At 36.7% G+C, this 144179-nt stretch overlaps 1 protein-coding gene and 1 long non-coding RNA gene across 2 annotated transcripts; both read left to right on the top strand.

Annotated features, from left to right (window-relative positions):
* Nucleotides 1-56801: 56801 nt before the first annotated feature.
* On the top strand, nt 56802-127495 carry LOC131045500 (uncharacterized). The gene is made up of 3 exons (XR_009105818.2): nt 56802-57040; nt 66479-66566; nt 127038-127495. It is a non-coding gene; the product is annotated as an uncharacterized LOC131045500 (long non-coding RNA).
* Nucleotides 57038-58556, top strand: LOC131045499 (F-box/LRR-repeat protein 13). The gene is made up of 2 exons (XM_057979080.2): nt 57038-58121; nt 58210-58556. The coding sequence occupies exons 1-2, from the start codon at nt 57120-57122 to the stop codon at nt 58474-58476; spliced, it is 1269 nt and encodes a 422-aa protein (XP_057835063.2). The 5' UTR covers nt 57038-57119; the 3' UTR covers nt 58477-58556.
* Nucleotides 127496-144179: the final 16684 nt, after the last annotated feature.

Here is a 144179-nt window from a genome sequence, read left to right as displayed (position 1 = left end):
AGGCAGGATGCATTGCTCATGATGCGAACGGGTTGATTCTTTTCAAGGGTGCGAAAAGACTACAAGACAAGACTAACAATGAAGTAGAGGTGCAAGCTGCTCTATTAGTAGTTGAATTGATTGTTAATATGAAGACTCTGAAAGTGCATTTGGAAGGAGATTCCAAGGTAGTAGTGGATGCAATTATGAAAGGAGAAACCCCAAACTAGAGGCTAAACAAATTCATAGCATTGATTCAATTAAAATTAATTATTTTCCAAGATTTATGTATATCTCACATTAAAAGAGGTGGGACTGTTTTAGCGGATTTTTTATCTAATGTGTCATGCGAACTCGACAAATGGTTGACGAGGTGGTGGGGTCAAGATGATGACATTATACAATGGCAAGTTTAAACGGTTGTACTCGACAATACAAACGATCAAGATGAAGCGTGGGAGATGAGTGTGTTTTTTTCTCTGCCCGATTATCAAGGCTGATTTGGCTGATATTGATAATTAATGCTTATTATCACTGCAAGAGTGGTGGAAGTTGTGTTAATCGCATTAATAGGTGTAATGGAAATGAATTTTTATTCAATAAGACTAGTGAGTGCAATTCTTCATCTAAGAAAGTGGTTTTTGATAGTGAGAGGTGGTTTTGTGGTTGGTGGGTGCACTAGAGGATAATTTTATATTGAGAACCTCCAAAATGATGCCTGCATTCTTGGGGCTGGTTTCTGAGAGATGGTTGATGACTATGTTCCATTCGAAGGAACCTTTGTTTCTGACAGTTGTGTAGTTGGTGTTGGGAGAAGAATTGGCAGTAATAGGCCATAATTATCAGACAAGGGCGGACATCTACTCCCTCATCATGGCGTAGGGGCTATAATTGGACTCCTCATGTGTGAAGGTTCAAAGGGTAATGAAAGATATAGTACCGCAGGAATATCTTGATAATTTGGAGTCTTTGTTGGAATGGGCACTGTCAGGTCGAGGGTTTGATGTGGATGAAGGTATCCCAGAGTAACGTCAAGAAATTAGGGGTAGACATATTCATATCCCTTTCCTCAGATGGCATGAAGAGGTGATGGCCAAGTTTTGTGAGATGGCGAGTAGAGGATGGGAGGCCCTGAAATTGTATGTGCAAATTATGGAACTAGAAGAGGTTATTAGGTAGGCTCGCGTGGAGGTAGGGGATGAGGAAGGAGGTGGAAGGAGGTAGCGTATTATGACCAGACACAGGAGTGTGGAGCTAATGGAAATGAATGTGCCACTGGAAATTCTCCCGAGCAAAGGAGGAAGCAAAAAGGGTGGAGAGACGAGTGATGCGGTCGAGGAATGAGAAGAACCTGGCTAGCTCTCAGGTAGCTCTATTTTTTTGTCTACTATGTTTATAGATTTTGTTTTAAAATTATGTTGGACTCAGTTACTATTGTTTAGCAATGTCATATTGAGCACCCTTTTTTTTAGCTCGAAAAACTATTTTGGATGTAATTTGGGTGTGGGATGGTGTTGGTGGGTTTACTGGATGGTGGTTTGGTGGTTCTAAATGGGAGTTGGGGTGGTTTGATACTTGAGATAATCCTTGTTGACAATAAACTGCTTATTTCATAACATAATAAAATAAATCATATTACCGATCAAAAAATAATAATTATATCATATAATTAAATAATAATAACATAAATATTAATAATCATATATACTTACACCTTAAATTATATAATCCACTCATAAATTTAATAAACATACCACACAAGAATACTTCATGACATAACCAAGATAGAAACAACATTTGCCACATAACCAAAGTGATTGACTCAAGGATGCAAGCATTGCCTCCATGGCAATTTGAATAGGTAATCTCAAGACTAAAGATGATTTTCCTAATATGGGACAATTTTTTGGGCTAACTCAACTTGGGCCTTTATGTTATCTCCATTACCACCATCGAGGATTGTTAGGAATATTCATACCTGTGAAGCCAAGTAGAGTCGATGCTTGGTACCTACATCAAAACAAAACACAGAATAATTGTACATACACATCTATATATATACATCTAAAAAATAGCATTAGCAATCATAAGTATTCCTCATATGAAATCATTTAAACATATGTTAGTACATCATAACACAATACATCATCTAACATACAACCATCAAGAGATTATACATAAACCCTAACATCATCATAACTCCTCATGAGCATAAAAATTCATAATCATAATTATAATACTTCATCTCACATCTAATCATCAAGTAACCCTAATTTGTAAACCATAATATTTCTTTGTTATACCCTCAACATATCAACACCACTAGGACATCATAGATGTAATCATAAACCCTAATGCCACCAATAGGTCATTGAAAATATTAATCATCACCACATAATAATGTCCTAAAACATAGATCCATTATACATAAGCAACCCTCATTTAAATATATACATCTAACAAACAACATGCCACTAAAACCAATATAAATCCAAAATAATCATAATCAGGATACATACATAGAAGGTGTTACCCTAGATTATAGTTCATTTCCAAAAATAGAACACATAGCAAACATGGTTAGTCGAATTACACATTATAACATTATCATTGTATCATTAAATGACCATCTCCAAATAAGCACAATCAAGATATTTACACATTATACCTAAGCACCCTCAAATACATATAAGCAAACAAATATTAAATTTATTGAAAGGGAATTCTAACATCACGTGCATTCCCATCTATTCAGATGATGTGATGCCATCCCTTTCTATCCATCGTCCATAAAATATAACTATACTACCTTCATGAGTTAACTATATCAGTAGGAATTTAATCATCACAGTGACAACTAAAACTAACAAACATTTATATTTACATCGATTATTACTATATTACTTACATCATCTATGAGAGTGAGGAAATCAAGGTTAGAAAAATTAAAAAGCATGTAATATATTAAATAACAAAATAAATCATAAAGAATACAAAACCTCCTCCAATTGAGCGGGAAGTGAAAGTGTGCACCAAAGACCTTCACTTGATTTTCTTCTTTGGATGAGGGATGTGGATTTCTCTCCACTACACAATAAGTGATTGAGATGTTGATGATGTGAGGGATGGATTGGCTTATGTGAGGCAATATTTAGGGCATAATGTGGATGCAATGGATGGATTTGTTGCTCAAAGGGATAGCATAAAAATATGCAAAAGATTGATGTGATTGAGAGGAGAGGAGACTCCAATTTATAGATTTGAGGGGCCCAAAATGGATGGCCAAGGTCAAAGGGAAATTGAGGGCTAGGATTGAAAGAAAGGAGAGGATTTGGGAGGACAAGTGGGAGATCCAAGAGATTTTCCATAAAGGCATTTCTTTTCTCCACACTTATAAGTACATGGGGAAGAGTTCCCTAAGTACCTTGGAAAGAGAGGAAAGGAATATAAAATTACTTTGGAGAGGACAAGGAATTAAAAATTCCCAAATAAGAGGATGTGTGGGAAGAATAAAGGATAAAGGAATCAAAAATTCCTTGGGAAGAGGGGGAATGGGGATATTCAAGGGATTTGACATTCTTTGAATGGACCAAAAGTGGGTGGCATATAAGGTTTGGAGGATGGGATGGGAAAGACATTTATAACAAAGAGTTGACCCATTCCTAATCAAAGTGATTATGGATGTGTAAATGATTAGTGAGGGTGATTACGCTAGATAATGAGGGATTATGGTGCAAGTGGGAAAGTTAGGAGTATGGGACATAGGAGAGAGAATGAGTGGAGGAATATTAAATTGGAGGAAATGATAATCATGATTAGGGTTTAATTAATTTAGGGGATTAGTCAATTAATTAGAATTTAGAAGAAATATTAACCAAGGTTGGGGATTGAAATGATTTTAGAAGAATGGGATATAATTAATTTTAATAAATTAATTATAAAAGCTAAGGTGATAAAATTAATTAAAATATAATTTAATTAATTTAAGAAGAAGGATGAATGACATAATTAATACATTTAATTGTGAAGGCTAAATTAATTTCATATTAATTAAAACTAATTTTAGATGGGCTCTATTTTGGGTCGTTAGATTTCTAATGTTGTTCTTGTCATACATGAAACTCTCCACTCTATGGAGAACAACCTAAGAGAGGATATTCTCTTGAAACTAGATATTTCTAAAACTTACGACATGGTTTAATATCCCTTTCTTTCCTTGGTGCTTAGTAAATTTGGTTTTAGGGGTAAATTGTTAAATTTGACTGAGGCCTAGTTCAAAACCCCTATGTATTTCGTGTTGGTAAATGGTGGCCCCAAAGGTTTCTTCCCTTCTTCTTGTGGTCTTGGATAGGGATACCTCCTATCTCTTCATTCTCATAGCGAGTGTTTTTGGATGAAATATCAATATTTGTGTTTAGTAGGTCATTCTCAAAGCAATTAACCCTTTTGTGATCTCTCATCAACAATTTGTGGATGACAACCTTTTGCTTGGCTCAACTTTGGTGGCAGAAGCTAAAGGTTGGTGTGTTATTCTCTCTAATTATGCCTATTCTTTGGGGTTAAAATCAACTTGGATAAGAGTTCTCTCTACTTTATGAGTTTCCCTCAGCATATCCAGAACCGAATTTCTACGGTTTTGAAATATCAAATTTCCAACCTCTCATCTTCTTATCTGGGCTTACCTTTAACTATTGGGAAAGTGGAGGAGTTGGTCTGGACTAGGCTTCTTGAAAGAATTCAGAGGAAACTTGTAGGTTTAAAAGGTGCAATTTTGAGTAATGTTGGGAAACTCCAGTAACTCAATGCATCTCTCCAAAGTACCTCATTTTATCTCCTATCCCTTTTCCATATCTTGGAATTATAGGCTAAGAAGCGTGATCAAATCCATAGAATATTTCTTTGGTTTTGTGTTTAACATAAAAATAGTATGTATCTACTTGATTGGGTAAAATTTTTCTATAATAAAAGGTCTAGTGGGATTAGTATTAGCAACTCTCATTCACTAAATTTGGCCCTTATGTTGAAGATTGGTTGGAGTCTTTTCTCTAAGAATTTTGATTGGTTGATAGTAATGAAGATCAAGTATGTTCTTTGAAGGGTCTATTATACCTTTTTGGTCTCTGAGGTCCTTCCTAGAGGATCCCATCTATGGAATAACCTTCTTAAGTCTAAAGCATTGCTTCAAAAGGTTATTTTATGGCAAGTTGGAAATGGAAACAGTCTAAGATTTTGGAAAGATCTGTGGTCTTCCTCTATCCCCTCGGAGTTTCACCCCATTTGTTCAAATATTGAAAGAGACTTAATGGCTAGATTTGGGAGCCATTTTAGTTACTAGTGGATTCCAAATTCTTTCCCTTAGATGTGGAGAATCAACCCTCTGAATTTGATCTTTCATAAAGAATGACTACTATGGAGCTCCTTAGAATCCTTAATATATTTGGTTTTTCAGGTTAGATGAAGATTATAAGTTGATTGGGGCATCCTCTAAAGATGGTGAGTACTATGTCAATTCGGAATTTCAAATTATAGATTTGTGCCCCCCTCTTTTTAATTGGTCTAATATTTGGAAGTTGAAAATGATTCTAAAGGTGTTCTTCTTCTAGTGGATGGTTTTCCATGGTAAAATCCTTACTATTAACAACCTAAAGAGACGTGGACTCTAGTTCATGGATATATATGTTTTATGTGAGGAGAAGGAAGAGAGTATAAACCATATTATGTTTCACTATCATTTCTCTTGGAATATTAGACAGAGAATAACCAACACTCTCTTGGTTGTTTGGGTATTAAATAGGGATCCTAAGGAATGGGCTATAACTAGCTGGTCACCTCCATCGACTCATACCCTCATCAGGGAACTATGGTGGTAGGCCTTCTTTCATACAGGGTGGAATCTATGGAAAGAACACAATAATAGAATATTTAGACATAGGAAATGTAGTTGGGACTCAGCCATCTCTATAGTTGACCAAAAAAAAAATAGGAGGTGCTTCATGAAAAAACATTACTCTCACCCGACCTCTTCCCTAGATTGGAAAATTGTTAGAAGTTGAAGTTTGGTCGATTCCCTTTCAAGCTTCATTTCTACTCCTATTGGTTTTAGAAATACAACCAAATGGTCCCGCCTAATACTAGTTAGTTGAAATTGAATTTCGACAACTCTTCAAGAGGTAACCCAGGTAGGGCACATGGGGATGGGTGTTGGCATTATTAGCATTAAGTTGTCATTGATGTCAACTGGTTTGGCAAGGTCACTGGTAAGTAAGAAGTGGTGACCAGTATAAGAAGAGCAAGACGTATGATGGCAATGCACATGTGAGTGAGAAGACAGAAGGAAGGCTACCAGTACACATGAATTGTGTCATCTGTTAGTAAAGTAGGCTTACCGGTAAGGCACAAACCGGGATGAAGGTTGGTTGTTTGTTTGTGATGAAGAGGTGGAATGTTAAAAGAATCATAATAACATTCAGTGAGCAGAAGAGAGAGGATGGCATGAAGACATACTGGAAGGCAAGATGAATTATCAAGAGGATGTGTTGCTGGTACAGAGGATGTTTGTTGGTCATACAGTAAGGTGAACTGAGTGGGTAGTCAAAATTGGTCAATAACGAAGGTCAAACCAACATAGAAATCCAAGCAAAGGTGGATGTCAACAAATATGATAGTTGGATACCAGGTGGTGATCTTGCACAAGTCAGTGGAGTGTGCATCAATGTAACAAGTTAGCAAGCAGGTCGACTTTTATGAAGAACCCTCAAGTCATAGAGGATGCTAGAGGATTGCGGCTCAAGGAAGGCAAGCTAGCAAATGACTGAACTGATCCTGCAAGAAGATTTGATCTTCGTACCCGTTTGCTGAAGGAAACAACAAAGCCATTAATGGTGTTCGCTCCATCAATAGAAATAATAACTATAGTTAAAGTCTCGACCCAAAGTTTGGACATTCACTCTATGAAGTTACTATCTCCACAACTGAAGTTCATTTGATTGTCAACCCAGGGATGTATTACTTGAAATGGGCTTGCACTATATATGCACTAAATTTTTGCGATAGCTATCCTGCATTATTGCGGCAACTAAAATATATTTGGGATAAGCAAGAAAGAATTAAAACAACTAAATGGCTACAGGAAAATGCTACATTAACATAAAACTCACTTAAAGAAATGTTAACTAAGCCCAAAGTTGTCAAACAAGAATTACTTTGTTTGATGTGGCTGCAGGAACAGTCAATGGATCTATTTCCAATGGCTGTAGGAACAATCAATGCCAAGACATCTACTGCGGCAGAAAAGTAAAACTAAACTTAACAAAGGCACAAGATCACTCACCAAGTGGGCCCCCTTGGATGAGTGTATCTAGACTCCAAAATAACTCTAAGTACTCAGAATAACATAACTTTATTCATTGCTTTTCAAAATTCAATACATCATTCAGAATGAAAGAAGACTAAAACACTCTGCAACTTTATTTCTAAATATTTTTCTCTTTGTCCCTCTCTTTCGTTTCTTTCCAACCTCAAAGAAGAGAGAGAGACACTTATTTAAAAGAAAATTGCAACAACTTCCCACAATTAAGATCACGTCGATGAGAAGAGGCGGATAACATTCATGAAGGAAAACAGTAGAAGTTAAGCCACTAAAAATATGGATTTACACCAAACCACAACCAAGAATATAGCGTGGAGGTATCACGAGATTGATGCTCACTAAAGTTAGACATAAATGAGTCTTGCATGCCGTGCTACTCCTTTTTCATTCCCCATGCTCATTATCCTCTTCACTCATTTGAACTTTTAGTCGCCCCTTGAATATCTCAAATTGCCTTCTCGATGTGATAGGATAACCTTCTCCGCAACATCTCATTTATTCCTACAATTGAAAAGAGAGAACATAAAAGCATATACATATCCATTTTAATTAATCATAACACTTATTTATTTCACACATGATATCACCTATGACAATCTGTATGGCAACAGGAACAAATAACATGGCTACAAGAATAACTGAATGGCAACATGAATAACTGGCAAAGACAAAACATGATTTAATGGGTTCAGTTAACATCTAAAATACATATAGTCAAACTTTAATACATCATTACCATCCCATTATACAAATTAAAACATGACAAAAACTTATGAGTTCTAGGAATAAAAGGAGCTAATATCTCAGCTCATCATGCCCCCCAACTTAGTGTCTTGTTGATCCTCCCGCAAGAGGAAAGCATCTGATTCGGGCACTAATTCGCAAGTCACCAATAGTTCCATGACCTGTCCCTCCTGAAGCCAAATTCCAATAAAATCCCTTCATCTTTTCTAGTCTAACCCATCTGGCTTCTTCTGTAGCTACCTCATAGGGTTTGTTTGTAATCTTGCATCCCAACAATGGCCACATGAGGATAAGGGGTTGGAAGATCAAGGGTAGCCAGTCATTGCTTTTCATCCTACCCAAATGGAGGGCTCTCTGTATAGCTGCATGAAAATTCGGCAGTGAATGAGGTTCACCCTGTTTTAGGTCCTCTGGAAGATTATTCCAACATTGAATCAGACAGTCAACTACAGTTGCACTTTCATTTTCAATCAAGTGTTCATATTCCTCGAATATTTCCTCCCTCATTGGTAACACTTGATTCCTTACATTAGGCCTTGCTAATAATTTCTACCCTAACACTTCTTGCATCCTTAGATTCAGGGAACAACTCTCCTTCCTACAGCAACACAATAACTTCAACTATTCATTATTTTGTAGCAATAATCCTCAATCCCTTGATAGAAGCCTCTCCTTCATTGAATGAATGCATGAATTTGGAAGCAATTTCTTCATTGTAATCTGTTATTTCCATAAAATAATCAATCCACCCATGCAGCTAGAAATAATGCTCACACAAGGCATCCTACAGCAATGTGTCATGGATTACAGGTTCATGGCGAATAGGATCTCCACCCATGACTATTTCAGCTCACAAAATAATTTCTGCAGTTGAGAATGAGGGCTTGAAGTAATCTGCAGAATTGAAAATATTTGCTTGAAAATTTCTTATTTACTTCCAGTTTTGGTGGCAGAATGCATTGCTCAATCGTACCAAAGAATATCTCATTAGAATGAATGATGGTAGGCAATCAAATCAAGTTACTAACAAGGACAAATAATTATTTAACTTGGAAATCAGACCATAAAACACCCCCCCCAACTTATTATGACACGTGTCCACACATGCCGAAAGGATAGAGGGAAGTGTACGCGGATTTGAAATAGGTAATAATCATAGTAAAATAATAAATGCATAATTAATAAAAAATAAGGTATGCACATACCAGCAGTCGTGCCAATAAATGTTGCATGAAACAGTTAGCTAAAAAAAAGGGTGAAATGAAATGATGTGACGCAAATGAAATGATAGACAAAGAAATGAAGTGGGATGATGTGGATGAAATAATTATTAATGGAGAATAATATTTCCATAAGACATGGAAATATCTTTATGAAATGATGCTTGAAGAATTTATTGAGTGTTAGGAACATTCCCTACAAAAGCTGCAGGAACCACGCCCTTAATGTTTCCTCCAGTTGTTGTAGGAACTTCTTTGGTTGCTGAAGGAACGTCTCTAGTTGTTGTAGGAACTTCTCTAGTTGCGGGAGGAACTGATATTTGATCTTGACAGGTGAATTGTTGCAGGTGTTCTTTGGTTGCAGGCTTATGATACAAGGGTAGTCGATGACCATTTACTAAAAGCTTGAATCAGACTGGATCAATAGTGGTCAAGCGAACTGCTCCATTTTTTAAAACTTCTTCTATCTCATATGGGCCTAACCATCTTGTCTGCAGATTTCCCATAGTATCCTTATATCTAGAATCATACAGCAGTGCCCATTCACCTACTTGAAATTTCTTCTCCCTTATGTACTTATCATGCCACTTAGCTCTCTAATTTTGAATAAGTCTTGTTTGTTGGACAACCATCTTTCTCAGCTCATCCAAAGCATTCAATTGGTGAATGTGGTCTCTTTGTGCTTCAGAAAGTCTCATATTCAATTGTAGAGTTGTTCTCAAAGTTTTGTGTTCAAACTCAATAGGCATCATTGCTACTTTTCCATACACCATTTCAAAAGGTGTAAAACCAATTGGTGTTTTCCATGTTGTTCTGTATGCCCAAATGGCTTTAGGAAGTCTTTGAGACCAATATTTTTTATGAACAACTATTGTTTTAGTAATAATGGCTTCTAGATCCCTATTTGTGACATCTACTTGACCATTTGCTTGTGGATGGTATGGGGTAGACTTTTTGTGCATGATATTGTATTCATTAACCAATGCTGCAATCAACGTGGAAGTAAACTGTGGTCCTTGGTCTAAAACAATTTCTCTTGGAACTCCATACCTGTTAAATATTTCTTCATAGAGAAATTCAACCACTTTATTACCTCTTGCATGTGTCATAGCGTGTGCTTCCACCCATTTGGTGACATAATCAGTACATACCAGAATATAAGATTTTTCATTGGAAGGAGGATCAATTGGTCCAACAAAATCTAAACCCCATTTATCACATGGTGCAACTAATATTTGTGGATATAATGGCATTTCATCAGATCTAGTAGGCCTACCCATGCACTGGCATCTGTCACATTTCCTTGTGTATTGTGTTGCATCCTTATATAATGTTGGCCAATAATATCTTGTGCCCAATATTTTAAGTGTTGTTCTTTTAGCAACAAAATGTTCTCCACGTGGCTCATCATGGCATGCATGAAGGATATCATATGTTTTATCCTCTCTAACATGTCTCCTCGTGACTTGGTCAGGTCCAGTATAAAATAAACAATCAACAATCCATGAGAAGTTAAAGCTTTTCTCAACTAATAATCTTCTTTCTTTAGGAGAGAAATGAATTGGCATTTTATTAGCAGCTAAATAATTGGCAATATCAGCATACTAGGGAGTGTGTGCTTTTATAAGGAACAAATTTTCATCTGGAAAAGCATCATCTTTGGCTGCAGGATCATCCTGCAATTGAAGCCTAGAAAGATAATTTGCAACCACATTGGACTTTCCTGGTTTATCAACAACTATAATATCAAATTCCTGCATTAATAGTTATCAGCGAGCCAATCTTCCTATAGTTTAAGGTTTATTCATGAGATATTTGATTGCAGTATGATCAGTATGCACAAATATCGGATATCCTATTATATAATGCCTGAATTTGTTGAGTGCATATATAATTGCTAACATTTCTTTTTCAATGACAGTGTAATTAAGCTCAAGCCCCTACATGTTCTTGTTGATATAATAAATTGCTCTATCCAAATTATCAATCTCCTATCCCAAAACTGCTCCTATGGCATAATTTGATGCATCTGTATGAATTTGAAATGGTAAGGACCAATTTGGACCCTTAAGAATTGGTGCTTGGGTTAATGCTTGTTTGACCTTCAAGAAAGCTTCATTGCATGAGGAAGTCCAATTAAATTCCATATCCTTGATCAAAAGAGAATATAAAGGACCTCCAATTTTGCTGAAATCTTTGATAAACCTCCTATAATATCCAACATGACCAAGAAAACTCCTGACATCTGTTTGCTTTACCAATGCAGGGATATTTTGAATGACTTCTATTTTTGTTGGGTCAACTTGTATTCCATTTATAGAGATATGATGACCAAGAACTATACCTTCCTGCATCATCATTAAGCACTTTTCACTATTCAATGATATATTATAGTCTTCATACCACTGCAAAACTTTCTTCAAGTTCTTCAATGCCTCTTCAAATTCTAAACCATAGGTTATAAAATCATCCATATAGATTTCCATGTTATCCTGGGAAATATCTGAAAATATGCTTATTACTACTCTTTGAAAAGTAGTTGGAGCATTACATAATCCAAAAGGAAGAACAAAATATGCATATGTTCCCCAAGGAAAAGTAAATGTAGTCTTTTCTTGATCCTCTGGGGCAATTTGAATCTGGTTGTAGCTAGTGAATCCATCAAGAAATGAGAAGTATCGCTTTCCTGCTAAGGAGTCTAATACCTGATCCACAAATGGTAATGGAAAATGATCATTTCTGGTTGCCAAGTTCAAAGCTCTGTAATCCACACATACCTATCATTATCCCTCTTTCTTGGGAATAATCACTAAAGGTGACACCCATTGACTATCCAAAATGGGATAGATAAATTCAACATTTAATATTTTTTGCAATTCTTCTTTAACTATTTCTCTTAATGCAAGATTGATTCTTCTTTGTGGCTGTCTAAGTGGTCTATAGTCTTCTTTTTAGATACGGTGGGTACAAACTATAGGAGAAATTTCATGCATGTCCTTCTAATCCCATGCAAAAGCATGTTTATGACATTTGAGCAAGTCCACAAGTGCTACTCTTTGGGTTTCTGTGAGTTTGTTGTTGATATTCAAATATTTGTTTGAATCAACTTCCACTTTGATAGTAAGATAAATCTAAGATACTTCAAAATAATGAGAAGTATAGACTTCTTACGGCAATAGAGTATGCAGTATATCACTGGTTGTAGGAAAGTCTGAATCTAAAATATTTGATACTAACTCCTACGACTGCTACTCTTGTCTTAACTCATTTGTCATAATTTTATAGATAATTGAGTCATCATTATGAAGTTGGATGAATGGTGCTCTATTAATCATCACAAGGTGATTGACAGAGTCAACTCCTTCAAATTCTTCTCCCAAGTTAGGCCAAATGGCTTGTTGTTGATCAAATTGGGGCTGAGCAGGAGAATACAGAGCTAGAGTTTTGGTAGTATTTCCATCTGAGATAGTCATATCCCCTAAGCAACATCCAATACATACATCAGTTGTAGCAAGCCAAGGTCTTCCCAAAATCATTGGATATTCTCCCAATGTAGCCTTAGGAGACAGGATCATAAAGTCTGCAAGGTATTCCCAAGAATCTAAAGCAACAACTATATCTTCAATCATAACATCAGGTCAAACTATAGAATTGTCAGCAAGCTATAGGACTGTAGGTGTCGGTCTGAGACTAGTTATTTCAAGTTGCTGCATAATATCCCTTATCATGACATTAATGGCTGCTCCCAAATCTATCCAAGCATTCTTTATCTGTGTGTCATTGATGACTATATTCACAATAGGGCTACCGGGATCAACATACTTAGGAATTGAAACTTTTCCTAACATGATATCAGCCAATTGACCCATTGCATGCATTGTTTGCGGATCTTTTTTCTTTCTACCAGGCTTCTTTAAACATGCTTCCCTAAGTGCCTTATTGTACACAGGGTCATCCTTAATAGCTTGTAACAATGGAATTTTAACGCATACGTATTTCAGCTGATCTATAATATCAAAACTTTGTTCTTGTTCTGGAAGAATCTCTTTTTCTTGCAATCTCTGAGGAAATGGAGGTATTTGCTAATTTTGAGGTATTGGGATTGTTGAACTAGAGATTTCTTGTTCTTTTGGTATCTCAGTTATAACTGGTGGGGACGGGTTAGGCAAAGTTGTCCCAGATCTGAGGTGAATATCACTTATAGATAGAGAATAGGTTGGGTATTGATTAAGATCAGCTAAATAAAATTATTGTTGTTGTTGCCGAGATTTTCTATTAGGATTTGGCATTAGTTGAGTGGGCAACTGTGTGGGTTTAGCTGGAACAGTAGTGGCTGTAGGAGGAGGCATTATTGTGGGTGGTTGTGGATGTTGCATAGGTTGCTGATATCCAGAAGACTGATTTGTCCATGGCTGACCCCCCTCCATTAAGGAGCAGGTTACTAATTTCCTTGAAATTGTTGCCATGGTCCCTGAGGTGGAGACCAATTTCCTTATGGTTGCTGCCACTGTGGAGTTTGATTGGAAAAATGCTGCCCTTGGCCTTGACAACCATACCAATTTGGATAACTACCAAAATTTTGAGCATATGGAGATTGTCATTGATTATTCGGTGCATAGGAATTTCCACTATAGCCAGAAAAAGAAAGTGGATGGGGAGGCATGCCTTGTCTTGGAAAATTTGGCCTTTTTTGAGAAACATAGAAAACTTGTTCATCATCACCTTTTATTGTCTTGTAATCAGAAACTTCAAGATTTGCAACCATTTTACATCTGCAGTCTCTTTTCCTTTGTCTACAATGGGGGCAGAATTCTGCAAGAACTGCATCAACTTCCTTGCACTTCTTCTTAGTTGAAAGTGTGTCCAATTGAGTAGCCATATTGTTTATGATATCCTCCTTAAAATCCTTCAACAAATGGCTAAGTTCCATTCTAGAAACTCCATTACCAAATGTTGATGAAGAAAATCCTGGCTTGAAACGTCTACTCTTTTTAGAAACAAATCTGGAATACTTCTAACAAATTTGCACAATGTCATTCCATGTTGATTGTGTTATGTCACCTCCTCCCATAAGATCCAAAGCATTTGTGCATTCATCATTGATTCCTCTCAAAAATATCAGCTTGAGAGAATCTTCATTTAGAGTGCTATGCTTGGACTTTTTGACACTGACTAGAAATCTCTCCAGATAATCTTCAAGACTCTCATCTTCTTTCTATGTCATTCTAAAAATATAATCCCCATGGTGGTCAGTGCCTCTACAATAATCCTTGTATTTCATGAGAAATAATCATTTCATCTCATCCCATGTAGTGATTGTGCTACTCCCTAGACTCATAAACCATCTTAAAGATGATTCTTTCAAAGTGGCAGGAAATATTTTGAGTCTATGGGCATCTGTAGTATAATCAAAACTCCTACAGAGGATATCAAACTCAAATGAGAATGTGTTTGGGTCCTCTATCACTAATCCATAGAATTTAGGGAGAGAAGAAGTTGGAATATTCTTGAGATTAGCATTATCATGTTGATCAGAAAAAGGGAACTCAAATGTTGGTGCCACAGGTGGAGGTGGGTTATTCTTACCAGGGGTGGATTTCCTTGCATTGGGATTTGGGGAGAATTCACTAAATGAATTTCCTCTTCAGGAGGTCCAAAGAGAAAATGGAGGCTATTCTCAGGAAGTTCAAATTCAGGATGGTTCAAATTTTCTGGGATTTGATATAGTGCAGCAAAAGTTTTTACATCCGGGGGATCATATGGATTGAGTCTTATATGATTAGGACGATTGGGAAGGAATCTACATTGAGCATCTCTTCTTCGCTTATGCATGCAAATTTATAAGAATTACTTTAGACAATCTGGGCTATCAAAAACAACTAAACTAAAAACAAAAAAGATAATAACCATAACAGGTTCTTAGTTTTACACCATCCCCGACAACAGTGCCAAAAATGTTTGCTCCATCAATAGGAATAATAACTATAGTTAAAGTCTCAACCCGAAGTTTGGACATTCACTCTATGAAGTTACTATCTCCATAACTGGATTTCATTTGATTGTCAATCTAGGGATGTATTACTTGAAATGGGTTTGCATTATATATGCACCAAGTTCCTACAATAGCTATCCTGCATTACTGCAACAACTAAAATCTATTTGGGATAAGCAAGCAAGAATTAAAACAACTGAATGGCTACAGGAAAACTCTGCATTAACATAAAACTCACTTAAATAAATGCTAACTAAGCCCAAAGCTGTCAAACAAGAATTACTTTGTTTGTTATGGCTACAGGAATAGTCAATGGATCTGTTTCTAGTGGCTCCAGGAATAGTCAATGCTAGGACGTCTACTATAGCAGAAAAGGAAAACTAAACTTAACAAAAGCATAGGATCACTCACGAAGTGGGCCCCCTTGAATGAGTGTATCCAGGCTTCCAAAATAACTTTAAGTGCTCAGAATAACATAACTTTATTCATTGCTTTTTAAAAGTCGATACATCATTCAGAATGAAAGAAGACTAAATCACTCTGCAACTTTATTTCTAAATCTTCATCTCTTTGTCCCTCTCTTTCTTTTCTTCCCAACCTCAAAGAAGAGGCAAAGACACTTATTTAAAAGAAAATTACAAAAACTTCCTACAATTAAGATCATGCCGATGAGAAGAGGCGGATAACATTCATGAAGGAAAACAGTTGGAGTTAAGCCACTAAAAACGTGGATCTACACCAAACCACAACCAAGAATATAGTGTGGCGGTATTACAAGATTGATTCTCACTAAATTCAGACATAAATGAGACTTGTGCGCCCTGCTACTCCTTTGTAATTCCTCATGCTCATTATCTTCTTCGTTTATTTGAACTTTTAGTCACCCCTTGAATATCTCAAACTGCCTTCTCGACGTGACAGGATAACCTTCTCCGCAGCATCTCATTTATTCTTGCAATTGAAAAGAGAGAACATACAAGCATATACATATCTATTTTAATTAATCATAATACTTATATATTTCACACATGATATCGCCTATGACAATTTGTATGGCAACAAGAACAAATAACATGGCTACAGGAATAACTGGCATGGCAACAAGAATAACTGGCAAAGACAAAACATGATTTAATGGGTTCAGTTAACATATGAAATGCATATAGTCAAACTTTAATACATCATTACCATCCCATTATACAAATTAAAACGCGACAAAAACTTATGAGTTCTAGGAATAACAGGAGCTAATATCTCAGCTCATCAAATGGCGTATGACAGAGAAAAGTAGAAAAACATGGTGTAGACCTCCATATTTAGAAAACGCACATTGGAATGTGAAGTTTTGCTGGTGTTGATTGATGTCATGAAGATCATATCCTTGGAAAAGCACATCGAATCAAATAGGATTTGGGTCAAGTTGGAGAAGGAAAAACCTAACACGACATTGTTTGAATATGGTTTTTGGTGGGAATCCAAGATTATAAATATGTGAGATTGAGAAAGAAATGATGGATGCTTGATGTGAAGAAGTAGAGTGAAGAGAGCTTGAGCATAGAGAAGGATCATCTTCCTTTGAAATTATTCTAAGAAAGTTGTAGAGTGAGTTAGCAGGCAAATCGATGAGAGGGTTTAACCGGCATAGACAGAGTACCAGTAAAACTTTTGTAGGTCTGATAGTTGAGCCAACAAGTTAGGTGTGATTGGTTAAGAAGGCATCCAGTGTGACTAAGTGTGGTGTGAGGCCAAGAGAGAAGAAGATAAGTTTGTTAACCAGCAGAAATCTATTTGATCAAGAGTTGTAGAACTCATTTGAAACCATAAGCTATAACTGTATCAAAATTGTATTTCAATATACATCGCCAAGTTGTAGCTTGGTGCTCCTTGGGTTGGTGCCCGAAATCAACAGGGGTCAGTGCTCCTTGGGTTGGTGCCCTAAATATTTGTAATTCATTGCTTCACTTGTGAGGTTGGATTAGAGTAGTAGTCTTTAGTAGCATTTCTCACCGAGGTTTTTCCAATATTGGTTTTTCCTCGTACATCAGGTATTGTGGATTGCACTTTGTGTGTCTATCTCTTTTGGTATCCACATTTATCTAACTGGTTTGACTCTTTAGTGCTTAGGATAATAATTGGTTTTCAAAGGTTGTTTTAAAAAGACAAGAATTTAGGAACCACTGATTCACCCCCCTCTTAGTGGTACATTGTGTTCAAAAATTGGTATCAGAGCATAGGTTCCATGTTGATTAAAGCTTGGGTAGATTATGGTCTCAGAACACAATGGCAAGAAATGAGTTTGCCTCCTCAAAAGCTCCCATGTTTGATGGGTCTAACTGTGCCTTTTGGAGCAGAAGAATGGAGATCTATATTTCCCCCCTTGGTTTTGATGTGTGGATGTCTGTCAAGAATGAGTCTACTGTCGCTAGTGTTCCTCCCACTAATTCGGATGCCAAGAAGGAGTATGAGAACAATGCAAGGGCTAAACATGCTATCTTGAGCAAGTTGTCTAATAATGAGTTTGTCAAGGTCATGCACTATGCATCCACCAAGGAGACTTAGGATAACATATAGATGTTATTTGAAGGAGATGCAAAAGTCAAAGAGGCCAAGTTGCAAGCACTAAGGGGCCAGCTTGAAGGCATCAAGATGAAGGATGAAGATAAGATTGCAGACTACCTTCACAGATTTGATGAAACTATGAATACCATCAAAGGACTTGAAGAAGAAATTGCAGATGAGATTCTTGTCAAGAAGGTACTTAGGTCTCTCACACCTAAGTATGATACTAAGGTTTTTATCATAGAAGAAGCCAAGGATCTGAAGATCTTTACAATGGATGACCTATTTGGCTCACTAATGGCCTATGAAATGAGAACAACCGGTGATACATCCTCAAGGAAAGAGGCAGCGTTCAACTCCATCAAGAAGGGAAAAGAAGTGGTAGTTTATAAAGGATTGAGTGAAGACTCTAATGTAGAGCTACCAAACTCTGTCAAAAATCTCAAAAGAGGATTCGACAAGTATAAAGGAAAGTTACCACTCAAATGTTTCAATTGTGGAAAAGTTGGACACTTAGCTGCAAAATGTCCTTATAATGAAACTGGTGGAGATGAGTCAAGAAGTTTTAGCAGATCTACTGGTAAAGACAGAAAGATATGTCTACTAGCAAGGAAGAAGAGGCTATCAAAAGCAAAACAACCTATACACTATTGAGGATGATGCCACAGATGAATAAAGTGCACCAGAAGATGACACCCATGAGAATGACAGAGAAGTTAATCTCTTTATGGCACTTGATTAACCAGTTGGTGAAGATGAGGAAGAAGAAGATATTGAGGCTGAAGTGGATCTAGAATGTGAGCTTATAAGTGCTCTTGAGGAGCTGAGTAAAATAAGAAGAGAACTCAAGAAAGTCAAGCTTGTTGCAGTAGATGAACAAAGTCTCTTGAAGCAATCCCTACATAAGTCCAATAAAGTTATATCTGACTTGAAACTGCAGCTGGAAGAAGCCAAGAGGATATGTGAAGTTACATCCTCTGATCTAATGAAGAAGGAAAAGGAGAATCAAGATCTGGAAGCAGAAATAGTAAATCTCATAAAGGAGCTTGAAGATAGTAAGGAAGAAATAAAAATGAGAAGCAAATATGAAAGCAACACCGAAGCCTTAGACAAGATGTTAAGCAAACAAAAGCAATCCAAAGATACCAGTGGCTTAGGATTTGAAGAAGGTCAAAGTTCAAATAGAAAAGACACATCCGGTAAGGAGATACAGTTCACCTCTTCCAATGAAGGTGAAGAAAAGAAGATGTTCATAGTAAGCAAGGATACTAGTAAGAAGACATATGCAAATGTTGTTAGAAACCACCACACAAATTGGTATACACAATCAATGAACTAGAGGCCACACTTAATGTATCGACATGTAGATCTAAGGAGAAATGTAAGAGTTGACCATGAAGGTTTCACCAAAGGCAGGAGCATGAAAGGTAGACCCCTAGTGAGGCAGTCATTTGCAGGACCAAGGCAACCTAACCGGTAAGTTTCGAACTTTCATGGTTATTGTTACCGGTGTAACACATTTGGGCATAGAATAGCTGACTGTAGATTAACCAATAAGCCCTCTATGAGTTATGAAAGTAGAAATCCTTTTAATGCACTATGGGATATGAATTTTGTTTGTTATCAGTGCAATGGATATGGTTATAGGAGTTTTGAATGTAGGAAGAGTAAACCAGTGCCCTACAATAATTTCAAAGATTCATCTTTAAATGAAAATGTGAAATGCTATAACTGTCAAGAGTTTGGACATATAGAAAAGTTTTGTAAGAATAGGAAGATCAAGAAGAAGAAGACATATCCTGATCAAGAACCGTTAGTTGAACCAGAGCACAAAATAGCAGCTGACAAAAAGAAGGAGACCAAACCGGTATGTGTTGAGAAATAAAAAGATAGGGCAGAATCAAGTCTGATAGTGCAGACTACCTTACATGTTGAAAGAAAAAATCTATGGGTTGTAGACAGTGGTTGTTCCAACCACATGACCAGTGATAAAAAGAAATTTATCAAACCTAAAGACTGGAATGGTGGTTGAGTAAGATTCGGAGACAACTGATCCATCAAAATAAAGGGAAAAGGTACTCTAAATATTGCTCGAAAATTGGAGGCACGTGATGTATATTATGTGGAAGGCCTAAAGCACAATCTTCTAAGTGTGAGTCAGATGTGTGACAAAGGTTATAAATTCACCTTTGACTCTACTGACTGCCAGATAAAGAAAGAGAGTATTGGTCAAGTTGTGGCAGAAGGAAAGAGAACAGATGAAAATGTTTATAATCTAAAGGAATGCTATGAGTCCCAATGCATGATGGGACAGGTTGATGAAAGTTGGTTGTGTCATCAAATATTAGGCCACATAAACTTTGATAACTTAGTTGCAGTAAGCAAAAAGGGGTGTGTAAGAAAAAATTCATCCATCATCAAACCGGTAAGCACATTTTGTGATGAATGTGTGAAAGGGAAGCAGACTAAGGTGAGATTTAGGATGAAAGAGCACAACACCTCAAGACCACTTGAAATTGTACATACAAATCTGTGTTGTCCAACTAGGATAAGAGATCTTGCCGGTGAAAGATATTTTATGCTCTTTATTGATGATTATTCAAGAATGACATGGGTCACTTTCCTGCAAGATAAATCACAAGCATTTGACAGATTCAAGATCTTTAGGAAGATGGTGGAGAAGGAAAGTGGGTGCAAGCTAAAATATCTAAGATTAGACCAGGGTGGAGAGTTCACATCAAATGAGTTTAAAGATTATTGTGAAAAACATGGAATTAGAAGGCAATACTCAACCCCTAGGACACCACAACAAAATGGTGTGGTATAAAGGAAGAACATGATAGTCAAGAAGATGGCCAAAACCATATTAAATGAGGCCAGTCTGCCATATACATATTGGAAGGAAATCACTCATACTGCTGCATATACTTTGAATTGGATTCAATTAAGAACAAACAACAGAATGGTGCCTTATGAGTTGTGGTATGACTGGAAACCTTCAGTAAAATACTTCAAGTTATTTGGAAGTAAGTGTTTTATCAAGAGAGATATGGAAGGTCTAGGTATTTTTTACCCCAGGAGTGATGAAGGAATCTTCCTTGGTTATTCATTTAACAACAAGGCCTACAAATGCTACAACAAAAGACTAAGAAAAGTCATTGAGAGTGTGCATGTAAAATTTGATGAGGATATGCACAAAGGAAGTCAATCACAGGTAAATTAGTATGATGATTCCAGTGATGAATGTGAGGAAGCTCAGTCAGACAATCAACTAAAAGAAGCATCCAAGAAGGCTCCCAACTAGTATGTGTAATTGAATCACCCGGAAGAGCAGATTCTAGGAAATAAGAGTGATGGTGTGTAGGCTAGAAGAAGACTTGCTCGGAATGATGAACAAGTCAACTTTTGCCTCATGTTTGAAGTAGAACCTAAAAAATTCAATGAGGTCAGTAAAAGACAAGAATGGATGGATGCCATGGAAGAAGAACTACAACAGACTGAGAAGAATAAGACTTGGGAATTAGTCCCTAGACTAGAAGACAAGAACATCATTGGCACTAAATGGCTCTACCGGAATAAGATGAATGAAGAAGGTAAAATTGTTAGCCATAAAGCTAGACTTGTGTGCAAAGGATACTCTCAATTACAGGGCATTGACTTTGAAGAAACATTTGCACTGGTAGTTAGATTAGAAGCAATTAGAATGTTTCTAGCCTTTTCTGCCTACAACGGTTATAAAGTATATCAGATGGATGTAAAATTTGCCTTCCTAAATGGAAATTTGGAAGATGTGTACATGGAACGACCGGAAGGGTTTCTGCTACATGATGATGAAACCTATGTGTGTCCATTGAAGAAGGCCCTGTATGGTTTAAAGAAAGCTCCTAGAGCATGGTATACAAGATTAGATCAGTACCTAAAGGAGAAAGGATTCAGAAAGGGTAGTGCTAACAACAATATATACATAAAGAAAGATGGAAACCACATGATCACTATGGTTGTGTATGTAAATGACAATATTTTTGGAGGCAATAAGGACACCCTTTGCAAAGAATTTGCTGATTAGATGTAGTCAGAATTTGAGATGTCAATGGTTGGTGAATTGACATACTTCCTTAGTTTGTAGATATTATAGCAAGAAAAGGGAATCTTTATATCACAAACCAAGTATGCAAAGGATATGTTGAAGAAATTTCAAATGGAGGATTGCAAACCGATAAGTACCCCCATTGTGACCAAAAGTAAATTAAGCAAGAATGATGAATCACCAGTGGTGGATCAGACATTGTATAGATCCATGATAGGCAACCTATTGTATCTAATTGCTTCTAGACCAGATATAGTATAGGCAGTGTGCATGGTGGCCAAATTTTAAGCTACACCTAAGCAATCACATATGAATGTTGTAAGCAAAATTTTTAGGTACCTCCAAGGAACACTCAGTTATGGTTTGTGGTATCCTAAACAAGGGGCATTCATCTTGGAAGCATAAACTGATGTTGATTGGGCAGGTTGCATTGATGACCAAAAGAGCACAAGTGGTGGTGTATTTTTCCTAGGTGACTGGTTGGTCTCATGGCATAGTAAGAAGCAGAATTCGGTCTCCTTATCAACTGTTGAAGCAAAATACATTGTTGCTGCTACATGTTGCTCTCAGGTTCTTTGGATGAAGAAAACCCTCAAAGACATACAGGTGGACATCACTAATCATATTCTCATCTCGTGTGATAATTCAAGTGCCATCAACATATCAAAGAATCTGGTGATGCATTCTAGGACAAAGCATATAGCCATCAAGTATCATTTTTTTAAAGCGAAGGTTGAAGGACAAGAAGTAAAGATGGACTATGTCCCCATCGGAGAACAAGTAGCAGACATTTTCACCAACCATTGCCAGTAAGCACTTTTGAGTACCTAAGACACAAGTTGGGAGTTGTGTCACCTTCCTTATGCACTTTAGAAAGGAAGGATTTATATGGTTTAGGGGGAGTTCATAGTAGCATCTATAACTCTTGAACCACTACACCAATCACTAGTAGTAGCCTAAGGGGGATCTAGGTATGGATCACAAGGGGAGTGTACAATACCCTTTGTCATTGTGTCAAAGGGGCAGAAATTTGTTGGTATGAAGTGTCTTGCAATAAGTTGACATCCATGCCAAAGGGGGAGATTGTTGGCATTATTAGCATTAAGTTGTCATTTATGTCAATTAGTTTGGCAAGGTCATGGGTAAGTAAGAAGTGGTGACCGGTATAAGAAGAGAAAGACATATGAGGGCAATGCACATGTGAGTGAGCAGACAGAAGGAAGGCTACCGGTACACATGAATTATGTCATCTACTGGTAAAGAAAGCTTATCGGTAAGGCGCAAACCAGGATGAAGGTTGGTTGTTTGTTTATGATGAAGAGATAGAATGTTAAAAGAATCACAACAACACCTAGTGAGAAGAATAGCGAGGATCACGTGAAGACATACCAGAAGGCAAGATGAATTATCAAGAGGATGTCTTGTCTATACACAAGACGTTTGTTGGTCATACCGGTAAGGTGAATTGAGTTGGTAGTCAACCTTGTTCAACAACGAAGTTCAAACCGACATAGAAATCCAAGCAAAGGTGGATGTCGACAAACATGAAAACTAGATGTTAGGTAGTGATATTGCACAGGTCGGTGGAGTGTGCATCGATGTAACAAGTTAGCAAGCAGGTTGACTTTTATGAAGAACCCACAAGTAACATAGGATGTGAGAGGATTGCGGCTCGAAGAAGGCAAGCTAGCAAACAACTAAACTGATCCTACAAGAATATTTGATCTTCGTACCCGTTTGTTGAAGGAAACAACAAAGCCATTATTGGCGTATGACAAAGAAAAGCAGAAAAGCATGGTGCAGACCTCCAAATTTAGAAAATGCACATTGGAATGTGAATCTTTACTGGTGTTTATCAATGTCATGAAGATCATATCCCTGGAAAAGAATATCGAATCAAATCAGATTTGGATCGAGTTGGAGAAGGAAAAACCTAACACAACATTGTTTGAATGCGGTTTTTGGCAGGAATCGAAGATTATAAATATGTGAGCTTGAGACAAAAATCATGGATGCTTGATCTAAATAAGTAGAGTGAAGAGAGTTTGAGCATAGAGAAGGATCATCTTCATTATAAATTATTCTAAGAAAGTTGCAGAGTGAGTTACTAGGCAAACCGGCAAGAGGGTTTAACCAGCAGAGACAGAGTACCAGTAAAATTGTTGTAGGTCTAATAGTTGAGCCAACAAGTGAGGTGTGATCAGTTACGAAGGCATCCAAGTGTGACTAAGTGTGGTGTGAGGCTGAGAGAGAAGAAGATAAGGCTATTAACTGGCAAAAATCTATTTGATCAAGAGTTGCAGAACTCATTTGCAACCAGAAGCTATAACCGTATCAAAATTTTATTTCAATATACATCACCAAGTTGGAGCTTGGTGCAGGGGTTGGTGCCCTAAATCTTTGTAATTCATTGTTTCACTTGTGAGGCTGGATTGGAGCATTAGTCTCCAGTAGCATTTCTCACTGAGTTTTTTCTCATATTGAGTTTTCCTCGCACATCAGGTGTCGTGGATTGCATTTTTTGTGTTTGTCTCTTTTGGTATCCACATTTGTCTTACCGATTTGATTGTTTAGTGCTTAGGATAATAACTGGTTTTCAAAGGTTGTTTTAAAAAGAGCAGAATTTAGGAGCCACTGATTCATCCCCCTCTCAGTGGTACATTGTGTTCAACAATGGGATCATAAGGGACTCAAGTGGCAACATGATCCTAGCCTACATGGCTAACCTTGGGGTTCAAACCTTGAGCTTTATGAAGGTGGTAGAAGTCTATCATGGAATTGTAATCACAAAAGATAGAGGATACAAACAAATCATCATTGAAAGTGATTTCAAAAATGCCATTTTGATGCTCAAAAAGGAAGCTAAACCTAATTGGAAATCTAGACACCTCATTGGCAGATGTCTTGATCTCCTCCATATGCTTGGCCATGTAAGAATCAATCATACATGGAGGGAAGGTAATAAATTGATGGACAAGATGGCTAATCTTGGCCCATTTTCCAATCATATTAAAATATGGATGAATTTGCATGAAATTACTGTTGAGTTTTGTACCACTATCCTTATTGACATAATTCCTAATGGTGCAAAATAATCCCAAGATTTCCTCTTTACTTCTTTTAATAGCCACCTTATTTTCCAATCATTTATTTCTTAAGTGGTGAGCCTTTAATTCTGGCATTAGATGCACCTTCCCCAATTATGACCCATGCTGTCCCTTTCTTACTCCTAGCTTTCGAATTCCTTCTCTGGTTTTTACCTCTAGATTGTGATAGCTATGGGTGAAGACCTTATTCAGATGGATCTAGATAACTGTGATTATTTCAAGAACAATGCAAAGTTGTGGCTAAAGGTGGTGAAGGGCAATTTGTGAACTATGTGGAAGGGATGCAGGGTTATGACCCAACCCTTTCTAGAAAATTTATTCAGTCTTGGGAGAAGGGCAAAGTTAAAATTGGGGGAGTGGTGTTTATGGTATCTACAGAGACCATTGTCGTTGTTATCAGTTTATCCCTAGATAGAGTGACTTTCCCCAATGTTATACCCCATTGTGATATTTCTACTAATTGTTACTTGTTTTAGTTAAAATGCTTTAGCACTTGAATAAGATTTGAATATATTTATCTTGATTAGAAATTTGATGATTGAATATGCAATCAATGTGCTATTTTGAATATTTAAATAATAACTAACTATTGTTGTGATGTGCTAAGTTGGATACGGGAAATGAGCAAGCCTTTAGAAGGGAGGAAGAGTAGGAGAACTTGGTTTGGCAATCTTATATATGTGCCTTATTGAGCTATCACACACTCACATCTTAGTTGGTCAAGTTAAGTTAAATTAGTGAGCATAGTGGTAAGTTACCTTATGTCTATTAGTGATGTTTCATGATATATATATATATATAAGGTATTATTTGGAAATTAAATATATTTGAATTGGCCTGTATTTTATAAATTCTATGTATACCATGTGAAATTGGTCAAACACTCCATTGGTGTGCCATGATACGTAAGAGGGTGGATGAGGAAGGGGTGCCCACCATGGAAGGTGGCAAACCCTACTCCAAAAGAGGGTGAAGCGGTGGTAAAAGCCGCCACCCTTTCCTTTCTTTAGTACCTATGTTGAGCGCTATGTGTCCATTGACCACCCCCCCCCACACCCCCACAAACTTAAAAGAGAAGGATGCATTATATAGAGGTCGATACATTTGACCAAGTGTCGACCCATTTAATAATGCAAATGCATATGTGTAAACACAACCATGCTCATAGCAAATAAAACATGGGTGAATAGCTATGTAGTATTTAGAGATAGAAACCTATTTGTTTAGGTAAATGATTAATTATAACTAATCATAATTGACTAAGTATAATATTAAGGATGATTTGTAGTAGTATTTTATAGGACTGCTTATGTGTCGACTTTGTAATTAGAAGAGAAGCCACATAGTCTTAGTGGTGGTAACAGGAGAGACAGAGTGGTGCTAATTTAGAGAACTTAATTATAGCATTAAGTCTCTCAAATTTGTGTTAGAGGAGCTCTCTTGGAGCATATTTCATCTCATCACCTCATACTTTCATCTCCATAATCTCTTTTCATTTTCCTTATTATTCATTGTTTTCATTGTTCTTCATTAGTGAGAGAAAGAGGATAGTTCAAGTATTGTGAGTAGGCTAGTTATTATCATAGAACTTGAATTTCTATGTTAGTGGATAAGTTGTGAAGCTAGCACGATTGTGAGAAGGAATTGGTATTGTGTGGAAGCTATTAACCAGGCATGAGGATTGTATCTTTTCTTTTATATTTGTGATTGTCGACGAAGAAAACGGGACTTGGTTTCGAAGATCAAAACATGCATGCAACCTTTCCAAGCTAATCACAAAAACTCAAATTGCAAGCTGAAATTCCTAATCCTACCAACAAAGTAATTGAAACAAAGTGTAAAATGGATACAAACCATCCATTGCTTCTTTAGTTATACTTTGCTTCTCTTCATTTTGGTTCTTCGGGATGAGAAAATAGTGTTTGAGCACAAAGTCTTGTTATGCCTTGCATATCTAGTCCCATCATTTTCATTCCCATGAAAATATGGGTCCCCCTTTTTGTCTTTTTCTGTTAGTTTTCCCTTTACTTTTTGGCTTTTGTTTTGGTCACTTTGAGAGTTCGGGTTTCTAAGTTTCCAGGGTGGGATTTTGCTTGTTTCCTTTTCCTGTTGGGGAGTCCAGGTCCCCGAATTCCCAAGTTTGTTTTTATTTTTGTTTGTTTCTTTAGCCCCAGAGGTTCGAGTTTCTGAAGTTCTGGGTCATTTGTTTGTTTCCTTATTCAGAAGTTCGGGTTCCCGAACTCCCAAGTTTGCTTTGTGTCAGTTTGGAGCACCATTTCGGAACTTCAGGTTCTTAGACTCTCGAATTGTTTGTTTGTCTTTTGGTTTACGCTCCAGAAGTTTGAATTCCCGAACTCCTGAGATGTTCTTTTGGTCTATTATTCGAAAACCTGGGTTCTCAGGTTACCAAGTTCGTTTTCTTTTGCTCACTTCGGAAACTCAAGTTCTCGAGTTCCCAAAATGGGGGTCGTTTGTTTGTTTGTACTACTTCAAAAACCTGGGTTCCCGAAGTGGTGGTTTTGTGTTTTTTGGGTCTTTATGTGAAGCACTTCGGAAACTCAGGTTCTCGAGTTCCCGGATTGCTTTCTCTTTTGCTTGTCTATTCAGTTCAGAACCCCGTAGTCCCGGGATCCCAAACTTTCCTTTCGGCTTCATCTTTATAGTCTGTCGGGACTTCGGGTTTCTGAAGTTCCGCGTTCCCTGTTGAGTCCTTCCCCGGAGCTTCGAAACCCCGAAGTCCCAAGTTTGTTTCATGTTCGTTGTTGGACCACTTCAAAAACTCGGGTTCTCAAGTTCCCAAAGTGGTCCCTTTTGTGTTATCGTCAAAGCTCGAGACCTCGGGTTCCTGAACTCTTAGGTTTTCTTTGTAGTTTTCTTTGTTTTCTCACCTCAAGACCCCAAGATCCCGAAGTGAGCTATTTTAGTAGTGTTGTTTCTTTAAGTAGTTTTTTATGCTTGTTTGGTTGGTTTCGTAGGTTTAGCTATGTTTCATGAAATATTCTCGAAAGACAAAGGATCTTGAAAAGTTGTAGATTACGATGAAGTACCTATATCAAGGCTGAACATATGTCTCAAAGCTGGAAGATGTGAGCCAATGTGTTACAAACACAAAGATCGAGCATATTGAGCTCAAAGACATTGAAAAACAATTAGAGAAGCTTGGGCTTAGGGCATAATATAGGCAGATTAAAAGATCTGGCTTGGTAGAGGCAACCATCTTCACACAGTTGGTGTAGCCACCTAAGTTTATCGTGCAGAGGGGGAAATTGATAAGTTGGTTGACAGGTGGGAGTAGGCAAAGTAAATTTTGGAGAAGTTTGAGTTCCAGATTTTGTATGTTGTTGATCCTCCTGAAGACACAGTTGCATGTTTTATCAGCAACTATAAGAGCTATAAAATGAAGTAAAAGATAAACATACAATTGCCAATGGTAGCATGATATTTTTGAGAATTTTGCCACTAGTACTGGTACTTCAACTACTACTCTAGCACACACTTTAATTATTGAGCAAGTTTTGCATGATTACGAAGTGTTGGTTCATGGAGCACCATTTTTGTAATGGTCACCTAGTCATAGTTTCGTAGTAGTTAACTGAAGTTTGAGGCAGAGACTTGCATGCCAACTATGACTCCTTGGTTTTTTAGTGCTTTATTTAGAAAGGTTTATTTCCTAGAAAGTGGGACAAGAAACTCTACAAATTAGAGATTTTGATTCATTATAAGGGTTCACAAATTAATGATTTGAGGCCCAATTAGAAATTCTTTTAGAGATTTTATGAGTTTGAGTGGATGTTATAATTTATTCTTTGGAGTTAATACAAGAAGCAACTTATAGATTGCCTGATCTATCTATATCTGCTATGAATTTGTTCTTTGCAATCTGGTAATGTCTATTATTTGAAATCAACGACTTGTTTTGATCTTATGTTTTATTGCTTTATGAATCATATTGCACACGTAAGTGGTGTATGAGAATTGATGTGATAAAACAATATTGTGGTGGTATTCATTTCCATGAATTTGTGAGGTTGCATGACATTGCATGTTTATTGGAGGTCCATTACTGAATGTTACTTTGAATGATATTGACGATATTTAAATTGGAGAGTGCTAATTGTGTAGTTCATTAAGTTGTTGTATTGGTTTCATTGTTATTTCTTGTTTCCCTGATCTATATTTTGCTATTTATTTTGAGAGAGAATTTAAATCATAAAATTAAAAAATTAAAAAAAAAGGTTAAGTTATTGGAAGTTGTTTCAACCAACAAGCCCCTTGACAGGTACAATCACATCAATCATTGAGTTGCCCATCACCGTCGAGACCCGACTATAGAGACCTTGGAGTAGTTAGTTTCCCAAAACTTATTACTTTTCAGGAGAGGTGGTGAGTGAGTGTTCACATACACTATCTAAATGTTGGAGAGTGTGTCAAAACACCCGTCAATAGAAACTGGTGCTAGAAGGAGGGTCGGTAATGATTTCTGCATTATTTTCTTAAGTTAGAGTGAGTTAGACCTTGGGAAAGTTTAACTACAATGGGCAGTCCATTGTGCATACCCGGTATTGTACATACAATTCCTTATCATGCGTATAATGGGCTTCCCATGTTCTTTCCTAAAAATGGACAAACTTCTTCAGAACATGTAAATGTTTTTAAACATCAAGTGTTTTTCCTTCAAAGCACACTAGAGGGTGTTGCTTGCAGCCTGTTTGTTCAAACTCTTCAAGGTTCAACATCACAATGGTATTCAAGTCTTTCTCCTAACCTGATTTGTTCATGGCATGAACTTGAATTCCTTTTCTTAAGTCAATTTGATCCTTTCACAAGATTGGAAGATGCACTAATTCAATTTGAAAATGTGAAAAGAGTATCTGGTGAATCAATTTCTCAATTCAATCATAGATTCTCGCTTATGTATCAAAGAGTTCAATCTACAAGAACAGTAATAGATGCAAGATTTTTGAAAGGATTACTTTTGGGGTATTGGTAATACGTTTATAGAAAAGATTAAAAGTTTTGGTGAAGTCAATGATGTACATCAAGCACTTGGAATAGCCTTAATCTTAGCACAATCTAGATATGAAGCTGTGAATAATATTTTTTACCATTTTAATGAAATTGTGTTAGGAGGTTGTTCATATGTACAAACTTGTGCTTAGGCATACACCACACCTATCCAAAAACAAGCATTTGAAAGCTACAACTTCCCAAATGTATCTACTATGACTTCAAATAACATGATAGATCAACCTAGTTGTAATCAACGAATACAACTTTCAAATCTAAATGAAAATGCTACATCTACTAATGAAGTTTGTATGGCTGCAACTTCTTTCTTTGGTCATGATTCAGGAAGAAGAACAACGGATTATAATGAAGTTGTAGCTACAAAAGTCAATGATCAGTCATGCCAAATGAACCGATTGTTTGAAAATAAAGAAGTGACTGTAAGTTCTGATTACAAACAAAAAATCAGATTCGAAGGTGATTCAACAACCACTTTTGGCAGAGATTTGGGAGAAGTTGAAGTTGCCACAACGCTGCCCCAACACTTTTATAATGAAGAATCAACAAGTGGAAGGTTTCATATGCATTGTCAAGGTGAATTTCATGATGACCAACTGCATGATGAAGGTGTACAGAATTTTGGTTTGTGGTTGGATACTACACCTACGCATAAACATTTGGATGAAAGGTTGAGAGAGTTGTGTGTCTCTAAGTCTTTGGGGGATTTTGCATGGGTAGATGGATGTAGAATACACTGCACAAACAAACATTATGAGATTAATTGTTGTGTTTTCCTTGAGAGATTGGATAGATATTTGAAACACATGATTAAACTTGAGGATGTATTCACTCCCCTGGAAGATCATTGGGACCTCGAGTTAACAAATGAATTGAGAGAACAACTCCTACTACTTAAGGCACAAGATGATTCACAACCATTCACTCATGAAGTCAATTTTCTTGATGAAAGCTAACATGAAGGAGAACTTATGATAAGTATGGATGAAGATGGTAAGGTAGTGTTTATGTCTTCCTCTATCAATGAACATGAGAGAGATGTTGAATTGAATTAACCATGTAAAAACAATGCTGATTGGTGTTCAGATTTGTTGAATAAAGAAGATGAGTTGATGATAAATCTTGATGTGATTGGAGTAAGGAATGATAGTCCCACTGGTTTCGAAAGTGACAATGTTGATCTATGTATTGATTTTGTGAGTAATGGGACTGATCTTGCAAAAGATTGTGAAATTGAAAAGGTGAATGATAACTACATTTGTGTTGATAAGGGTAATAAGTTTGAAATCAATTGCGTGGTGATAACGAAAGTTTCTCACTTGAATTCCAAGGCCAAGAGGATTCAAGTAAGTGGAATTACAATGATGAAAAGGAAGACACCATATTCCTTGATGAGGTTGTAGATGATCTTTTCTTGCATTCTAATGATGAGTTGGTGGATCAAGATTTTAACACAAACAAAGAGATGAATCTAAATCAGAAATTCCTTGATGAATGCCTAAATCAGATTTACCTCGACCATGAAAACAAACTAGGCAATCTGATGAATGTCAATGAAATTGATTTGTTATATAAAACTAACCATTTGTCGTAGCAAAATGTTGATGATGAGGCTGAGGATGGTGAAGGTCAAGTTGATGGAGAGCATACTTCCAAAATAAAGTCAAAAGTTGAGCTACCTGTAAAAATTCAACAATGGGAAATCAGGGAGTGTTTCCACCAATTTGATTTTATCCGTTCAAGTGGCCTTTCAAGAGAAGTTTCATATTCTCAATTTGCTAAGGTTTATGAATTTAAAGATAAAATGCCTAATTCTTATTTCTCTACTTTTATTGATCCCATCCAAGAAATTGATGAAGTTGATGTGCAAGAAGACGAGAATCCCCAAGCCTTGAAAATTGAAGATCAAGGTTATATTCAACTCACTGCAGAAGATGAAATGCAAAGAATGATGAACCTTGTGGCAGAGCTAAGTGCTGAAATGGACAACCTAGGATACTACGGTAATATAGAATATTTTACTGTATATGATTCATGTAGAATCCATCTTACAAATTCGCATCTGGAGGTATGTTGTCCTGATTTTATACTTGCTTGGGAGATTGCTGCAAAATTTAAGATGGATACCGAAGAAGGTAATTTGAAGAAGAAAGAACCTCATATTTCTTGTTTATTATAAGAAAGCTTTGAAGTAAATAGTCCAATGGTAGTTGAATGTCTTAGTTCACCGCTTGGGATTGTTATTCATTATAATGGTGTGTTAGAAATTGAAGCTAATCTTGTTGACAATAAACATAACACATCACTGACAAATGTTGCTTTTCTTGACATGTATGAACTTGAGTGGGACACCAAGTTCTACCTTGAGCTGGGACTTCATAGCGACAAAGTAACTATGCATGAGCATGCTCCTACAAAGCAATCAAATCAGGTAGCCTCCTTCCTTTTCCCTCCATGTGTTGATTACTTTGTATTTGAAAATGAGGTGGGGGGAATACCAACATTTTTGTGGGTAGATCATAGTCAAAATGAAAACCCACAATTACTGATCTTTAAAGTTTTGTGCTCTCAAAATGAATTGAAATTGTTAAAGCTTTACATTTTTTAGTACAAAAGTAAATTTTCTAGACTCAGGAATTGGCCAACTAAGTTGTTACTGCTGAACATAATGAAAAATCAGTCAAGAAGCGGTCAAAATTTTTGTTGTCCCATTTTGTTAACATCGAGTCTTAAGTCATCTTAGCGTTAGTTTAGGCTAGGTAGGTAGGTTTAGTTTAGTTTCTTTTTTATTTTGGTTTCTTTTCCTTGTTGTTTGGTATTTCTTGTCTTTTGGTCTTTTGGTGTGTCAGTGGTGTGTCTTCTTTGGTTTCTTGTGTTTTGGTTCTTCTTTTTTGGGGGGGTTTGCCTGTTGTTTGTTTTGGTCTTGTTTTGGCTGCTTGTTTGTTTCCCTATTTGTTTCTTTGGTTTGTTGTTTCATTCTATGTGTTTCATTTTGTTGTGTTAGAGCACTTGTTTATTTTCAAGGATTCTAAGGAAAAGATGTTCTTTGCATAACAAATTGGGAAAATATTGAGAGACTTCGACTCTTTGATCTTTACAACTTCATTATTGTTTGGTTAATCTTTAAATCTTTGTCTACATTCATCCAAGTTAATATATAATGGTTTAATCATGATTTGAGTTCTTGGCTCTCAATTGGGAAAAGGCTAACCTGATTACTCAGCACCATAATCACACTAAGTCACATCAGAAAATTTTGTAAGATATCAAATGAACTTGTTTCCAAGTGAAAAATTAGAAGTCAGGATGTTTCATGTTGTCTACTATGGCTCCCAACCCAATAATCAGACTTCAATGTTTGAAAGTTGCTTAAAGGTTACAAAGAAATAATCATTCTATATTCTATGATGTGAAAAATGATCTCAGAAAAAAAGGAAGGAGAAAGAAAGAGAAAAGAAACAACTCACTTACAACAACTAAATTTGGGTGTTTCAAGTAATCTCCACCGAGGCTATGGATGTCTGGCTAGCAGTGGAGCACTGTTTGACAGGAACCAGAGGTATCTCTCTTAGGGCTATGGACACTCGGCTGGCAGTAGAGCTATGCCCAAGATGACTATGCATGAAACACATTGATTGAATTCACCTACATAGCTTGGGCCCAATTCCCTTTGTTTATCTTCATCATTGAGGAAGATGGAGTAATGAATCATGCACACATACTTAAGCATTGATCTTGTTCAGTTTTAGATTCAGTTTCTAATTCATTAGTTCACTCATCTTTTCACTCTTATACATTGTTTTGAATGATAGTAGCCTTAGGCATCAGATAAACCAGAGATTTTGAAGTTTTAAAATGCCTAGAGTCATTTTTCCCAGACAGACACCATTTGTTATGCCCTACATATCTAGTTCCATCATTTTCATTCCCATGAAAATATGGGTCCCCCTTTTTGTCTTTTTCTATTAGTTTTCCCTTTGCTTTTTGGCTTTTGTTTTGGTCACTTCAGGAGTTCACATTTCTAAGTTCTCGAGGTGGGTTTTTGCTTGTTTCCTTTTCTTGTTCAAGAGTCTGGATCATCGGGTTCCCAAATTCGTTTATGTTTTTTTTTATTTGTTCAGCTCTGGAGGTTCGGGTTTCTAAAGTTCTTGGTCATTTGTTTGTTTCCTTATTTGGAAATTTGGGTTCCCAAACTCCCGAGTTTGCTTTGTGTCAATTTAGAGCATCACTTTAGAACTTTGGGTTCCTAGACTCCCGAAGTGTTTGTTCGTCTTTTGATTTTTGCCCTAGAAGTTCAGATTCCTGAACTCCTAGGTTGTTCTTCTGGTCTATTCTTTGGAAACTCGAGTTCCCGAGTTCATTTTCTTTTGCCCACTTTGGAAACTTGGGTTCCCAAGTTCTCGAAATGGGAGTTGTTTGTTTGTTTGCACTACTTCGAAAACCCAGGTTCCCGAGTTCCCGAAGTGGTGCTTTTGTGTTTTTTAGGTCTTTGTTTGAAGCACTTCAGAAACTTGGGTTCTCGAGTTCCCGAATTGCTTTCTCTTTTGCATGTATGTTCAGTTCGGAACCTTGTAGTCCTGGGATCCTAAACTTTCCTTTCGGCTTCATCTTTGTAGTTTGTCGGGACTTCGGGTTACTTCGGGTTTCCGAAGTTTTGTGTTGCCTGTTGAGTCCTTCCCCAGAACTTCGGAACCCCGAAGTCTCGATTTTGTTTCCCGTCCATTGTTGGACCACTTTGGAAACCTAGGTTCCTGAGTTCCCAAAGTGGTCCCTTTTGTGTTGCCATCAAATCTCGAGACCTTGGGTTCCCGAACTCCTGTGTTTTCTTTGTTTTCTCACCTCGGGACCCCGGGATCCTGAAGTGAGCTATTTTTGTAGTGTTGTTTCTTTAAGTAATTTTTTATGCTTGTTTGGTTGGTTTCGTAGGTTTAGCTGTGTTTCATGAAATCTTCCTAAAAGACAAAGGATCTTGAAAAGATGTTGATCACGATGAAGTACCTATATCAAGGCCAAACATATGTCTCAAAGTTGGAAGATGCGATCCAATGGGTTATAGACACACAGATCGGGCATATTGAGCTCGTAGACATTGAAAAACAATTGGAGAAGCTTGGGCTTAGGGCATAATATAGGCGGATTAAAAGAATTGGCTTGGTAGAGGCAACAATCTTCCCATAGTCGGTGCAACCACCTAAGTTTATCATGCAGAGGGGGCAATTGATAAGTTAGTCGACGGGTGGGAGCAGGAAAAGCAAATTTTGGAGAAGTCTGAGTTCCGGATTTCGTATGTTGTTGATCCTCCTGAAGACACAGATGCATGTTTTATCAGCAACTATAAGAGCTATAAAAAGAAGTAAAAAATAAACATACAGTTGCCCATGATAGCATGATATTTTTGAGAATTTTGCATTTCACTAGTACTGGGACTTCAACTACTACTCCATCACGCACTTTAATTATTGAGCAAGTTTTGCATGATTACAAAGTGTTGGTTCATGGAGCACTATTTTTGTAATGGTCACCCAGTCACAGTTTCGTAGTAGTTAACTGGAGTTTGAGGTAGAGACTTGCATGTCAAATGCGACTCCTTGTTTTTTTAGTGCTTAATTTAGAAAGGTTTATTTCCTAAAAAGTAGGACAAGAAACTCTATAAATTAGAGATTTTAATTCATTGTAAGGGTCTACAAATTGATGATTTGAGGCCCAATTAGAAAGTCTTTTAGATATTTTATGCAGATTTTATGAGTTTGAGTAGATACTATAATTTATTCTTTGGAGTTAATACAAGAAGCAACTTACAAATTGCCTGATCTATGCGTATGTGCTAGGAATTTGTTCTTTGCAATATGGTAATGTCTATTATTTGAAATCAACAACTTGTTTTGATCTTATGTTTTATTGCTTTATGAATCATATTGCACACGTAAGTGGTGTATAAGAATTGATGTGATAAAACAATATTGTGGTGGTATTCATTTCCATGAATTTGTGAGGTTGCATGATTTTGCATGTTTATTGGAGGTTTGTTACTGAATGCTAGTTTGAATGATATTGATGATATTTAGATTGCAGAGTGCTAATTGTGTAGTTTATTAAGTTGTTATTGTATCGGTTTCATTGTTATTTTCTTGTTTCCTTGATTTATCTTTTGTTGTTTATTTTGAGAGAGAATTTAAATCATAAAATACAAAAAAGAAGAAGTTGTTATTGGAAGTTGTTTCAACCTGCAAGCCCCTTGACAGGTACAATCACATGAACCATTGAGCTGCCCATCACCGTTGAGACCCAACTATAGAGACCTTCGAGTAGTTAGTTTCCCAAAAATTATTACTTTTCAAGAAAGGTGGTGATTGTTCGCATAAACTACTTGACTGTTGGAGAGTGTGTCAAAACACCCGTCAACAAGTCTTACAATCACTATAATCTTATCAACCTTCTACAAATAACTTTTGTAAGCCACGACATTTTACCAAGATAACAAAGCGAAGAATAAAGTCTTTGAATTGATATCTAATTATAATTTTGATAATCTTTCCTCAAAAATAATAAAAAGGAGCTCAAAGACTTCAAATCACTACCTCTTGTACTAATTGCTAATTCTATTTAACAAGCGTTGTAATGTAACAAAAAGTCTACAAAACAAAACTTATTCTACTCCTCAATAATATCTTTCCACAATGCTTTTACTTGTTCTAAACAAGACTTTATAACAAGAATGACATAAGAACACTATCACCATAAATCAAAATGTATTCAACACAAAGTTTGAATGTGAAAACTTCCTTCTTATTTGATCAAATTTGCAAAATAACAATATGAATGCAAAGTTTCACTTTGCTCTTCACTTCAGCAAAGTTTCGTTGCCTAAGATTGAAGATAGATAGATAAAATTTACAATGAGCACCCTTATATATAGGTGAGGTGCAATGAGCTAATTTAGGAAAAGTTCAACTAACTATGACTTTTTCAAAAGAAAAGTCCTATTTGACTTGGGACTTGTGCAGATTCTAGATGCAAAAGTGTATATACAAAATGACACTCGAAGTGTCGATTGGAATTACAAAATGGCACTAAACTAGAGATACATAAAAATGACACAGTATCTAGAGCCTCGTCTTGTTTCCAACATTCTTCACCAATGGAGTCTTCATGTCTTCACTTGGTAGCTCGTACTTTAAAATTCTCAAGTCCTGGTATATAGAATCTGATGTATGAAATGGAGTTGCAGGAATGGATTTTGAAGAATTTTCAGAGTTAGACAAAAAAGACCAAATGTGTGGTTCAAGAAGTGCATTTTTTACTTATAAGTCTTATTTGCATTGGAATAGTTTAAAAAACATATTGGTGTAAATTGGGTTTTTTAAACCCGATTTGCACCTTGGGGTCAAACAAAGGCAAGTGGCGGTAATCGGGTTTACAAACCAGATTTGCACCACTGCAAAACAAAGGAAGAAATGCTAGGCTTGGTGCATGTTGGGGTTATAACCATGCCATACACCATGAAGGAGAGTCTTGGTTTAGATTGGGGTTATGACCTCGATATGCACCGTGAAGGGGAGACTTGGTGTAGATCGGGGTTACGACCCTAATATACACTGTGAAGGGGAGACTTGGTGTATATTGGGGTTACGACCTTGATATACACCATTCTCCTTGTATATTGGCATTGGTGTAAGGCGGGGTTATGGCCTCTACTTACACCCAAAGGGAAGGACTTGGTGTAAGTCAGGGTCATAACCCCATCTTACATAAGAAACAAGTGTGACTTAGATATTTTAGGGCTTAGGTGTAGTTCGGGTTTATAAACCCGACCTACACCTAAGGCATGAGTTTTCAAAAGGCTATGAAGTGGTGTATTAGTGTTACAAACTTGATTTGCACCTAACTATAAAATTTTGAAGGAAAGTGTAATTTGGGTTTGTAACCCTGATTTACACTTGTGCACAAAAGAGGTGTGACTCGGGTTTGTGAACCTAATTTACACTAAAACATAAAAACTAACTTAAAAGCCCCAAAAAGGACTAGAACCTCTTTGAATCAAGAATTGAGGGTCCTAAATCATGCATGAGGGGGAATAAATACTACCTCAAAAAGTGTGCTTAGAGCACTTGGACTACAAATTGGACAAAATTTGTAGGGGTTATCCTGTTTTTGTGATATATCCAAAAATAAGGACAACACTTTCGAAGTCTGAAAATGCTGTGTGATTCCCATGGGTTAATTTTATGTTTAAAATTACAATAAAGTGACTTTGTGTAATTTGTTTGAAGGCACGTCCCTCCATGATATTGACAACTTGGTCATGCATTTCTCTAGTAAATAGTAAGGGATGAAACCATACCAACTGATCTAGTCACCATCACAATTATATTGTTTCTTCTATTCAAAACATTCAATAATTCTTCTCTAAAGATGTTTGATATGGGGAAAACATCTACTACATGTGTTTGCGATGACTACCTATACTTTTGCATTCATTTTAAATATTTAAGCTTTAGCTTGCATAACCACAGAGTGCCTAGTTGTTTACATTATTCTATACTAATATAACTATCCTCCCAGAAAGTTTCCTTACACCTTTTTCTCTATGGAAATCTAATAGATTACATTACAAAATTGTATGCCATATGGTTTTACAACTTTCCTAGAAAATCCAAAAACTAATTTGAAGAGGAATTTGACCAAGATAGCAATGTGTAGCGTCGTAAATTATCACAGGGTCAATTTGCATCTCATGTTTGTGACCCTGCTTCAACATGTCCCTTCCTCATCTCCTATTTAGGTCCATTATGTGCCTTATCTCCAATTCTGATGCCATGTACACCCACTAATTGATTTCTTGGAGGGGTATCCTTCTCCTTGGGGCTAAATTGAGGTCCCTAGCTGAGAAGGACCAGGGAACTAGCACCTTGGTCCCTCTTAATTAGGTCCTATTTTGAAATGGGAGATGGGTCCTATCTCTTTGGCAGGAATTCAACTTTGTGGCTTCACATGACCGTTGGAGGTCGACCTAATCGGTAAATAACCTAGATACCCCTATATAAAGATATTTTATCAACCTAATTTTATATCTATAAGCATCATAAGTTAACATATCCAACACTCTTGCATTTGTGAAGCATTCATCATCAAGTATATTCAGAGATCTTCAAGGATGCATATCCTTCAATCAACCATTGTGGAGAAAAAATACATCATTCATATGCAAGCATGTGTGTTTCCTGAGGATTTTTTTCATGTTCATGCCATTCGATACAACATATGTGATTACATTCAAGTAGCAAAACATCATTATCAACAATTACAGATTTGAGCTATATCTTTACATCATTTATTTTAGTATTTGCATTATTCATTCAAGGTTAATTCCTAAACTAGGGTTTGAATTAGGCAAACCCATATTCCCAACCATTTTCCCTCTCTTTCTGTGTGCAGGAAACAAGTATGAAGTTGTAATTTTCAAGATCGACATTATTCATAGAGACGAATAGGTTCCCCTCACATTCCCCTTTGGACAACAAAAAGTGCAGAGGACCAGAGTGACGGGCATTTTAGTCTTGACAATTCAGGATGACCTTTTGGGAACAAATTCAAACACTCTCATATTTCTTAGATCTAGGTTCGTGGATCCATATGACAACTATAGCTCACAATTTATGCATAATTACTTCAATTTCAACATATTTACCCTACTTTCAACATTTTCACAATTCAACTTAAAAATATAGGGTATTCAAATCTTAATCCATGAATTTAATCAGAATTTTAAGCCCTATCCTTACTGATTTGAGGCTAGATCTATTGGATTCACCACTCTTTAATGTAGTGATCCCTAAGAAAAAATCAAGGGTTTTACTTCATCATTGGGGGAAATCCCAATTTTTCACCATTACATAATGAAATAAAATAAATATCAAAATTAAGACATAACTCTAGAGTATCCTCAAAGCAGTATATCTTGAAAAGACACATGAGTAACCACCTCTCTTTCACCACACTTCATAGCATTTGAAATATAAACCTTTTTCTATGTGCTGAATCTTGATTTTGAATCACCATTTGAATACCTTTATTTTAAAGAACTAACTCACTTGAATCCAATAAAGGGACACCTCCATTTCTTTCTCACATCCAATTTCATGACATTCCATCGTTTGTTCAATGTGGATGTTATGGATGAGGTATGGCTTATTGTACCATATAAATCTTATATCATATGGTTAAAAAACATTTTAAATTACTCCATTTCCAATCCTTCTAGAGGCATATAAAATGGACACTCATTTGTTTATTTGTTGATAAAGAAAATGGGTAGGTATAGCTTCTTTGGTTTTCTTATTCGCACTAGCAGAATCTTGGGGTAAGGATGGTTATTCTACTACTTGCAAGATTGCTTAGGTATGTTTCTTCGCTTAACATTAGGGTAAGTGCACAAAGATGGTGGTAAAAAAGGAGGGTATAAGTGGACACTTTTTTTCTGAAATTAGGTGAACCTGAACTTAGAGGAAAAATTTGAAAGTCATCCACTCAAGATATGAAGATAATAAAAGAACAAATATTGTATTACTCTGAATGTAGTTTCCAAACTACTAAACTTTTTCAAAATTGGATAAGATTAAGGGGGTCAAATCCTTCGAGCACAAAAAACTGACCCTATTTAAAAAAAAAAAACATAACATAGTGTCTGACGTGCGCATCAAAAAAGTCATAGTTAGATTTAGTATTTTGGCAAATCCTTTGGCAAAAAGATAGTTAAGAGTGAGCACTAGAAGATGTGTATTTTTTTGTAATTTTTTGTTGAGTTTTTTTTTTTAAATTTTTTTCCAATCGAGCACACCTGAAAATTCGGTACCTATTCGTGTGCGAAGCATAAGTTGCACTAAACAAATCGAAAATACAATTTTATTTTTTTAAATTGTAAAGAATCAAGTGCACTACAATAATATATAAAGTTTTTTAAATTTGGATACATATATCAAAAGTTATTCAAAAAATGGTGCACCTATGTCTGTGAGAACTATGGAGACACTAGTAAAAGAAATTCAATAATAATATGTTATTGTTGTTCAAATTGAAAAAAAATTATATGGTTAGAAAGCTTAGAAGATGGGTGAAAATATGGTGGCAATTTTAGAAATACCCACTTTATGAAGTGTAAACTTGATGATGACAAAGTCGATAAACCAAGTTGATAAAATAAAACACATCAAAAATGAGAGAAATAGAGGGAAATCAAACTTCCAATCCGTAGCTTTGTCATCCAGGACTATTTCCAAGCCTAAAAAGTCAAAAGCACGTATGGGGTACATATGGTTTAAAAAGCGCGTACGGGGTAGTTATAGTGTAAGAAGCGCGTACGTGTGTGTTTCCCATTAAACAATGCGTACGCGCTATTGTATAATATTATATTCTATGTATAATATGTGTATATTCATATAATATATGTAATATATAATATGTGTATATTCATATAATATATATAATATATAATGTGTATAATATGACATTGTATATATAATATGTTTATATACATATAATATATTAAACATATATATACACATGTAAGTGTATTATCTCTCCCTCTCAAACGCATACAAGGTCTCTCTCTCTCTCTCTCTCTCTCTCTCTCTCTCTCTCTCTCTCTCTCTCTCTCTCTCTCTCTCTCTACCTCTCCCTTCCCCCCATGTTCTCTCCCTCTCTCCCTCTCTCTCCCTCTCCCCTCTCCCTCTCTCTCTCTCTCTCTCTCTCTCTCTCTCTCTACCTCTCCCTTCCCCCCATGTTATCTCCCTCTCTCCCTCTCCCCTCTCCTCTCCCTCTCTCTCCCTCTCCCCTCCTCTCTCTCTCTCTCTCTCTCTCTCTCTCTCTCCCTTCCCTCCCCCCTCTTTTCTCCCTCCCTCTACCTCTCCCTTCCCCCCATGTTCTTTCCCTCTCTCCCTCTCCCCTCTCCTCTCCCTCTCTCTCCCTCTCCCCTCTCCTCTCCCTCTCCCCTCTCCTCTCCTTCTCTCTCCCTTCCCCCCCTCTTCTCTCCCTCTCTCCCTCTCCCTTCCTCCATACCCCTTCCATAACTTTTTAAGGCTTATTAGCACGTACGTGGTACTTTTTACTCATAAGCACGTACGCGGTACTTTTTACTCATAAGTTGATAATACCGTTGGGCTTGCCAACATTTTATGGCCTAGTAGCGCGTACGCAGTTTATAGACATAGTTTTAGTTGCCCAAGAGCCTCAACGGCCTCAAAAGAAGTTTTTGAGGTCATTGAAGGCCCCACTGGAATTGTGTTTGCACTTCTATCACTGTTGTATACATAAAAGTAAGTGAATTTTTTGTTTTTTGCATGATTTCAAATGATTGAATTGTTGTTTTTATTAGTTTTTTGTTTTTGCATGGTTTCAAATGATTAAATTGTGATTGTTTAATAGTTTGATTCCCAAAAATAGTGATAAGATGCATACTTATGGTTATTTATTTATTTTTGAACTTTTCTTTACATATATATGTAATATGATTCTATTTAGGTCAACCGATCTCAACCATGGGAAAGAACAAGCGAGGAACGATGGAACAACGAGAGGCTCAAAAGGAAAGACAAAGGCAACGTATGAAGAAATTGCGTGACATAAGAACAATGGGAGAAGAAGGTATGTCAACCTCAACATCTCAATTCGATTTACCAAACGAATATAATGCACCTAATGTAATTGAAGAAGAAACATTTGATAATTTACCGTTTGAACCTAATGCAATTGAAGAATATACCGCATTGAATAATCAATTAAATGATGAACATATTACACCTTCTCTACTTGATGAATTGAATGTACATAATGCACTGATGTTAACACCTCCTAGAATCATTCGTAGGAAACCAAAGTATTTAATTGACATTGATGAGAATATATTGAAGTCAATGCCCAATAAAATGAATGAACAAACTTGTAGGAGAATGGTTAAAAAAATATGGCAAAACTATTTTTAAAACTTAAATCAAACCACAAGATGTCAATTAATTATTCAAATGATTAAAAATTTGAATTTTAGAGAGACAATGAAAATTCTAGGCCTAAGATCATCGGAAAGTAACAGTGAAAGAACTATTGTCATAAATATATTTGATGCATATCAATCTATTGGTTCAAAATCACATAGTAAAGATTCTAATGCTACTCGACGTGTCATTACATCAACCATAATGAGCAAGAAAATAAAAAAAGATCATTTGATAAGAAAAACAAGTAAGTCATTGAACGTTAGTAGAACAACATTAAGTAAAACAATAAAGAGGCGAGAACAAATAGAGGAACCTAACAATAATTCTCTTTGGGCATTCTCGAGTAGACTACCACGCAAAGACAAGGTTGTTGTAGATGCACTAAAAACATTAATTGAAAATTTTTGGCATGACAACACAAGAGTATAACCCAACCAAAGAGATGTTGTTAGAAGGCGAATTGGGTCTAAAAATCGTGAGCCACATGCGAAACACTATTTGGATATGAATCAAACTAAATTTTATGAAAGATTCCTTCAAAAGTTTCCTCAAATAAAAATTTCTCAAAGATTTTTTGAAATGGCAAAACCTTTTTATATTAAGATTAATCATGTACGCACCACGTGTTGTTGTAGGATGCATATTGAATTTTCCATGCATTATGATATTTTTCGTCATATTTGTTCTACTTTGCACACTAACGATGTTTTGCAGGAATGTAATATACAAGCACCTCCTAAGTCGGCAAGATAATTATTTCAAGTGTGTTATGTAATAGACATGATGGTTGCATTTATTATAAGATGCCTTGTTTGGAAGGTTCTTGTGCTATATGTGGTGGTTTGCAACGTTTACCAAGATGCATACATTTGGAGAGCACACATAAAATTGGTACGAAACTAGTTTCTTTTGAAAAATACAAGATAGTCACATATGGAGTTAAAGATGGAAAAGATTTGAAGAGATGTGAGCTAGTGAAAAATGATATATGTGTAGCTCAATTTATGAAAATGTTTCAAGAGAAACTAGTTTATGAGTACATAATGCATACACATAGAGCTTGATGGTTAGATGAGCAATTCAAGTTGTGTAAGGACACATTTCCTCTTGGCACCATTGTCTCTATCGTTGATTTCACTGCAAATTATACTCTACAACCTCAAAATGAAGTGCAATCCATGTATTATCACTCTACACAAGTTTCTATTTTTGTACACATAGCATTCATGCATGCAGATGATAGCACAGAGGAGGATAGAAAGGTTGTAAGAGAGTATCACTTCTACATAAGTGATGATCGTACTCATTCATCAGAGTTTGTACAAGGATGCTTTAAAGTTTTCTATGATAGTTTAAGGGAAAGGAACATACGATACAACTGACACTTAATATGGTTAGATAATTGCACCACACAATTCAAGAATGCAAGGATGTTTTATTGGCTAACAAGGATGCATGTGACAAGCGGTGTACAACATTTTTGGAATTTCACTGAGGCTGGACATGGTAAGGGAGAGCACGATGGTGCAGGAGCATGTGTGAAAAGAGCCCTAGCCAGGGAAGAATTGAAGTACGAAGGTGGTGCTGAGTTGGTAGATGCAAAAACAATTATGCAATGGTGTAAGTCTACGATGGGTCCAGGTAATCTAGGTACATCATTGGTTCATAGATATTTTTGGTTGATTACTAAATCTAACATTGAAAACTATCTAGATTGTTGTACAGTTGCAGGATCAAGTGACATGCACTCATTTATGAGTTCAAATTCAAGTTCACTGGTAATTTATACAAGATAGATGGTATGTTTTTGCTCTTCATGCATGTATTGTTTGTGGGAAGAATGTGAATCAAAAGAGTGGGTTGACAAATGGTCTTGTAGACCGTTGGTTCCCATTGATTCATATCAAATTCCCAAAGCACTACAATTGAGCCAGATGGAGACATCAGTGGATTTTGACCATGTATCCGACCTAGTGGATTCAGGTGATTTTTTGAGTTAATTTTTTTGCAAGTATTCTTTTTGGTTTATTTTGTTATACATCATACTTTATTTTTGGTATTAATTAACACTTTATAAAATGCAGGTCATGTGTATGCAGTTGTTGCAGAAGAGAACAATGAAGAAGGAACAAATTACTATTTGTGTCATTGTGTTGAGCCTAAAAGAAAATTGACAACCACAATCATTGATGGAGAGGGTATTGATTACCCAATAGGGTCTGTTGTTGTGACAGGAACATGGCTTCGGAGATACCCTATCAAGAATTTTGATGTTTGGTTGTTTGAGGACTTTGAAACACACAGACATATTCTTCATTTCTCTAACCTTGTTGTTGCAACAAATATTCATTTGATGAAGTATCGTGGTAGACCTCATAATAAGATTTTATGGAAAGTTCGTGAATCTGACCACGAGGCAATACTTGACATAATATGGGTTAGAGCCGATCCTGAAGGTTCACTTGATTGATTCTACGGTTCAGAGTAGAATGACTTTGAGAATTTTGTATAAATCGTTGACGAATTGTTCTTTATGTACATGCCAAATTTTGTATATTAAAATGGCGATGAGCTGAATCACACATATTGTAATGCCAACTTTTGTATAAAATCCCATGAGATGATTTGTATATTAAAATGGCGATGAGTTGAATCGCATATATTGTAATGCTAAATTTTGTATAAAAGCCCATGAGATTATTTGTAAGACAATTTTTTGTATAATCAAATAGCCAAGAGCTGATTTGAATAATATGTGACAATGTTTTGTGACTATTTTGTGTGTCAATGTTTTGTGACTATGTTTTGAGTATATGTGATGTGTCCCTGGTCAATCATGAGCATTCTTGATTCTTGTATAATCATGGATAATTATTTGAGTCATTATCGGGTCATAGGGGTATTAGATTGAGACTAGATACAGTTTGAGCAAAAATTGTCATTGTTGTCAAAAAAATTGTCAAAAAAGTTGTAAAGCAACTTCTACATTGCGTTGGTAGGGTATGACTCTCGATGTTTTGGTGCTTTGGGATGCACGATAGGGGCATGCCTAGCATAAACATGCCCACCCAGACGCGCTTGCGACGTCGGTTTGTGCACATGAGGAACAAAATCAATTCTAGCCAATCTTGCAACTTTTCCTTGCAAGCAACTGACGGTTTTTTGAGCAGGTAAAAAAATGCTACTAATTGAAAATGGCTTCGAGTCATTGAAAACCGAGATAGGCCATTGTAGAGGAGCCTCACACAACCCCATGGGATCAAGCAGATCGACCGTATGTGTTGTGGATTGGAAGAAACAGTCCGTCAAATTTTGACAATTTTTTGGACTTAGGGCACTTGAGAGATCTCACCGGTAGGGTATGACTCTCAACGTTCAGGTGCTTTGGGATGCACGACAGGGGCATTCCTAGTGTAAACATGCCCACCCGGATGCACTCGCGATGTTGGTTTGTGCACATGAGGAAGAGAATCAATTCTAGCCAATCTTGCAACTTTTCCTTGCAAGCAACTGGCGATTTTTTGAGCAGGCGAAAAAATGCTACTAATTGAAAATGGCTTCGATTCGTCGAAAACCGAGATAGGCCATTGTAGAGGAGCCTCACATGACCCCACGGGATCAAGCAGATCGATCATATGTGTCATGGATTGGAAGAAACAGTCCATCAAATTTTGACAATTTTTTGGACTCAGGGCACTTGAGAGATCTCACCGGTAGGGTATGACTCTCAACGTTCTAGTGCTTTGGGATGCACAACAGGGGAATGCCTAGTGTAAAAATGTCCACTCGGATGCGCTCGCAATGTCCATTTGTGCACACGAGGAACATAATCAATTCTAGCCAATCTTGCAACTTTTCCTTGCAAGCAACTGACGATTTTTTGAGCAGGCAAAAAAATGCTACTAATTGAAAATGGCTTCGATTCGTCAAAAACCGAGATAGGAAATTGTAGAGGAGCCTCACGCGACCCCATGGGATCAAACAAATTGACCGTATGTGTCGTGGATTGGAAGAAACAATCCATCAAATTTTGACAATTTTTTGGACTTAGGGCACTTGAGAGATCTCATCGATAGGGTATGACTCTCGACGTTTTGGTGCTTTGGGATGCACGATAGGGGCATGCCTAGCGTAGACATTCCCACCCAGACGCGCTCATGATGTCAGTTTGTGCACACAAGGAATAAAATCAATTCTAGCTAATCTTGCAACTTTTCCTTGCAAACAATTGACGGTTTTTTGAGCAGGCAAAAAAATGCTACTAATTGAAAATAGCTTCAAGTCATCAAAAACCGAGATAGGCCATTGTGGAGGAGCCTCACGCGACTCCACGGGATTAAGAAGATCGACCGTATGTGTCATGGATTGGAAGAAACAGTCCGTCAAATTTTGACAATTTTTTGGACTCAGGGCACTTGAGAGATCTCACCGGTAGGGTATGACTCTCGACGTTCTGGTGCTTTGGGATGCATGATAGGGGCATGCCTAGCGTAAACATGCCCACCCGGATGCGCTCGCAATGTCAGTTTGTGCACATGAGGAACATAATCAATTCTAGCCAATCTTGCAACTTTTCCTTGCAAGCAACTGATAGTTTTTTAAGCAAGCGAAAAAATGCTACTAATTGAAAATGGCTTCGAGTTGTCGAAAACCGAGATAGGCCATTGTAGAGGAGCCTCACGCGACCCCACGAGATCAAACAGATTGATCGTATGTGTCGTGGATTGGAAGAAACAGTCCGTCAAATTTTGACAATTTTTTGGACTTAGGGCACTTGAGAGATCTCACCAGTAGGGTATTACTCTCGACGTTCTGGTGCTTTGGGATCCATGATAGGGGCATGCCTAGCGTAAACATGCCCACCCGGAAGTGCTCGCGATGTCGGTTTGTGCACATGAGGAATAAAATTTGACCATTGCGAGCGTGAGGGTGCTCTCGCACCAAACACATTGTTGTTTAAATTCATATTGTCGATTTTTGTTGTTTATATTCATATTGTTAATTACATATGCAAATATTCATTTAAATTTATAAAAGGGCAGCCACCAAATACAATGAATACACATTAATGAACTGAATACAAGGAGTTTTGTACAGTTAATTCAACATTTTAGAAATTTTATCAAATCATATTCCACGATTGCAATGCTTTATATCATATATTTTTGTTGTTTATATTCATATTGTTGATTACATATACAAATATTCATTTAAATTTATAGAAGGACAACCACAAAATACAATGAATACAAAATAATGAACTCATTACACATTTATTGGATCGAATATCGATATTTATATATATAAAAAAAGGCATGTCTGCCAAGTCAATACAAGTATTACAAAAATGTGGCATATGCCATGTCCAAATCGATATACAATAAAAATGTAGAATATATCTACATGTATTGGTCATTCTATGACCAAAACTAACACTATATGATCCTAAACTTCTAGTGGATCATCAAAATCAAGCCTCTTCAGCACAGTACGCGGCTCTGTAGATGGCTGCAAAACCACAATTCAAAAGCCAAGTTAGAATTCTTTTGTAGAAAATAGTTCACAATTGACATCATAACTATGCATTTAACTTTAATTCCTTTGCAATTGAAATGTAGATTACCTCATCGGCTGATCCGGGAGCTAATGTCTTCGCTCTCCTCTCCTTGTCACTCTTAGGAGTTTTCTTGAAGACATACTTAAATGGATCCACGTTATGGTCGTACCGCGAACAAGTCTATTGTAGATTAAATGTACAATTAATACAATGTACTAACATAAATATATCAAAAACACTTAAAAGCTATAATATAGAGAACAATGACATACCTGTTCCTCATATGCTTCTCCAATGGACTGAGGATAGCTCACCATCGATGTAGAAACGGTTGCTATTACCTATACAAAAAATGTACAAAGATTAAATACAATTAATATAATGATAAGTATTGAAGGTTGAAAACAATTAATTTTACATATCAAACAAAAGTGTACCGGATCCTGATATGCTTCTCCAGTGCAAGGAGGAGGGTTCGCCATTGACGGAATAGGTATGGATATTTGTTGTATGAAAAAAATATAAGATTATAATATATCACAAGTTCACATGTACGCGTGCATATAATCATGAAATCAAGAAAATAAAGTAGAGATACATACCTCCGCCCTCTCTTGATTTGCGGGCGAATCAGGTGCATTCAACATATCCACAAAGTTCAATGGCCATGATACATGTAAAATAGACAAAAAACACTAATCAATCTACAAACCCCAACTAATACTTGATTTCAACATTTTCAAACAATTGTACAACTAAAAATGTGTTCAATTACCTTCTTCACACGTTTTGGCATCTTCGAGATATTCTTTTTCTTTAGATGAGCCCTAGACGCGGAGGGGGTGCCCAAAAACAGAAAATTAACATGAGATATTAGTACAGATAATAAATTAAACATAATTTTAAAAATCTAAAATGAAATGACTTGCATATTCCATCAAAACAATACATAAAAAGAGTTGTACAAAATATGATACTGTATAGCCTTGTAGGCCAAAATCGATCGCCGACAGCGTGATGTCATCAATCTGGGACATTTCGTCCCCTGTCAACACCTACAAACCAGAAATTGGACCAAGCATTAAAGACAGTTAGTATATCTTGTATTTTTTTGAATTCAAAGTGTACTATTCTATTTTAACATGTTACAAAATTTATACCTCAGGCGTCGAAGTTGTAGCTGTGGTAATTGGGGGAGGTGTATGGGATACCGCTGCTGCATCCTGAAATGCATATTATTTGTCTCAATTTAAATCGATGTATAAATGAAAATTCATTTATGTAATTACAAAATTAAAGTGACTGATAAATAAAATGTTATGAATTCAAATCAACACACCTGTGTCTGTGGCTCATGGGCAAACACCATGTCCATCAACTCATCTGTCAGTGCGACATCCTCAACCGTGTGAGCCTGACATCTACAACCGCAAATCGTGCATAGATGATATGAGTATCCATCTGCATCGGCTACATCATCTATCCCCGAGCAACTAACACACATATGCTCGATGGGCTCTCTGTCACCCTCTAACAGCTCATCATCCAATACAATAGGGTGTGCTAATGATGTCCCATGCTAGATGATGGCACCAGTCAATGCTGTGGCCACCTGAAGAGTCTGTAGCTCCATCGACTCTTTCAGCTCTAATGGGACTGCTTGTTGCACCTTGGGTTTGGGTGCTAGGGGGCGACGACTCTTCGCGGCTAATCGCCTACGGGCTCCAGGTCTATCTTGGGCAGAGCCACCACCTCTACCATGAAACTCTCTCATGTCAAAATAATTTGGGCGCACATTGAGCACAAACTCACAATATATTTTTCTCAAAAAATATAATGGCACCTCATAATTGTTACAAGGTGGATCGTCAAAGACCATCCACCACCTCTGCCAAAAAAGATTCTTCATGTGCACATTGGTACACCAATGTATGGGAAACCTCTTTGCATTAGGAGGTAATGACTGACCAGTTTTGAGGTCAACAAAAAGGGCACATATTTGTTGTTTAGAAATATTTTTGTTTTTAACTCCATCGTATGATAGCCCATTGGCATAGAATTGATGACACCTATCCCTAAAGCTTCCCCATTTGGTAATTTCTGTGGAAACAGCTATGGCACCACTAGCTAATGTTTCTAGGCTAGTGGCGAGGGATTGATGATGGTCAAGTTCAGAAGTTTTCAATTTTACAATTAGTCTATTGATTTTGGATGTATTTTGCCCTAACTGATTAATTAATTCTTCCTGTGTTTCGACTGTGCAGTCAAAAGGAGGAATTGGGGGTTGTTCTTGTGTGTTTTCAGGAGGTGAATTTGGTTGTTCTTGTGGGTTTTCAGGAGGTGCATTTGGTTGTTCTTGTTCTGGATTAGAAGAATCTAGTTTTTGAAACAAAAAATGAAAAAATGTAATCAAAATTAATGAAATTAAATTCAAAATGTAAAAAAAATTGCATAAACCAGAAAGAAAGACAAAAAAAAAACAAAAACTAACCTTGATCCATAGCCTGAGGACAAATTTCGCACCCCGTTTGCGGTTTAGGTTAGAAAATGGGGAAAAAAAAAGTAAAAAACACGCTTTTTGGGTAAATGAGGACCCAGTTTTTTTTAAAAACTTTTTTCATCAGGCACCGCGTACGCGGTTTTACTAGGATTATTAGCACGCACGCGCTCATTTTCCTATAAGCAGCACGTACATGCTAATTTTCCTAGGCGTAGTGCGTACGTGCTCAGTTTCCTAAGCTCAGCGCGTACGCACTACCTTTTCTAGGCTCGGGAAGAACAAACCTAAGCGCGTACGCGAGAATTTGAAATTTTAAAATCGCGTACGCGCTGCCTGTTTTTCCAAGTTTTTTTTGGGTGGTGTCCACTTTTCTGACCACCATCTTTGTGCACATGCCCATTATTTTTAACTACATATTAGTAGAATTCAATAATTTACTAATACCCAAACCTTCTTAAATGTTTGGATCTATATATTTGACCTAATGGTTGAGGCTTAAATTAATTGAAGTTGGTCGATCGTGATAGTTAATGTTGGTAAACCATGCACTGGTACATTCATTGTCTAAGTAGAGTAAAGTGTATTACTTAAGGTAACGCACACAAAAGCAATCTAATGGTAAACCTTTAAAATACCTTATTTTATCAATCGATTGAAGATTGTTCTATGCTTACTATTGAATTTTAAGAAGAAATTTAAAATTCATTTATATAAATACTTCGTAAGACATTATTCGTGAATAACTACCAAACATTGGTTGGTAAATGTGTTTTAGTTTTACTTGACACATTAACACGACTTTAGTTGAGCAATTATATCAAAGGTTTAGTTGACGATGACATTTTATTGACTCTACTTGAGTAATTATGTAGAGATGATTGGACCTTGACCAAAATATTAAGATATTATTAATATCTTACTCTATAACAAAATAATATAAATAAAATATCAACTGTAAGGCACTGATCACAAACAATTTCAACAAGTTTCTGGTAAAGTTTTTTTTGTTGGGAGTGATAAGCAACAAAACAGTGACATGGGATGTCATCTTTTCTACTCTACAATGAAATTTATCCGTGATTTGTATTTAAAGTATTTATTTTAAGTCTCACAAAAAATATATTACACAAGCACATCAATGTTTTTGAAAAATCTATTATTTTTTGTAGATCAATTAGGACTCTACGGTTCTCCAACTCTAAGCTATTTTTTGTGTAATTATACCATGTTGAATGCCCTCAGGAATTAGGTTTCATGTTTTTTCAGCAATGTTGTACTTTTTATCTCATGTAAGGAGCACCCACATTTAGGGCAAGTGATGTTAAAATATAAAATAAAACTAAGTCAACCTGGATATTGTAACGCCCCGCCAAGAAACCCTAGAGGAATAGACTAACATTTCCCAAAGAGAGAGAAATGATTTTTTCTTTTTTAAACATTTAATGAACATCCAATTACATTAATAAGGCAATTTAAATAATAATGCACAAGCGGAAGACTTCTACAACATTTTCCCTAAGGTTTCTCAATGTGGTTACTTAATCTGACGAAACATCACTTAAGTAAATTAATCTAACTAAAGATAACATTGATACATACATGTTCTTAAGCAAAAAAAACAACAACTAAAGTAATCCATTTAAGAAAATTATTGAATCTTACATTTACATTTCATAATATAAATATTTCTAAAACTACATTCATCAAGAACGCATTTTTATTGCATAGAATCAATGTTTCCATTAACTGATATAAAATCCTACCATCTAAGTCTCATTTTATATACATCAAGTTTACATCATAAGTACATCATACTTACATCATGATTATATCATTGCCATGAAGGCATGAACATACATAGGTTACATCTGATACACAAAAGTATAATTGACATATACATAAGGTCTGAAACATTGATCTGACCAAACCCAAGAGAGTAAGCTAGAACAAGTACGAAGCCAATCCACGCAAGACTGATACAAAATCCCCGATGGAAGAAGGCATCTACCACTCGACCATGAAAGGTCCACCCCCGAGCTAGGAGATAGACATAAGGCCATCAAGCAATCAAACAAGGAAACACAACACATGGACTAAACACACTTCCACTGGGTAAATAACAAGCAAGATATACATAGACAAAATTCCAAACAAGAGTACTCCAGAGGCTGCAAACATATAAGAAAGACACCAGTGCTCACAAGGGAAGAGTGTCATTGCATAGCTTGATATGGGTTATCCTGGCAAGTCTCCATAGGTCCCAACCCCCATCCTGGGTTATCCTTACAACCTCTCCCGACCCCTAGCCCCCATACAAGACTCTTGCGGACCCAACAAACCTTTCATGAGGACAAGGTAGTTGGTTTTTCCATTCTAGGCCTTCCACACCTCATCTTGAGCCTAAATGAGCACTCAATCCATGAGTGGGGCATACAATTATCTTGTTTAATGTGTATAAAACCCAACCCCCCCAGCCACTTTGGGTCTCGACCCCTACTTGGAAGCCACTCCCCCTTATGACACAAACATACTCAAAACCAACCATCAACATATGAATCAACATAAAATAATCCCATAAGTCTCATAAAAAGATCGAAACCACCTTTACCTAATAATAAGATCCAACCAAATTTGGAATTACATCGCATCTCAACCACATAAGCATCAAATACAAAAGCTTCCATCAAATATCTCAACATAGCTCAATCCTAAAAGGAGAGTAATCATATAATTCCAAGAGACTGATAAGCCATCACAAACTTCCATAATTAAAGCCCAACAATAATCTGAAAAAAAAAAAAGAAAAAAAAAGAAGAAAGCACTGACAAAAGAAACTGAGCCCAAAGACCAACCTCTAGAGCCCCCAAGACAACAAGAAAGACACAAAACCCTGACACCCATTGGTTTAGGTTACATAAGCATTAAATGCCAGGAATAAGGTTAAAATAAACGTCAATTCAATTCCAAAGTAAAAAATACCAACATCAAGGCATAGAGTGAACATTGTTCAAATTCATCACAAATATATTTAGCACCAAAATTTCCATTACACTAGACCACAAAAGCACCCTTCACAAGAAAACTCTCAAGGGCTATGTATCATAGGTAACACATACATGCCAACTTACTATCACAAGATCACTTGAAGGGAAAAGACAAGTATTAACAAAAGGGTCGATCTATAACCTAAAATTCAAGTTCATTTCCTAATGCCATAATTCATACAATAACACATTTAAAACATAAAATGCACACTTTCCCCTTTAAACATTATTCTAATAATTTCCCCAATAAAAAATAAAACCAATTAATTAATCATCCCTTATTTACAAAATACACCAGAACAATACTTCAAAGAGTTAAATACCTATCCACACAACTTATATTATCAATAATGTATTAATTTAAATACATTGATTTTAGTCAAAATAAATCTTATTTACCAGAATACTCTTATATTAATCAAAATACATCTTTATACATCAAAATAAACTATATATTTATAAATTTCTAATCAACAACTCTCTCTCTCTCTCTCTCTCTCTATATATATATATATATATATATATATATATACATACATATATACATATATATATATATATACATATATATATATATACATATATATATATATATACATATATATATATATATATATATATATATATACATAGGTGAATAAAAGATCAAGATGCACAAAATCCAATCAAACAAGAGCTAAGTGCACCGAATCTACCCAAAATCTGACAACACATGCAAAGATCCACATTCTCCATTTCTATGTAAAATTCCTCCAAACCCCCCAAAAAAACATGTAAAAAGAAAAAGATCCCCTTCTCTGCCCATTTTCCAGCATAATAATGGTTTCCTGCCAGTTTTTTTCCCCTCCCCAGAAAAGAAAAACTGCCATTTTGAAATTTATTACTACAATTTAAATAACTCCTAATTTTAGTTTTTATTTTTATTTTTCATTATATTTTATTAACAACTTTTCATTATTAGATTTATTATATAACTTAATCTTTTATCTTTTAAATACTCACTTAATCTTATTAATTGTTTATGTCTTTATTTAATTTAACTAATAAAAGCATATACATGTTATTTGTTAATTAATCAACAAAGTACTATTATACAAATATGTATATATATTATTTAATATACCGATATTTATATTTAAATAAACTTAAATCAAATTTTAATAGATTTTTTTTGAAAAATTAATAATTAAAACTACCAAAACAAAAAGACAATAACCCGTACACAATACATACAACAAATTAAACCCAAATGAAATGCAAACACATACTCACACACAACATATCCAGGGTTATCGGATTTTGCCTAAGTGGTTTTCCGATCGGGTAGACATAGGACAAGCGCCATTGCTCTGTTGTCGAGCAAAGGCTAGGGTTAGAGAAACGATCATTATGCTATCTCCCACAACTTCCATCGGGATAATGTAGGCACACTCAAACTTGTGAAGCTAGGTGGAGTCAATGCCTTGTACCTACAGTTCTGCATCATCGAGAAAACATACATACATATACCAACATTTACAGGCACTCCAGTGGAGGAGAATCATGACATTCTGTGTCTCTTTGAAGTGAGTGATGAAAGGTCATCCCCTCGCACCCCATATAGACTCATACACACACATGAAATATCTCATACATAAAGTAATTATGTCAGTCCATAGTCAGTACACAAGCAAAATATCTAACATCCAAAGATCCTTAAGGATATAATGCATAACCAACATTTATTAAATCCACAACATCATAGCATAGTATCATGATAAAAGTCATCATGACATAAAGTATCATCCAACCACATAAACAATAGAGAAAGTCAACCATAGTCAAACTAGGTTAAATAGAGTCCGATCAAGGGAGGGGTATTACATACATCCTTTGAACATGATAAGTAGTTACCGTATCTTTTTGACATGACAATAAATTGAAAATGAAAAACCGCTCCAAACTCATTGTAATATTGCAAATCTTCAATTCTTAAATAGTTTCAACCACCCATTTATCATTGAAATCACGAGTTCTACACAAAACCACCCAAAACCACCTTTGAATAGCACCAAAATTGCATTTAGTTACACTAAATTGCTCTTTCTTCATAAAGAAAAGCCTCCATATGTGTAAACCATGCGTTTCAAGCTTAAAACTACCCCTAAACTATCAAAAAACATAGTCTATAGCCCAAATTTATCCCCAAATCATCAAAACTTGAGCATTGGAAGTTGAAATCTTCTTGAAACTACCCTTCTTACAATAAAAATTGTGTTTTAATTGCTAAAATCAACTTATGCCATATGCTTCATCGTTAAAGTCTCAATAAACAAGCATCTAGCAACATCAATCTAAGACTACTAGTAGGATTAACTAGATATAAAATAAGCATTTGACAACATCAATCTAAGATCGTGTATAAAGATTAACTACATATCAAATATAATTAAAATAAATTAAGACATATATTTTTCTCACATTTTAATTTAAAATCAATATTATATCAAATATTAAAAATACATTACCTACATAATAAAATATTATAAAAACCGAAAAAATAATGAAAACATCATCTTTACATAAAATGAAACTTAATATCAATAATGATTCTCTCAAAATGACTTCAATTCCATTGGAGGTGAATGAAACAATAGAAATTCATCTTAAAAGAAAGAAGTGATAAGTTTTTTAAATATATTTCTACCGACGTAATTCTTGCACCCCTCTGGTACAAGTGCTCACTCGAGATATCTCAAAAATGGATGTATGCAACGAGTCCAATATCCATATCGGGGGATTGGTTAAATCAAATCTTGAAATAGGTTTTCCAATCAGGCCGAAACCAACCGAATCGTTCTGCTACAGCACAAACCTAATAGATACAAGGTAATGTGAAATCTAACAAACCCACTCAAGAATTTGTGCTTTCCTCACGTCAAACAGTTTTCTTGGTTGGGCGTATACAATGCAATGGCAATGGGGGAATGGTAGATACCACAAGTACATATTGAATCCTGCGGAGAGATTGAGTGAATTGTCAGATCACAGGGACAGATTGAGTGCCTTGCCAGATGATATTCTTTGCAATCACATCCTCACCAGGCTTCCCCTCAAACTAGCCATAAAATGCTCCATTCTTTCTCGGAGATGGAGTTGCCTCTGGACTCGATTGCCCAGTCTTAACTTCCCTCGTCAGTTTTTCAGGTCCGTGGCGTCAAACAGGAAAGCTAAGATGATAATTAAAAAGCTTCTTCTCGCTGGCTCTGTCCAACTTGATAGCTTCGAGCTCGAGGTTGATAAATCCGACTTTGATTATATCTGGGAGCGCAAACTCTGCAACAAAATTGCAGAATGCATTGATATTGCAGCTTCAAGAAAAGTCAAAAAAATTGCCCTAAAAAACACATACAGCTCATGCTCTGTGCCGAGTAATCTTTTCACCTGTGATCGTCTAGTCGTTTTATGTCTACAAAATTTCGAAATTTCCAGCATTCCCACAAATTTTAGTAGGTTTCCATGTCTTATGACTTGCTCTCTCCAGGCAATGTTGCTCAATGATGGGATCCTCGAGCAACTCATAGCAGCATGTCCCCGTCTCGAGAGTTTAACACTCTCTGGTTGTGAAGGGTTAACTGATTTAAAAATATGCTCTCCAATTCTTGGTTATCTTAATATTGGAATAGGGGTTGGAATAAATCCTGATAACATAGACCTCAATTCACCATATTGTTTGATACCCAATTCGATTACATTGAAATGCCCTCAATTGGACACCCTCGTTCTCGAAACGAATTCTGTGTTCAAGCGCAGGCCTGAGTTTTACCAGATAATAAATGCTATATACGACTTAGGCGTGGAGATAAATGTGCCAATTTGTCGGCGCTTGTGTACAAATCTACCCTGTGTAAACATTCTCAATAGCTTTCCCAGCTTGGAAGAACTCTCTATGGATACCTATTGTTTTCATGTAAGTAATTTTTCTTTAGAATGCTTTAAACTTCCCAGTTTTGTCTTCTATGTATATGAAGTTCCATGTGCAATGTTTTTCATGGCAGGACACAGTGAATGGTAGGGTATCAATTCTGACAAATCCACTGGAAAAGCTGAAGAAAGTGCACGTTAGCATCTCAGTATTTGGTGAGAAGGATTTGCATTTAGTAGGCTGCATTCTGGAGAATAGTCCGTCGTTGGAAACAATGGCAGTTTCTTTGCCCTTCAGATCAAAAAACTGTCCTCCTGCTAGCGAATTTGATCTCATTCTAATGGATAAATTGTTGGGTTTAGAAAGATCTTCTGCAGAAGCAACAATAATCATTATATAAAGGAACATTTTATATAAGTGTACAGTATGTATATATTCACAATTAAATGCAGGAAAGGTTTCAAAAGAGTGATTTTCCAATTTTTTTGCAATTAAAGTTATGTTCTTAGTGTGTATTTGTTGAAATTAGAAAGAACTCTTTACCAGTTAAAGTCCATACAACCATTACACCAAAAGAAACTCGTGAATAACACCAAGTAATCACCACCGACCACTTTTTCTTTATCTAGTTTTTCCCAGTTTTTCAAAAGTAGTTTTGATTTTTTATACATATCGTTGTTGGCTCATCTTTACAGTTAGACACCAAAATAATATAGAGCGAAGGCAGATTGAACAATTTTGTTCTAAAATTAGGTTAAGGGTGTCTTAAATTTTCTTTAAGTATTGCTTTGAATAGATTATTGTTTTTAGAGGTTAAATTTTATCTCATAGCGAAGGGTTTAATTAGAAAACACAGGGCCGCCCCAAAATAGTAGGCCATGCTTTATGATAGAAATATGCTATTTTATGGCCAGCCTTATGTTTTTTTCATAAGCCCTCTGAGGTAAAAGTATATTAAAGTTTTGAAAAGTCCTATGCAAATTTTTTATATTAGCATTTTTATAATTTATAACATCTCGTTTTGATCTATTCACACTATATTTAACATGTAATTAACAAAATTAGTTTTTTTCTCTGTTTTTATAACTTGTACATTGTTATATTCCCAAGTTTTTGTTAAGTTTTTCCCATTTTAAACCTGGGCAATTTAATTCCATTTATACTTTTATGATACCGTGTAAATGGAATGCTACTATGAGTTAAATTTCATTGATGTTGTCTTGTTTGGATACAGTTCTCTATAGACACTGCAAAACAGAATGCAAAAGTTTGTTACTACGTGCTTACGTGCATTTCAATTTTAGAGTTTTGAGATTATTTCCATGGGTTTTCATTTTCAAAACGATAGATCAAAATGTCTGTGAAATAAAAAGGATTGAACACTTCCATTTTGTTGTAATGCGCTCGTAGCTGCTATGTCTATTCTACTGCAAAATAATAATTACTATTATAATTCATGAAGATTACTGATTAAATATAATACTTTCAGCTTAATTTTGAATGCTGAGACTGTTTAAGATGGGGTACTTCAATTACACAATCATGTTGTATCATTTTCTATTTACTGTTCCAGGATAGACTATAATCACTTACTACTGTAACCATTAATGAACAAAGTCCTTTCTCTGTGATTTGAGTAATTTATTGTAATACACACTCTGACCTTGCACATTTATGGACATTCTGTATGGATAGGTGCACATCATGTAAATGGTACAAGGATCTACAATAACCTATAGACATTAAAACGGCCTTTATAACGAAACCATAAAACCGGGAGACATATACATATCAATTGAGGTTTGGGCAAGGTGAGGCATATTGACATACTTGGTAACATAGTTAGAACCAAATGCAGAAGGGTTATTGTTAAAGTTTGATCAGATTTAGAGGTTATGGTATTTTTAAAATTTTCTATATATAGTATGTTGATCACAATGTCTCTATAATTTCTTCTTGGATATATATTAATATCAATGTAATATGAATATATATCAATCTGCAGAATTCTTAATATCAATATTAATAAGGAGATGCTTCAATACAATGAGATTGCAATGCAGATCAGAACTGTATATATAATGCTGCTGATATATCCTTGATCCAACGATTCCAAAATATATATATTGCTGAGACTTGTTTAGCACTTATCGATTTCGGTACCTCCCAAGTCATATTGGATCGAATATAAATATTAATGAGTGGAGACATGTCTCCGTAGGAACATGTCTATCCATTGAACACAAACTAATGTTAATCAACGTGTGTTGGCTGTTAATTATCATTATCATCGATACTGATATCGATTCATATTGTAATTTTAACCAAGGTCGATACTCATTATCGAACAGTAATGACATCAATGCAACATTAATATATATGATATCGGTATCATAGTATGCTAACGTTGATAGCAATTTATGATATCGATATCAGCAAGGTGGATATCGATACTCAATATTGATGTATCTCTAAATTAATATCAACAATGTGATTAGTATTGACAGCATGATTAACATTAATCATATGAACAAAATTAACAGCATGATTAATAATAGTTATATTTCAATTATGTATATGATAATCAATAATCATAGCAGAATATAGGAGGAGGATAGAGATCAAATGCTCAAGGCCGGTAGGCCACTTATGCATTTGATTTCATCAATAGGAATAATCCGATCAAAGCTACAATTCATTAACACTCCCTCTTAGCTAGGGAGGATGATTACTATCCTCATGTAAACACAATAGATCTGTATATTGTGTGGGAGGGATATCACCTCAATGTGATATCAGGAGTTATGGCATATCCACAAATATCAAGTCTAATGATATCCACCATGAATGATGTCACCTCAGGACTAATGGCATGTCCACGCATATCAAGTCACATGATATTCACCATACTCACAATATCCTTTCTGGTATGTGCACTTGCATCAAGTCACATGATGCCTACCAAAAGAATATCTGCTCATGGCATATCCACGGATATTACGTCACATGATATCCACCATGAAATATCTCAGTAATATAACTCATTGTGGTTACTCACCACTCAGTTAATATCACTTAAGAGATATGAACTATCATGACATGTCCATGGATATCAAGTCACATGATATCCATCATGATAGTAAGGTTTAACTATTGTAAAGTCGTCACCTTACAACAGTAACCATAAGAACAAGTGTACATCATTGAAAGATCCTCACCTTTCAAGATGTTCACAGGGGCCCATGAAGTCATGTAATCACACACATGACAAAAGAGTTTACACATTAAACATCTTTCAAATATATTAGTACAATACATTATATTGTTGAGACTCAGTCTCAGATAAATTTACTTTTCTACCATACCAAGCTTACCTCTAAAGTATTCCACCTTAGTTTTGGAGAGAGGTTTGGTGAAAATGTCTGCTGTTTGTTCATCTGTACTAATATATCTCAACTGAATAACATTTCTCTCCACCATGTCTCTAACATAATGGTAAGGGATCTCAATGTGCTTTGATCTGTCATGGAACACTGGATTCACTGAAAGCTTTATACAACTCTGGTTATCACAGTGGACGATCGTGGGATCCAAGGATTGTCCAAACAATCCTACAAGAAGTTTTCTTAACCACACAGCTTCTCAAGCTCTCATAGATGCTGCAATGTACTCGGCTATGGTGGAACTCTATGCAACTAAAGATTGCTTCTTGCTAAACCAGGAAATGATGGCTGATCCTAAGCTGAAGCAACACCTCGAAGTACTCTTACGATCAACTACACTTCCAGCCCTATCTGAGTTAGTATATCCATGCAGATTTAGATCTACATTAGTATATCTTAATCCATATTCAATTGTGCCACATAGGTATCTCAGAATATGTTTTGCTACAACTAAGTGTAATTGTCTTGGTTCACACATAAACTGACTGAGTGCGTTTGTTGCATAACAAATATCTGGTCTAGTGTTGACCAAGTACATCAAGGACACAATCATCTGCCGGTAGAGAGTGGAATCTGCTAATTCAGAGTTTGCTGCCGCTTCTTTTAACTTATGTAGATTTGTCTCCATGGGTGTAGACATTGGTGTACAATCCATCATTCCAAACCTTTTCAAAATGTCAATAGTGTATTTTCCTTGATAATACCATCAGCCTGCTGCCATACTTCTAAACCAAGAAAATAGTGTAGAAGACCCAAGTCCTTCATGTCAAATTCAGATGCTAGGTCTTGTTTACACTTGGTGATGAGAAGGTCTTCTCCTGTAAACAACAAGTCATCAACATAAAGAATGAGAATCAACATGTCACCATTTATTACCTTGAAGTAAAGGTTCGGATCTGCATCATTCTTGGAGAAACCTAATCCTGAAAGATAGTTGTCTATCCTCTCATACCAGGCTCGAGGAGCTTGTTTAAGACCATATAGAGCCTTCTTTAATTTGCAAACATGAGAACCATTTCCATGTACCACAAATCCCTCAGGTTGCTCTAGGTACACTTCCTCTTCTATTATGCCATTAAGAAAAGCAGTCTTCACATCCATTTGGTGAATCTTCCATCCCTTTGATGCGGCAATAGCAATCACAGCTCTGACGGAGGTATATCGAGCAAGTGGAGCAAATGTTTCTTCATAATCAATTCCCTCCTTTTGTGAAAAACCTTTGGCAACAAACCTTGCTTTATATTTTTCAATGCTCCCATTTGCAACATGTTTGATTTTGAAGAGCCATTTAGATGAAACTACTGATTTGTCTTTTGGTCTAGGTACAATGTCCTAGACATCATTCTTAAGTATAGATTGGTATTCTTCTGTTATGGAATCTTTCCAAACTTGATGTTTGAAAGCTTCCTCAATACTAGAAGGTTTTGATTTTATGATTTCACTCATAAGTGCAACATAGCTGGAATATCTATTAGGTCTCTTGCTTTCCCTGAAGGTTCCTTTTGGAGCTGCATAATTTACAACTTCTTGAATCATTTTCCTCGCCCATAGAGGTCTTTTACGATTCACAGTAGGGTCTCTAGGCTCGTCAGCAGAATCCATAGGTTTATTGTGATTATTATCTTCTATAGGTTCACGTGTCTCCCTCTGAATCTCAAAAGCATGATCCTCTTCCATATTTAGAGGAGACTCATCATCAATTTCATTAATGTCTTTAGATCTTTTAAATGCAACATCTTCTTCAAATATTACATCCTTGCCTAGCTCAATTAATTTTTGTCCGGGGATATAAATTCTATAGGCTTTAGATGATTCATTGTAGCCAACAAATTTTCCCTTTTTCCTTGAGGGTTCTAGCTTAGATTTTTTCTCTTTGGGTATGTGGATGTAAACATGACAACCAAAGATTCTAAAATGACTTATGTCAGGTTTTATCCCTGTAAATGCTTCTTCAGGGGTTTTGTCATCTAGAAGGGAGTGAGGACATCTATTGTGAATGTAAATAACAGTACTAGAGGCTTCAGCCCAGAAGGAGGTATGAAGGTTTTGATCATGCATCATAGCTTTGGCTGCTTCTACAATAGTTCTATTTTTCCTTTTTGCTACCCCATTTTGTTGAGGGTTGTGAGGAACAGTGAACTCCCTCTTAATCCCAACATTATTACAAAAGTCTTTGAAGCTATCAGAAATGTATTCCCCCCCATTATCTGACCATAGGGTTTTGATTCTTTTGCCTGACATATTCTCTACTAGAGCCTTGAATTCCTTAAATCTTATAAGGACTTCATTAGACTCTTTACATTTCAGAAAACACATCCATGTTTTCCTAGAGTAGTCATCTAAAAAAATAACATAGTACAAAAATCCTCCTAAAGAGGTTACTGTCATAGGTCCACATAAATCTGTATGAATGAGTTCTAATACATTTTTAGATTTACTTTCACTACTATGAAAGGTGCCCTTTGTGTTCTTTCCTAAGGCACACCCTTTGCAAGTTCCTTCATGATCTTGTTTTAGTTTAGGTAAGCCTGTCACAATTTTCTCAATTTAAGGCAACGCCTGAAAGTGAAGATGCCCTAATCTTCTATGCCATATCTCACTTGTAGTAGAAGATTCATGAATTAAGGCTTGAGAAGGAGGAGTGCAAAGTTTGTATAGGCATCCATGTCGAATTCCTATGGTGTGAGCTTTCTTTATATTTGAGTTCTTAGGCCACGCTAGAACTTTACCATCCATGAAAGTAATTCGGTATCCTTTGTCTTCAAGAGCTGAAATGGAAACCAAATTTTGCTTGATACCCGACACAAACAATACGCCTGTTAGTTGAAGAGAGATGCCTGATTTTAGTTGAATAGTGCAGGTTCCGATTCCTTTCACAGGGTAGTTGGAATCATCTCCAATGGTGACTTCTTTATCTGAATTTTCCACTAGGCTATCAAGATGTTCTCTGAATCCTGTTATATGTCGGGATGCTCCATTGTCTATGATCCAAGTAATAAGGCTGGTAGATACTTGGCTTGATAGGGCTGAATAGAATACAAGTCTTTTAGAGTCCTTATCTGAGCTTGTTTTACTAACTTCTGCTAGGGAGGTTTGAGGCTTAGGCCTATCCGGACACTTCATTGCAAGGTGACCATATCTGTCACACCTAAAGCATTGTACTTTAGACATGTCCCTTTTTCTCTTGAACGAGCGTTTTCCATGGGAGTCCTTTCCTTTCTTCCGTTTGAAGTTGCCTTTCTTCCCTTTCTTATGAGAATTAGAATTTAAGACTTGAATCTCTTCATTTGAGATGTTTAATCCAATTCTTCTAGTTATCAGCCTTGACTCTTCTTGAATGCAGTCAGTTTTTAAACGATCAAACTTAGGAAGTTTAGATCGAGCACTTATCCCTTGCATGGATGCTTCCCAAGATGTAGGAGTCCGTTGAGAGCCAACATTGTTAACTCCTTGCTATCATTAATGTGTCCAATGGTGGATAGCTGATCTGTTAACTCTGTTATCCTCATGAAGTAAGACATGATGGTTTCTCCCTTGTTCATCTTGACATGGTGGAGTTGCTGTTTTAGAGCAAAAGCCCTGCTAGTATTATTTATTTCATACATGTTCTCTAGAGTTGTGAACATTTGATATGCTGCATCGAGTTTGGATATGATTGAAACTATGTGATCCTTCACTGCATCCACTAGTATCTTCATAGCCTTGTTGTTGTTCTTCGTCTATAGAAGTTTCTCATCATCTTCATCAGGTATAGGTATTGCCTTCTCCACAAATGCATTCAAATCATGTTCTCTTAGTGCAAGCATGATTCTAAATTTCCAAGATACAAAATTTGCAGCTCTTTCAAGTCGGTCCTCAACTCTAACACCATCCCCCATTTTGCTTAATATGAAATTCTAGAGAATTTAATGGTGGTTAGTTTGCCTCTCGTTATCAATCTGATCGGATCTTCCTTATGCTAGCTTTGATACCATGTTAAAGTTTGATCAGATTTAGAGGTTATAGTATTTTAAAAATTTTCTATATAATATGTTGATCACAATGTCTCTATAATTTCTTCTTGGATATATATTAATATCAATGTAATATGAATATATATCAATCTGCAGAATTCTTAATATCAATATTAATAAGGAGATGCTTCAATACAATGAGATTGCAATGCAAATCAGAACTGTATATATAATGCTGCCTATATATCCTTGATCCAACGATTCCAAAATATATATATCGCTGAGACTTGTCTAGTACTTATTGATTTCGGTACCTCCCAAGTCATATTGGATCGAATATAAATATTAATGAGTGGAGACATGTCTCCGTCCCTACGCGAACATAGTCCACGTAGAGACATGTCTGTCCACTGAACACAAACTAATGTTATTCAATGTGTGTTGGCTGTTAATTATCATTGATACTAATATTGATTCATATTGTAATTTTAACCAAGGTCGATTCTCATTATCAAACCATAATGACATCAATGCAACATTAATATATATGATATCGGTATCATAGTATGCTATCATTGATAGCATAGTATGATATCGATATCAGCAATGTGGATATCGATACTCAATATGGATGTATGTCTAAATTAATATCAACAATGTGATTAGTATTAACAGCATGATTAACATTAATGATATGGACAAAATTAACAGCATGATTAATAATAGTTATATTTCAATCATGTATATGATAACCAATAATCATAGCAGAATACAGAAGAAGGATAGAGATCAAATGCTCAAGGCCGGTAGGCCACTTATGCATTTGATTTCATCGATAGGAATAATCCGATCGAAGCTACAATTCATTAACAGTTATCAGCAGTTTGGTTGTCATTTTCTAATTTTCTTGTAGCAATTTAAAATTTTTATCTTTTTTTTTTGTTTATATTATAAATGTCCTACCTAAAACTGCACTGTTTTTTTGAAATTATGTCTTTTATGATAGACGGATACCGAGAGTAATAGAGCCTGTGAGGTAGCCAGGAGGTACCCAGAGAAGTACCGGTACCAGAACAGTACAGGCAATGGCACAGGTAAGGGGGCATCTAGAGAAGAGCCCAGTAATATAGCTTTTTTGTCCTGACTAGATTTTCTTAGATTTTACATTCTGGCATTGCTTATTCTTTGTTCCAAATTAATGTTGACTTCTTATCCAACGCTATAGTGCAGTGCTTGTGTATGGACATGCATTACTTTTATGCCATTCTTGTACTATTCTTCTACACTTGGTAATGACCTGTGTGCTCTTTGGAGGTTGAAATAAATAGCCAGATAAGGACAAACTAATTTGAAACCTGAAGAAGTTTGTTGGAGTTATTTAATTTTGGTACCTCTACTTGTCAGTGTCACAAGTCTAGAGAAAATTACATGAAAATTGAAGTTTGTATGTGTTGAAAACCTAGGTCATTAACCAATCAATCTGGGCTAAAATATAACATGAGCAGGGTCCACTTGTATGGCTGGGGATATTTCTGGATTGGCATAAATTCATATAAACTTGATATGTGTGATTTAGTTTTTGTGCAACTCTATGAACAGCAGGATTTTTGATTTGTGTTATTAATTTTTTATGGAACATACTGAGCAGCAGGATTTGTTTAATTAGATTTTTGTTGGGAATGGAATACACTACATAATATCAACCAATGAGTACGAACTTGGTTGTGGTAATTATTTTTTGTGCATCTTTTTGAGCAAGAATATTTATGTTAGTTGTCAGATTCTTGTTGGCAAGAGCTTGTTTCATGAAACAAGATAAGGAGCCTTGGAGGGTGCATGTAGAATTTAAATGACATGCACCAATCCATAAAGATTCTTTTGAACGAAATTTATCTTCATGCATTTTGAACAACTGGGTTTTATGTTTGGTTTATGCCAAGATTGTCATTATATATGCAGATATTATGCAAACACAGGATTTACAAGATATATCAATAGATTGCTCAGGTATTGAACTTTGAGTAAACCCATTTTCTGGTAATGAAATTTCCTGTTATCAGTAGAAGACATTTGACTTGTATTGCCCCCTTTTAAGCTGAAACATGTAATCAGTTCCTACAAAATCTCAGAAGGAACTCACAATATCTATTTGTTACAGGCATTTTTCCAGGTTTTGAAGTAGCAATGCCTAGCCTTGTCCGTAGTATAAGAAAGATGGTGTTTTATACTGGCCTGGCCACCACCATTTGTGACCTTCATCTGAGTTCTCTTGCAGACAGTGTTTCTAGGCATCACCGAGTCCTTGAATCTCATCCAACAAACCTTTTGATAACATCTCATTTCCTTGGGGTGTGTAGTGTGGTGCCTGGGCCAATCCTAAAAGTTGGTTTGATATTTTTCACTTTTCGGTCTTCTGTCAAGGTATTTGAGCTGTCAAAACATGTTACTGAATCTTTTGATACATGTTAGTGACTTTGCACATTGCTGCAAGGCCTATCAGGGGAAGGTTCTGATGGATTAAACAGCATGGTGGGTGGCGATAGGAGAAACAGGTGGAGTATAAGTTCATTAAAGACCATGGAGTTTTGGAGAACTTAGAACCATTTCCAAACCATTTTGAAATTCTCGTGGACTGGTACTTACCTTCTGTGGACAATCACCTCTCTAGGGTTGCTTTGGCCAGAATCTATATGTTGGTTATGGTGCCTTCCCATGCTACACATGCAGACATTTACTTTTAGCAATGCTTGTAATCCAAGGTGAGCTACATGTATCTCACTCCTGCCATGTAAAAGCTGACTGTTGGATTCCTTTTCTGCTTTTCATTTCAGCACTTTTATCTAGGCATGCAAAGTCATTGCTTTTATACCATTTGTGTACTAATTTTCTTGTCTTATATGGATGATTATTAATTGTCCATGTTCCCCAGGTTTTTGGGATAGGGATGGTAGGGGATGGCGGGGCGCATGTTATAGACAGTAGGGGAAGGTAGGCGATGGTGGGACACATGTTTGAGACACTAGGAGATGGTAGAGGATGACAACTAAAAAATTAGGGAAAATCTAAAAAATATAGAAAATTTCAAGTACTCATATTTAAGACATTCATCATATACATTATAGCACTTTAGTACATAACAACAGAGAGCTGAATTGAGAATTTATGTGAGAGTCAACACACAAACTATCAAATTTTCATTGCTTTCACTGTTAGCATGCATATATATTATATAACAGTTACAACAAAATGCTCAAAGGCTACAAGTCACAACTAGAAAATGACAAGAACATAGAAAATCTGCTGCTGCACCTCACTTTCACCTGCTAACACTGCATCAAAACCGGAGTTTTGAGTTTGATACTCTCACAATATGTGAGACTATCTCATCCAATGGTGCCCAATCAGCCCCTCTTGTCTCTTCAGCGAGCTATATGGTATCTTCAAAATCAAATCCCAACATGTGGCTTGAGTTTGACAATCATCAAGAGTTTGCTTATTTTTGAAGTTGCAAGGCACTGCACAAAACCACCAACTTCTTTGATTGTCAAGAGATAATCGTTCTCCTTTTGATAGAATAAATGAAGTTATCTGTGGATCAATTCCTTTTTGTAGCAGAGTGACTGACAACATATGAATAGAAACAAGTGGCAGTCATCCTCAACTCCATGGCATCCTTGCCATTCCATATCCATCATTTGATTATGTCATTTTGAGCTAATGTAGCCTTATTGTGGCCTTAAGTTTGTTGAATGTTGGATCACAAAGATTGACAAAAGTTTTCTTTCAAAATTTGGATCCCTCTTCAAATGTTGTACATCTTTGAAAAGGCCTTCATAAACCATTCTTTCATCAATTCATCTTTAGTAGTGTTGGTGTGTTTTTTATGCACGCACAACTCATAATACAATACCCCGAGATATCCTATTCTCTCTTGATCAAAATCTTCTATGTGCTAAACAAATGGACTGTGTGATCACAAAGATGACTCCAAGGTTCCAGATTCATGCCTATAGTCTCAGTTGGTTTGTTGTGATATGCTGCTAATCTCAAGGGGGACTTACACAATTGTTCGAGGAGTGAATCAATCAAAGGATTCTGTTGATTGCCGACACTTGTAACTTTCTTCTTTTTTGGAATGATTTTGTAATAAACTCTTTCCAATCTTACTTCTACCAAGACTTGAAAAAAAAGGGAAAAGGGTGAGGGTTTAGGAAGAAAATTCTAATCCTAATCTAATCCTATAAACTTTGGAGATGAAAATTGCAAAATTGGAAATAAAAACCATTCTTGCTTTGTCAAATTCAACTACACAAGAATGGTGCTATCTTCTAAAGAATTTAAAAGATTTTCATATCACTGATATTCACCAACATTTTGAACAATGAATATAGCAATAGAAGTTAAGTTTTCATTTACTAGTTCAGGCTAACTTTGCACAATAATTGAAAATCATCCAATTATCAAAAGTATGAACACATCCATTCCACATTAAGCAATTCTATCAAATCCTTCATTCAATCTATCAACTTGAAAATGAAATCTATACTATTGAAAGCCAAGAAACCTTGCTAACTTGCAAAAGTAGACAAAACTCACCAACAATTGAACAATATACAATGTCTTAGGACTTAAGAAGTATCACTACAACAATTTCTCGGAAATATCTCCCTTTCTTAATTTATGTAGACACCCCATTACAAAACAATGACCTAGATTGATTAAAGATCAATGGCCAAGATTAACAGATAAAACCCTAATTAGGGTTATAGAAAACTCGTTTTGGCCAATGAGAAAATTACAATGTTTTGGATAACCAATGAGAAAATAGGAGACATTTAATATCTTCCACTTGAGTCTGGCTCATTGCACCTGGACATGTTTGACTTGGAACCCTTGGATTGGTTGATTGATGGCTGGGATGCCACGTTAGCTTCCCTTTCAGATTTGATTCTCCATCATGAAGAAGTGTTGATACTTTACTCTTGGATTTCCAAAGGAAATTCAAGATGAATAGAACATTTTCTTCATTCTCATTATGTCTTGAACTTATCGCTCCTTGGTGTGGAATCTTTTGTCTTCACCATCATTCTAAAGTTTTCTTTATGTTTGAACTAATCCTCATCTTCACTTTGATCTTGTGCTTCTTGAACAATCCTCCATATTGATGAGTTCTTTCTTTTGAATCTGGATTTCCAAAAGAAATCCACGGTCGATGTAGAGCCTGTCATCCCTGGATGACTTGATCTTCTTGAATGTCTTGATGAAGTGTAAGTCCTTCTTCTTTGTTCCATTCATCTTTGGAGTCCACCTTGAAGTGTGAATGTTGTCCTTCCATGCGTTGTGGAATCATTTTTCCCGTTGGTTCCTTTGTTTCATCTTCACCTTTTTGGAATCCCTTCCTGAGTTGACATCTACCACTTGAAAATCATGAAAATTTTCTAAGTTAAAAACAATAAGGGGATTCCCATCCTGGGGTGTAAAGTTTGAAGGAATTTTCAAAGGATAATTTTTATTTAACTTATGAGAATTTTGGAAATTGACGCATTTGCCCCTAAAAAGGATTAAAAAACAAGATGATTTGAAGTGAAAGCTGCTTTTTGCATGTTTGGAAAATTGGAGATCCCAACCGAAGGTTATCCTGAAGTCCGAGGGAAATTGGAAGGATTTGCCTTCAATCCTTTGTGAACCTGAGTATTTTGATCAGAGTTTCGTGACTCGCAGCGAGTCATGCGAGTCAGCGGGCCGGGTGACCCCTGCCGGGTCACGGTGACCTTGACCCGGGCTTGGACGGGTCAGGGGGCGTGACTCGCTTGACTCGCCGAGTCAGCGAGTCACTCCTTGACTTGCCGAGTCCGAGGGTCGTGACCCAGCCGATGTCACTTAAAAAAGTGCAGCCAAAAAAAACAAAAAGAAACAACATTTTTTAATGATTTTTTTGCCATTTCCCTTTCTTATAACCCTAAAAGGGATTGGCATTCACTTTTATGAGTGGAAGAGAGGAAAAAAGAGAGGAAGAGAGAAAAATAGGAAGCCATAGTTTTGCAACCAGTTGAGAGGAAGAGGTGAAAAGCTTGCACAAATCACATTGGGGCAGCACTACAGTTACATTGAGAGCATCAAGGAGTCCATAGAAGCTCATTTCAAACACTTCTCAACAAATTTGAAAGAGGTAAGTGTTAATTTTTATTGATTATGTTGGTTTTTTTTCTATATTTATGGATTTTTCGTTTTGTTATTTTTTTTTGAAGTTCAACTTTCCAAATCTATATTGCATACTTCAATCACAATGAGATAAATAGAACAATAGCATAGCAAACCTCCGTCTCAGGACCAAACAGATTTTGGACGCTGTCTCCTCTCCGATCACTCTAGAGGAAGTCGACCTTGAGTCCGATTGGCTCACTGAGTCCACCGATCCAGTCTTCATTGATGAGGACCTTGAGTGGGTTGACCAGGCAGATAGAGAGGCTGAGGCTGTGGCTATGGCAGAGGAGGTGGATAGAGCACGATCAGGCACAACACCTATGGCTACTCAGATTGGCACATCACATGCAGAGACTATGGCTACTCAGTCATCCAGGACCTACCTTAGACACCTCTCTAGGAGGCAGATAGACAAGGCTGATCCAGAGCCTGAGCCATAGACTTGTTTTTGTTTACACTTTGCAGTTACATATATGTTTGGGAACATTTGAAGTCATGGATTTTATATACATTGGACAACATTTATAACTCTATTTATCTATGTTTTCTAATTCCTTCAGCTACAATTTACATTTCTACGCATGTGATGGATGTATGTTTATGTATGTGATCAAATTAGCTTCTATTTGATGATGTTATAGTGTCTTTAAGCTTAATTCAATAATGGGTGTATGAAACAAGTTTTAAATCGTTAAAAATCTCTAAATTTCAAGGGTTTTCTTATTTTGCCGAGTCGTTGCCGAGTCATTGCCGAGTCCGAGCCGAGTCAGCCTTGCCGAGTCAGAGCCGAGTCCGAGTCTGGGAACTTTGATTTTGATGGAATCCCTTAAATTGCTTAAGGAATCACTTTAACTTTGACCTCTAGTGTGGAACTTGACTTTGAAATTCTCCTGAAAGATGTCTTGGAAATTTGCAATTTTGAACTTTTTCAACACAAAGCCAAATTTTCTAAAGTTTTGAACCTTAGGCAAATTTCATCTTGATTTCAACCTTTTTTGCTTTATTTATCAACACTTAGCCAAAATTTTCAAATTGTTCTGTCTTTTACTTTGATTTATCTCCTTTTCTTTTTGCTTTGATCCACCTTACCATTGTCCTTTCAACTTGGGCAAATTCCTTTTTTGCTTTTCACTCTTGCTTTAATCACTTAGTTTTCAACACTTAGGCAAATATTCCTTGTTCATTTAACTTTTTGCTTTATTCATCTTTCTTTTTCCCTTGGGCGAGTTTTATCCTTATTTCCATACTTGCTTTAATCTTTAGCCAAACCTTTCACTTATCCACCTAGGGCGGACTTGCTATGGGCTTAGGGAACTTTCTCACCAAGGGGAGCGGACTTGATGTGTTGATAAGGAGCTTTTTCACACCATAGAGCAGACTTGGTCATTCCACAAGGAATTTTACCCCTTGCCTAGGGTGAACTTCATGATAGAACAAGGATAATTCACACCTCCCTAAGTGGACTTTGAGCAAGGAGCAAGGAATTTTCTTGGTTTAAAAGGCTGATTAGTATTTTGATAGGAAAGTTTCCATGCGAACTTCATCTTGACTCAACACTTTCTTGCTTTCACCAACACTTAGCCATATTTCCTTTCGTCCTCCTTGGGCAAACTTCATCATTGGTTTGGGAAGTTTTCCAATGCCTTGGGCGGACTTTGCTTGATGCCAAGGAACTTTTGCTTGAGGTAGGGAAGACTTTGCTTGCTGCCAAGGAAGTTTTCATGCTACCCAAGGCAGACTTTGATATGGCAGAGGGAACTTTCTTCTAGCATGGGTGGACTTTGCCATCGATTGGAAATTTTACTCACCATGCCATGGCGAACATCATCATTGATTGGAAATTTTACCAAGTTGCTACACCTAGCCAAAATTCGCACTTTTTCTCTTCTCAAAATACCAACACAACCATTTTTCTCACCCATTCCTAGGGCGGACTTCATTCCTCTTGAGGATTAATCTTGCTAGCTTGGGCAGACTTCATCTTGGATTGGAAATCTTCGCCATGCCTTGACGATCTTCATGATAGGAACAAGGAATCCCTTGATCCTAGCTCCAGACTTAGCCATTTTTCATGATCTTCAATTAGCTTTTTAGAAAACATCCTTTGGATTCGAAAGCAACTTCATACTTGATTTGTTCTAGATGCATTCTTTTGACTTGACATTTCTCTTGACCCAATGACCACCTATGATCCCGGGAAAAAAAGAAAAAAAGAAACTTTCTATTTTAAAAAAAAGCAGGTTCTCGGATTGGCCCCAAAATGCCAAAAACAAAACTTTCTAAATTTAGAAAAAAGAAAAAAAGAAAAATTTCCCAAAATAGGAAGTTGTCAGAATTGATCTCGAAAAATTGCAATTTTACTCCTTCGACCCTTCTGAGTACATCGATGACATCAAAACGCTCTTTCAACCATTCTTTCTCCTCATCGATTTGGTGACTCCTCCAAATTTCGAAAAACCTGAGTCGTTTGTAGAGGCTAGAGACCGGTGACAAAACCCTAAGATGCCAAAACACTACTCTAAAAGAGAAAATAGAGGGGGTCCCCATTTGCAATGGGGTGATGTGTGAAAACATCACAAGTAGGCATACCATTTTGGATTTAGAGGAGTTTGCTATATGAAGTAGGGTTTTTGAATTGTTCGACCATGATTTCACAATGGGCCAAATATGCTCCTCATATTGTTTCAAATCAAGGCTCCTACAATGAATGTCTTGCTTCATTTGACCAAGCATGTTGTTAAATGTCTCATAAATTTTACCAAGACTAGGAGAGTCTATATTAGCATACCTACCTGTTGTGACGTTTTCACACATCGCCCCATTGCAAATGGGGACCCCTGCTTTTTTTTTTTTGCTTTTTAGGGTTTGTTTTCTAGGTCCTTTAGGGTTTTGTTAGTTGGCCTTTGCATTTTGAGTGTCGCCAAGGGGATCACATGGATGGCAAGTCCGGCTTGAGTGATGTCTTGATCCTGAAATTTGACTAGGTCTGGAAACTGAAAAACCTCAAAAAACTAGATTCTGCAATATAACTCCTGGAGGTCTGAAACCACTCTCAAACATCCTGAAAGTATATATGGAATATAACTTAAAGTATAAGAATTTCTTATACTTAAATGTTATATTCCATAAAAATTATCCTGTTAGAGAGTTCAAAAAGTCAAATTTCGCTCCTGTCCTTCACTGAGGATCTAGAGCGCATTTCGCTTCTGTCCCTCTCCAAGGGACCAAGGTGAAGCACTCCTGTCCCTCACCAAGGGTCTAGGGCGAAAGGACTTATTTGAGTCATTCCTGGCCATGTTTGGTCAAATTGAAACATCAAAGGCATGGTGGACGGCAAAATGAACATGATAAAGCATCTTGACTTGATTAAAAACAAAGAAATGATGACATTTTTGCCTAGAGGGTCAAAAGTGCTCCTGTCCCTCACTGAAGGACCAAAGCGCTTTTCTTTATATGCAGAATTTTAGACCTTTTTTGGACATTAACTCTTATTCGTAGCGTGAAGTAAGATGAAATCTTCCCTAGCAAAGGAATTTCGGGGTGAAAAGTGAGACAATTTGGCTTAGAAGGCAAAAAGTGCTCCTGTCCCTCACTGAAGGACCATGGCACTTTTTCAAGTTTCTCCTCTTTGTTTGATATTTTATGGAAAAGCTTGACTTGGATGGGAAGGACGAAGGATGTTTTATGCCTTGGACGCGATTGAAGGTTTAAAAGAACAAAGAAATACACCAAGATGCAAAAAGTGCTCCCGTCCCTCTCCAAGGGACCAGAGCGATTTTCCAAAAAGTGCTCCCGTCCCTCTCCAAGGGTCCAGAGCGATTTTCCAAGAAAGTGTAAATTTCTTGCAAAGACAAGGCAAGTTTGTGATTGAAATGAATGGAAGAGGACATGATTAGCCCATTGAAGATAATTTGGGAAGCTAGCAAAGGACGGATAAGCTTGAAGTTGAAAAAGTGCTTTTGTCCCTCACTGAAGGACCGGAGCGCTTAACATGTTATCTAGCCTTTCTCACCAATTTTGAACAAATTGAGGCCAAGGCGCAAGTTTGAAAAAGTGTTTAAAATGCCTTGAAGTGGAATTGAGATGCGAGAGTTGCAAATTTTGATGACAACTGGCAAAAGTGCTCCCGTCCCTCACCAAGGGACCAGGGCGCAATTTCCAAATATGACTATTTACCTTGCATTTTGAAATGATATTTTTATTACCAAGGCTCAAGATGGAGTTAAATGTGATATTCTACGCCTGGAGGATAATTTGAAGTTGATATGATCAAGAATTCATGCAATGGACTCAAAAGTGCTCCTGTCCCTCACTGAAGGACCAGGGCGCTTTTTATGAAACAACAAATTCCCTCCGAGATTATGCTAAGGCAAAGTTGTGTGAGATGGGAAAGATCTTCTAAAGCATGGTGAACAAAGACTTGACTTCAAAATTTGAGAATCCTAGCCTAAAATACTAAAAGTGCTCTTGTCCCTCTCCAAGGGACCAAGGCGAAAATCTTTGGAAAATCAATTTTGCCTTGCAAAAACAAGTTAAGCATGCATAGAGTGGACAAAAGAGATCATTGCTTACTCCACAACGAGAATCGACAAATGAAAGGTGAAGGATTAAGGACAAAAGTGAAAAAGTGCTCTTGTCCCTCACCCAGGGTCCAGGACGAAAATGTCCTAAAGGCACCGTCCTCCTAAAAATCAAGTGAATTAAACTCAAGACTCCAATTGAAAACGCCATTTTAAATGCCTAGATGAAGTTTTGAACGTGAAAATGACGAATGCAAGGCCTAGATTGAGAAAAGTGCTCCTATCCCTCTCCAAGGGACCAGAGCGAAGTTAATGACATTCATTATTTTTTACCATATTTGGGCATTAATATCCTCCAAATCGCATTAGATGCCAAATTGCTAACTTTGGAATATTTGAAAAAATTAATTAAATTGGCATTTCATAAATTAATTTTGGGCCTCAAAAAATCGAATTTCTATTATAAAGGCATTTAAAATTAATTTTTGTGAAATTAAAAATTAAAAGTTGAGCGCACAAGGCATTATTTTGCCTTTATTTGACAAGTCGGCCTACTCCTTTTGAGGTTTTATTTATTATTTCACCTTTTATTTGCAAGGTCGGCCTCATGGGTAAGTGGAAGGTGAGCGCTCTATATATTGGAGGTGTTTTTTCACAATTTAAATCATTCAATCATCCTTTCAAGTGCGAATTTGGAGAGCTAATTGAAGGTGCGAAATCTAGCTGGAGTGGAGCAAATTTCTACTAAGTGTGGAGACTAAGGAGGGCGAAATTCATCTTGAAGGCTATTGGAGAGGAGAATTTCTTGCTAGATTGGAGGATAAATTCCAGATGTTTTGAAGGTATTTGAAGGTGAATTTCCAGATTTTTGAAGAGGAAGGTGGAGTTCTTTTTCAAGCTAAAGGAGGTGCATTTTATCCAAGGGAGAGCTTTGATCTACACTTTGCCTAGCAAAATTCATCTATTTTTACATCATTTCTTAGAGTTAATTCTCAAGGGGAGGTATGGTGAAATCATCTTGACACCATTATTGAAGATTTGAATTTTGAACTTTTATTTTGAAAATTCTAAGTTTGGCATAGTTAATTAGGAAATGATAACTCAAGATTTATCATGAAGTTTCCTAATTAAAATCTTAAATCTTCCTTTTGAATCCTAATTTCTACACTTCAAGATATATTATTAATTGTGAAATGTTGTGTAGGTATCAAGATGGCGACTCCCAAGCTCGAAAGATCTACAAGTCGGAAGGCTCTCCTCAGGGAAAATCAAGCCAGATCAAGGACGGTCTCCTCCAAGAAGATCAAGCAAGGATAAGGGCGACCTCCTCCAGTCAAGCATCGACAAGGACGACCTTCTTCGATCCAGCATCAAGCAAGGATAAGGGCGACCTCTTCCAATCCAGCATTACAAGGCGAGGTACATCAACATCCTGCACATCAGAGATAAAAGAAGTTGGAGCAAAGGGTTCGTTGAAGAAGCAGATAGTTCCAGATGAATTAATTAAAGCTAGCTTCTCAACAACATCAAGTTGAATATCTACCAAGTTACAAGTGTCAGACGAGGTGGCATCCTAGTCATCACTTCTCCAGTCGGATTGGTCCACCTCAGCATGTCCAGATTTAATGTACCTAACTCATGGAAGGTGGCACAAACTTCGATGTACCTACCTCGGCTATCCATTGGTGGAATTTTCCAGAGAGGACATGTGTCCAAGCAATACAATTATTTCATTGTTCGAGCATTAAATGTTATGTAATGGTTGTAACAAACCCTAAGTAGGGTTTTCATTATTGAATCTTGGCCATTGATCTCAAATTGATCTTAGCCATCGAATTGTATTGTGGGCACTATATAAGCCCCAGCTCTTCATTTTGTAAAGGATATAGTTGGAAGTAGTTAGAAGACAGATAGAGAGTAGTTAGAAGGTGATTAGCTAGTTGATAGAATAGCAATTAGAGTAGAGTAGAGAGAGAAGGCAAAGATTGTTGCCAAGATGTTGTTGTAAAAGACTTGTAACTTCATTGAAGAAATGGTGAAATTTATGGGTCGATTCGACAATTTGCATGGTCTCTATACTTCTCGTATTTGATTTCATGTTATTAGATGAGTGGAAGAAATGTGCTTGATTGATGGTGGAATTCGTATATCCATACTACCAGCAGTTTGTTGATTGCAGACTTGCCTTGTGTAGTCAATTGGAATCATTCAGCTTTAGCTTAACTTCAATTGTCGCTTCTTCATTGATATGCATCAACCTGATGGTGTCTATGCCTGCAGTGATGATTTGAACATCATAAAGCTTTCCTTCGAAGATCGCACTAACCTTGTGGAGATGGTCCTGGGATGTCAAAACAAGACTTAGTTAGAATTTCATCAAAGATCAATCATTGCTCCTACATTCCTTAGTATTAGGATTAGATTCTTTCCTCGCCCTCATCTTTTTTTTTTTTTTCCAAATCAAAGCTAGTAAGAGCCTGTGTTCCAGCAATATTCAAAGCAAATCAGAAGTTCAGTCATCAAGTGTAAGTCCCCTTGTGATTCCAGCAAATCACATCATACCACAGAGAGCTTATCCACACGTAGAGACCCTACATACAAGAACCTTGAAGTCATCCCGATTGAACCTTTTCGCGACATCTTCAGCATTCGGAGGCTTTATTCAAGAGAGGATAAGGTACCCTTGGGTATTTTATTGTGTGTTTGATAGTGTACAAAATACACGTCAACACTACCTAAACACCTACATAGTGGGTGAGATGAAAGAGTAAATGTATTGACAAATGAAATATTCAAAAAAAAGATCCAATTCTAATTCAAAGTTAAATACATAAAGTTTCAAATTTAAAATAAATAAAAAAGGAAAAAATTTGATTTAGTAATTTACTTGTAAGTGGACCACCTCTCATGATCAAGGATCTTTTGCTTCACACTCTTATCTCTATTTGTGTTGGCATCTACCTACCTACTCCACTTTCATTAATCATCATTAATTGTAGAGACTCTTTAACCTCAAGCATCCTCTCTAGGAAGGTAAAGTAATTGGTGTATCTAGTCTCCATAATTTTGAGGAATTCCTCTTCAAAAAGTCTTCAAGAGAGCAAGTGAGGTGCGATGGATGCAAATAAACATTTATCACTTGCTTCTGTCACCATTGCTTTCACCTTATATGTCTTCCCAATGCCTTTCAATGGATTGTTTAGTGTGTGAATATGACATGACTTTCAAAAAATGTGTTTGTAAGTAGGCTCTACCATCATGCCAACTAATCTACAAACATATGCTGAGTTGGCAACAATCTATACAACATTTGAGGCCTCAACCTCCTCTATGGATTCCCTTGAAATCTGAATTTGGATGTCTACATCTTTGTGCTTCCCTAATCAATCAATAGATTCAAGAAAATAAGAATTGGCTATATATGTAATTATTAATTTTGATGAGTGGCCAATGTTTAATATCAATCCAACCATCTACGATAATTTAGTGGGTTGTATTTAGCCGAGTTTGCTTCATTTCCTCTATCAACAAACTCATCTTGGAATACTCTATCAAGGAGGGTGATATTTAGTCTATATTCTTTGAGGGGCGTATGAAGAACGAATGACATTTGTCTTTTTCAATTCTTTCTTTTGAAGTAGGGAGAATGTACCTCATGAAATAGGATCGCATGGGCAAAGAAAAAATTAACAATTGAATTTGTTTCTTCTTGTGATTGCACATTCAACATCCATACAACTCTATTAGCTAGAGCCCTTCTCTTTTCTTTGGTAGAATCCTCTTGCCTTTAACTCTTAATTTCCATGGTAGGCATCATAGCTTATAATAGACTCTATTAGCACACTCTTATTTCTTACTTCAGCCTTGATATGCAACCTAAGCACCTCAACTTTTTCAACCAGGCTAATTTTTTTGCAATCTCTTACCCCATGTCTAGGTATAGGTATGTGCAAAATCTGATTGTAAAGTTAATCCCTTATGTATATATCCTTGAAATCCTTGTTGCACACACACAATAATCAATGTCCATGCCCCCCTCGATTTTTTTTTCTTGTTTTTGTGTAAGGGGATTTCTGGGATATGAATGGGCCTTTTGCGTGAGATTTTAGGATAGACGAATGCCATTCAAATGGGTTATTTCTCACTTCACTCACAACACTTCCACACCTAGAAGAACTACCAATACCTCTGGCTTGTTTGTCGAATTTGAATTTCTTCACTATCATAAACCTCACCACTGCTCACATTGTTTCTTTTTTCTTTGAAAAAATTGCTGCAAATATTTAATAAAACAAAAAAGAAAAATGCTCTAAGTCTATGTTGAGTTGTTGACAATATTCGTGGCTGCAATCTTTTGTGTTGACTAGAATTCCTACTGATTTGATTTGATAGTCTGCTGTTTTCAGCAGAATTTTAAGGCAAGTTGACTAATTTGACTTGCTATTGACTGTTGTATTTGTCCTTTAATATTCTTTAACAAGCTAAAGTAGCAATTGAGGCGCCTATAACTGGGTTTGAACAGGAAATGTCTCTGAAATGGAGCTTGTGGGTAGGAATGTAATATCCCCTTTTGTAAATGCACTAGTTTTTCCCCTAAAATCACAATTACAAGTAAATCAAGAAATAGAATGGAGTTAGAGATATCATTTACCAACTTAAATTGCTGAACAAGATATATCCTAATTGAGATCCTGCAATCATGTTAAATAATCATTGAAAAAGAACAATACTAAATATCAAGGTTGCACGGGTATGGGGGTACTTGGAGACTTTGGAGACTGGTGTTGGTACTGGTACGGCTATTTTTTCAAAATAGGAGATGTGGGTACTTGGAGACGCCAATTTCTTTTAAATTTAATTTAATAATTTATAGAAATTCTGAAAATATAATGACATTGAACATTAAATATTATATAATAATTTAGTAATGGCAGTTGCAACATTTTAAGAAATCCTTGTGACCTGCATTTGTTTTGAGCATTGTTTTTCTTCCGTTTGTACTACATTTTGATTATTTTGTTGCCTGTGTTTCGTTTTGTTTTTAACATTTTAAGGTTTCCTTTTTTATTGTTTGGCTTGGAGATGGTGGGAGATGGGCGGATACGTTAGCGGGAAGTCTCCTCTCTATGGAGATGTTTCCAACCAAGTTTTTGGTGCAGGATACGCATCCGAGTCTCCGGTACGAGTACCCATGCAACAAGAGCACATATATTCACAACCATCTTAATCATATAATATCTATAATTTGTTTGGGGTTCAACAATAATGGCCTGGATAAGGGAACATGATAGGGTGCCCAAAGCGACTCTCTACCCTAGGCCCAAGAGCGGATATACCATCTCTCTTGGCCTCATGTGGCCTTCCGTCATCCATCCTTCATGAGATGGTGTGCCTAGTGAGGACACTTGTATTTGCTCTCCCTACTCGTGCCTTCTTATTTGCTGTCTATGATTGAGATCTATTTGAATTCATTCCAATAATCAGCCCTTGCTGAGGTTGGTGGGGATGTTTCAATAGGGTGTCTGGATTGCCCTTCCCTTCTAAGCCCAAGGGCGGGGCACTCCTTGCACCCCTTTGGCCTCATAGGACTATCCACCCCTTTGGCCTCATAGGACTATCTGTCGCCACCATGAGGTGGCGTGCTTTGAAGAGGACCTCATAACAGTTTCTCCCTCCTTGTACTCCTTTCCTAACCTCATATAGTTGGTTGCAGCAAATTGTCAGACAGATTGGAAATCTAGTCATTTCACATAATTGCCTATATCAATTCATTAAGGATTATTCATTAAATACATCATTACACATATATTATAGCCCACATATCAAGCATACATAACACTCACATATGTATGCATACCACAATTGAATGGCAATGCTACAGCTTGCAATAAACAATGATTTACTGATCTGATTGCTTATATATATGTTAGGGGTTGATCTGCTCTTGTAGGTGCTGCTGCTTGGTTGATCTACTTTCCTTGCCTTTCCTTCTTTTTTCCTATTCGATTCCTTTTATTCCTTTCTGATAGAGTGCTCCTTTATATGGCCTTCAACTAGAAGAGAGGAGTTATGTCCCTTCTTGCAGTTTTGACCAGAGTAGCTGGAAACTCCTTTGTCCCTCCCTGGGCACACGTATTCCTGTATCTGTTCCCGTTTCCGAAATGGATACGAATACAGCCTGGATACACATTAAGTATTGTACCCACACGTGCCCAAAAAACCTTGATTTCCAACCATGCTAGATACTATGTGATCTGATTTTTTAAAAATTTGATGTAAATCTTCCTAAATTTAATTTTAAAAAACTTCAACCATGCATTTTAAAAAAAAAAAAATTGGTTTTAACAAAACCTACACTAAATGAGAAAGACAAATAAAATGTTTTTCTATTTCAGTGACCCAATTTTTGGGTTATCTTCCAATGCAACTCTACTATTTTTTCATATTGTAAAATGTTAAATCAACTTATCATTATTTATGTAGCAATTATGTGTCTATATTGGTTTTGAAGTAATGAAAATCTCCTCGAATAACTTAGAAAATTGTGTTAAATATACGTGTGTGTTTTTTATGAATTATGTATCCAGCCGTATCCATATCGGGGGTCTTAAAAAATGGCCGTATCCGTATCCGATACCGTATCTGTATTTGTATCCGTATCCATGTCCATGCAACTTTGGTTTTGACCCTTTTCAAGCGAGGTGCCTTTTCACATCGTTTCGTTAACTTATTGCTGTTTGTAAACGTCAGGTTGCTTGTCTTAATGAAATCATCTGTTAACAACATGAAGTTGTTTCTTAATCATAGCAATTTAGGTGATATAGCTGCCTTAAGGAGTTCTCTCTTCAACCATAAACAGATCGCTGCCTTAGAGAATTCTCTCTTCAACCATTATCATTCGTATACACCATTCTTTGTATCAACGTAGGGTCAGATTGATGTTTGGGTTTGATTTGAGTTTCAGAAAATTGTGAAGTCTCGAGACAAGACAATTTTCTTTATTAAAGATGATACGAGCATTTGTAATTCTGGCGGGAACATGACAAGGAAATACTCCTTGATTTCCCCAAGAACAGCTAGACATCCCCACTATTTGTTTTAAGAAAACAAGAAAAAGGGAGACTGAAAACAGAAAAAATAAATCCTGCTTGGGCAGATTGGATAATATTATAAGGATAGGCTGCAATCCATGAACAACCATTTTAGTTATGATCATGTAAAATCTACATTGCCAGATTCTTCCCTGGAAGCCCAAGGTCCTGGTCCGGTCCGGCTCAAATATGGCTAGGGTCCCGCATTTTGATTGTGGGATCTTTGTGAAGGACCTAGGGAGAATTTTGCCGTATTTGCAGCGAATTTTGACGTGAGCGGCAGAACCTAGGCAGAATTTGACAGGTTTTAGACATTTTAAAATTTTTTTTTAAAGTTCTTTTTTGGTCTATTTTAGTCAATTTGACCCTCCAACCCTAAAATATGTGCAGTTTTAAGATCAGATTAGATAGAATATAATTCAAACACAAATGCACAGTATTTACCTTGGGAAAACCTTCCTCTTGAAGGTGAAAAACCGAGCAACAAAAGCTCCTTATTATATTTATCAATACACAAGATGTCTTTACAATGAATTTGCTTCACTCCTTGAAGTCGAATCAAACAATTGATTTCACACTCCGATCTGCAAACCACAAACTGTGGAAGATATGTTTAATCTGCTGTGTAAATGCAATGCAATCTGCTTGCAATGAATGATACAAACTACTGAGTGATTACAAACTCCTAAGGCTGGTATTCAATCTGCTGTGGATAGATATCGAACTGCTGAAGGATAAACACGAACTGCTGAATGATGTATTCTTCAATCTTTTTTTTTGTTGTTGTATGAATTATTGATCACCAAGGAAGAGAGATATGATCTCCCTTTATATCCGCCAGTGGTAACTCTTCTCCCAAGAGTCGGCACTCTTCAAAGGAACACATCTCCATATGAAGGGTGGCGGACTTCCAAGTCAGCTTAATAGATGATAACTAATTACATCATTTACATTATATAAACAAATTGTATTTCTTGATACGATGGACTTTAATTACATCATTTAATTTTTTTTCTGATGTGTCTATTAAATCGGTCCTATAAAATGTCTAAGGACGATAGGCCAATTAGACATTTAGGTTAGCTATGTCGGCCCATAGAAGGAATTCGACCAAAGCTATAATCATCGATGCTCCCTCTTAGCGAGGGAGGAATCCTTCTCGATCTCTGTAGAGATATCCACCATGGCTGCTCTTAGAGGGTGGGTCCATCATGGCTACACCCATGAATGGAAATGCAAGTGAACACAAGTGCTTGTCACGGAATCACTCACGTGATGTCATCATCTCAACGTGACGTTCACCATGGCTACTCCCAGAGGGTGAATAAACACAAGTGCTAAGTCATGGAGTCTCTCACATGACATCCACCATGGCTACTCCCAGAGGGTGGAACAAGGGCTTTCACCTCAAACTTCTCTCATAGAGAAGAATGCATTAACAAGGGCTTTGTTGTGACCTTTTCACACATCGCCCCATTGCTAATGGGGATCCTCCTCGTTTCCTGCTTTTTGCGTTGTTAGGTTAGGGTATTGGCTTGTTAGTGGGCAATTTTGTGTTTCCCGTGCCCGAGTCTCGGAGTTTTGATCATGCCTAGTGTCGTTTAGGGTTTTTGAGGTTATAGGATCAAGCGTGTAAAAATTGAGATTTTAATGATCCTAGTTTTGTCTAAGTGTAGACCCTTTTGGAGCGTTAATGTATTTTTTTAAATGTCCTCATCGGTAATTTTAAGTGCTAAGGTGTTTCCAGACCTTTTGGAGTTGTTTTCTCGCTCCTAGAGAATTATTCAGGTTGATTTTGCACTTTGTTCCGATGGATTTCCTTGTGTTATGCTCCAATTTCTGATGAATTTGCCTTAAGTCTACTTGAGTTTTATTGAGTTTTGAATTTTCTAAGTGATTTTGAGTGGAAAAATTATCATTTTCCAGAGCAAAATCCATATTCTAAGGGTTAAAAGGTCAAAATTCCATACTAGAGGTGCTTTTCCTCTCATATTCCTGACTACCCATGGTTTTCCCTCTCAGAATCTAGACTGGACATGGATTTCCCTTGAAATCCATACTTGCTCCATTTTTCCACCATTGTGAAGCTCCATTTTTCCACCACTGTGAATCCATACTAGGGTCGTTTTTTCCCTAGAAGCAATAAAATTTGACCAAGTGTTAAGATTTATCCTGACTACCCACTCTTTTCCATCAGGGAGGTATGGATAGATTGCGGATGATGTTTGCATTGATTCCACACTTGGGTCGTTTTTCCACCAGGTCTTTTGTGACAAGTTTTGAGGATTTTCATCCAGACTCATTGATTTTCCACTGAGAATGTTTTTCATGACTTTTGAGTCTAGATTTTCATCCAAATTGAGGTTGTTTTTCCACCGAAGGGGTATTTTTGTGTGGTGACTTTATTTTAAGTGGAATTTTTCATTTCACACTCATCGATTTTCCCCTAGCCCAATTTTGTGCACATTCGATGATTTTGAGTCCGAATTTTCATCCAGACTGGGATCGATTTTCCCCTAAGGAGATATTTGATGATTTTTAAAGTGATTTTGTGAGGATTTTTTAATCCTTACCAGGATCGATTTTCCCAATTGGCCCATTTTAGATTTAAATCGAAATATTTTAATAAATGAGCCTCATTTTAATTGTTTTTTAATAAAAGGCAATGATTATTTAAAAGATGAAAATCAATTAATAAATGATTTGCAATGAGCATTTAATGTTTTTCAACCTTCTAGAAGCAAATTAGTTTCACCCAAGCAAGTATAAGAACAAGTGTTTTATCCCACATCGCTTGTGTGGTGAGATTTGATGATGAAAGCAACTTTAAAGGGAGGAGTCTAGCATAATTTTATTATTAAGTTTGCCAGGTGTCTCCATGCAAGGGCGATTTTGGAGCAAGTGTCTTGGTGAAGTGTTTGATTGAAGACTTATTTTTTTTCCTCCATTCTTTCCAGCTGGGCAATCCACTCCATTGCTGCCATTGAAGCTTATTGACTCCATTGACTTCAGATTTTCGATTTTGGGAGATAGCGATTTTTTCTGAAGTGGCGATTTTCCTCCAAACTTTGGCAATTTTGAGTTTTGCGATTTTTCCTTGGGTGAAATCTGCCATTTTTGTTGCTGTTATCAGACTGATTTGCCTCCATTGAAGACCCCCCATGCCACGATTTTTGGTGAAGTTCACAATTTTTGAAAAAATTGCGATTTTGGTGAGGGGCGATTTGTGTTGAGGTGTCAAACTTTGAAGATTTTTCCTTGATATCGCCTAGTTTATTTGCTGTTCTCAGATCATTGTTGGCAGATTGGAGTGTGCTTTGATGACATTTTTCAGACTTGTGTGAGGTGGTGCCATAGCTGGGAAAGTTCGATTTTTTTGCTTGGCAAGTATTTTGTGGCATATTTTGGTGGATTCCATGCATGTTTGATACCGCCGTTGCTCCCTACTTGCTGCCATTGCCTCAAATCTGAGTTTTAATGCCATTGCTTCAGCTGGTTTGACCTCCATTGTTGGCTGTCCATCAATCTTCAGATCTAACTTTTATTGCCCAGCCAGCTGCAACTGTAGCGATTTGCATTTGGAGACATTTTGGAGGTATTTTGGGATCATTTTCAGACCAAAGGAGGGCTGTCTCAGGTTTGCAACTGTGTTATTGGCTGCTTGTCCTCATAAACTTATCTTTTACCAGCCATACCTATGCTCCCAAGATTGATTATTTTCATCATCAAGACCGATTTTTATCAAGTTTGTGCATTATTTTTGAAGGATTGCAACTTGTTTTGAGAGGTTTATTCATTTAGTTGCAGGTTGTCTTTAGATTTGTGGCCTTCATTGTTGATTGCGGAAGGTGTCTTTAAACATAATTTTTTGTGAAAACACAACCTTTCACACCTTTCCCTAGTCACTCTTAATCCGGTATATTCCTTTGCACTCTGATTTGCATGAAATTTCTAAGTATAAGGAGGTGTTGATTTCATGAGGGTTTCATATCCTAGTCTTGTCACATTTTGTATTTAAATTGTTAAGATCTACCTAGAGTGAGGACTATTTTCTTGACTTCATACCCTAATTAGCCTAAATCATTAGGAAGTCAGGAATTCTATTAAGAATATTTTATTTTTCCCAAGTTCTTATTTCAAGCTTCGTACAGGCGCGATGTCGAAGTCCGGATTTATGGAAAGAAGAGAAGAACAGAAGATACTGGAGATTGGATTCTATCCAGAGTCTAAGATGTCATCCAAATGGAAGGAGATTACGGATACAAGCATGCATTTCCTGAGCCTGAACTTGATGCGATAGCAGATGTTCGAAGTCGGAAATCAGATTCCTTCCCAGCGTATGTAAACATTATGAAGAGTGGTATTTTTCAAGCCGCTGGATTCCCACAGTCCATACAATGCAGTGAGCTTATCTTGGAGTGTGCACGATGTTATGATCCTCGCTCGCGAATGATCAAGACTCCTAAGGGTGTTGTCATTGCCTACCTTGCCGAGGATGCAATTGCTGAGGTGTTTGGAATTCCACGTGGAGCAGATATGAAGAATGCAACTAAGGATGAATATGAAGAACGATACACAAAGAAGATGGATGCATGTAAGAATATAGTAAACAAAGAGTGGATGATTGAGCCTAGGCTTCATCATTCCAAGGTTCTCAAGACACTCATGTGCACAGACTTCAAAGAGGAATGTAGTGACTTAGTATTCTTGCTTAACAGAGTGATGGGGATGCCGCAGGGTGCAATATTCGATGGATGGATGTTCTACTTCATCCAGGAATGTCTTAGAGGGACGTTGATAAATTGGTCTAGCATCATAAGTGACAATCTGGACTTTCAGCTGAGGAATGTAGAGCGGTCCAAGTCTTTCGCCATGACTTCCTACTTGGTATACCTACTTGCACGGTTTGTTTTATACAAAGGATTGATATGCAGAGGTGAAGTTGGGAATGGGCAAGGACAATTCAGGAGTCATGAGTGCTATCCCCAGCTGAACATGTATAGAATTGAAGATTATAAGAGAGTGAATGACGTATTCACAATGTACATCACGCGGATGCTGCAAGGCGGAATCCATAGAAGATTGTCCAAGGAGGCAACGGAGCTAATAGAGAAATATGGATCGTGGTATATTCAGTTTCCCACTTTCACGTACCTTAGGATTCATGGGTTTCAATCCAAACCCTACAGGGTTCCTAGATATCCTTCTGACAAAATGATCTTGTTGGAAGTGGTGAGACAACTTCTAGAGTTTGATTCCATTCAGAGAGAGAAGCATAGGACATGCATGACATTCCCTATTTCAGTTAGAAAGATGTTGGAGGTTTGCCAGTCTGCCTTAGTCGCCAACACTGTGAGTGAAGAGCTTGCATTCTATCGATTTGCAACCTTCAAGAAAAGAGAAAGATTTGATCCCGATAAGAAAGTTGGAAGGATCAGGGGAGAGCAGTTCATCCACAAGGTAGACATAGAAGATTATTGGGCCAACTTGATGGACGAGCAGGCAGTGAAGAGACGAGTGTGGTCCAGAATGTTAGTGGATTTCATGAGGAAGTGTGGACTTTTCCTCATTCCCAATCAGGTGTTAGATGACAGGGATCTTACACATCCATAGTATGAAAATGAAATGAAGAAGACAATCTTATTGCCTAATTGGTCAGAATCATAAGAGATTGATTTGAATGTATTGATGAGAGAATTCTTTAGTTTCTCCCGTACATGGGTAGATATTCAGATGAATAAGTTAGTTGATATGGGTGTTTCCTTCACTTATGAAAAGGTGAAGTCGGGACAGTCTACTTCTGAAGATATATGCAGTTGAAGAGAATCAAGCTCCCAAGAGAAGGAAAAACATGCCAGGAGGAGTCAAGGCCAGAGGGAAGAAGATTGAAGAGGTCAAGAAGAAGAAACAAAAGACTATCATTCCTTCACCTATCATCCCTTCACCACCTCTCAGTGTCTCATCAATTAAGGAAATTGAAATAACATAACAGAATAAGGAAACCCAACAATGTTCCAACACAGTGATACTACCAGAGAATATTCAGGAGTTACATGCCACGGCGACATCTGCTCCACCAAATGAGAATGATTATTAGTCGGGATCCCCTACTGTCCTTTTGGAGGTTAGTTTGGGAAATGGGATATATGATTTGACCAGGAGTAATCTTGATGAGGATGATGATGTTATCTTGGCATTGAGAGGACTTGATCGAGATATGTGTCTCGATGATGGTATGGAGATGGCCGCTATTCCTGATTGGCTGATGAAAAGTATGGAAAAGAGTAAGAAGATGATAGAGGTACATCCTATTGATAACATTGATGACTGCTTAGCTAGGAGCAATAAGGAGAAAGAACCTAAGAGAGCTGAGATTTTGTCGCACATAGCTAGAGATGAGACAGGAATGCGGGTTGCGCAGGTGGCTGTTCCTATTGGAGGTGTGACGACAAACATTGCTACTCCTATGGATTTCAAATTACTTCAGTTGCCATTGGCTGTACATCAAGAGAGCAAGAGTTTCAGGAGGTTGGTGACAACCTTAAGGGCAAGGTTAGATAGAGAAATTGAAGAGAAGGAGAAGTACATAGAAGAGAATGTCAGACTTATAGAATATATTGCGGGGATAAGGCATGAGAATCCTACCCTTATTTCCCCTATTGTGGCTGATCATGGACTACATTCACACTATGAGGCAGCAAGAGATACACTCTCAGAGGTGGAAAAGTGGATTGAGAGTGCAAGAAAACAGGTAGCTGATTTCCTTACTCAGTTTGTCCAGGCATATGATAGGACAATAGGGCTCATGTTTAGAATCCAGTATTTGGAGGGAGTTTGGGAAGAATTCCGGTCTATTCAGGAGAAGACTATTCCATGCCTCAGAGCTTTGAGGAAGATTCCTAAGTCCACATTGATCAGCGAGAACATTATGCACATTGGAGACAGATACGATTTCCATGGCTGGTATTGTTCATTGGCCGTGAAGAAATCAACTTATGAGAACGCCCACTTGAGTTGTATAGAGATGGAAAGATTGCTTCAGGACATTCAGATGAAGATCCTTGTCTCAATTGAGGGGTTATTGGGTGTTGATGTTAGTGATGCTAGTGGTTTACACTTAGCTGAATTAAGAGACAAGATGAAACTTAAGTATTTTTGTCAGTTGGACTCTTTGAAGAAGAGTTAGATAGATGATTTGGTCTCTTTGTTGATTCATGTTCATAGTTCGCAGAAGCTCATGCTAGATTGGGAGGACTCTTTGGACGCTTGCTTGGATTTATTGGACGTGATTGATTTGCAGGAGGATGCCTTGCCTAGCATTTCCATGGAGGAGTTAGATTTTGTATTGGCTAAATTCTTGGAGTATGCTAGGAGAGAGAGAGATGTAGGGAGGAATCTTCTAGAAGATTCCCTATTGGATGATTAGGTATCTTTTTATTGGGCCATATGTTGGTGGCACCATTTTTGATGTAAACCCTAATTAGGGCAATTCTAGGGTTTTGTTGGCATGATCTTGGCCGTTGATCTTGAATCAATCTTGGCCATCTAGTTTTGTAAGAGATTCTATATATACCTCCTTGTCTCTCATTTGTAAGAGAGAGTTTTTGTAGAATTTTTGGTAGATGTTGCAGCTATTTGAATCTAAATCATTGTTCAATTGTTGGTGATTTTGCTCTTCAAATGTTGTCTTTGCATTCATGGTTCTCAATTCCTCCAAGTTAGATTAGAATTTTAGTTTATAATTTATTTTCATGTTTATTAGATTAAGTGAAAGATTTGTTGAATATATTTGTGTGGAATCTTTAATCCATACCACTAGCCTCTTGCCTCTGGTAAGTGCGCCTTGTGTGGTCAACTGGAGATTTGAGTAAGCTTAACTTCAACTATTATGCGTCCCTTGACAAGCATCAACTTGGATGGTGTCAACGTTTGATGGTGATAGTTTGAAAATCCATAAGTATACCTTAGATGATTGCACTAAGCTTGTGTCAATACCCGTTTGTGAGACCTTGCCTAGTTTGATTCCACTAAATTTGTTTATTGTTTCCTACATTCGTAGGCCTAGAATAGATTTCTTGAACCCTATTCCTTTTGCCCTTTTTTTAGTAAGAATTAAGGCTAGAACTACATTGCTAAATCCTAAGTTGTCAGCATACCTATTCCGCATATTTCATGATCGAAGAAGATAATCCTAACATTTGTGTAAGTCCCCAAGTGAACACAACAATTCACATTGACCATTGAGTTACCCACTCGTCAATACCTGACATGTAGAAACCTTGGAATCATTTTAGTTGATCTTACCCTTAGCATTTGAGGTGATTTTGTTCAAGAGAGGGTAAATTACTTTGGTATTTTATTCTGAAATGTTATGTGCATAAAACACACATCAACAGGCTTGCACCTCAAACTTCTCTTACAAAGAAGAATGCATTATAGTAGATCTCAAGAAATCACTGATGCTGAGACTCCCTCTCAGCAAGTGCTACATTCTCCACAACTCCAAGCTTGTCTCGAAAATGCACAAACTTCACTTTGGCAAGGGGCTTGGTGAGAATGTCAGCCGTTTGTTCCTCAATACAAATGTATCTCAACTGTACAACATTCCTTTGTACCATATCTCTGATGTAATGGTAATGGATCTCAACATGTTTTGTTCTGTCATGGAACACTGGTTTGACAAATAGCTTCACACAACTTTGGTGATCACAATGAATAACTGTAGGCTCCAATGATTGTCCAAACAATCTTGCAAGGAGCTTCCGAAGCCACACTACTTCGCGAGCTGCCACACATGCTACAATGTATTATGCCTCTGCAGTGCTCAGTGCCACTGAAGACTGCTACTTGCTACACTAGGAAATCATAGCAGATCCCAAACTGAAGCAACAACTAGAGGTGCTCTTTTGATCAGTAACACTCCCTGCCTAATTAGAATCAAAATAGCCATGTAGATTCAGATCCACACTGGAAGAGTATTTCAAGCCATATCCAACAGTGCCACGCAAGTATCTCAAGATATGCTTGGCTGCAACTAGATGTATCTGCCTTGGTTCACACATGAACTGACTAAGTGCACTCATTGCATAGCAAATATCCGGTCTAGTGTTAACTAAATACATCAATGATCCAATCAACTGCCTATACATAGTAGGATCCACAAGATTTGAACTAGCTGCAGATTCCCTCAATTTCTTCGAGTTAGTTTCCGTTGGTGTGGACATAGACTTGCAATCTAACATTCCAAATCTCTTCAAGATGTCAATGGTGTATTTTCCTTGACTCAGGATAATCTCATTAGGCCTTTGCCACACTTCCAAACCTAGAAAGAAATGCATGAGTCCTAGGTCCATTTCAAATTCTGAAGTCAACTCTATGGATGAGATGATCTTCCCCAGTAAGAAACAAGTATCAACATATAGAACCGAGATTAATACGTCACCATTGAATACCTTTAAGTAAAGATTTGGATCAACATCATTCTTGTAGAAACCCAAACTCACTAAGTATTTGTCGATTCTTTCATACCATGCACGAGGAGCTTGCTTAAGACCATATAATGCTTTCTTGAATTTGCATACTTGAGACTCTTTCCCACGAATCACGAACCCTTCAGATTGCTCAATGTAGACCTCTTCCTCAATCACACGATTGAGAAAAGCTGTCTTCACATCCATCTGATGTAGCTTCCATCCCTTAGTTGCTACAATGGCAATGATGGTCATGATGGAAGTATAGTGAGCAATTGGAGCAAATGTTTCTTCATAATCTATTCCTTCTTTTTGAGAGAAACCACGAGCCACAAATCTAGCCTTGTACTTCTCAATGCTCCCATCAGTTGCATGCTTAATCTTGTATAGCCACTTCCCATCAGCTACATGCTTAATCTTGTATAGCCACTTGGAAGATACAACTGACTTCCCCTCAGGTCTAGGAACAATATCCCAAATGTCATTCTTAATGATGGATTGATACTCTACATCCATAGCATCTTTCCATACTTGCTGTTTTGAGGCTTCCTCAACGTTGAAAGGTTCAGTCTCAATAAGATTACACATCAATGCAACATAGCTAGAGATTCTCTGTGGTCTTTTACTTTATCTGAATGTGCCTCTAGGAGCCACAAACTTTTCTGCCTTTTGCATAGTGTTCCTTGCCCAAAGAGGTCTCTTTTGATTCACAACAATATCGCTAGGCCCATCAATAGGATCCAAAGGTTCAGTTGGATCATCATCTACTACAGGTTCAGTGGACACTCTCTGAATCTTAGGAGTATGATCAATGTCCATGTCTTGAGGAGTCTCATGATCTTCATCAACTATCTCCATGCATGAACCTTTAGATTTTCTGAATGCAACATCTTCTTCAAATGTAACATCTCTGCTCACTTCTATTTGCTTCTGATTGGGAATGTACATTTGGTAGGCTTTAGAGGCTTCATTGTAGCCCACAAATATTCCTCTCTTGCCAAAAGGTTCCAACTTGGTTCTTTTGTCTTTGGGTATATGAACATACACTGAACAACCAAAAATCCTCAAGTGACTGACATCGGGCTTAATCCCTGAAAAGGCTTCTTCTGGAGTCATTCTGCAATATCCGATGAGGGCATCTATTTTGAGCATACACTGCTGTTCTAGAAGCTTCTGTTCAAAGAAAGGTTTGAAGGTCTTGATCATGGATCATGGCTTTAGCAACTTCAACAATAGATCTGTTCTTTCTTTCTGCAACCCCATTTTGTTGTGGGTTGTAAGGGACACAAAACTCCCTCTTGATCCCTGCCTCAATACAGAAATCATGAAAGCTACCCGAGGTGTATTCACTTCCATTATCAGATCATAAAATTTTAATTCTTTTCTCAGATAAGTTTTCTACCTGAGCCTTAAACTCTTTAAATCTACCTAGGACTTCATCAGACTCTTTAGATCTTAAAAAATAAATCCAAGTCTTCCTAGAGTAGTCATCTATGAAAGTTACATAATACAAAAATCCACTTGGGGATGCCATTGACATTGGGCCACATAAATCAGAATGTACAAGATCTAGAATTTCTCTAGACCTACTTTCACTACTATGAAATGGACTCTTCGTGTTTTTACCCATAGTACAACCTTTACATGTATTATCATGAACATGACCAAGTTTAGGAATACCTTTCACCATCTTCTCCAATGATGGAAGAGCCCTGAAATGTAGATGTCTAAGTCTTCTATGCCATAGTTCACTTGAATTTGAAGAGTCATGTAGGAGGGCTTGAACTGGATGAGTGGAAAGCTTGTACAAACCTTCATGCCGATTCTTGATCACACATGCAGTCTTGATGCTGGAGTTCTTTGGCCATGCAAGAACTCTCCCTTCTGAAAATGCTATTTGATAATCCTTATCCTCCAAGGCTGAAATAGACACAAGATTCCTCTTGATTCCTGGCATGAACAAGACATCACTTAGATGAAGAGAAATTCCAAATTCTAGGTTGAGTGATGTAGCACCAAATCCTTTCACCGAATAGCGTGCATCATCTCCAATGATCACTTGAAGGTTAGACTCCCTTTCCACCAAATCTGAAAGATGGTCTCGATAGCCTGTGATGTGTCGAGAGGCCCCACTATCAATTAGCCAGGTGTCACTATCCGTGGGAACATTACTTGATAAGGCAGATATGAAGAGGAATCCATTAGAGTTGTCTTCTGCTTCCTTTTGAGTAGAGACTTCATTAATGTTTGCCACTTGTTGCTTAGGCCTTGTCAAACAATCTCTTGCGAAGTGCCCAAACTTGTCACATCTAAAGCATTGGATGTGGGAGAGATCCTTTTTCTTCTTCTTTGAATCAGGTGCAAATTCTTACCTTTGATCCCTATTTCTCTTGAAGTTGCCTTTCTTCCAATTTCTTCCTTTCTTCTTAGTAGATTGGGTGGCAAGAACATGGGTGTCTTCATTTTGAGAACTTTTGACAATTCCACTTGCAACCAACCTTGATTCTTCTTGGATGCAGTTAGCACGAAGATGATCGAATTGAGGGAATTTGGATCTCTCACTTATACCTTGAATAAATGGCTCCCAAGAATGAGGAAGGCCTATCAATGCTAGCATGACAAGATCCTTGTCCACAACTTCATCTCCAATGGCGCTTAGTTGATCTCTCAATTTTGAAATCTTCATGAAGAAGGATATGACTGATTCTCCCTTCGCCATCTTGACTTGATGAAGTTGTTGCCTCAATGCAAGTGCCCTACTTGTATTGTTGGTCTCATACATCCCTTCCGAAGTTCTGAACATGTCTCTTGCATTTGACATCTTGGAAATGATGGGCACTAGGTGATCCTTGACGGAGTCAATCAAGATCTTCTTTGCTTTGACAACATTCTTCTTGAATTGAAGTTTCTCTTCTTGATCTTCAGGATCAAGTAATTATTTTCCTTCCACAAACTGAAGAAGATCATTTTCTTCAAGTGCAACAAGAATTTTGGACTTCCATGAAGTAAGATTTGAAGCACATTCAAGTCTATCTTCAACCTTCAACCCGTACACCATGTTCGAGGCTTTGATGTTCCTTCTTGAAGGTGAGAGATGAAAGAGAAATTCACTATTATAGGGAAATCTGATCACGATCTACTTCATCGTGGCTCTAATACCATGTTAAGTTTTAAGATCAGATTAGATAGAATATAATTCAAACACAAATGCACAGTATTTACCTTGGGAAAACCTTCCTCTTGAAGGTGAAAAACCTAGCAAGAAAGTTCTTTATTATATTTATTAATACACAAGATGTCTTTACAATGAATTTGCTTCACTCCTTGAAGCCGAATCAAACAATTGATTTCACACTCCGATCTGCAAACCACAAACTGTGGAAGATATGTTTAATCTGCTGTGTAAATGCAATGCGATCTGCTTGCAGTGAATGATACAAACTGCTGAGTGATTACAAACTCCCAAGGCTGGTATTCAATCTGCTGTAGATAGATATTGAACTGCTGAAGGATGTATTCTTCGATCTTTTTTGTTGTTGTTGTATGAATTATTGATCACCAAGGAAGAGAGATATGATCTCCCTTTATATCCGCCGGTGGTAACTCTTCTCCCAAGAGTCGGTACTCTTCAAAGGAACACGCCTCCATATGAAGGGTGGCAGACTTCCAAGTCGCTTAATAGATGTTAACTAATTACATCATTTACATTATATAAGCAAATCGTATTTCTTGATACGATGGACTTTAATTACATCATTTAATTTTTTCTCTTATGTGTCTATTAAATCGGTCCTATAAAATGTCTAGGCCGATAGGCCAATTTGACATTTAGGTTAGCTATGTCGGCCCATAGAAGGAATCCGACCGAAGCTATAATCATCAACAAAATAGACCACTAAAAAGGCCAAAAAGGTGTATTATGAACTTAAATGCTGCTGCATATATGTATATATTTTTTATTTTTATATGTTTTTGTACGGACGAACCCATAGCGAACCCAAACCCACCCCCCAAAAATTTTGAACGAACCTGCAAACCCGAATCTCGAACCCGAATCTAAATACAAATTGGGACCGACAACTTAGTGTAGAATGATATCACAATGAAATGGGCTTATATTGCTTAGACACCTGAGGCATATTATTTAGGAAACCATCCAATCTTTGGTCATTGTCAACTTGCACTAAGAAAAAAGGTTTCTTTATTTTGGCTTGTGTGATGGGATTATAAAAACCCAATTCTATGATAATTTGAGGCATTTATAGAGAAGCTAATTCCATTTATCTAGATATATCAATATGCGATTTTGTTAGATTAGTATTGTATTGACAAATGTTTAAAAATGTAGGATTCAAGTAGCCTTTATCATAAGTCCCCTCCTGTAATGTCCCTACTAGTTAGAGATCACTGTCCTGCAAAACAAATTGTTAGAATACAAAATATATATATTTAATTCATCTTTAACTTTGCAATTAATTAGCACGATCATAATTTTCATCTAATAAAAAGGATACGAATGCCATACGAAAGCATGTCCTTAGGCGGCCATGAAGCTCGCCTTCTTGGAACCCCTTGGTTCCAAGCCCTTCAAGAAATTGAAGTTGAGTTCGAATCCTGTCTTACACCCAAGCCCTTCAAGGAAGACCCTTGTCTATTCTTTGCCTTGGGTGATGCCTTCATCATCCAAGTCCTCAGAGGGGATTGGCCAGATCCGTCTCTTCTTGGTGGAGTTTAATCAACCGAGCCATACATATGCATATAGGTATTCAGTATATATACTACCCTAGGGATTATCATAATCCCTTCCTTAGACTAAGGGAGTTTCCTCCCTATAGCCTCCAACATGTGGTTACATTTACATTACATTTACATTACATTTTCATTAATTACATTTGTTATTCCATCATCCTTCCTAGAGTGTAAATTTGTTTATACAACAATTAACGTTATTATATTCCTTACCTCTAATGTGTTAATGTTCTCTATAAAAATGAAAATGAGTGAGGGTATATATAACATCCTCAAATACAATGAATGGCCCAGATCGAAAGAAGATCAACGGCTGAGATTTTGACACCTAAACCCTAATTAGGGTTTGCTACAAGAAGGTCCCCATTTAGATAAACATCATTAAATGCATAGCCAATAATTAATTGGCACAAATATCGAGGAAACATAGACCAATAGGAATTAAGCTGCCACATCATCCTATAACAACCTTTCATCTAGAATTTTGTTCCCTTTCCTATGCTCTTTCTTAGCATATTCAATGAATCTGGACACAATTCCCTCAATCTCAGCAATGGGAATCTCGGGAAGATTCTTCATTCGTTCTTCCAAGTGAAGGACTTGATCAAAAGCAATGAGAAGAGTTGTCTCCCATCTAGGTTCAAGTTCTTTGGTCTTCTCAATCAGGAACATAGTAGTGTACATTTGATCTCGTTGCTTATTTGTGATGATGTTCTCTTTGCAAAAGATAACCTCGACTCTCTCCTCCAACTCTTGGATGTCCACATCTGTCTCAATCTCGATCCGCCTGTCAAGAATGGTACACAACACCTCAAACACCTTATCTTGAATTGGATGAATGACACCTTCAACTTGACTGCATCTGGTGTTGATGTCTTCAAAAAGGACCTCTTTCATCTGGAACAGAGCTGACCACTGTAGGAGGTTATGGGTTCCTCCATCCATTAGCTTTTCTTGTGCCAAAATCCGTCTTGGTGTTTGTCTTATCACTTGTAAGATAGGAATGATAACATCTCTAGTGTGAGTGAATGCAGCTACAGTTATCATTAGATTATGGATAATCTCAAGGACCTGGATAGCTCGATGAACTGTCTTCATCATTTTTGTTGCAAATTCAACGGCTACCGTGTGGGATTTATCAATCCAAGAGCTCATAAGCTGAACCAAGCTCTTCACTCTTTCTGCCTTGCCTACTGATTCAAGAGGGAGTGCTTGTAAAGGGGATATTGCTGGATCCTGACGTCTCAAGGGCTGATTGAGATGACTAAAATAGTTTCTCCAAGCACTGACCTCCCTCTCAAGCTTCTTATTCTTTTCCATTTCTTCTTTGAGTTTGTCTTTAAGTGCTTCAAATGAATCGGTTGCTTCTTCCATTGCTTGTTCGGAGGTAAGTGGACCAAGCTCAAATGTTTCTAAGTCAAACCCATTTGCAAGAATTTCACCTTCATATTTGTCCACCATTGGTGTAGCTATTTGCAATTTCCTGGATCCTGTCTCATCTCTAATTACCTTGGACATCTTTGTGGCCTTCTTCTTTTCCATTACCTTTTGAGAATTTCCTATAAGGCTTTCTAAATCAAATACATTTTCTTCCTCTTCAACCACAACTACCCTTGTCAGTCTCTCTTTTAGCCAATCCGGAATGGCGGATCTTGTTTCCCTTACTTGTATTTCTTTAAGCAGTGGTCTATCCTCTCGAAAAGGAGATGTCGCTTCATCATCATTCTTCTCTTCATGTAGCTTATTAGCATCAACTTGGGGAGATTGACTCGATGATTGCTGAGGTGTCTATCCCTTTTCTTGCTTGTCATTTTGTACCATGGATTCCATAGATTCATCAATTTCATATACCATCTTCCCTTGATCATCTCCTTGACTTGCCTTCTTTTCATGTCGAGAAGATGTGCTTGGTGGGTGATCAGGATTGGTTTTCTGCTTCTTCATAGAGGGTTCCCTTTTCTCAGGTCTTTCTTTCCTCTTTGAGCCTTTGGGATGAGAAGTATTCTCACTCACGCTTGCTTCTCCTTCTTCTGGTCTTGCCTCCAAAGTAAATGTCATTGATACATTCTGCTCCTTTAACTTTTGATGCTGTACATCCACCCATCTGCGAGTGCATGATAAAACGGGAGCCATCAAAGCTCTTAAGTCTAAAACCTCGGGCTCATTCCAATCTATCTTCAATTCTTTGTCTTCTTTCTCATAGGACGACTGGAGGTATCTACCATTATCCTGGGCTTGATCAGCTACTCTATAAACTTTGCATTTCCTGATGAGATCTAAGGGTAGCCGAGAATGCATCTTTCTTTTGACCTCCAAATCACCTGGGAGATTCATCCAAAAGTCCTCCACTTGAAACTCATGCTTGTACTTCTTGCCGACTGTCTCCTCCATATAGCCATGAGGATCAAAATTCTCCCGCGAGGCAAAGAATGAGAATAAGTATAAAGACAATTCCTTCTCTACATCTTCAGTGGCTTGAGTATTAGGACATACTTCAACTGAATTCCCTAGTATGATGGGCACGGGAATTCCATTTCCATGCTTGTGTCTGGATGCCTTCACATAAGCTGCCAACTGTCCAGTCACCTCAAGTAGTACTATCCTGTCTGTTGGATATCTTGGCAACATGTAAGGTGGTGAAGGACACCCATGAACTCTAATGTATGTGAACTTTTGAAACTGGATGAACCAGGCGCCATATTTCTTCACAAGGTCTTGTGCATCCAGAGACAGACGATTGTGAATTCCTCCTTGCAATATCCTAGTAATGTTCATCGTGAAGGTATCATTGACTAACTTGTAGTCACTTCTAGGCGGATGATGCAGATGAACATAAGAATCACAAACCCTTATTTCTCCGAGTCCTCTTCCAATCACTCCTCTGTGAGGTAGCCCTGCATACTCGAAACTCCTGATCAAGGCATATATAACATATGAGCTCATGTGGAATGATTTGGTGGGTCTTAGCCTTCTTAACTGTACGTCCAGACAATTGCTAATGATTCTGGCCCAATGAAGCATTCCTTTTCCTTGAACTATCACTTGTATGAAGAAGAACATCCACTTTTCAAAGAAGAAGGCTTGAGAAGCACCTGTAACTCGATTGAGCAAAGTTATCAAGTCTTTGTATTCCTCCTGGAAGTCGATCCTATGTGGTGTATTGGGAATCTTGTTCAGGTGAGGCCGAATTTTGAGCAACCAATTCTTATTGATGAGATTCAGACAAGTCTTAGGATTATCTTCATAGATCGACCTCGCTCCTTCTAAGCTTTTGTAAATCATATCTTTATGGTCTGGAAGATGAAGAGCGTCGCTTATAGCTTCCTCTGAAAGGTAAGCTAAGATGTTCCCGTCTTTGGTTATGATCGTCCTTGATTGTGAGTCATAGTGGCGGGCACACTCGATCATCAGTTCATGACACTTGACTGAGGGAGGGAAACTTGCCGCCTTGATAATGCCACTCTCGATTATCTTCCTTGCAATAGGTGATGGCTTGCCAATGTAGGGGCCTCTCGAAACTTCTTCACTTTGAAGTTTCCTAAGTTAGTGTCTCTGATATTACTCCACTTGGACACGATCCTGGTCTCCAATTCGTCGCTCCTCTGATCTTCCTTGATGAGAGCCTGCCGACTAGTAGATCCTCCGGCTTTGGGGGTCGCCATTTGATGCCTACACAAAAATTTCAAAATTAGTCTTTAAGCATCATACCTTAAAGTGTAGAAATTAAGACTCTTCAAAGGGAAGATTCAAGATATTAATGATAAATCTAGAATTCCTCATTTCTCAATTAATTATGAATGGAATCAAACTTTCAAGACTTAGACCCTTTTCTAAAAAAATTGCTATGAAATTAAAACAAGCCTTGAATAAGAACATCAAAATGATTCCCCATACCTTCCCTTGAGTGCTTAACTATAAAACCTTGGAAAATGATGAAAGAAGACCGGATTTTGCTGGACAAGGGTTAAATTATAGTCTTCCTTTGGATGAATTACGCCTCCATTAGCCTTCAAAAGAGCTTCACCTTCTTTAGCCTCCAACACTTAGCAAAAATTAGCCTCCAATCTGCTAGATTTCGCCCCTCAATTTGCTCCTCAAAATTGCACCTAGAAGGAATGAATGAATGATTTGAAATTTGAAGCAACACTCCCCCTTATATAGGGCGCTCACCCTAATCCCTTCAAGGCCGACTTGGCAAATAAGGGGTAAAAATAAATAAAAATTCCTTGAAAAGGTGGCCGACTTGCCTATAAAGGCATAATAATGATTTTTGAGCGCTCATTTTGTATTTTTTAATTTTTAAAATTAATTTTAATGCCTCCAAGGTGAATTTTTTAATTATTTTAAGGCCTAAAAATTAATTTATTAAATTGCCAATGCCTTAATTAATGCGAATTTAATTCAGCCTCCCAAATGTCTTGAATTTAGGTAATTTAGTGCAAATTGGGGAATATCAAGGTTGGATTGAGGCTTAATGAAACTTCCTAATGATTTCACCTTGGACCCTTTGGAAGGGTCAGGAGCGATTTTTTTATTCTAGGCCATAATCCACCTTAGCTTGATCATTGAACTCTTCCAAGGCAATCTCCAGGGTCCATTTCCTTGTATCACTGAGTTGGCTCATCAAAATTTTGAAGGAAATAGTGCATTTAGGGGAATTTCGCTCTGGACCCTTTGGAAGGGTCAGGAGCGAAATTCATAATTGGGCTCAAAATTTTCATTTTCTAAAGTTCAAAACTTCTTCAAGGCATTCCAAATAGGTTCTTTCACTGAATTCCAGGCTTAGTTTCATTCAACTTAGGAGGAAAAAGGTGATTTTAGGGCTTTTCGCCCTGGACCCTCTGGAAGGGTTAGGAACGAATTTTGAGTTTTAGGCATATTTCTTCATGCTTTTAACTTGAAATCACTTCTAAGTCAAAGAACATCATGCCCCTCTCCCATCCAAATCATGAATAGCAAGATCTTGTCTTAATTTTGCAAGAAAAGGGGAGAACTTGTAAACTTCGCTTTGGACCCTCTGGAAGGATCAGAAGCGAATTTCCTTCTTGGCTTCAAAATTTTTACTTTTAACAATCCCACTTCACTTCAAGGCAATCCAAACATCGTTTTAAACCCATGCCTAGGCTTAGCTTTGCTCAAAGTTTGGAGGAAAAGATAGGTTTTAGGATTTTCGCCCTGGACCCTCTGGAAGGGTCAGGAGCGAATTTCCTTTTCTAGGCTTGGTTGCTTCTTCTTGACTATCCCAATTATCTTCAAAGGACAAAAGATACTTCCTCACATTCATTCAAACCATAAAAAACCAAAAATTGTTTTGAGCTTGCAAGAAAAAAAGGGATTTTAGGAATTTCGCTCTGGACCCTCTGGAAGGGTCAGGAGCGAAATTCACAATTGGGCTCAATTCTTCCACCTTTTGATAATTTCTTCCAACCTTAACATATTCTCAGGGGCAATTCCTTCTGAGTTTCATCTTATCCCCCACTTGGTTTAGCCAAATTTGATAGCAAAAAGGGGCTTTTGAGAAAATTCGCTCTGGGCCCTCTGGAAGGGTCAGGAGCGATTTTCACTATTTTGACCAAAATCCTTCATTTTTTTACCTTGAAGCTTCTTTGCTAAGTATGATTTCACCTTTTATTGCCTAGGAATAAAGTCTCATGTCCAAGGAAGGCCAAAAAAATGTGATTATGAGGAATTTCGCTTTGGACCCTCTGGAAGGGTCAGGAGCGAAATTCATTTTCCTGGGCAGAATCCTTCATTTTCTTCATCTCCAAACATACCTAAAGGTTTCAACATGCTCTTTCCACCTTTCATCATGCCTTTAATATCTCAATTCGACCAAACTGAGCAAGTAATGCCTCCCATAAAGATTTTCGCCCTGGACCCTCTGGAAGGGTTAGGAGCGAAAATTAGGATTTAGGTAAAATCTTTCATTCTTTTAAGTTGAAACTTTCTCAGGAGGCAAAATGGAGTTGTCCTTGTTTCATTCATGCCCAAAACTTGACCCTTTTCATTGCAAGATGAGAGCTATTCAAAATTTCGCTCAGGACCCTCTGGAAGGGTCGGGAGCGAATTTGCCTTCCTTGTCCAAAACTCATCATTTTGCATGCTTCCAAATCTTCAAATGTATCAAATGATGTCCAATCTTTCCTCCAAGATGCCCTGCACATCACAATTTAGCCAAAGTCAGTGAAAAATAAGCTCAAATAAAATTTTCGCCCTAGACCCTCTAGAAGGGTCAGGAGCGAAATTCATAATTCCAGGCTAAATTGCTCAGTTTTTAAGTTTCAAACCATTTCACAAGACAAGGTTAGATCATTTTCAAGGCCAGGAACAAGGTTGCAAGTCGACTCAAAGCAAGAAATTGTGTTTAGAATGAACTTCGCTCTGGACCCTCTGGAAAGGTCAAGAGCGAAAATCCTCTTTCAGGCATCATCTTGCTCTCCAAAATCGATCAAATCCCTCTCTAGGCAAGAACACATAAATTCATCTTCAAACATGTCAAAACTTGGCCAAAATTGTGAAGGAAATCCAGTCTACAAAGAATTTCGCTCTGGACCCTCTAGAAGGGTCAGGGCGAAATTGACATTTTCAGGCCCTTGATTCATTTCATTCTCCATTTAACCAAATCAACTCCCTTTCTTCACTAACCACGCTTAGCTGACTCAGACTCAGAAACAAATAGGACCTTACCCAAAAAACTTCCTTCAATCTAGACCTGACCTGAGACCTATTCATTCTGCCCCTGACCTAACCAATTTGACTCTCCTGAAAAGCACGTTTCATTCTGGCAATCTGGAATCTTCAGGCAGACGATTAACAATTTTCCAAAATTTGACTAGACTTAGCTTGAAAGAAACCCAAAAATGAGCTTCCAAGGTTTAGCCCTAATCCAGCCAGCCCAAACAGACCACTCACTCACTCAAAAATCCTAAAAGCAGAGAGAAAGCAAAACCAAAAAGCAAAAGAGGGGGTCCCCATTCTAATGGGGCGATGTGTGAAATGGTCACAACACTTCCTAAACACATCCCTCTTGCATACCACCCAAAACAGGGATGTTACTGCCTCTAAATTAATAACAGATCTGATATGATCGATGGTTGCAGGAAGGATATATATATATATATTCATTCTAGATACCTTATGCAATCAATTATGTGCCTACAGCTATTGCTCTTGAGAGAGATCCAAATGGGATGATGAGATTCAGATATATCCTCTTATACTAATAGTAGTCAACTGTATTAGCACCATCCGACATATTATTAGTAGCATCATACGACATATTATTAGCAGTATCATACCAGTATGTAATTATTATTATGACATTATTTTCAGTATTATTATTATAAGTAATTAGCATTATTATTATTTTATTGACAGTATTACACCCGTAAGTAATTTCCAGGCGATGTAACTGTTGTCTCCCTCTTTGTCTTTCCTTAATTTCTTCCTATATTCCCTGATGTAGTTTTCCCTTCCCCCGCTCTGTATTTTTTCTCCCCTTCGATGGTTGAATTGCCTTTTTTATAGCTTGATTGTGAATTCGAAAGGTGGCATTTCCAAAATATACAACTATTCATTAATTCTTCTCCTCGTATGCTAATCACTCCTTTCCAAAATGATCGTTGTTTACTTATCATGCCTCTTTAATTTAATCGCACTGTTCATTAATTAGTGTTTGCTTATGACTAATTAATCTTTATTAAGTGGATACTCCATTCGGTGCTACTGAGTTACGATAGTCTTTATTGTGTAAAGTCCCTTCAAATTCGTCATTCTTCATAACAACTTATTAATCATTCACTTCATCAATACAAATCGCAGCCTTGACATTATGGGTAATGGCAAGAGGCTATCTTTAAATTGTAACTCCTTATATTAATCATTGCATTATTAGACTTATCACTGTCCATTGTTGAGGGGACAATCTCTGACACCAGCAGTCTGCTTAGCATATGATTTAATAATCAATCCTATTTATTGATCAGTATTCATATATTATATATTGTTTTATTTGTTCTCTGAATTTATTTATTATTATATTTGTTATAAATGATAACGAATGTTTACTTAATAATTCATTATTGATCAATTATAGTTACAGACTGTTATTTATTAATATGTACTATTTATTTGTAATATTTTTAAATATAATATTAATTCATTTAATTAAATATTTCAAGAATATTAATAAATAAATATTAATAAAAAAATAAATATTTAATAATTTCGAATAATTGTTCATTGATAAATATTATATTATATTAATTAATAAATAATATTTGCTTTATATATCCATCAAGGAGGGGACATGACACCTCCCTCCCTCTGGTCTAACGTTATGGTTTGTTATAAAAGTTGTTATAGTTTCCTATATATTGAATTTTATTATTTTCTTGCTTATATTTTGAATGCTCACAATTGCATAGAATGATCACAAAGCTTTATCTGGAATCCTATATGAATCCTATTTGTATGGGTCCAACCATTGGACCACCATGGTTAAAGAACACAATTGCAACAAAGCTCTAATGATCACACAACAGCATATATATGTATGTATATCTATATATAATATATATACAGCTGTACCTAAGAGATTTTTTTTTTGCCTTACTGACATATTAGAACCCCGTTCTTGTACCCGACCCCGTACTTGAAGCAGCAACTTAGCTCTAAGTGTTTGAAATTTTTGAAGGAAAAACAAATAAAAATTCAAAAAGATTTGTGAAAATAAACAATGGATGCTAAACTTACCCTTTTCTTTTCTTCTCAGGGTTGCTCTCTTCTCGTCTCCCATTCTTTGTCTTCTCACAAATTTTCAAAGTGACAAATAGAAAAATGAAGGAATTTTGTGTTTTTGTTTTCGGTTTAAGGTTGTGTAAAAGTGTTGGCTTTTTTTAACCCCCAATTCTCTATTTTTGCTTGTTGGGCTGTAGGGGACAGCTGGCTACCCACTGCCATCTTTTTGTTTTCCTGGAATCTCTGAATTTTTGATCAGGGATGGCCCTAGGGATGCTTCTTAGCTCTCGCTGTGTCCCCAAAATGTTTTGGTGATGGGAGTGGCTGGAAAAGTTCGAGGGATGCATCATGTGTAACATTGTTAATTATTTGGGTTGTTAAGAATACAATTTGGGTGCAGTCTTGAAGTTTGTATTGTACAGCTAGTGTCTGAAATCCCCCCAAGATATTTTTCACCATACGCTTTTTTTTCTCTGAGTTTCATAGGGAGGAAGAGAGAGAGAGGGAGGGACGAGCAGTATTAAATTTTTGTTCTTAAATTGGAATAGGAACTACTGACATAAAACTGCAGAGATAAATAAGGCATCAGTTAACTTTTATTAACAGAATTTGAGCTAAAAGTGTGGAGATAAATAATTAGCCTATGGAAATCATTTTAGTCAGCCTTGTGCAAGCAGTATTATGGGTTTTTAGCTTTTATCTTGCATGGCAGTAAGCCTTGATATTTGGCAAAATTCTATCTGTCCCTTACAGCAATTACCCAAGATGATTATTATTGATTTTTCATTCTACTTATTTGGGATAGGAAGAACTGAGATCGTAAGGCATGTAACAGTAGTTCACTTTCCTTTTATTTACTGAATTTAGGCTAAAACTGAAATTTTGAGTTCTCTCATTTATTTATAATTAGGCTTTGTTTCAAAATTTCAAATTGTGATGATTCAAATTTCCAGCACCTGATATTCTACATTGATCTACAAATTGAGCGAACAAGACACTTTGCAGGCTTTGTGTTTTCATACATTTCTATAGTGGAATATATTGAGATCAGACTGAGTGTTAATGTTCTTTCGTCCAGCTGAGGTTTTGTGATACCTTTTGCAGGATTTTTCCTGTGATTTTAACACTTGGTTTCTTCTGCATAGGCTGAAAGCTGACATAACTCACCATGCTTGGTTTTTGTACAGCCCATACTTTACTTGCTCTTGGTCAAGTTGCCACTTCGGTGGATTCATGATTAATGTCTTTTAGTAGTTCTAGGGGCATATTTTCAGGTATTGTTCATCTATGGGTATGGGAAAAGAAGCTCTGTGTTTGGTGCCTCCCATTTCTACAAATAAACAAGGTTTATGAGTGAGAAGGTTGCAAGTAGGGATCCTCTGATAGGGTATTATGTTTCTGTATCACGGGAAATTATAAACAATTATCAGGTCATGCTAGATGCAGTGATTGGGATGTACATTCACTTTTTGAGCAATTTTTGGTTTTTGAATGGGCTGCAAGCCTGCATCCTATTTGTCAAAATGTACCATGTTGATAGACAAGCTGTGCTGTAATCCTGCAATGTTTGTTGAACACGATGCCATTGCAATTCTTATATATTGCTACCACAAATAGTCGTCACAAAGTAAATATTTCAAAAGTTATCTAGATGTAATGCATGATTTCATTGATTTTGTTTTTGGACACATGTCTGTTTGAAACAATCTAGCTCATTTGTCAAATCTGGGTTGTTTTGATTGATTACTTACAAAAATTGCTAGACAAAGAAATATATAATTTTTCTAGAAATATATATTTTTTCTAGAAATTGCCTTATAATATCTAAGATTCTAAAATGTTTCTAATTCCCATCTGTTATTTAGCCTTCACATTATGATGATGTAGGTATCTTGATAAACGCAGTAAATAGGCAGTGCTCATGATGTTTTGTAAATTCCTGCAATATTAATGGATGCAGCACAACTTCTATATCTTATAATTATTAATGAACTATTAATTTCCATACTTCGCCAGTCTAAACAGCTTGTTGGGAAGGCATGGTATAGGCATCATTTTTTGGTCAATGTATGGGTAGTTTGACTCGTGAGAAAAATGATTGACTAGATGGAGCAGTGATGTTTTTTTTTAATATACTAAAAGGGGTATAAAGGACACTCCACCCTCATGTAAACTGGCAACACAAAAAACATGAAAATAAAAAAATCAATTGCAGAGCAAATAGCTACACCCGTAAAGAGGGGAGCAAAGATAAAACTGTTTTGGGAATTAATCTGGCACAAAACAAAGAAACTGGAAACAAATTTATTTTTAGCCTTCAACAGTTCCTTGTGGTCGATTCTCTAGTCCTTTTTCTTTCATTTCTATTGCTGGGACTTGAATGAGTTGCAGAGCCTCAAGATAGCAAAGAACTTCGACAGAAAGCTGTTCTGAAAACTTGTCCGGTTTGAAAAGGTACAATAGAGGAAATAATTGCCATGGCATTGACATTATTTGAAAGCTGTGGGAATTGCATTGTCTCTGGGCTTCGTCTCTTCCATTTGTATCAGTGATGAAGACCATCATCATTCAAGGCTTGTAAAATATTTGGGCGGACACATCAGCAGTGACCACTTGATAGTTCCTGTCAGCAGGCAGGTAAACAATAGCATTCATTGAATTCAAATAAATCCTTTTTCAAATGACCTATTATATATGGTTTAATTTTTCACATTTTTAATGTTTGGACTCGTGTCGATGTTTTCAACATCTTCTACAATTTTACAACTTTATGAAATCTATTTTTCTCACTTTTTAGTGCTATCTTCATTGAAATGACTATTTTAGGTTTTATTATTGTAGCTAGATTTTATACTAAGTTGTCATTGAATTTTTCACATTTCTAAGGTTTGGACTCATGTCAATGTTTTCGATATCTTCTACAATTTTAAAACTTTATGAAATCTATTTTTTCCCACTTTTTGTTGCTATCTACATTGAAATCAGTATTTTAGGTTTTATTATTGAAGCTAGTGTCATGTCCCCTTTTTCAGGTTAAATTAAATTAATAATATTATTTAAATTGGGCCCAATAATCTATAGTTTTAAGGACAACTTGATATTAATATTATAATCAAAATAATAAGTGTTTCTGAACACTAGTAAGATTATTATTAAATACTTGAATAAAAAATAAATAAATAAAGTATTTTAAAATGTTTGGAGGGAAATTTATGATCCAAGGGCCAAATTTGAAAAGGTATATCAAGGAGGTGCTTATCTTAATTTGGAAAGAAAAATTTTCAAGTTATCTTTTTCATCCAATTTTCAGATGTGGGCAGTGTATTCAATCTAGGGCATCCAAGGACGAAATCCTTGGTGTGTTCAAGGTTCGAGAGGATGAAAACCCTCATCTCCTTTAGGGCATCCTCACATGGGGGTTGCATTGGAGCTGATTGTAGATTGGTAAGAAAAACTTGGCTATTGGCATTTGGATAGATGAGTACATTCCATCACATTACTTTTCATCTGTGGGACAGTGAAAGGGTCTGAGGTATCATAAGATCTGCTCACAGTTTACCAGCATTCATTATCCAGTCATCAATCTAACATTCCAGATCTGCAGTATGGTATTCAGTCAGTTGGTATTTACCTCATGTAGTTCTGAACTTTGCATTTCCAGATCAATATATTTATATTTGTAAACATTCCAGTGCTATGGGTGACTAAATAAGTTGAATTTCTGAAATATCCTCTATGGATATTTGCTCCAGATTTTACCAAATGCTCTACAGTAATTTAAACAAACAGTTTGCATGAAAACTGATTTCAATTCATTCAACAAATTATATTGAAATCATATAATATTGACTAAAATAGAGATTTGAAATTAAATATGAACACTGTAATCAAAATAGATAACTCATTACAACCTTAAATAGAATAACAAAATTAACTTTCCAATCATAGCCACAAAACTTACAGAAAGATTGGTTGTACTGAAAACTTTCCAATCACAGATACAAGATGTACAGAAGGATTGGAAATCCACATACCAATAGCAGATTTGTCTAATATTTTTAGCAAACACCAACCAGAGTAGATCTTTCACCATCGTAGCTAGTCTTCTTCAAGAGGGATTTCTGTTGGCGGCAATATTGTACATGAAAATAAAACTAGTTAATTAAGTTGTAATTGTCTTGGTTAGTTGGCAACCGAGGGGTGGCAGTTGCGGTGTGACGGTTGGCACTCGCACCCCCTCGGTATCTTTATATACTTCCGAATGTAACTTGTAAAGAAAAACAACGATTATGAATGGAATAACATCTCTTATATTTTATCTGATATCTATGGCATTGTTATTCTGCATTATGTGTTTTATCTGTGTACTTTAAGTTATTCACCCGAGAGGGTAAACAATTTCGTCCTCAGGAAGGCTAATATGGACCAAGTCCAAATCTCCAGAACCTCACAAGGTTACAACCAAGAAATGAATAAACCCCCACCCCCCCCCACCTCCTCAATGCTCTTTTATAACTTTTTGAATGTCCCTTGGCCTTCCATTTCCTCTTGCCTTTTCATTTTCTTTTCTTTTATTTCACTTTTGAATTAAAGGTGACTTAATTTTGTTAATGTTGTAGCAGTAGGAGGTATCCGCATCTGACTGCTATCTAAATATTTATCATTATCATATCTCATCGCTGCATTACATCAGCGATTCCATTCTTTATTTTGCATGATCGATGTTGCTAACATGTTAATTAATGTTAGGATTATTATATTGCTGTCATTCTAATCACCGACATACAGATTGCTTTCATTAATTATTTATGTTTAATTAGCACATATTATGTCTTGTTTGCCTATCGATGATTACACAATGCACCCCCTCATTTGGTATGCCACCCCAATTGAGGTCACAACTCCTCACCGAAATTGCATGAGTATTTATCTTCTATCGGGGGCATTTGCTAGGTGTGTGGTTGTGAGGAGAGACCAATACTAATCGGACATATACGTCATAGGAGAGGCTGATGTAAATTTAGTGTATACAATATAGAGGGTTATGCTGTTCTCTTCTAACACATATATAACTGTTCGTGGTCTGCAGAAAATATATGTGTGAAGTTAGGATATTACAATTGCTGTGTAATTTATAATGATCATTTTCTGTGCATCTTCACCCAGCGATTTTATATATAAGAAAATTGATTATACTATAAGGATCGAGTTACTAAAGGAGAAATTAATATCCTCAACATATTAATATATTGCTTCAGATTTTATAATTTAATTCTGATCCAAATTTCAACATGGTATCAGAGTGGGTCTAAAAAAGACCTGTTCAGACTTGTTTTAAGCAGTCAAGTAAACCTTTCTCTAGGGCAGATCTTTGAAGGAGAATTTGTGCGGAAAATGAAGGTGGTGAACGGTGTCAAGGTAGAAGATAGGCTTGATGGAGCCTCAAACTTCAACTCTTGGAAACCTAGGGTACTCATTGTGTTAGAGGAGAATGATCTTCTTGATTTCGTGGAAAGTGATATGTCTGAGCCTTCCGATGATACTGAGAAAATCCAATGGAAGAAAAATGGCACAAAGGCTAGGAAGATCATGATAGACTCTGTGATGAATCACCTAGTACCGATCATCTCTAAGTTGAAGTCAACTAAAGAAATCTAAAAGGATTGAATGAGATCAACAATACCAGTAGAACCCTTGCTTTGAGACAACAACTTCACCATGTAAAAATGGATAAGGAAGATTCAATCATCTCATTCTTTATGAAGATTGCTGATTTAAGAGATCAGTTGAGCACTATTGGGGACATAATTGCAGACAAAGATCTTGTTATGTTGGCACTTAATGGTCTTCCCCAATCTTGGGAGCCCTTTATCCAAAGCCTCAGTGGAAAATCTAAGCTGCGTAAGTTTGATCGTCTTCGAGCTAATTGTATTCAAGAAGAATCCAGGTTGGCAGCAAGAGGAATTGGGTGAAACTATCATGATGTAGAAAATCAAGTGCTTGCTACACATACTTCTAGAGAAAGAGGCAAAGGAAGAAAGAGGAATAGAGACAAAGAATCTGGTTCTGCCCCAGAACTAAAGAATAAGAAGGATCTCTCTCACATTCAATGTTTCAAGTGTGACAGGTATGGTCACTTTGCTCGAGATTGCAAATTAAGGTCTACACGACTTGCATCTACTGCAGAAGTTGCCATGGTGACATCTCAGAAGGAGCCAAGCTCTGCAATCGACTTAGAAGGTTTCTTATTTTAAAGTCGATCAGAGGAATTAACATTCAGAGGGAGTTTGACAAACCAATAGAGGCAACCTTGGACGAGAAGGTTAGGAGGTTGATGCTAGTACTTGAAGCTTCATAGTACTTGAAGCTTCAGAGGGAGTCGTATCATCATGAAGATTTCTTGTAGTGTATATTTCTCTGAGACGAAGAAATATGAGGTGAAAGCCCTTGTAGTGTATATTTCTTTGAGACAAAGAAATATGAGGTGAAAGCCCTTGTAGTGTATATTTCTCTTAGATGGAGAAATATGAGGTGCGAACCCTTGTTCATCTTTGAGACTGAGATGAGACGTCATGTTGAGTGACTCCGTGACGATGTGTTTCTTTCTACTAATGGGAGTAGCCATTGTGGACATCACGTTGAGAGACTCCGTGATGATTCTCTTGTACTTGTGTTTATCCATCCTCTGCGAGTAGCCATGGTGGACGTCATGTTGAGAGACTCCATGACGACATCACATTGAGTGACTCTGTGATGGGTACTTGTGCACATGTTCCTTTCCACTCATGGGAGTAGCCATGGTGGACATCACGTTGAGTGACTCCGTGATGAACCTTCTTTCACAAATAGATGCAGCCATTGTGAGTGTCATGTTGAGAGACTCCATGACATGTGTGATTGGAAAGATACCTCCCTAGCTAAGAGGGAGTGTTAATGTTGTAGCAGCAAGAGGTATCCGTATCGGACTGCTATCTAAATATTTATCATTATCATATCTCATCGTTGCATTATATCAGCGATTCCATTCTTTATTTTGCATGATCGATGTTGCTAACATGTTAATTAATGTTAGGATTATTAAATTGCTGTCAGTCTAATCACCGATATACACATTGCTTTCATTAATTATTTATGTTTAGTTAGCACGTATTATGTCTTGTTTGCCTATCGAGGATTACACATTGCACCCCTTCATTTGGTATGCCACCCCGATTGAGGTCACAACCCCTCACCGAAATCGCACGAGTATTTTTCTTCTATCAGGGGCAATTGCTAGGCGTGTGGTTGTGAGGGGAGACCAATACTGATCGGACATATACGTCATAGGAGAGGCTGATGTAAATTTAGTGTATATGATATAGAGGGTTATGTTGTTCTCTTCGAACACATGCTGTTCTCTTCTAACACATATATATCTGTTCGTGGTCTGCAGAAAATATACGTGTGAAGTTAGGATATTACAATTGCTATGTAATTTATAAAGATAATTTGCTGTGCATCTTCACCGAACGATTTTATATATAAGCAAATTGATTATACTAGAAGGATCGAGTGACTAAAGGAGGAATTAATATCCTCAACATATTAATATATTGCTTCAAATATTATAATTTAATTCTGATCCAAATTTTAACTAATGGGAGTAGCCATTGTGGACATCACGTTGAGAGACTCTGTGATGATTCTCTTGTACTTGTGTTTATCCATCCTCTGGGAGTAGCCATGGTGGACGTCATGTTGAGAGACTCCATGATGACATCACATTGAGTGACTCTGTGATGGGTACTTGTGCACATGTTCCTTTCCGCTCGTGGGAGTAGCCATGGTGGACATCACGTTGAGTGACTCCGTGATGAACCTTCTTTCACAAATAGATGCAGCCATTGTGAGTGTCATGTTGAGAGACTCCATGACATGTGTGATTGGAAAGATACCTCCCTAGCTAAGAGGGAGTGTTAATGTTGTAGCAGTAGGAGGTATCCGCATCTGACTGCTATCTAAATATTTATCATTATCATATCTCATCGCTGCATTACATCAGCGATTCCATTCTTTATTTTGCATGATCGATGTTGCTAACATGTTAATTAATGTTAGGATTATTATATTGCTGTCATTCTAATCACCGATATACAGATTGCTTTCATTAATTATTTATGTTTAGTTAGCACGTATTATGTCTTGTTTGCCTATCGATGATTACACATCGCACCCCTTCATTTGGTATGCCACCCCGATTGAGGTCACAACCCCTCACCGAAATTGCACGAGTATTTATCTTCTATCGGGGACAATTGCTAGGCGTGTGGTTGTGAGGAGAGACCAATACTGATCGGACATATACGTCATAGGAGAGGCTGATGTAAATTTAGTGTATATGATATAGAGGGTTATGCTGTTCTCTTCTAACACATATATATATCTGTTCTTGGTTTGTAGAAAATATACGTGTGAAGTTAGGATATTACAATTGCTATGCAATTTATAAAGATCATTTGCTGTGCATCTTCACCTAGTGATTTTATATATAAGCAAATTGATTATACTAGAAGGATCGAGTGACTAAAGGAGGAATTAATATCCTCAACATATTAATATATTGCTTCAGATTTTATAATTTAATTCTGATCCAAATTTTAACAAATTTGATTTCCCACTTTATTAAATTACTTAAGTAATAATATAATATTATCCTTATGATGTACTTTTAAAAAAATGAATAATATTAAATAATTACACTAATGGCTTAATAAATAATTAAACATGCTTTTAATTATTTAATTGTATCTTAAGCCAAAAGGGGACATTACAAGTCCTCCCACCCAAAATTACTTGTCCTCAAGCAATTAGCTCCAAGATCCCATACTAATCTTGAAGGCTGCCATGATCTTTTGTTAGGAACACTACATACTATTGTCACCTCCTTATTTCTCCCCAAAAACATTTTGATGATTATCTGTAGTAGATTCACAAACTCATCTTCAATAACTGATGAGTCCCATGTGATCCCAGGATTCCAAGTTAGTCTTAGGAAATTGCCACCATGCTAACACTGCGCCACTTTGATTAAAACAAAATGACTTGTGTCGTCAATCTGTATCATTAACTCCCAAGATTCCAAGAAGTGCTCATCATCATAACCCAAACTGAAATATTGGAAGAAACTAAATTCAATATTAGGAAACAAATAGTGTGCCAACATCTCAAAGGAGTCTATGTCATCATCAAAATTGAAATCAACGAATGTAGGAATGGTATTTGGTATAATTCTCACCACCATCTGCATTAGAACTTGTGAGAACTCACCATTAATTTGTTCACAAGCAAACTTGATTGTTGATCAAAGGGAAATCTACTCATTTGCAAATCATGGATTGTAATTCCGCAAAGAACAACATCATTACTAGTATAAAGCTCACAACTCCCATCTCGTCTCAACACTATACTGTTGTGCTCGACTTCGTCTTTATCACTAGAATTGGATGGAACTCCATCATCCAACTCAAAAAGTGGATTGTCATGAATCACATCATCATAAAATTCAAACAAAGGATTATCAATAATTTCAAACCATTGTTCTTGCTGATCCAAATTTCTAATTTTTGACTTTGGGCAATGCTGGACTGAGCAATAAGTTTCACATTTCTGTCAAGCTCTTCAATCATCTCCTGGATCTCCTCAGTCACTCCCTTATTCTTTTGTTCCAAAAATTGTTTAGTAGCAATAAACTGATTTTCTATTTCTTGTAGGGTCCTTTGAGCAATCTTCAACTTCTTCTGAGTTTCCTTGTATAAATCTATGACCTCTTTTACAACATTTAGTGGCCATATCTCTATCATGAATTACATGCAACAAAATCGCCTTGATTTCTTCCATATTATTCTTAATTGATCGTAAATCAGCAAGGGAGATATTAACCTTATTTTGATCTCTTGGTATGTTATGAATTAAATTTTCCGCATACTTGTGTGTGCCATCCACTGTAGGTAAAATCTGAACTTCTTTTTCAGCTGATACCAAAAGATGTCTTTTCCAATCTTGATCACACACGGATGATGAACTGCTGTCATGGTGCATGATGAAATCAAAATTCTTCTCAACCGTAGAGCTGTCCCCAATCGGAAGTACCTCATCCTTTATCTTTGCAACAAGTAGCTGAGAATCTGAAACATTAGGGATAGTAGGACTTTGTTCTAAATCAGATGCAAGCAAGAGAAAATCAGATTTGCACTCAATAGAATCAACACTTCCAATATCAGTCCTACTACATGAATCATGAAGGAAAGAAATTTCATTTTGCATAGCTAAAGACTTGTTTTGGAAATCAAACCAACAACCTTCTATGTCATTGAAATGAAAGGATGAATCACCAACATCTTCATTTCTAACCTCAGGTAGTGCATTCACTATTTCTACATTTGCATCAACTTCTTGGGCAGTCAAAGATGCTACATTGACCACTTCATTGCTTTCATTTTCAGCTTGTATTGATGCATGAACATCAAAAGAAATATTTTCAAGAATTGATACACTTCCATCTTTAGGCAAGATATTCTCTTTGTTCTTTGAATTGAATCTCTCATCTTCTATTTTCTTCTCTTCTTTTTTAAAAATAGGCTTCAATTTTCCTTCACAAGAACTGAACACACCTTGGACTAATTCACCTGCAGTGGAAGAGACAACCCACTCATTTTTTGAACAGCCATTAGCATGGCTAATAGGGGCTGAGATATAACATCACTCTCATTTATACACAAGACCATAATAATCTTCATAGCTGCAATAGTTTCTTTGTCATGTCTTCCATTGGTTGTGACCAAGAAATGATGAAACATATCATAGATCAAATCATGCATTTCCAAATCTATTAAAAGATTGCTAATTCTGATTTCTACAAATATTTTTAGTATATAAATTTTTCTTGAATAGTGAACATTTCTAAAATCACCAAGATCTTGAAAACTATCTATGATCAAGTGCAATGCCTCCTTCATTGTCTCGTCGTCATACGAAACTTGAGGTGCCAGAATCCTCATGATTTCACTCAAACAAATTGCAACCTGAATTATGGTGCTAGAATCCTGACTTAGTTTGTGTACTGAGTTTGATACCGGCATCACTTAAAGCCTTTGCTAACATTGAAGCCATACTTCAATCTAGAAATCAGAACTTTCAACTTTGACAAAACTGTGGTTCTAATAATGCGATTTTTTTGCAATTCTGAAAATGAATTTTTTAGTGATCCTTAGGCTGGAAGAAACTTTCTAGTATCACCCAATCTAATTCTTTTTCCAAATTACCAAGTTTGTTGATTGAATCCAATTGCTTACTCATTTGCTTGGTGGGTTTGGCAAATAGTTTACAACACTTATATCCAACTGAAATTCATCTCCAAACGACGCAAATTTCATAAAGAAATTGTACCTTTATGATTCCGATCTTTTAACTGCAATTTTCAATCTATTAAAGATTTTCCAAACTATGAATGGCATACAGATTATAATAGTGTTCAATATCAGATTATAACCACTCCAAGCCAGGATTTCAGACTAATATCAAAGCAACATAACTCATCTTTGTCTCTTTTTACTGCCAAACTTCAAACCGTTTCAGCAACTCTGATAATGGCCTATGTTCACACACCAATGAGGAAAAATGCTCACACCACAAAAAGGGGAACTCACACTCAAGACAGGGCAAGAAAGATCCAACAGGCTAGCAATCTCAGATAGATAAGCAACAATTACAACTTCCAGTAACCTTGTCCAACGAGCAAAACTTGTGCATAGACAGGAATACAATCGTCAAGCCACCACGAACACAAGTAATCTGCCCAACTAGATGAGGAAATTTACCCATGAACAACTGGAAAGAGCTCACAAACATCCAAAGGTAAATATCATTGAACTATAAAAAAAAATGCTCCTCGAAATTCATGCACTAAAGAAAGAGCTCCTCAATGTTTTTCTAGGAAGATAATATCACAGATACAAATTTGAGAATATGGGAAACAAATAATCTGAGTTGTGCGACTGACAGAATTGAAGGCAAGAAAACTTATGTTCTAAAATACTCCTTTTTAGCTCCTTAAATCTGGAAGTGTTTGGTGTATGCCCCTGAATTGAATTCTGTGAATCCCAAAATTCTTTAGACTCGTCACTCTATTCCTACAGTAGCCACGGTGATGAGTTGCGATTAGGAACAAATTAATTTGCGTAAGAAGGCGCATACTTAATACCCATCCAAGTGCGAATTGCCACTATCCAATCTCCACAAAAACATGCTCGACTATTGTAGCCGCTCTGGTGATGATGAACCCGAAATGATATACAAATGGCTCCTCCAATTCCGTTGTCAACACAGATGAAGCTTCAACTCACATCGAGCTCCCTTCCATTATTATCATTGTTGGATTGGTGAAAAGGTCCTTATGTTTGCAGAAGAGAAATTGGTTCCAATAAGTGTTCGTGACTATGTATTTGGCTCTCACAATATTAATACTGCCGACCACCAGTGTTTCTTATTACTCCTAACGCAACTGCATATAACTAAGCTAACAAATGTAGATGTAGCTCCAGCACCCCTTTCACAATACTTTTTTTTCAAAATTGTTTCCTCTTTGAATCGTATCAATATTGCTATTTGGCTTTCATTGGACTCCGCCACAAATACCTAGCACTTGATACTTGTTTGGCACCCTACAGATTAGTCACAATTCTTTCCACAATCACTTCTAAGGATTCCTTTATGGGGGATCACTCCACAGATCTTCACAAATGTATTGATGAAGTGGTAGACCAAAATGAATTTTCATGGTGAGGTATTTGGCTTCCACGGCATGAATGCTGTCGACTTTTACAGAGCTTTCATCCTTTGGGATATAAATCGGTCCCCAAGATAATTTCGATTGGAAACCTTACAATAATAAAAAAAACACAATTCATATACTTCTCGCCAATATTTAAAATGGCCACTTCGCTAACATTTGCAAATATTAATCATCCCACGATATGGAAAGAGAATGTCGTGTCTGTACAATGCTATCCCTGTGACTGGAATACTCCTTACGCCAAGTAATAAGGAAACCACATTCCACATAAATGAAAGGATTGGGCACCATTCATAGCAGTAATGTTATCGACTAGCTTAGAAACCAAATCGTCCCACCAATTACTCTCATGCAACAGAGGAGTAGAGTCGGGTTTCATCAAATGCTTGAAATTTTCAGTTCCGTTGCCTTAGATGCTTACAGATTTTGTGCCTCTTACCGTCTACCAACCATTTGCTCATGCCATGGATGCAAATATTATCTCTCCACTAGAAAATGAAGAGTCACGACATGAAAAGAGATGCCATTTCTAGCAGATCACAAATATTATAGCTTCCTTGACAAAGTTTCTTAGTCTCAAATGTATTAAATTAAACCTGACTTATACTGCTTTCAATATAATTTTCACCCAGCTGAGGTTTCATTAATTCAAATCACAAACTTTCACCATATCGGCAAATTATAGATGCCCCCAAACATTTGAAATATGTGCCTTAACCTTAATAAGTGACACCCATAAAATGATCTTCAATAAAATATTTCTTTCAATCTCCTTAAGTGTTCTCGTGTTCAAAAGATAGAACCCAAACCATTAATTATTCTCAATGAAATTGACGAATATAATGACCAAGAAATGATATAATATTAAAATAAGACACCAGACTCTATAATGAACCAAAATAAAGAGAATAGTTTATTTTGCTCCATTAAATTTATTGAGCTCAAAAGGCTCGTCTATCCTTGTCATGTCCCCTCCTTGATCGTTATATCTATCCTAAATGAGGCAAGTATTATTATTAATTAATATAATGATTAACAAACAAATGATTATTTGAAATTTATTTATTTATTGAATAATTATTTTAATTAATATGTATTAATATTTATTCTTGAAATGTGATATGATGTTAATATATTAAAAGAAGAAATGAATTATTAAATAATATTAATATATTAAATAAAATTAGTATATGAAATAAACTATTAGCAAAAATTAATATATTTAATTATATTAAAAGATGGAAATCTAAATTATTAAATAATGTAATGTTTAATAGTAACGCACGTGAGCATTGGATAAAGTAAATGTCGTAAAGTGTATTTATGTGGAGGTAACCCCCCCCTCGTGGAGAGCTAACTCCACGGTGCCGCCCCCCCCCCTCCTCGTTGGAAGTGGTGGGACGGGGCTATGACCACCGTCACACCCCTTCCTGCGGAAGGGACCCCGTGGGGGGATGCAACCCTTCCCCTCCACGGGGTATTAAGGAAGACCGCCACAGGGCTAAGGGGGGAGGGAAGGAAAAGGGGAGGAAAAAGCGAAGTCTGAAAACGGCCATGGCAGACTGCGAACAACAAAGGACAGGACTGCAGACTGGAACTACTACTGCAGGTTGCGAACAGGTAAGCGGTGCCACAAAGTATATATATGTGTGTGGACATGTGTGCCACACACACACATATATAAGTAATGAATATTTTAATGAATGGTTTTAAATATATGTTAATGAATGTGTAAATATATGTTAATGAATATGTGTAAATATATGTTAATGAATACGTGTGAATATATGTTAATGAATAGTTCTGAATATATGTTAATGAATATTTGTGAATATATGATAATGGATATTCTCGAATATATGTTAATGAATATTCCTGAAAACATGTTAATGAATATTTTTCTGAATATATGTTACGGAATACATGTTAAGTTAGGAATATGTAAATGTAGATTATGGAATGGGAAATGATAATGAATTGTAGAATGTAATATGAATAATGGCTATATGATGAAGGCTATTGGGAGGAAATTCCCTTAGCCTAATGCAGGGTTTATGATAATCCCTGGTAGGCAGTATATACTGAATATCTATATGCATATATGTTATGGCTTGGTTGATAAAGTTCATCCAAGAAGAGACGGATCTAGCTGGTCGTCTCTGGTAGACTTGGATGATGAGATGCATCATCCAAGGCAAGGAATTGATCATATATGATGGTCTTCCTTGGTATGGCTTGGGTGTAAGAAATTACATCCAAGACAGGAATCGAATTAACCTTCAATTTCTTGGTATGGCTTGGAACCAAGATGGGTTCCAAGAAGGCGAGTTTCATAGCTGCCTAAGGACATGTCCCAGTGCTGCACTTGTATCCTTTTTAAGAATTGAGATTAGCGTTAATTAAGTAATTGAACTTTAATTGCAAATTAAATTAGTGATGTATATATTTTGTTGTGTTCTAACAATCTGTTTTGCAGGACAATGATCTCTAACTAGTAGGGACATTACAGCGGTATAAGAGCATAATTGTGCCATCCTGTGGGACAAAATTACAACATTACTCTTTAATATGTGTGTACTTTTCAAATGAGAAACATCAAATTTAATCTACATGTATGTTCCTTACCTAGTGGGTATTCATAGGTGTATGGCTCATGTCATAAAGGTTTCATATGCTTCGTGTTCTACGTACTTATGTACATGTTTCCTACTTTAAAGTCTATTGGCATAAATGCTTATGTTTGCACTGAGTGCCTTACTTGTATTTAGGTGCTTCACAGGTATACTTCATACTACATGTGTATGCATTTGAAAACTTCTTGCCCTAAGTAAATAATTGACAATATAATTACAATAGTGTCATATTAAATTGAAGTTTGAACCTAATGATTTCAGTGTTCTGATTCTTCACCTTTCTCTAATGCTTGCAAGATAGGGAGCATGTGGGGGAAAGGCAGAACAAATCGGTCACATGGCGAAAATATCCCAAGACAGGTAGCAAACCCTGAGGGAGCCGCATGTAGAGTGGGTCATGCACCCTTGGCACAATAAATCTACCATCTTGTAAGATAGAGGAGAATGAAGAAGAGGAGACTCGTGCAATCTATGAGAGCTAAGCATACAACAGATTAACGACTATTAACCATATTTGATAATATTTTTAACCTTTCATTATGGGTGTCTTGTATGGTTGTTTATGAGAATGCTCAAAGTTGTCATGTTTTCAGCACGTATGCTTCAAGTACTCCTTGCTTATATACTACGTATACTCATGTGTTTGCCTCATGTCCGTTACGCTTGCAACATGTATGCCTTTATGTGTGCCTGAGGAATGATGTGTCTTTAGCATGTTCACTCCATGACCACCTTTTCTTATACATACATGGTACCTTAGGTTCATTTGTGTACTGCTTCAAGCCCTACATGTCTTAGGTACATACTTCATTCCTTGAAGGAAGTCTTGTGGATGATTCACCTATATTTCCATAAATGATTCATACGTGTGTTTAGGTATATATTCCATGCTCAAATGAAAGTATATGTGCTATATATATTCACTTCTTGACTTAAGTGAATTCCTATGTGAACTCCATGTTACTTAAGCAAATTTAAGTGTATACTCCATACTTCATATACTACATGTATTCCACATGTGTGTTGCATGCCTTAATTGTATCCATGTGAATTACATATGTTGCACACCTTGAATGTGCTCATATTCATGTGTATTTCTGTATATGATGATTACCGGTATTGTGCATAAACTGCATGTGTGTTTCATATCTTTACATATGCATACCTTGTGTTTTTATTGGGAGATAATTTGGTTGAGAAAATTAGTTGCTTGAGGACAAGCAATTTCGGGAAGGATGGACTATCATGTCCCCTCCTTGATCGTTATATCTATCCTAAATGAGGCAAGTATTATTATTAATTAATATAATGATTAACAAACGAATGATTATTTGAAATTTATTTATTTATTAAATAATTATTTTAATTAATATGTATTAATATTTATTCTTGAAATGTGATAAAGTCAATTATTAAAATGATGTTAATATATTAAATAATGTTAATATATTAAAAGAAGAAATGAATTATTAAATAATATTAATATATTAAATAAAATTAATATATGAAATAAACTATTAGCAAAAATTAATATATTTAATTATATTAAAAGATGGAAATATAAATTATTAAATAATATAATGTTTAATAGTAACGCACGTGAGCATTGGATAAAGTAAATGTCGTAAAGTGTATTTACGTGGAGGTAACCCCCCCCTTGTGGAGAGCTAACTCCATGGTGCCCCCCCCCCCCTGCGGGAAGTGGTGGGACGGGGGTCATAGCCTGGGCTGCGACCACCGTCACACCCCTTCCTGTGGATGGGTCCCCGTGGGGGAATGTGACCTTTCCCCTCCACGGGGTATTAAGGAAGACCACCGCAGGGCTAAGGGGGGAGGGAAGAAAAAGGGGAGGAAAAAGTGAAGTCTGAAAACGGCCACGACAGACTGAGAACAACAAAGGACAGGACTACAGACTGGAAACTACTACTGCGGGTTGCGAATAGGTAAGCGGTGCCACATAGTATATATATGTGTGTGGACATGTGTTCCACACACACATATATAAGTAATGAATATTTTAATGAATGGTTTTAAATATATGTTAATGAATATGTATAAATATATGTTAATGAATACGTGTGAATATATGATAATGAATAGTTCTGAATATACGTTAATGAATATTTGTGAATATATGATAATGGATATTCTCGAATATATGTTAATGAATATTCCTGAAAACATGTTAATGAATATTTTTTTGAATATATGTTACGGAATACATGTTAAGTTAGGAATATGTAAATGTAGATTATGGAATGGGAAATGATAATAAATTGTAGAATGTAATATGAATAATGGCTATATGATGGAGGCTATTGGGAGGAAATTCCCTTAGCCTAATGCAGGGATTATGATAATCCCTGGTAGGCAGTATATACTAAATATCTATATGCATATATGTTATGGCTTGGTTGACAAAGTTCATCCAAGAAGAGACGGATCTGGCTGGTCCTCTTTGGTAGACTTGGATGATGAGATTCATCATCCAAGGCAAGGAATTGATCATATATGATGGTCTTCCTTGGTATGGCTTGGGTGTAAGAAATTACATCCAAGACAGGAATCGAATTAACCTTCGATTTCCTGGATGGCTTGGGTATAAGAAATTACATCCAAGAGAGGAATCGAATTAACCTTTGATTTCCTAGCATGGCTTGGAACCAAGATGGGTTCCAAGAAGGCGAGCTTCACAGCCGCCTAAAGACATGTCCCAGTGCTGCACTCATATCCTTTTTAAGAATTGAGATTAGTGTTAATTAAGTATTTAAACTTTAATTGCAAATTAGATTAGTGATGTATATATTTTGTTGTGTTCTAACAATCTATTTTGCAGGACAATGATCTCTAACTAGTAGGGACATTACAATCCTAATCAATGAATAAATAATAATGAATCTCCATTGCAATGCAAGGTTGTCTCCGAAGGAAGATGGGCACCGAAGGCTACACTCATCTACCCCTCGAAAAATCTCACAGGCTGGCAGGAAAACCAGCTCTGATACCACTGAAATATCCCCTATGGATATTTGCTCCAGATTTACCAAATGCTCCACAATAATTTAAACAAATAGTTTGCATGAAAACTAATTTCTATTCATTTAACAAATTATATTGAAATCATATAATATCAGACTGAAATAGAGATCTGAAATTAAATATGAATATTGTCATCAAAATAGATAACTCATTGCAACCTTCAATAGAATAACAAAATTAACTTTCCAATCTTAGCCACATAACTTACAGGAAGATTGGATGTATTGAAAACTTCCCAATCACAGATACAAGATGTACAGAAAGATTGGAAATCTGCATACCAACAACAAAAATGTTTGATATCTTCAACAAACACCAACCAGAGTAGATCTTTCACTACCGTAGCTAGTTTTCAAGAGGGATTTCGTCCTCAAGAAGGCTGATATGGACCAAGTCCAAATCTCCAGAACCTCACAAAGTTACAACCAAGAAATGAATAAACCCCCCCACCTCCTCAAACAATCCTCTCAATGCTCTTTTATAACTTTCTGAATGTCCCTTGGCCTTCCATTTCCTCTTGCCTTTTCATTTTCTTTTATTTTATTTCACTTTTGAATTAAAGGTGACTTAATTTGATTTCCCACTTTATTAAGTCACTTAAGTTATATAATATTATCCTTATGATGTACTTTAAAAAAAAGGAATAATATTAAATAATTACAATAATGACTTATTAAATAATCAAACATGCTTTTAATTATTTAATTATATCTTTAAGGGGACATTACAATTTCCTATATTGTTAGTTCCATTTTGGTTGCTACTATTCACGACTATCACAAGGAGCTGTAGCTATCTATATTTATACTATTTCAGTTTGCACAATTTTGACAAAAATCAGAAATAACTTAGTATATTCAGAGGGACATCATAGCTAGATTTTATACTAAGTTGCCAGTTTGGGTATCGGTTCAAGGTTCAGCTACACAAATATGCCATTATTGCCTCCCTTGGGTACAATATGGTTGATTATGGCTCTATATATATTATATACAAGTGTATTTATATCATAGAAACGAGACTCGGACTCGGCTCATACGCAGCGAGGCCAACTCGACTCGAGACTTGGACTCGGCAAAAAAAATTTGGCTGGACTCGACGAAGTGAAAAAACAAGAAATTTAGAGATTTTAAAAGATTTAAAACTTGTTTCATGCACCCTTTATTAAATACACCTTAAAGACACAATAACATCATCAAATAAAAGCTAATTTGATTACATACACAAGTATACATCAATCACATAAGCATAAACGCAAATTGTAGCTGAAGGAAATAACAAACATAGATATATAAATATTGTCAAATGTATACAATATTACAAAACTCATGGAATAAAAAATCCATGTCATCATATGATCAAATGAGATGCAAACTCTTCATTTCCAACTCTTGATTCACCAGATGACAGTATATGTTGTTATATGGAGCCTAATAAGACTTGGAGATTAAAATTTCCCTACTTTTATCAGCATAGTTTCCCCCCTAATTTTACGACGAGGGTATGGGGGCAGCACCCTTTGCGCACTCCCTGTTGCGATACAGGGTGGGGTCGAGGGGCAACGCCCCGCTAGGTCAAAAGACTTATTATTTTATAAAGGCATCGGGTGTTATTTTTCTAGTGTTTCTCCTCACAACTCACCTTTCTCCTCCTATTTTGCCAAATGAATGAAATGAAGTTCACTTTTAGGCTCAAAGCATAATATAAACAAAAAAAAATCAATTCGAAACATATTAGAAGTGTTTTTTCTTAACTAAAAGTTACATGTCGCCTGCCGAGTTTGGGAGTCGAGACTTGCCAAACTCGGCCAAAATTGCCGAGTCTGAGTTTGGGCGATTTTGGTCCCCACACTCGGCCGAGTCCGAGCCCCCTAGACTTGCCCAGCCTGACTCGACTCGGAAATCGCCCAAACTCGGCGATTTCTGGCAATTCTCGTTTACTTAGTACCTTCAGATTTTTCCAAGTTTCAATATGTAGATGTTTCTTTATGGCACGACATGGACATGTTGAAGATCATTCACATTATTCCGATTATTAATGAAGCCCTTCCTATCTATCTCTCTGAAATTGTTGTACATCCGTTTTTGTATTAATTTAATAGTTGTCTTTTGTAGAACAATAAAATTGTGCATATTTGCTAAGTATATAATGGTTTCCAATTAGATACTTTTGCAGAATCAAGTACCTATGATTGTTATAGACTTTGTACTTGTACCTGTATTTTTTGGTATAAAGTGTTTACGGATAATAATACCCACCTATTTTATTTCTTTTGTTGTTGTTGCATGCAGAAGTTTTTTCTTGGAGGGAGGTTTATATTTGGTCCAGATGTGAGATCGGTGGCATCGACTCTTTTCCTCATTGTAGCTCCAGTGATAATTTTTTGTTTGTGTGTTGAATATCCTCGTGACAGGTCACCTCACCGTAGATTAATCATCATTCTTGTTGCCATTGGCTTCACAGTTTATGTTAGTACCCTTTCTTTATCTTGGCATACATATTTATCATATTGGTACAATCTTTTTTGATTTGGGCTAATATGTTAATACTTAGACATATAGTTTCAAGAGACTTTCTTTTGAGTCATTACACCTTATTGAAATTTGCGGAAGGGTTGTAAACCTAGGCACCATCAGCTAGTATTTTATGTTCATGAGCTCCTACTCGCTTCACACAACATAGTCCATTTTGTTCAAGAACTATTGAACTTGGTTTACGTTTTTCAAAAATTTCAAATTTGTGAATTTAGAAGACCAAAAATTTTAAATTTGAAATTTGAGATATTTAATTTGAAATGAGTGCGAATGTCTTATGTAGTAAACCTACCTTAATATAAATAGTATCTTGAAATTTTTATTAAGGGTTGTTTGTTAGAATTATGACTATTGGCAAGGGGTCTCCGACTCCCCATAATTGCCACCTTGAGATTAGAGTTAAGGTGCAAGGGGATGAGGTAGAACGTGTAAAAATTTAAAAATCTGAAACACATTATATGAAGTGCTGAAGAAACTAATATCAATAATAGAAATCAATAAATTATATTTAATGTTTTAAAGTTAAAAGTTTTTATAACTGAAGATAAAACTGAAAAAGTCAGAAACATTAGTGTCAGTACTAACTGATGTATGGAAAAATTGGCATGAAAAGGATAACTATTCTCCACTGAGTATGCTTTTTGGGGGATGGAGCAATTTGGTATTGCATAAAAGGGATGTCTAGAAAAGTGCCCCTAAAATTCCAGGAATGACATTTAACAGGAAAATAGCATGGATGGGTATGAGGGATGGGGGGATATGTCCTCATGGAACATTGCAATAAAAAGTGATAGTATATAAATATATAAAGTAATAGTAAGATTCAGTCATCCATAGAATTGAATCTTGCATCATAAATCTAGTCTGTCTGGAAGTCCTCTTCCGAGTTATTCTCTATGTGCTTGTCATTCTGGAGCTTTGGATCCTTTGTATGCAATTGAGTTGGGGGTGAAAAATATTGAGATTCTTTTGTCCAACCACCTTATCCTCCAAGTCCAATGCTTCTTCATTGGATGGAAGTTGAACTCATTTTGCTGAAGGACCTTCAATGTACCCTGGTCTATACAAGACAAAAGCCAAAGTGTGGTATAGATGTAAACCATGTTCTCTGCCTTCTTTGATCCAAATTGGTTCTGCAAATGAAGCTATAAGGAGTTCGATTCCTTGCATAGGCTGAAAAGTTGGCTACTAGTGGGAGCATCTATATAGCATATGTTGGCAATTTAGATTAACTGTGGTGATGGTTGTACTTTAAGTATGTGATCTCTCTAAGAATGTCCATAATACAAGGCGATATCAGTTTTTTTTCACTGAGACTTGATAACAATTGCATCCTCTCCTTCGCCATAAAGCTTCTTCACTATAGCATAAATTCGATCCATCTACTTACAAGATGGGAACTTTTTTTGGTAACTTTAATGTTGGAACTTGGATCACTTCTGATTCAAACATAGAAAGCTATATGCAGAGTTGTATTTAGTTTGTTGTATCTATTATTTGGTTGGGCTTATAAATGGCCATATATTCAATTTCTTAATGCCTGTGATTCTTTTCATTCCTTAAGACAGTCAAGATTTCATAAATTTTCCTTAAACCTGTCTAGTTGAACAAGGAAACCAGATCATCTCAAAAATAGGCTTAATGAAGCCAACAAAGAACTTAACATTAGAGAAAAATGATCATCAAGGATCATCTGTCTCTACTCTGCAACCTCTGGTGTTGCTTCTAAGTTACCCATCCATCACTTACCACTGTAAGAAACAATGCCCCATCAACTGCATACAAATGCGTAAGAAGTATGAAATAAGAGGTAAACTGTATCAACAAATTTGTGGAATTATACATCTTCAGTAAATGTCTTGTGATTGGTGACGATTGCATTTTAACATCTAAATTTTGTTCTGTCTTTTATCATCTTTAAATTCTAATCAATTTTCTAATATCTTTGTGTGGATTATTGAATGCATGCACAAAACAGGGTGTCAAAAGAATATGCTTCTATTTATTTTCCACCATTATGCCAGTTGCTATACGAATTGATGCAATGTTTGTAATATATTAGACAATGTGTGACTACCCCACCTCAATGTCTTCACATTGTCTATAAGAAAGTTTTAGTTTTTATCTTGTATAGAAATAGATCACTTGTTTATGAGCTGGTAGTTTCATTTTTCAAGCACTATTCAAAACTTCCATCATAAAGTTAAAACTCCTTGTAGCCCATAAAATTTGGATGGGTGCCATATTTTACTATAGGATGTTTTCTCCTTGTCAATAAGGACTTTGCAAGGTTTTTTTGGTTTTGCAATACTAAGCTACAACCTGATTTAACAGTAATGTTATCTAATGATTAAATAAGAGATCATCAACATCACATCCACAATTTGATTGGTTCAAATATAACATAATGAAGGATAAGAAAACACAATGAAACATACAAAGTTGCTTCATGAGATTGAAATTAAATGCTATGCAAAGTTAACATAAAACTTATTTGTCACTTATTCTTCCACTTGCATGGTTACAAGATGCCTTGGTTTGAATGAAGATTCTATTATGATAAGCTTACTTAATCTTTTTTCTCCTCTTGGGTGTACAACTCTCTAACTTTATAACTCTGCTAAAATCGTATTGATATCTCATGAATCTAAGTCTAAACAATGAACACAGTGCACTCTTAGCACGCACTTATAAGCCTTCGCAAGGTTGGTTTAAAGAATAAAATAATACTATCTAATTCTGCTTTAAAGAAAACCTTATCCCTATCTTGTAAAATAAGAGTAACATATTTGAAGCTTAAAACAATTAGGTCCTCAACTTGAGCTCAAAATAACAAATGACTAATTTTGTCATTTTTTTATTCATCCGATTCCTAAAAAATTTGGTGAAGTAGGAGATGCTGTTGTTTCTTTTTCTGTGTCCAATTAGACTTTAAAAATAAAGTCCTTTATGATGTCAAATTGTTTTCTTCGCTGTTATAACTCAGTATAGTCTGAAAATATGATAATTTGCAACATCCACTGTAGCAGTCTGAAAAGTAATGATTTGGTATGTGTATGTCACTGCAACGGTCTGGAAAGAATAATTTGAATTATAGTTTTTGTAGCAGTGAGAAAAATATGATTTGGCAATGCCACTGTTACAAACAAAAAACACTTGAAAAAATGAAGGAAATTGCTGAAAACTGTAAACGCTAATGTGTAATTAACTCCAAAATCCTGCTGTGTTGTTTTGCTGAGAAAATTGACGAGGAATGGAGTTTAGTTATTGTTACAAACCCTTTCACTTAATTGAATAGCACCAAGAACTGTATTAAAACCTGCAATTAGTCACAATTTTATTCCTAGGAATTGAAAGAACAGCACTGTAAATTGTAAAAGAATGTTGAAGAATCAGCTTAAGACCTTGCTGTGCCTATTTTCTTGACTGAATGGCACCAAATACTAGTTTATTTGTCAACAGTCAAATATATGCTTAGAAAGTAATGGCAAAGTGCTGTAGACTGATGAGATGTGACTAGGAAGAGGCTTTAATATGAAGTCAAGTTTTATGCATAGTTCCATGAAGTTTCTTGTGTACGAATACTATTGCCACTGAGGGGGGTGGAGGGGCGGGGGTGAATCAGCGACAAATGGCATATAAAAATTGTCAATCTCTTGAAACCCGAAGCACACAAATATAAGCAGATTACAAGAAATTCAGAATTGTTATTTTACAAATTCAAATGAGTACCATAGAATAACACAATGATCACAACAAAAGACACAAAATTTATGAGTGGAAAACCCTGTGAGGTATAAAAACCACTGACAGATACAATGTTATCTCACTGATATCACCACAAACAGAGTCTCACTGACATACAAACATTTTGTCTCACTGACATTAAGAAATGTTTAGAACATATGAATATGACACTTACTGACATACAAACATTTTGTCTCACTGACATTAAGAAATGTTTAGAACATGTGAATGTGATACTTACAGAGATAGACCTCTGTTTTCCTTATACACCAAAGTTTCTTCACTGCATAGAAGATTACAGAGCATTCAATTTTTATCAACACTGCATATCTTTATTTGCCTCGTTATTCTTCTTGACCAACCTTTTTAAAACAAACATGATCAACAACCCATTTCGACTTTCCTTGCTGCTTAAATAGATTACTTGTCATCAAGATGGTTATCCACTTGTAGTTATTCGATCCAATAACTATCTTCGACCACAACAGACAATTATTGTAATACTTGTCCTTAACAAAACAAATGGTAGTGCAAGTCGACAAGTTATGAAGAGATGTCGATCACTCTTGTCAAGACAGTCGACTGCGTTTGAAGAACAAGTCCTTATAAAAAGTGAGTTGAAATTTAGAAAGGTAATCGAGAAACCTTGCTCACCAAGGAAGAATATGCATATGCATACAAGTCTGAGAGAAGATCAAACATCATGGAAAAAAGTGACATATATATATATATATATCAAAGAAGCTACAATTGATCTCCAGCACTCTGTGAACTGAAACAAGAGAAGCTTCTACATCAACATAGAACTTCATCTGAAGCTTCAACAACACCATCATAATATATAAAAACCACATGGACAACCTATTACAAAAAGTAACCATGCTAAAGATAATAGGACAGAGAGGATCAAAATGTGTTTGTGCTGCAAAAAGTGTTTTTGTCATCAAAATGCCCAACTAACTAGTCCAAGCCAATAAACTCCATCCATTTTCAACAATCTCCTTTTGGCATTGATGGCAAAAATACACAAACACTCCACGTGGTTTTGACAGCAATGACAGGAACACAGTGTGAAGAAGTTAGAGAAATTCTCTGCTGAAAAACTACAGCCCACGAGCCAGCTCCATGACGATCTTGCCACCACGATGAGAGAAAGAATTGTCATCAGAGTATACCATTGTGTGCAAAGTAGCAAAGTTTCCTGTTTGAACACCAAGCTGAAAAAATTGCCAAAGAACTTTAGGGGGGATAACACCTCGATTGTCAGGTTGAAGATTAGATGAATCACCATTGCTTTCAATCTCCTTTCCAAAATAGGAGGACAAAGGCTTCAACAAAGGAGACAGAGGAACTTAGTCGGTGTCTCAACCTTTCAAAAACTTCTTTGGTCAAGGGTTTAGTAAAAATGTCTACCACTTGATCTGAGGTACTGACATAGTTCAAACACACTTCATTTTCTTGAACCTTTTTTCGAAGAAAATGGTACCTTATGTCAATATGCTTGGTGCGAGCATGCATTATTGGATTTTTGGAAATACTGATTGCACTTGTGTTGTCACAGAGAATTGGAATAGGTTTTGACACTTCTATTTTCATATCTGATAAAGTCTGTGCCATCCACAAGACTTAAGTACAACATGACACTGCTGCTATATACTCTGCCTCTGCTGTTGATAGCAAAACTAAATCTGGTTTTTTACTATGCCATGCAACAAGTTTTGATCCCAAGAAAAAAGCTACCCCACTAGTGCTTTTTTTGTCATCTACACAACCAGCCCCCAATCTGCATCTGTAAAAGCAGTGAGTAAAATTATCATCTCTAGGATACCAAAGTCCAAAATCTAAGGTTCCTTTGATGTATTTGAGAATTCTTTTTTATTGCTGTAACATGAGATTGGCTTGGTGAAGCCTGAAACTGAGCAACTAAGCAAACTGCTTGCATTATGTCTGGTCTTGAAGCTATGAAATATAAGAGACCCCTATCATAGATCTGTATTTTGTTTGATCAACACATGGAGTATCATCTTCTTTATCCAACTTACATCCTGTTGCCATGGGAGTTGCAACTGAACTACATTCACTCATGAAATTTTTGGAGCATTTCTTTAGCATATTTTGTTTGAGAAAGGAAAATACCTTTAGGAAGTTGTGTAACCTATAACCCAAGAAAGGAGGAGAGTTCTCCCAACATGGACATTTCAAATTCCGATTTCATAATATTAGCAAACATGGTACACATATCATCATTAGTACATCCAAATATAATATCATCTACATAGACTTCAACAATAAGTACATATTGTGTTCTCTACTAGACATAAGGTAACCTAATGTATGGAGCGGAGCGGGGAGGAGAAGGGAAGCGGTCATGCCCAAAATTCAATTTTTTTGGGCGGGAGAACTGCTTCAGCAGCAGGACAGTCTGCAACAGGAGATCCAGGGAGCCCTTTAGAAGGGGAGAGCTTAGATGGTAAGGATCCTGATGCTCTTTTGGACTCGGGGGACCCAGGAGGGGGTCCCAGATCACGAGAGGAGCAAATAGCAACAGACAAGGGGAACGGTTAGGTTCAAAATTTAAATTTGGGAGGCGGCAAACCTCTAGCAGTTCCAAGATAGCAAGCGGCAAGCGGTTCAGAGGACACAGTGGAAGGAAAAGAATCTAATGGGAAGGATCTCAAGAACCCGCAGAATTCAGGGGATCTAAAGGGGGGACCCAGATCGACTGGACACATTGGTAAATGGTCCTCCCTGTTTGGGGTCAAACCTAAAGGTAAGTCATCCTTGGCCTTGGTTAAAAATACTTCAAATGTGTCTCAGGGAAAGTTTGCCATCTTTGTTCTTGACCAAATTATAGATCACAATATTGCTCGAATGGAAAATACTTTGATTGGCAAATTTTTTGGGACGAGACCGAACATTGAGGTTGTTCGTGGGTTTGTTAAGAGAAAATGGAACTTGAAAGGTCAGGTTGATGTGGTAGCTATGAACAAAGGATGCCTTTCCTTTTCTTTCTCTTGTGAGGAGGATCGCATAAATATCCTTTGCAACGGTACTTGGGCGATAGGCAAATATTTAATGTATATCCAGAATGCGGGAAGAGAGGATAAGTTTGTGGTCCAAGTTCTAGTTTGGATAAAGTTACCTGGGCTCCCTATGGAATATTGGGAGGAATATGTGTTTGCAGGAATAGCCAATGCTTTCGGGGAGCTTATCGCCATTGATCTAGTTACGACATCCAGAAGAAGACTTATATATGCCAAAATTTGTGTAGGAGTTGGGCCCGAAATGGATATGCCAGAGGAAATAGAGATAGAATCATAACTTGGCAAATGGATGCAGAATATTGTTTATGAAACAATCCCTTTTGCATGCTTTCACTATAAGAAAGTAGGGCACTGGGGTAAAAAAATTCCCAAGTAATGTGGTCAAATCTCAATCCCAAACTAAAGTGTGGAAAAGGTGCACAACTCTTTGAAAGCCTCGCCTTTTGATGGATTGGATCAGGAGAAACACTCCCAGGTTGGAAGGACAGAGGAAGTGTTAGTCAGAGAGTTGGGAAATGAAAGGAAGAAAGGAGATAATGAAAAGATCTCCCATCAGGAAAAGGAGCAGAGTGGAAAGGATTCAGATGATCGAGAAAGAGTCACAAGTCAGCAGCCAAAACAAGGAAAAGGATAAGATAGAACAAAATTCTAGATAAGAATGAGAAAAGAAATAATGGTCAGATGAATAAGGGAGATAATCAATCCAAAGACAACAAAGAGGAGGGAGACAATTTTAATTCAGTACCAAATTCATTTGAGTCAGAAAATGGAGCAGGCTGGATCCAAGATGCACAACCTGATAACATCCTTGAACAAGGGCTATCGGAGATTTCATTAGCCTCTCCAGCTCAGGTAAAGCTGACTTTTCCGGAAGAAAATGAACCAAGATGGGAAGATGAGGAAGACATCAAAAAGGCATTGGGAAAGAGTGAGTCAAAGCAGGAAGAAGAAGAAGTAATGGAGGATAAAAGAAAGAATAAGAACAAAAAAAAGAGTAATAACAACAACAATAATACATCAACCAAAAATACCAGAAGTAAACTAGGGGATGTGGGAGCTCAACATACTTCTCCAGACGATATTCAAATGCAAAGAAGAGGACCATGGAAACAAGCAAGAACATAGCAAACGGGACTCAAAGAACCATCTTTGAGGCAGGTATTTCTAAAAAACCATGAAGATCATCTCCTGGAATATTCGAGGATTGAATAATCCTCACAAACATGATTTAATTAAAAGTATGATTAGAGACAAAAACCTGGATTTTTTTTGATTCAAGAAACCAAAATGTCTAAGGAAAAGGTTGAAGGCTTGAAAATGTTTAGTAATGGAGGAGTTAGCGGTGATAGTTCAGAAGGAGCCTTGGGAGGTATTGTTACTTTCTGGAATAAAAACACTGTAGAGGGAGAAGTGCTGATTCAGAACAACAATCTGGCTTGTATTAGATTTAAGCATTTGAAAGAGAGCACCTCATGGGTCTTAACTAATGTGTATGCTCCTAACACTAAGACTGGCAGAAGTGAGTTTTGGAAAAGATTATCCTTGTTAAGAAGTAGGTTTGCTGAAGATGGGTGGATGATTATGGGGGACTTCAATACCCCTTTGAAGGAAAACGAGAAAAAGGGAGGGAGCCAAACCAATCTGGACAGCAGATTGGATTTAATGGACTTCATCAATAATAATGCTCTCCATGACCTGGATTTGCAAGGAGTTAAATACACCTGGACTAATAGAAGGAGCGGTGAGGACTTAATTCAAGTCAGACTTGATAGAGCTCTTATTTCTCTGGATTGGTTTAATTTTTACTTCTATTCTTTATCTACTCGCATAAGGGCAGGATCGGATCACTATCCTATATCCTTCACGGCTGATGCCAAGAAGAGAAGAAGACATTTCCCTTATAGATTTGAGAGAATGTGGACTAAACACCCGGATATGGAAAGCAAAATCAAGGAATTGTGGTAGGTCAGAATTGAAGGTAATGCTATGTATAAAGTGGTCAAAAAGTTGAAGTTTGTGAAAGAAAATGTTAAAAGGTGGAATAAGGAATGCTTCGAGAACATCTTTGTTTCGAAAGCCACTATTCTTTTAGATCTAAAAGATATTCAGGATGAGATTCAGAATAATGGATATACTAATACTTCAAGAGATGCTGAAGATGAAATTCTTATGAGATATCATGACATAATAGCAAAAGAAGAAGCTTTTTGGAAACAAAGGTCAAGAAATATTTGGTTGAAGGAAGGGGACAGAAACACTAAATCCTTTCATATGTCCACTTTAAAACATGAGGCCATCAATAGGATATCACAGATTAAAGTTAATGGTAGAATTGTTGAAGAGGAAGAATCAATGAGAAAGGCTGCCATGGAGTTTTTCTCCAACCTCCTTGCTAAGGATCAGAATTTGGATGTGCAAGCTCAAAAGAACCTTATGGATTGTATCCCATCTATCCTGGAGGCAGATCAGAACTCTTATCTGACTGCTATCCCTTCCAATGATGAGATTCTGAAAGCTGCCAACTCCTTTGAAGGTAACAAGGCTTCGGGCCTGGATGGTTTTCCCATGTTCTTTTTTTAAATGTATCGGCATATTGTTGGAGATGATGTTTCCAAAGCTGTGAAAGAGTTTTTTGGTACTAGAAGAATTTTGAAAGAGATAAATGGCACTTTTATTGCCCTTATTCCTAAAAAGATGGGAGCCGATTCCATGGATCTATTCAGACCTATAAGCCTTTGCAACTCTCTATACAAGATCATCTCTAAGGTTCTGACTTCTAGAATCCTGAAGTTGCTTCCTTCTATCATTTCTCCTCAGCAAAGTGGTTTTGTCCCTGGAAGACAAATCTTAGATTCGATAATTTCGGTCCATGAAAACATTCATTCTCTGTCCAGTGCTAAAAAAGAAGGCTTTCTCTTGAAGCTTGACTTATCCAAAGCCTATGATAGAGTGGACTGGGATTTTATGATGAAAGTTCTTTCGGCTTTCGGTTTTTGTTCTAGAAGTATTAGTCTTATTATGCAATTAGTCTCTTCTGCTTCTTTTTCTGTTTTAATTAATGGCTCTCCTTCCCCCTTTTTCAAGTCCTCAAGGGGACTCAGACAGGGAGATCCTCTTTCTCCGGTTATTTTTATTATCATGGCGGAATGTCTGGGGAGATGCATTGGAAAGCTGGTTGAGAAGGGAGAGTTTTGTGGGCTGAAACCATCTTCAGTGGATCAAGTTTGCTCCCATCAGCAGTTTGTGGATGATTCTATAATCATGGGGAAGGCTTCAGTGCAGGATTCTAGGAGTTTAGAGAAAGCTTTGGATAGTTATGGGTCTGCTATTGGGCAACTTATTAATTGGTCTAAAAGCTTTATTTACTTCATCAATACTCCGGAAAGAAGAAAGATAAAATAAGCAACATTTTGGGGTGTCAATTGGGGAGTCTTCTTGCCTCCTATTTGGGGCTCCCTTTATGCCAAGATCCTCCTGATACTTTCTGGGGAGCTTTGGTGGACAAATTCCATAAGAAGTTACAAGGTTGGAAAGGTTCTCTTCTTAGCCAAGCTGGTAAGGTTCAGCTTCTGAAATCTACCCTTCAAATTATTCCTCTTTATGCCATCAGCCTTTTCAGAATTCCTGCCAAGTTTGCGAAGGCTATTGAAAAAATTCAAAGAACTTTTCTAGTGGACAGGGGTTGAGGAGAAGAAGAGAATGAATTTGATTGCGTGGGATAAGGTTTGTAAACCAATAAGAAAGGGATGTTTGGGTCTTAGAATAATAAGAGACATGAATGAGTTTCTTATGGCCAAGCAGATTCAGAGAGGTTATAATAACCAGGGAGAATGGAAACTGATATGGGACAACAAGTATAAAAGACAATATCCTACTCTTCTAAGCTTCCTCAATGCGGAAGATATCCCAATTGGATCCAATATATGGAAAAATGTTTCAAGAACAAGAGATCTAATTGCCAAAGGTGTGAAATGGAAGATGGGGAAAAGAAACCTTATCAAATTCTGGGAAGACTCCTGGTTGCTCGACTTCCTGTTGAGTGAAAGTCCTGATTGGAGTAGATTTCAGAATCAGTGCAAGGAAAAATATGGTTCTATGGTGGGTGACTATTGGAAAGATGGACAGTGGAAGGATTTATCCCAAGTTGATCCCTCCCTGGATAGTCTAAACAAAATAATGAACTCCATGGTGGTGGTGGATGATGAAGATCAATTAATCTGGAAACTCACAGCAAACGGTAAATTTACTGTGGCCTCTCTTTATTATCAACAGTTTTCAAAAGTGGATAGTCCTTGTTGGGCTAAGGTTTGGGTGAAAGGCCTAATTCCTAAAATTAATATTTTCTTCTGGACAACCCTTCAAGATAAAATTCTAACTATTGATAACCTTAGAAAAAGAGGTATTTGTATGCCTAGTATTTGTTTTCTTTGTATGCAGAATGAGGAGACCATTAACCACCTGTTCTTTCATTATCCCTTCTCTGCTGATATTTGGGGAAGATGTTTGGATCACTTCAATATCAGTTGGAGTCTCCCGAAATCAGTTTAAGAGGTTCTTAATTCTTGGCAGCACCCCTCAAGGAATAAGTACACAATTTTGTTATGGAAATTGGCCTTACCCCACATATGATGGGGAATATGGAAAGAGAGAAATGAAAGAGTGTTTAGAGAGAAGGTGTCTAAGACTCAAAATGTGTTTGAGAAAATAAAACGTAACATATTGAAAAATATTAATATCAGATGTGGTATTGCTAACCCTCAAGACAAGGATGATCAAATTATCTTCAAGAATTCGAGATTAAAGGGACGAGATTACTTTCAGACTAATCCTAGAGAGGGTGTGAAATGGGAATGTCCTCCCAATGGTTGGATGAAAATCAACTTTGATGGTGCTTCAAAGGGTAACCCTGCTAATGCGGGATGTGGTGTGGTCCTAAGGGACGAATGGGGAAAATGCAAAATCATTAAATGCATACTTATAGGAAATCAAACTAATCATGTTGCTGAGGCTATGGCAGCTTATCATGGGATGGTCCTAGCAAAGGAAGCCAACTGCACCAGAGTCTGGTGTGAAGGAGACTCTTTGAATATCATAAATTGTTTGAACAAGGAGTTCCCGCCATCTTGGTCAATAAACAATGCAATTAAAGCAGCGCAAAAAATAAGTGACACATTTGATATGTGTGTTTTCACACACGTGTACAAGGAAGCTAACTCGTGTGCTGACTGGGTTGCCAACCTGACCTGCCGAATTGAGGAAATCATTACTATTAATGGTGAGAGTGAACTTGCATGTGAAGTGAAATCCTTGTTCAATCTGGACCGTATCCAGATGAGGCAATATGGCACCATCAATCATAATTTCTAAATGCTTCTTCCACTTATTTCGATGAAGGCTTACAATGGCGGTGATGAGCATTTATTTAAGTGTCTTATCATAATAACTTGGCATGGATTCAGGGCTGTTTTTCAGGGCAACAATAGAAACCTGAAAAGAAGAATCAGAGTCGAGAGTAGGAAATTCAATGATTGCGAAGGAAAAATGGGAGGGAACAAAAAAAGGTTCGAACCAACCTCTTGTTCGGACTAGAAGAAGAACAGAGAGGTTTGGGATATTCTACAGTAGGGGGGTTTAAGTGTGTTTATGGAGAGGCTTAGTGGGAAAGACCCAACGGTCACTAAGCACTTTATTAAGAATTGGAAGAATGGCAAAGTTTTGGTGGGGACCCAGATGATGACTGTGGATGAGGAGATTATTGCAGAAGCCACGGGGATGGTGATAGAGGGCATGAAATTCTATAGAGATCATAGTATCTCTGATAAGGCAGCGGACAAATTTCCTGTCACGGATGGCGAGAAGAAGAAAATGGTGAAGGTTGACAACTCCTATCACTCCCCAAAACGTATATGCAGGCCATGGAGGTTCGTTTTGCTTGCTACAATTACCTATATAACGTTGGATGGTATTTTTACGAGAGCTTAAGGGCACCATTTTGTGTTGCTCAACCATTTCCGCCATGGTGAAAAGGTAAGCCTGCCATATTATCTTGGATGTTCCATGGACCATACAATCAAAGAGATACAGAAAGACCCCAAGGGCGACCATGCTCTTCATTAGGGTCTTATGGCTCTTGTGTATAAATTGCTGAAAGGGAAATGCATTGATAAACCTATTAGAGGTAAAAATGCAAGGGATGAGGAAACAGAGAGTGAGGATAGTGGTTTTAACTTCGACTCGGAAACTGAAGGCGAGTCGGAGGAGTTAAGCAAAAAGGGGAGGAACAAGGGGAATAGAAAGAGGACAGTGGTGGATTCTGATATCTCGGAGTCTGAGGATGAGTCCTTCGAAGGAAAATTCATCAAAAGCAAGAAAGGTAAAGGTACCGGAAAGCAAACCCAGAGGAAGAAGAACATCAGCAGGGGAGGTAACAAAGATATTAATCAAATTTTGATTGATTCTGATGAGGAGGAAGAGGAGGATAAAAATGATAATGGGTAGGGTAAGGAGGGGGATGATATCCTGATTGTGGGTAGCCATGAGGATTTGAATACTCAAGGTCTGCAGAAAGAGGACCAAGAGGACAAAAGGGGTAAATCTAGTGATTGTGTTGGAAATAATGAGAGTATTAAGGGTTTCTGTGATACCGTCAGCATAATGGTGAAAGACATAGGTAGCCTAAAGAAGGATATGAATGTTGTCAAAAGAGCCACGATAGGCGACAAACCTCTGTCTGAAAATGTCAAAGAATTGGCAGTGGCAATCAACAATGCTGAAGCCATTGAAAGCATGATGAGTAAAATTAGTGAAACTGAAAAGAAGGTTAAGGAGATGGAAGGAAATAAAGATGCGAAAGGGATGGAAATTGCTATGAATAATCTGGGCAACGGAGTCGACAGGATGGAACTTACAGTGAAGAAGATAGCTGAACAGAACTTCCAGATTCTCAAAGCATCGGTGGACAATATGAACATTCTGATTAACAGATTTGATAACATCAAAGATAAAGAGGGTGACAAGGATCAGCTGGATAAAAAAGGTCATGAGAAGAGGACTAGAGCCAACACCAGGAATAAGGGCGACATCAAGGGACGAGAGCTGGATGATTTGAAGACCTCTGCGAACAACATGAAGCAGATGGTGGCCCACGTTGAAGATATTATGAAAAATATCTAGTTGTCTTGGTCTCGGTCTCTGTCTTTGTCTTTGTGCTATCCTTTTGCTTTCCTTTTGCTGTCTTTTTGTGGTTCTTTATGTTATGTGTGTTGAGATCCTTTTTTGTTCGGGTGGGATCAATTTTTGTTGTTGGAGTGATCAAGCACGATTCTTTCAAGTTCTAATGCTCTCTTTTTCCTGAAGTGTAAAAAGTTCGGGTTCCTTTCAAAAACCTATTTTTACTTAATCAAAACAATAACTACATCATCTCCTTTAATTTTAATGTAAAGATTATTATCAACTTCTTTAGTGAATCCATTTTTTAGAAGATGACTATCTAATCTTACATACCATGCTCTGGGGGCTTGTTTATAGAGCCTTCTTTAGTCTATAAACTTATCTATCTTATCTAGACATTGAAACCCTTCAGGCTATTCCATATATACTTCCTCTTCTAGATGTCCATTTAAAAAGATGGTTCTAACATCCATTTGATAAATTTTAAAGTTTCGGTAAGCAGAGAAGACTAGAAAAATTCTTATTGCTTCAAGTCTGGCTACTAGGGCAAAGGTTTCACCATAGTCAATTCCCTCTATTTTTGAATAACCCTTACATACAAGCCTAGCTTTATTTCTAGCTACTTTTCCATTCTCATCAAGTTTATTTCTAAAAACCCATTTAGCTCCTATGACATTCTTATTTGCAGGTCTAGGCACTAGCTCACATGTTCTGTTCTTTTCTATTTGATCAATCTCTTCTTTCATGGCTGCAACCCAACACTCATCCTTACTAGTTTCAGCATAAGTCTTAGGTTCTAACTTAGATAACAAACAAAAATTAGCTTCCTCACCTGACATTGCAGCTCTTCGTCTTGTTAATATACCTCCATCTTTATCTCCAATGATTTGTTCCTATGGATGACTTTTTAAGAGTGTTTTGCTAGATATTTTTCAAGGAGTTTTTGACATTGTTTCAAGAGGTGTGTTCTTTGGATGTATCTCAAATTCAAATTCAGTTTCGGCTTCTATATTTTAAAAGTGGTCTCACTAACCTGCAACTTCTCATCCACCTCAACATTAGCACTTTCAATAATTTTCTTAAGCCTTTTATTGTAACATCTATAGGCTTTACTAAGTGATGAATATCCAAGGAAGATCCCTTCATCACGCTTAGATTCAAAGCTGCTCAAATTAGCATCATCTTTCTTTATATAACACTTGCTACCAAAAATTCTGAAATATTTTACACAAGCTGACTTACCATACCATAATTCGTAAGGTGTATAGTTTGTTCTTAGCCTCAATTGAACTCTATTGAGTATGTACACAGCTGTATGGACAATCTCCTTCCAATAGACATCAACAATGTTAGCTCCATCAAGCATTGTTTTGGCCATCTCTTTGACAGTTCTATTATTTCTCTCTGCTACTCCATTTTGTTGAGGTGTTCTTGATGCAGCATATTGCCTCTTTATACCATGTTGTTCACAATACTATTCAAACTCATTTGATGTGTATTTTCTTCCTTGGTCTGACCTTAGACACTTAATCTTCATGTCTGACTCCTTTTCTACCATCTTTTTGAACACCTTGAACCTGTGAAAGGCTTCAGATTTATGTTTAAGAAAAGTGACCCATGTCATCCTAGTATAATCATCAATGAAAAGCATAAAATACTTCTCTCCCCTCATTGACCTTGTTCTTGTGGGTCCGCATAAATTTGTATGAACTAATTCCAGAGGTCTAGAAGACATGTTCCTTTTATTTGTGACTGATTTTACTTTGTTTGCCACTTTGACACTCTTTACAAACTATGCTTTCAGGTTTGCTTATAGTGGGCATATCTCTAACATTTTGATTCCTGCTGACCTTAACAAGATTGTCAAAGTTTAGATGTCCTAATCTCTTGTGCCACAACCAACTTTCTTCTATTTGACTCATAAGACACACATGACTTTCACAATCTGCATGAGATATATTGTGTAAATGATATATATTACCCTTAGTTTTTTTGCCTGCTGCAATTAGTTTTCCTGACTTCTTTCTGACTTCGCAGCCTTAAGAATGGACAGCAACCTCATAGCCACTGTCACAAATTTGGCTTACACTCAAGAGATTATGTTTCAATCCATCAACATAGTAGACATAAATAGGAGTTTTATCATTTAATAAAAGAGTTCCAATACCTTTAATTTGAATGGTGGAATTATCACCAAACCTGATAAACCCTCCCGCATAATCCTCAATTTTTCTAAACTTTGATTTGTCCCCTGTCATGTGGTGGGAACATCCACTATCAAGGATCTAGACATCTTCCTTTTTAGCATGGTAGGCTACTTGTACTATCATTGAATTTTCAATATTTGGATTTGCTTTAGGCCTTCATTCAGTTTTACTTTTGGTCTTCATAGTCTAATCACACTTTTGATCATCTTTGAAAAGCTTTCTCTATGTTTTTCCATTTTCAAAAGAAAACCTGCAAAGTCTATTAGTGTGCCCCATTTTATGACAATTAAAACACCTAATATTATAAAGACCAAAGAAAGATGATTGTCTTTGTGAGAACCGACACTTTGATGCTTTATGTCCAAACCTATTGCAACAAAAACAATAACCATAAAAATATGATTGTGATTTCCAAGAATGCTTGGGTTTGAAAAACCATGAATGTCTTGACAAAATATTTCTATTTTTGGTTTGTAACTGTGACTTAGCAGCCTTTGAAAGATTCTCATGAGTGATAAGAGGGTCTTCTTTCTTCTCTTCTAAATTTAGACATTTGGACCTGAATATATCATACAAAATTTTGTCAGTGTAGCTGTTTGAAGTTTGGCCAATTTCAAAGCCCAAACCAAATATATTGTTAGTCTTCCTTTGTATACTCAGCATGACTTTCAACCTGGTATTGTCATATTTTTCAATCTTTTTCTTCAATCCCGCTATCTCGGCTTCCAGCT

Source organism: Cryptomeria japonica, chromosome 10, assembly GCF_030272615.1.
Source record: "Cryptomeria japonica chromosome 10, Sugi_1.0, whole genome shotgun sequence".
Taxonomy (NCBI): Eukaryota; Viridiplantae; Streptophyta; class Pinopsida; order Cupressales; family Cupressaceae; genus Cryptomeria; species Cryptomeria japonica.
Note: the sequence above shows the minus strand (reverse complement) of the source record. Positions and strands in the feature narration are given on the sequence as shown.

What these genes read in the sequence shown, in the direction of transcription:
- LOC131045499 (XM_057979080.2), top strand. Translation starts at nt 57,120, where the DNA reads ATGCAATGGCAATGGGGGAATGGTAGATACCACAAGTACATATTGAAT. An exon ending in TGGATACCTATTGTTTTCAT is followed by an intron (nt 58,122 to 58,209) that starts GTAAGTAATTTT and finishes TTTTCATGGCAG; the next exon opens with GACACAGTGAATGGTAGGGT.